The following is a 121373-nucleotide window of genomic DNA, read 5'->3' as shown; positions in this document are numbered from 1 at the left end:
GATTTAAAATAAGTGGTTTAAATCATCATGTCCGTCAACAAAGATCCAAAGAGAATCTCAAATTCTGAATTCCAAAAAGCATGACTACTCAAAGGGAGTAGTTAAAACTGAACCAATCAAACCCATTTTTATCACAGTCACTTCCATTGTCCATCCCACCCAACGACAAAGAAAATCAACAACAAGTAAATGTTTGGTATGAAGCAAACTATCAAGGCAAAGCAAAAGCAAGAAGCCTTGATTTTATATGAATTATCGAAGTCGAAATGGATTTAGTCACGGGGGTTGGAGAGAGGGAGTAGGGATGGTTGTTGGAGTCGGAGGCGATGGGTAGTGAGTGGGTACTTGAGTATTTTAATTTTTAATATGTACTATATGGTCATTGTACACAATTAAAAAAGTTCAAAACTAATTAATGGGTAAAAAGAGGTTTGGGGAAATGGTATTCAAGTAGGATTTTGAGGGATTTTAATTATTTTAATGAATTAAAGGGTATTCAATTATGATTTTAAGTGATTTTTTGAAATTCAAGGTGTATTAAATTAGGATTTTAAGATAGTTAATTAAAATTCTTAGAAATTCGGATGTATTCAATTAGGATTTTAAAGCAGTTTATAACATTTTGGGTGTATTCAATTAGAATTTGATTTTAAATAATTTGAGAAGGTTGAGGAATTCGAGGGAATTTGAGAAATTTCGTAGTGTATTTTAAGTATCCACATATTCCACATTTCTCCATGCAATTTCAATAGAAGTGAATCAAAATTTTATATAGAATCTTTACTAATCAATTAAATTCTATAAAATTTCATGGCTTTATAAATCTATTAAAATCTCTCAAATTCTTAGATACACCCTTTGTTTATTTTGGGAAAAAAACATTCACTATGGAAGGTACAGTTTGTGATACATGTTAACAAATAAACTATGAGGGGATGTTAGAAAGTAAATAGTCAAAATTCACAAATCTTACCTTTTTTTTTTTGGTCAAGGGGAAGATGTTATTAAACACCAAACACACACTTACAAACAAACAAATGTCCAACTTACACTTATAAACAAACAAAAAGAAGGCCTAAAAACAAAGAAAAAACTGAAAGTGAGCTCAACAACAGTAAAGCTCAAAAACAACAGAACTTCCGAGAAGCATCCGCTGCTTTCTCCACCGTCGATTCAAGAAGCATCCAGCCATCCAATTCTCCATCCACTGCCAATCATCACCTCCTCATACGATACCTACGCATAGCCATAAGCAAGAGATAGTCGGCAACCAAGAGAGAGAAGCCAACCACCTGTATGAAGCTCTGGGAATCTTCTAATAAAATAATACTTCTTTTCCACCTAAATGGGCAATTGGGATAATACTTAGCCTTCAAAACTCAAGCAACAACAGAATTAGGCTCGTTAATAAGCCTCCGCCCTGCTAAGCTAGCATAGCAAGGTTGAACGCAACGATATTTCTAGAACGAGCACCTCCATCGCTCTAACACGCATAAAATTTGTTCAAGATAAATCATCAATAATTTCTTCCAATATCTCGACTCTTAAAACATACAATATTGTTAAAGTACTAATTATAACTCAAATTTTATTTGAAAATGCCCTACATCTGCACTGAAGGTCGTATTATGGTTTCAAATGTTTGCTACCAGCTACATGTCATTCCAAATTTACCTATCATGAGTTATGACCCTCATATAAGTGTGACCACTGCACTACATGAAGAAAGGATGATCCACACAAGTTTGACCATTATATCCATCTCATTTATTTTGTATTTGGAGTTTAGTGTTATTTTTTATTTCTACTCACTAGTACTAGAGTTTATTGGTACTCCATTTACTTGTAAGTTAAAGACTTCAAATCAACTTTTCTTGATGACAGATTCAATATCAATTATATCATTTATTGAATTTAGATTATTTCTAAATCTCTGTGTTTGAAGTCCAAATTAAGGAGATCCAGACCGTTGAATAGAGAGAGATCCAAATCATTGGTTTGTGAGGTGTGTCAGTGAAATAAGTTAAAAAAAAATCACATAATTTAAGATGAGTGGTCTAAGTCTTCTAGTATTTGAATTCCAGACACAGAAATCGAATCTCGCATTTAAGCTTTATACCAAATCTTCAAACCATTGCATCAAGAGGGACAACCAATTTAAAGGTTGGGACGTTACGTATACCCACCGAGCAAAGAAATAGTAAAAGGGTGGGTCACACTCGAACGTGCGAATGTGGGATGCCGAAAATGTTAAACAAATGAAATACAAAAACAAAACAAAAAATAAAAAAAATAATAAAAAAAAGGGAAAAAAAAAGAAGGAAAAAAGGAAAAAAAAGTAGCACAAACAATGCATTCCATAATTGGCAAACGTGCGAATGTGGGATGCCGAAAATGTTAAACAAATGAAATACAAAAACAAAAACAAAAAAAAAAAAAAAAAAAAGAAGGAAAAAAGGAAAAAAAAGTAGCACAAACAATGCATTCCATAATTGGCAGAAGCAGAATTCATATTTTGGTCAAGATTTCAAAACGCAATGTCGTATGTTTTAGTAAAAGATAATACAAATGATAAACACAATCAAGCTCTAAAGCCCTCCACTTAACTTTTTAGTATATAATCGACTATTATAATAGAAACCGTAAGCCTTGGGTTTACTTGCATGATGAATTCCTATTCATACAAGTCATATAGGAGGAGGGAAAAATTCAATTCAACTAACGAGGAGAATTTACATTGAACAGGTACACTGGTATAGTGACGTCTTATACTAATCAAATATAGATATATATGTAATTTTTTTGTCTAAATGTCCTTATTTCATTGACACAAAACGTCACATTACAGTGTATTCGTATCATATAAATTATTCTTCTAGCTCAGACTTCAATGCATTTATAAACTTTTGGAATCACTTGAGTTACAATCACCTTATAATTCAGCTACGAGTTACAACTCATACAGAATTGTTGTTCAATATAATAAAGCACCTTGCATTGATTGGTTATTATTGTATTAAGTTTTAACAATGGTTATAAACTTTTGAACAAAAACCATGGTTTTGATCAATCTTCATAAGATGTAGCAAATGTTGTTTTTACATTGGCTCCGACAGAAAAGTCGAAGGAAAAGGTTAATCCTTGTAGCAGTGTCCATAATAAATTTAGAGAAAAGTATGGGTATTTTCTTGTCATGCACTCTATTCCTTTTCATCTTATGCAAGAAAATTCCTCATCTTGCTATTCGCCAACTTAAAGAAAATTGTGTTCGTCACAATTTCCTTTATGTCGATAATTTATCTACATTTAAAATGTCAATAATTTAAAACTTATACATTGTTATGTATAGATGTCGAGAATTTTAAGTATTGTGATCTTAAGAACGTGTTTGACATGTGATCTCTCTCTTAATTAGGAAATAAAAATAGAAGTAAAATAGAACGAAATATATGTGTGATAATGTATAATTAGTTTGAAATACTAACACGATGGTACTGTTTGGTACATGAGATGGGATGGAACAAAGTGGGACAAGGCGTTCCGTCCCACGTTTGGTGCACCTAAAACGGGTGGAACGAGCTGTTCCACGGGACTAGTTTTGGATGAATTTTCGTTCCATCTCACCCCCCTGGAACGACTCGTTCCACATCCATGGAACACAAAATTATAACCTCTCCGTCTCCTTCTTCTTCCTCCTTGTTTCCATCCGAGGGCATCTTTGCTCCCGCTCCGTTCCGTTCCGTTCCGTCCCGTCCCATCCCGTTCCGTCCCGTCCTATCTGCATACCAAACGATACCGATGAGTCCCAAATGTATGGGGTTTCTTCTCAATTTGCTGACAGCTCAGCCATTGTGCTGAGTGAACTTAACACATGATCACTTGAACACTGGCAGTCGTTTGTCACAGATGGGTGACCACCACCATAACTGCCATGGAAGTGAAAGCTGAAACTCTTCCTTTAAAAAGCACACAGATTCAAGACTGCTTTAATTATTCTCATCATCATTATCATTATTTAATTCAGAATGCATTTTTATAATCCTCCAATCAATCAAGTTGGACGCTCACCCAGACATAAAGAAAACATTCTTCAATTGTTCTCCCCCTCTTTGTTTGCTCTGCCTTTGTTTCTAAGAAATCCAAAATCCAAAAAATCCTGTATTCTTCCCATTGAAAAATCTTCAGTTTTTAGCCTTAATTTCCTCTTCTGGGTCTGACCCTTTATGCTTTGCTTTCTTCTTCTGGTGTTCTTGTCGTTGTCACACTTCAACTTTGGTGCATAGATTAGGAAGTTTGCCTTTTTACTTCAATTAATCATTTCCATGTTTTGAAATTTTTTTTTGCTTGTAGGAACAATATTTTTCTTTCAAGTTTTGAACTGGGTTTTTCAAAAATTTGAAGCTTCAGAAGCTCAAAGTTGCAAACTTTAGCTCCAAAGATTCAAACCCATCTCTTTAAATCCACTCACTCTGCTTCCAAGCTCAAATTCCAAGTTTTTTGGTGAAGGGTTTTGATGGGGTTGCTGAAAGGTGTGGGCTTTACAGGCCTAAGTGTTGCCTTATTGTTCTTCAATCTGCTGGTGGGGTTAGTGGTTGGGATTGGAGCGAACTGGGGGACACAGTTAACACACCCTCTCCCACCAGCGACTGTTGTGAAGATGTTGAAGGACAACGGGATCCAAAAGGTCAAGCTTTTCGATGCCGATTCGGGTATTCTGAATGCTCTGAGCAAGTCTGGGATTCAGGTCATGGTTGGGATCCCCAATGAGATGCTGTATTCTTTGTCTAACAGTATGCAGGCAGCTGAGAATTGGGTTTCCAAGAATGTCTCCTCACATGTATCCAATGGTGTAGATATCAGGTAAATTGTCTCTCTCCGCTTTTACCTCTGTTCATATTTTTAGATTTGGGTTTTGTTTCAATTGGAATCCTATAAAAACGGCATGTAGTTTCCTTTTTGGGCTAGTACCTGAATCTTAGTTTGTGTATGCTTACAAGATAATTTCCTTGGTTTTTGCCTGTATACAAATGGATCCATTAGGGAAATATGTGTGTGATCTTTTTACTTCTAGGAAATCAAATTCTTGATCAGCCGCTATCTAATTCAGTCTTCGTGATCGAAATACGATATGGGAAGCTAGAACTGTGTGTGTACTATTAGTCATCCTCTCATTAGAACCTTGCCTGACCTGTCCTCGGTGTTTGAGTTTGGATTTCCGGTAATGTGGTTCGGTTCACTTTCATCTCGTGCTCTTCAGTGTCATGACCAACAGGTAGAAACGTAAAGACTTCTATTTAGTTGAAGAGTATTCTGCAATGCTAGAGTCACCGTTCTCTGGTTTTCAACTCACCTGTTTAGGAGCTTCTCATTGACCATCCACAGAGAATCCCTTCCTTTTAGAGATCTGATATATCTCTTTGCCGTAGCTAGTTGGAACAACTCTCTACCGAATCACACATTCCGCTGTATTTACTGTTGTTCCAAGGTTATTACTATTGAAAGTTTTTTAATCGCGGATGATAATGCTTCATGCTTCTGCCTTCATTTACGTTTGTTTCAGAAATCCTTGGTCGTTTTTTTATTTGAAAATCGGTTTTATCATTAGGTGGATATTGCATTGTAGATATGCCCTGCAGCATTATAGTACTCCATTATCAAGGATCCTTTCCTTCTAGCTAGTCGACTTGTCAAGTAGAAATCCATATCCATCTCACGAAGTATTGTCGTGCTGCAGGAAGGAAGCACCGCTCAAGAAATTTGACTAACAATGCCTGCAGCGTTAAATCGTTGTTATCGTTCTTTTGTTTTTTTTATTTCTATTAGCTGTCTTGAACTGAAGAATAATATTAGCGGAATTTCATGATCAGAAAAAACTGTTTCGGAAGGTGGGAGGCAAACATTTTCCTTTCTTAGTTACTGTTTTTTATCAAATCATATTTTCCAGTTCTAACTGAATGTAGTATTTACATCTAATTTCTCTCTCGAGATCTTACCTGTTTCATACATACTCTGCAAGGTATGCTGCAGTGGGGAATGAACCATTGTTGTCAACATACAATGGAACTTTTCTTCCAACAATATTTCCTGCCCTTCAGAATATCCAGTCAGCTCTCATAAAAGCCGGTGTGAGCAATCAGGTTAAGGTCACGATTCCTATCAACGCTGACGTCTACGACAGTGGTGGCTCAGACCTACCTTCTAATGGAGACTTTCGACCAGACACCAGGGATCTCATGTTGGAAATTGTCAAGTTCCTGAGCGACAACGGTGCTGCATTCACTGTCAATATATATCCCTTCATAAGCCTCTATAATGATGCCAATTTTCCAGCTGATTACGCCTTCTTCAATGGATACTCGAGTCCTATTAACGATAATGGAAGAATCTACAGCAATGTGTTTGATGCAAACCATGACACCCTTGTATGGGCGTTACAGAAAAACGGATTTGGAAACTTGTCCATAATTGTTGGAGAGATCGGTTGGCCTACAGATGGGGACCTGAATGCAAATGTACAGAATGCGCAACGGTTCAACCAAGGGTTTATGTCCCATATCAAGAATAACGCAGGGACTCCAATGAGAGCCGGCCCTGTGGACGCCTACTTATTTAGCCTCATCGATGAAGATGCCAAGAGCATTCAGCCAGGTAACTTTGAACGCCATTGGGGGCTGTTTTACTGGGACGGAACACCTAAGTATCAGCTCAGTCTAGGCACTACAGGCTCGAATGGATTAGTAGCAGCAAGTGGCGTACAATATCTGGAAAAGAAATGGTGCGTCATGTCGCCGTCAGCGAGTCTTGATGATCCAGAAGTGGCTCTAAGCGTGAGCTATGCATGTTCAAATGCTGATTGCACCAGTCTCGGATATGGAACTTCATGTGGAGATTTGGATGCTCGCGGAAACATTTCGTATGCATTTAACAGTTACTATCAAATAAATAATCAGCTGGACACTGCCTGCAAGTTTCCAAACCTTTCGACTGTCGCCACGGGTGATCCATCTACTGGAAACTGCAAATTTAGGATCATGATCCGAGCATCTTCTTCGTCTAGTGAGAACGCCGGAGCTGGCTCTCTTGAAAAGCCTAGTTGTTTAGGAATGGTGTTTGTGTTTATGTTCCTGTATACAATTCTGTGATTTTTTTGGGAGGTATTTATTGTATATTATTGGTGTAATGACGTTACTGTCCAATAAATACTTATCACGTGTTTCAAATACCATAAATTTAATAGATGATTCACATGTGATAAATCATAAATTAGCGACACTGAAAAAAACTTCTTGTTTTGTAGCCATAAACTGGTTCTTTAATTTGTACAGTAAGCGGGAAAATACGATTAGTGGGTGAATATAATAGGATGGTGCTATCCATACATTTCATCTTACTTTTCGTTACATTTTTTTTTTATTTTCAGTCGTCAGATTGAATGAATCGAAAAAGATAAAAAAAACAAAAATTAAGAAAGGATTTCTAAAAAGTAAAAATGATTGTGTTGATAGTACCACCATGTATTAACACTCATATTCAAATGAGTTTATTATTACTTAGTATTACGATCTATGATATTCCTTTTCACTTATAAGTGAGATGTCTTAAGTTCGTTTTGTGTTGAAAAACTTGCACTTTCTGAATTTGTTGGGGTTTATTCATTGTTTTTCTTTTTCGAATCGGTAAAATGCGGTTGGATTCAATTTCTTGGTTTCTAGTTTATTGTGAATGAAATTAATTAGTTTGTAGAGGAAATTTGTCAACTAATCTGTCGTTAATGGGCATCATTTGAGACTTCGCCCTCGGTCTCCGGAAACTTTGGACCCACCACCATGCTATATACTCTTAGACTTGTGCTCACGAACATTTGTTCACCCACTTGAGCATAAATAATAAGATATCGTACAACTTAATGATAGATTATGTATCAAAAGATAGCCTTAATCTATTCAAAAAAAAAAAAAAAAAAATTTCTCACATAAACCCAAAGTCACTTTGTTATCTCTACGATCAAACTCAAATTAGTAACTACAACATTTTTACATGCAATTTGATCATAAATGGTTTATTATCCATCAAACAAAATCAACCAATTATTAATAATGTTTGTATATCACGACAATATACACTTACTGGCTGACTTACATCTTTAGACTTTTCTAAACCAATTTGAACTCAAACATAAGGCCAAATACACTTAAGTCATATTCCAAATATTAATGTTGTTTTAGGATTTGGAAGAGCTATGGATGTATTAGAAAGTACCGAAAGTCTGCATTTTAATTTTGTTCTGACAAATCAATCGATGTTTTGAAGAAATTTTGTGCTACTCATATGATGTTGATGAAGTGTTAAAAATATTTGAAAAAAAAAAAAATCCCTTAGAAAGTATTAACTTTTTTGATCCGTGAGTTAATGTGTTTTACATATTGTTGCAAATTAGGAAAAGGTGTGGCTGGAAGCCAAGGAAATGATATCGTTCTGATGGAGAAGGAGAAGGAGAAGCTGATGAAGAAAATACAGAAAGCAGAATATAAGATTTCAAAACACCAAAAGCGAAGCAGTTCTGGACTGTCAACTTGGGTGAAACATGTCATCCTCTGCCTTGCCTTCCAAGTGCAATTTACTTGGACCGTGACCGGCAACAGAGTTTGGAGATGCTCCGACTACTTTCTCTTCCTTGGGTGCTATCTGGTCTCATGTGCTCTTGGTTGGCTTCAACTGTTTCTCAGCGGACGCTACTATATCCAAAGCGTTATGAAGTGTGACCGGCGCTGGAGAGAACCCAGAGACTTGGAGGGTAGGCTTGCTGTTCTTAAGGGATCATCAAGGGTCCAGGACTTTGATGATGGACATCAGTGTCACATCGTCTCGGGAATTATGGCTCTGCTCTGTGTAGCCTCTTGCATTCTTGCCACGTTCATCCTTTTCTTGGAGGCGTTTTCGGGTAACCTTGCCGATGTGTGCAGAGGAAACTGAAGAGTAACTAAGCCATGGAGGTTCATATTTCACTTTCAGTACATTTGGATGTCAAAGCTTAATTTCGACTAGTTTATTTACTTGTTATTGCATTTGTGTTGTAGTTTGAATTTTGTTGCATCCAATCCAATTGTCACCCCTCCTTGTCCCGATATTGATTGCACCATTCTTGGATATGGGACTCAGGACCGGCTCTGAGAATTTAAGGGCCCTAGATGAGCCATCGAAGTTGAGCCCTAGAGTTCTCTGACCTTGATCCTTATATTGATATGTATAAGATCATCTTCTGCAATCAATTTTTTTCTTCGGGAAATCTTGGTCCCTGGTGTTTCGGTTTTTGTTAGAAAATTGGGATGTAAAATTTGAGAAATGTGGAGAATTTGTGATGACTGAAGAGTTTATAGTTCTCTGCTTACTCTGTCCAAGCTTTGTGGTCAACTGACGAAGAAGAAGGTGACAGTTTTTTTCTCAAACAATAGATTTTATCATATTAGATATTAGATTAGTTATCGATAAAGTTTAAACCTACGTTGTCATACAAGAATTTTAACTCTTTTTCATCATTGTGGTAGGGCAGAAGGTGACAGCTTTTCCATTGTTACAGAATTTGTCTACGTCGGAACGTGGCGTTTAATGGTTTAGGGTTCGCTGGAAATTAGAACATTGGTGGAATTTGGGGACGACGGCGCGGGAACTGGGCTGGGTGGCGGTAACGTAACTTTTGTATTTGAACCTAATTTATAAATTGGGTTGACACTTGTCACGGGCCTCAAATTCTTTACCCAAAAACCCAAATTCTTTACTCACCAGCAAGTAGTCCTCTATCATAATGGTGAAAATGAATGTCGTCTTTGCACCACGACATGGGTTCAAATCCTGCCGGCTCTTTAATCTAACAAATTTATCTTTTGACAAAAAAAAATTAGAAAGACAAAAGGAGGGGACAAAATCATAATTAGAACTACTTTAATTTCCGAGGAGGAGATTCAAACTTGGATGCAATGGAACGAGCAACTAATCTACCAATATATGCTTTCCGAATCCATAATTGATTCATGTTATGCTCTAAGATTGCGCAAATTTCATGTAACATTTATTCAAATTTTTTTACGTCACTTCTTACTCAATTGTCATGAGGATTTCTAGACTTAGATAAACAAATATCAAAATTTTAAACTAATCTAATTTACGAGAAAGTTTATTCGAACTTGAGTGAATGTAATAACACTCACATATTCAAATAGACGCATTAAGGGTATTTATGGCATTTCAAGTAAAATACAGCTACAAATGGAAAGAGTAGGAGGTTAGCATGCATGGCAGGGTGAAAGTCTGAAGAATAAGAGCCCCTATTTTGGTGAAATTTTGCCCATGTCTCTCCATCCCCTTCAAAATATCTCAGACACTCTCTCTCTCTCTCTGAAAGGCTCCAACTTTCTCCATTTCCACACCACAAAACCCTACTCAAGGTATTTATTGGTTACGAAAGATTTCAAATTTGTGATATTTTTCCAATAATTTTTAGTCAAGTGTTAATGCTGTTTCCTTCTTATTACAGACCTCAAGTTATCAACATAGCATAAGAAAAGAAAAGGTAATGTTGGTTTTTCAAGTTTCGCTTTGGGTTGCAAAACTTGGACGTTCTGTATTTGTTGGGGTTTATTTATTGTTCTTCTTTTGGCATTTCAGCTGTGGCTGACTATCTTTATTTCTTTCAAGTTTATTATGATTTTTTGTTTTTCGATTCGGTAAAAAATGCGGTTGGATTCAATTTCCCTTTTTTTTCTTTGTATTTGTTTCTTATTTTGTTTGCCTTTGCTTGGGTTGTGAGAAAAAGTATCGAAGAAAACAAATTTCTTTGTTCGGTCTTGTGCAAATCTACTTGGGTTTTGATTGTCAAATCTACTTGGAAACAAAATTATATTTCTTTTTTTTCGGGGGGTGGTTAAATGAAATTATGTTCAGTGTTGGGTGTGCATAGTAATTCAAGGGTGTGTCTGAATTACCTGATTCGACATTTGAAATTCCTGTATTTAGATGGAAAATACTAGTTTAAGTCTGCATTTTGATTTTGTTCCGACAGACAGATCGATGTTAACCAAATTTTGTGCTACTTGTATGATGTTGATGAAGTGTTTAGATAGCAAGAAGTGTTGAAAAATGTCCATGAGTTAATTTGTTTGACATATTGTAAGTCAATTAATTTCTTGCATTGTAGGAGAATCTATGGCTGCAAACCAAGGGAAGAGATGCTGTTGTTGAGGTGGAGAAGGAAAAGCTGAGGAACAAAATACGGAAAACGGAAGCTACAATTGCAGATCAGCAAAAGAGAATCGGCTATCTAAAATCAGCCGGCAGAGAACTTCTCATCCTTTTCTTTGCCTTGTATGGACGTTTTCTCTGGATCATCAATGGCGGCCAAGGTTTGAGATGCTCCGACTGTTGGTTCTTCCTCGGCTATTATATGTTCCTATGCGCAGTTGGCTGGTCCTTAGCAGTAAACGGAGTCTACTATATCCTTAGTATTAAGGAGAGCGACCGGACCTTGAATGAGTGCAAGGAGTTGAAGAAAACGCTTGCTGTTCTTGATGGATCCAATATTCCGAACTTTGATGGAGAGCCGAGTCAAACTGCTTTCGGAGTTTGGAAGATTATCAACGCTATCTTACTGAACTCTCTCGTGTCTGATATGCTGATCAGTTGCTTCTTGTTGTTTTCGGCTAACTTTACCAATCTTTGCAGGGAGGGAGGTGTAGAGTGAGTGACTACACTGACTAGCCTAGCCATGCTTCGTGCTCTAGTATTCGGATGTAAAAGCTTATGACTAAACTTGCTGTGGTTTACCTTACCTGACTTGTTTTCTGCACTTCTCTATGGTAGTTTTTGTAACTCGAGTGCAGTTCAGACACTTTTCGAATCCAATCAAAGTCATGGAGTAGTAGCTTCCTTAAATTCGTGTTTCGGTATTTGTTTAACGTCATAAAAAGTATTGGAAGTCCGCATTATTCTTGATACTTGTATCCTCATCAGTTCGTTTAACTGTTTTTCTGCTAGTGAAATCTCTTCTCCTTGTATATTGTAGCAACTGGCAAATAATCGTAGTTTGCTTGGTTCAGTTCCGTAGCTTGGCCTCGTTCGCGCACGCTTGCACGTTGAATTGGCCTACGTTGTTGCAGCAAAACTGAAGAGTGGCTGATATTGTTTCGCGTTGAATTTGAATGTTTCTTTCTCTGCCTGGTTTGTGGTATTCTGGTTTGTGGTATTCTGAAGAAGAACAAGGTGATGTCTCCTGGTGAGGGGAGGCTTGTTCGCACTTGTAAATTTGCAATTTTGCATCTACTAAACGATGCGTTTAATGGTTCGTGGCATTCAGAATTAGAATTGAACCTTCTTCTATTGTCACTTTCACCACCACGACAAAATTGTAGGTCGGATATATAATGATGGTGACATTGTCGATGAGAACTGGGAAATGCAGCTTGATGCTCTCAAACAGCGTCGCCGGAAGCGGAAAACTCTCTATTTCAATTATATTTTGTAAATTATATGATATGTTTGTTGATGATTAGATTATATTTAAATATTAATTAACGTGATTATTTTTTATTTGATGACCCGTTATATGATTTGCAAATATAACTACGTACTTATTTCTTATTGTCTTAACTTTGACATTGTAGCATTTTACCTGACTTTTATGTTTAGAACTTTGCTTTGGAATTTCGAATTTTTTAGAGCTTTATATATATATATATATATATATATATATCCAATTCCAAATTTCGAATGTTTTGAATTTCATGTTTGAATGTCTCTCTGCTAGTTGTGGTTTTATTTTTCTGAAGAAAGACTCTTGTTGTAAAAGTTGTGGGAAATTGGGATTAAATGCCCATATGTTTTAGTCAAAAATGAAAATTGAGGAAGACTTAAGAATAGTAACATTGTTGTTATATGATGTTTTTCAAAATATATCCATTTCACTTTTATAATTCTTTCCGGATATGATTTTATATAACGAGTAGTTTGTGTATGATCACAATACACAGAAAAGAAAATAGTGAAAGCAATAATACTAATATCTCTTCCTCCCTCTATTTACCTGTGATCTTTTTTTGTTATAATTTTGAAAATAAACAATATGATACATTGCACTCGTTTCGCTCTTATCTCTAACAAATGTTATCTCTCTCTTTAATTACAACGCTGGACTGATGTCTTCTGGTGGACGTGGGGTTTGCTCTCACCAAAACGCTGCGTTTTTCGCAGCCCATGCCTCATGGCATTCAGAATCGAACCCACGGTAGATATTGGGCTTCTTTTGACTGAAATATTGCGTCTACAAATCAACCCTTTTCTGTTGTCACCCTTTCCGTTCTACTCATCTCTCTCTTCTTTATTTATTTATTTTATTTTTATTTAACTCATCTCTTCTTCTTATCTAAATTAATTAAAATTTTTTTTTCACCAAAAAAAAAAAAAAATTATTATTGACAGTACAAAACTCTAAATTATGCACTCCTCTAAAAGCATATTTGTTTTAGAAAAATTTTATTTAAACTCATGTAACATATTTCTACACCCAACTTAAATTTTAAATAATGGTGATAAACCCACCACACGGTCTTATTTCCCCACCCACCTTTTAATAAAAAATTTAATACCAAATTTATTCTCTTGTAAAATGACATCTAAGACCAAAGAAACGAAAAACCCCTGCTCTCTAGGTTGACAGTTCTTCCCTATCTTCTAGAACAACCCACCTCTCTAAATCTTCAAAAAATAAAGTCCCCAATACCTTTGGCCATTTTAATTTGATCTATTTGTTTTTGTTGTTAGTACCAGCAAACAGCCTTGAAAACTAGGATAAAGGCTTGTCTATCCACAATCCACGTACCGATTATTGTGGGAGGCGCAGATGAAGTGGAACACGGTGTTCTCGAGGTGGGTGGCATGCTGGAGGATGGAGAAGACGCGGGGAATTGTGTAAAATGTATTGTATAAATGAGATCCTCGTTGTGCATCTTGATCAATTGAATCGTGTATTTGTAGATTTTGTTTTACTCAATAAAAATAAAAATAAAAAGAATTTCAATATACAGGTTATTCTAGGAATAATAGTTGGTGGGAAGATAACATTTCAAGTTTTTAACATTTTGTGGTGGGTGGGATTATAATGTGGGTGTATAAATAAGACATTGGGGTGGGTCTAGTAGCACTCATTTTAAATATTAATTGTCTTTTTTACCCTATTGCATAATTACCATCAAGTACAATATGAAATTAATAATAAAACTTAAATTTATCAATAAACCCACACCCTATAATTAAACTCTATCATTGATCTCCTTATTTATCCTACGTTCATTCCGGCTAAAACCCTATAAGCACTTGTAGAGAAAAAACAAGTTTTTTTTTATCGATAGATGGTGATAAAGTTTTGATCAATCCTCCAACTAAGTTATGACTCGACTTATGGAATTTTTTTTGTTCGTTTGGTTCCAATTTTTTTTTAGAGTTAGAAGATGAGTATTTGATTTTCAATTGTTTTTTCATCAATCCCAGAGTGCTCATAGTTTAAAGTTTTTACACTGCTGAAGTGAAAATATTACAAAATTGTTGCACACACCAAAATTCTGGGATATATATGAAACCCTTTCTATGAATATAAGTTCTTTAATCTTTGTTTAAAGGAGATCTCCACATCAATTAGACTGCAAACAAAACAATTTGGTTTATGGCCCAAAATAACAGCTATTGTACTTGAATGTGCTCACAAAAACTTTAACCCCCATAAGATTCAAGTATATTCAAAACTCAAGGTTTTGATTAGAAAAATACGAGTATAAATTACAAAAACTGTAACCTGTGAAGATGAATGTTAGTTTTAAACAACTATTTTTTCTCCAATGTTAATAACAACAGCCTTACTAGTCACTATTATATATACAAAAAGTATCGTTGTTTTAAACTCAAGGCTTTGTTAGATATATTGACACTTACCACGAAAAACAATTGAAGAATTTGGAAATGGATTGGAATTGTGACCAGTTAGTTGAGGAGATCACGGTGGGAGGAGGACAAAGGACCCATAATGTTTTTTAAATTTCGAGTATCTTTCAAAACAAAACTATTCAATTTGAGAATTTATTTTTTAAATGGGTGTAAACATAACTTTACATTTTGAATTGGATTTGGGAGGGTAGTTTAGGTAATAAATTTGGATTTAAAGATATATTAGTTCTTTAATTAAAAATAATATGAGTGTAGAGAATAAATTGAATTTAGAAAGATGTTAAATGGATTCAAATAAAATTTCCCTTTGTTTTAAAATATAGAGAATTTAAAGTATGCAGTTGAATTGTTGGAATACTAATAATAATTATTAAAAATATTTTGTCCAGACAAACAATTTGTAAAGAGTTGTTAGCACTCAAGCGTATTTTTCTTCTCTTACGTTCTCATATTTAGAACATTAAATAAATTTTCAGATTAATAGACATGCCATAAATATTTATAAAAAAAAAATGAATTGTTATTAGCACTCCAAAAATCTCATTTGTCACTCCAAACTTTTCATAATTAGAAAGAAAAATACACTTATGAAGAGTGTATAATGAAAATTTTGAAATGCTAATAACAATTCTCGAAAAAAAAGAGGAAAACTAATGAAAAATGTTTGAAAACTTTGAGTTTTAATGATAAGGACAAAATAAATGGCAAAGTGAATAGTACCAGGATTGACTTTTAGTTGTAAAAATGTGATTTTTCATTAAAATAAACAGTACCGTGATTTTTCGTTAAAACTCAAAAAAAAAAAAAAAAACCATGGCCTTTAGTGATGTGGTAAAGTTTTCTCCAATTTATGTTAGAAAATAATAATAAAGAATGAAATATCCTCCGGAAAGAAAAGCCCACAAGTAAAGTTTCTCGCACAAACGCCGGTAGGGTAGGGCTCCAAATAATCGGGTCGGGCACTTTCCGGAACTTTCCGACTCCACCTTTCTTTCTCACTGTTCTTCTCTGTCCCCTATAAAAACCGAATAATCACGGCGCTGCTTCTTCTATCATTTTCCTCTCTCCTCTCTCCTCTCTCGCTCTTCAAACTCCAAATTATAAATAACACAAACCCTGAGAAACTCCAATTTCAAAAAACATAATAACGTACATAAATCATACACGCAAAAATAATAAATTCAATTTCCAATTGGTAATCCCTTCTCTCTCTAGATAGTCTCTCTGTCATTTGATATGGAGGCGGCCATGGACGAGCAGCAGAACTTAGGGCAAGTCCAAGGGGAGGAAGGCGAAGCCGGGCCTCCAGCTCCGCCTCCACCGCCGGCAGCGCCAGAATCGCAATCTCAGGGAGGCGAGGAGGAAGAAGATGAGGAGGAAGAGGAGGAGGTTAAGAATGAATACGACGAATTGGCTGCCAAGGCTCAGAAGCTTATGGACAAGATCACTGCCGCGCCTGATAACCCTAATCCTACTGTTCTTCACGCCCTCGCCTCGCTTCTTGAAACCCAAGAATCTCGGTTAGAACCGTTTGGATTATGCTAATTGATGCCTAATGCTTTGCTCTGTGCCATCATTTGCATTTTCTTGTTCTTATTCTTTCCTGTAAACATTGGGCTTTTGCTTTCGAGTTAATGACGATAAAATCGCAATTTAAGACGTTTAGATTAGCTTGTAGGCTGTGGGTTTTATAGGCATTGAGTGTGATTATATATGTGCTTATTGTTTTGTTGAAATTGGTGAACAATGTGAATTTTCAGAATGTTATTCCTCCGACTGTTAATTACTTAGTGGAGGTTTCATCTCTTAGTAAGCAATACTTCTACAGCTTTACATAGTAATGCATGGCCTGCGGGTGGTAGGATATAAGCGTTGTTTGAAGACTTTTCTTGACGGTTGTACTTTGAATTGCTGTAGTCGAAGTCAGGGTTTAAGCACGGCATGGGATAGCATTGTAATTGTATCTAGAGGTTAGGGTTTTTTTAAAGTACAAAATGGTGGGTGAGTTGAGGAAACTGTCTTTGGGATGCGAAGGTGATGAGTCAAACTTTTCCTGGTGATTTGGAATTTTATTCTCAGCAAAGGAAAGACATTTGAATTAAGGTCACTGGACTGTGAACTGTACACTTGGGATGTTACACTGGGGTGTGATTGAGTGGTTCGATGTGGACTTTTTAAGAATGGTGGTAACCATTAATAGTTATCTAAATCTTTGGGTTGATTTGATGTTAGTAGGTTATGCATATGTACTCATGCAGAAAGGAATCAAGTTTGAGACCTGAAAAGTGAAAAGAATATTGATTTTTCATTGAAAAAAAATGGTTGTTCTAGTATTATGTTGGTGGTAATTTTGATTGTTCTCGTTTACTTAGGATGCTCTGGCTGGTTATATACGCCCCATTTGGTGACTTTTCACTGTTTTGGTCATTGCACAACTCTATATTTCTAATATGTACAGCATACATGGTGTATTTTTTTTATTTCTTTTTGAATCTTAATTATTGAGTTAAAAAATTCATTTAACACAGATACATGGAAGAGAATGGTCATTCATCCAGCAATGGTCATACTTCACATAACATTGGACGGCTAGGGACCTTAGTCCGGGTAACTAGTTTTGGCATGTTATTACTTTAATTTTTATCTTTTCAGGATGGTTGCTAAATATATTCATATGAGCGGATTGTATCTTGTTTGGAAAAAAAAAAAAAAAAAAAAGAAGCTTTTTGTCCTAATTTTTCTCTCTTTTCCAGGATCATGATGATTTCTTTGAATTAATATCTTCAAAGTACCTGTCAGATGCAAGATACTCCGTTGCTGTGCAAGCAGCTGCTGGAAGGCTGCTTTTAACCTGTTCATTAACCTGGAGTGTAAGACCCCTTTTTTCTTTGTAATGATTGATTTCCATTTAATCTTAGCTTTTTCTAAAAAAATAAATAATATGGCTTATTATCAATCTGACAAGCCTAAATGTGATACAGTATCCTCATGTTTTTGAAGACGCTGTTTTGGAGAGAATAAAAGATTGGGTGATGGATGAGACTTCAATCTCGTCGGTTGAATACCAGAATTGGAAGCATGATTTGGGGGGAAAGGAGGTTTCAGATTTTGAAATGCTGAAGACCTATTCTACTGGACTTCTTGCTGTATGTTTGGCTGGGTATGTTCTTGCTGTATATTTTTATTTTCACATCCTCATTTTATTCTTGTTCACTAGTTTGGTTGACATATCTTAATTTTTATTGGAACCAGTGGCGGTTCAGTAGTAGAAGATGTGTTGACATCTGGGCTGTCAGCCAAACTTATGCGTTATCTTCGCATGCGTGTTTTGGGGGAGACGAGTATTTCTCAGAAGGATGTTACTCATTTAACAGAGAGCAAAAATACCTTGGGTGCGATTTGCATAAGAGGTAGAGATGAAGGTCGGGGTAGGGCTCGGCAGGTTTTGGAACCAAATCATTTTGATGGTCCACGGATAACAGATGAGAAATGTTTAGATGACCGGATTGTTGAAGGGGATCATGTCAGGAGTATCAGTAGGCAAACGTTTGGTGAAGAACAATGGGTTGATGGTGTAAAACCACCTGATGGATTGGCTGAAGACGTTGAGATCAATGATGCTGATGGAAAGATGAAATCTGGAGATCTTGATGAAAATGGGAGAGATGACTCCTCAAGGCGCAGACCCAACCGTGGATGGACAAGATCTAGAGGGAAGGGAAGGACCAATGAAGGACCTCTAGAGGATCAACAGCTCTTGACCTCTCCAGGATCTGGTAGTAGGTTGGGACATGGGAGGAGCCCTAGAGATAGGAGTTCGCTAAAAAATTCTGATTTGAAAAAAATACCAGACTCTAGGAAGTGTGCGGATGTTGTCTTTCTGGAAAGGGCGGATAATGATGACTGTTTCCAGGACTGCAGAGTTGGATGTAAAGATATCTCTGATCTAGTTATTAAAGCAGTGAGATCTGCAGAAGCTGAAGCTAGAGCAGCTAATGCACCTGTAGAAGCAATTAAAGCTGCTGGTGATGCTGCTGCTGAAGTTGTCAAAAGTGCTGCTTTAGAGGTACTAAAGATGTTACTCTCACTGTCTGTAACCATTTTATCTCTTTTTTCACTTCTTAGTTGTTTGCCACTTAATTATGCAGGAATTCAGAACTACAAATAATGAAGAAGCTGCAGTTTTGGCTGCTTCAAGAGCAGCGTCTACTGTCATTGATGCTGCTAATTCAGTTGAAGTTTCAAGGTAGGTACCTCTGTGAGAGCAGCATCTACTGTATGTTCTACAATATCCTTCTTTTTGTCTGGGTAATAATATTTTCTATGATTGGCAGGAGCTCTAGTGGCATCAATGCCGAATCAATGACTTCAAGCTGCACAGAACCAGAAAATCATGTAGATGCCGAAGAATACTTCATCCTGGATGCTGAGTCCCTTGCACAGCTGAGAGAAAAATACTGTATTCAATGTCTTGAGACTCTAGGAGAATATGTCGAAGTTCTTGGACCTGTACTGCATGAAAAGGGGGTGGATGTATGTCTTGCACTGCTGCAACGAAATTCTAGACATAGAGAGCCTTCAAAAATTGCGATGCTTTTGCCTGATGTAATGAAGCTCATCTGTGCTTTGGCTGCTCATCGTAAATTTGCTGCCTTGTTTGTGGATAGGGGTGGCATGCAGAAACTGCTTGCTGTTCCTAGGGTTGCTCAAACCTTCTTTGGTCTTTCTTCATGCCTATTTACCATCGGCTCTCTCCAGGTAATGACATAGCTGAAGTTTAGCAGTTAAAAGGTCTAATCTCTCATTTACTTGGGTGACTATATCCATCTACTCTGTTCATTTTTTTTTATGACCAATTAAATTTTTTTAGGGAATTATGGAGCGTGTTTGTGCTCTTCCTTCAGATGTGGTTTACCAGGTGGTTGAATTAGCTCTTCAACTTCTTGAGTGCTCACAGGATCAAGCCAGGAAAAATGCAGCCTTATTTTTTGCTGCTGCATTTGTTTTCAGGGCAGTTCTTGATGCTTTTGATGCTCAGGATGGATTACAGAAATTACTGGGCCTTTTAAATGATGCTGCATCTGTAAGATCTGGAGTAAATTCTGGGGCATTAGGGCTCCCTAGTTCAGGAACACTACGGAATGACAGGTCACCTGCAGAAGTACTGACTTCATCAGAGAAACAAATAGCTTACCATGCTTGTGTTGCTTTGCGCCAGTACTTCAGAGCACATCTTATTATGCTTGTGGATTCTATTCGTCCAAATAAGAACACTCGAAGTGGAGCTCGGAATCTTCCAAGTGTAAGGGCTGCTTACAAGCCACTTGACATCAGTAATGAAGCTATGGATGCAATATTTCTGCAGCTACAGAAGGACCGAAAGCTGGGTCCTGCATTTGTGAGAACTCGTTGGTCTGCAGTCGATAAGTTTTTGGGTTCTAATGGACATATTACTATGTTGGAGTTATGCCAGGTATAATATGTTTAGGATCTCAATCTCTCTCGCTTGATTCAGGTCAAGGTTTTATTGAATTCCCCACCCTTGCAACATGAACTTCCAATATGCCCTCTTGCCTTTTCACTTTATCCCATCTCTGTTTATACCTGATTTTGCTTTCTGCAGGCTCCACCCATTGAACGTTATTTACATGATTTACTTCAATATGCATTGGGTGTTCTACATATTGTTACATTGGTCCCTAGCAGCCGCAAGTTGATCGTGAATTCTACATTAAGCAATAATCGTGTTGGTATAGCTGTCATTTTGGATGCAGCAAGCGTTGGTGGTAGCTATGTGGACCCTGAGGTAAAGAGCTGCTTATGACTTCATTTCTTATCTTGATGGCCATCTTCCTTTTCTTATATCAATACATTTAATCTTATTATTGATTTGTATCTTTCCAGATCATTCAACCGGCACTTAATGTGTTGGTCAATCTCGTCTGTCCTCCACCATCAATCAGTTATAAAGCACCTTTACTTGCACAAGGACAGCAGTCGGTTTCTGCCCAACCCTCTAGTGGTCCTTGTGGGGAATCAGCTGTAGCTGACCGAGGCAGTGCGGCGGCCCCTGGTACACAGTCCAATAGTAGCAGCGCTCAAGCTCCTGCTGCCACTGCAACTTCAGGATTGGTGGGGGATCGCCGAATATCTTTAGGAGTTGGGGCAGGTTGTGCAGGCATGGCTGCACAATTAGAGCAAGGCTATCGCCAAGCAAGGGAGTCTGTTCGCGCCAACAATGGTATAAAGGTTCTTCTGCATCTCCTCCAACCACGCATATATTTTCCTCCTGCAGCACTGGACTGTCTCCGTGCACTTGCTTGCCGAGTCCTTCTTGGTTTAGCCAGAGATGATACTATTGCACATATATTGACAAAGCTCCAGGTTAATGACTTTTCAATTTTTCTGTCACTTCACCAGTTCAAATTGAAGGATTTTTTTTAACTATATCCTCATTCTTGCCATGATTAGGCTTGTACCTCCGATATAACTGTCTCTGACTAGTTACAACTTTAGAGTTCACTACAAACATATTTATGCCTTTTATCGTTAATTCTTTGCTGTGACATGACACAGAACTGAGCGCAATGGCGTTTTAGGATTCGTATAGCCGACCCCACTTAGTGGGAAAAGGCTTTGTTGTTGTTGTTATTGTTAATTCTTTGCTGTATCCATCAAGTTATTGTCTTCAAATTCTCAATCATGGTTTTGTGGTGTCATCGTTCTAACTTAGGACTTAGGACCTTATGTCATATAAATCAATTTTTCTTGCTAATAAGTGCAATGTGATGTTCTAGGTTGGAAAGAAACTATCAGAACTAATTCGAGATTCAGGGAGCCAGACAAATGGAACTGAACAAGGCAGGTGGCAAGCTGAACTTTCACAGGCAGCGATTGAGCTCATTGCAGTAAGCATTTCTATTCTTTTACTAGTGTTCCAATTAAAGTTGCCTGTAAATGTTTGTTTAATGCATATCTATCAAAATCAGTTTTAGAACGATATAGGGTTGTGAACATGTTAATGGCTTTACATTGTATCCATAGAATATATTGTTGTTCCATACTCTTTTGGCCCCTCCGCTTCGCGCCACCAACTTTTAGTTCATAGTAAAAAATCATGTCATATTGTTTTTGTTGTAGATTGTGACAAATTCGGGACGAGCTAGCGCATTGGCTGCCACTGATGCTGCGATGCCAACATTGAGGCGTTTAGAAAGGGCAGCTATAGCTGCTGCCACTCCTATCACTTACCATTCCAAGTATGGAGCAATTTCTTTTATTATTCCATTATTCGTTGGAGTTTCATTGCTTTTGAATTTTCTGCATATTAATTTTCCCCTCTATGCATGCACTGTGGTTGAAATTTCAGGGAACTACTGCTGTTAATACATGAACACCTTCAAGCATCTGGGTTGGCCGCAACAGCTGCCTCTCTGCTTAAAGAGGCTCAGTTGATGCCTTTACCATCTTTGGCTGCCCCCTCATCTCTTGTTCAGCAAGCCACTCAAGAAGCTCCTTCAGGGCAACTTCAGTGGCCCTCTGGTCGAACCCCTAGTGGGTTTCTTACAAACAAATCAAAGTTTACTGCAAAGGATGAGGAAATAAGTTTCAAATTTGATTCTGCATTCTCGTATTCGAAGAAAAAACCTCTAGTGTTCTCTCCTAATTTAGGTCTACTGTCAAAGAATCAGTCTCAGTCTCATGACTCTCACCCCGCATCATCCAGGAAAGTTGTTAGTGCAGCAAAACAGTTATCTGCTTCTGCAAATGCATCAGAAACTCCATCAGTATCCCTGCCAAAACCTACTACTGATACAGAGTCCCATTGTAAGACACCCATCATCTTGCCAATGAAACGAAAATTATCTGAGCTGAAGGATCCTGGGTGTTTGTTATCTTCTGGGAAACGCCTTCACGCTGGTGACCATGGACTTCGCTCTCCCGTTTGTCTTACACCCACTACGGCACGCAAGAGTGGCCTACTAACTGATACTGTTGGATTCTCTACCCCAACCGCCAACTTGAGAGATCAGTATGGTCGATCAACACCAGCTATTTTGCCATCAGAGTTTCCAGATGATAACCAGTATGGTAGTGGCCTTGCAACTCCCGCCTCCCAATTTGGGCTTCAGAGTGACCCTCAACCAAGCAACTCAGAGCGATTAACTCTAGACTCTGTGGTTGTTCAGTATTTGAAGCACCAGCATCGCCAGTGTCCTGCACCTATAACCACTCTTCCACCACTCTCTCTTTTACACCCACATGTTTGTCCTGAGCCAAAACGAAGCCTCGATGCCCCATCGAATGTAACAGCCCGGCTTGGTACACGTGAGTTCAGAAACATATATGGTGGGGTTCACGGTAGTCGCAAGGATCGTCAGTTTGTTTACAGCAGATTCCGACCATGGCGAACTTGTCGGGATGATTCAGGTATCCCTTTGACATGCATCTCTTTTCTTAGTGATTCCTCTCATATCGCAGTAGGCAGCCATGGTGGAGAGCTCAAAATTTTTGACTCCAATAGCAGCAACGTACTAGAGAGTTGTGCAAGCCACCAGTCTCCTGTAACGCTTGTTCAGTCACGTCTTTCTGGTGAGACCGAACTTGTGCTTTCGTCAAGCTCCCAGGATGTGAGGTTGTGGGAGGCATCTTCAGTCTCTGCAGGGCCTATGCATTCCTTTGAAGGGTGCAAGGCTGCAAGATTTAGCAATTTCGGGGATATTTTTGCTGCTCTACCAACTGAGCCGGCTAGGAAAGAGATTCTCCTGTATGACATCCAAACTGGCCAGTTGGAATCGAAACTGTCTGATACATCTTCTAGCTCTACAGGTCGTGGACATGTTTATTCTCAAATACATTTCAACCCTTCAGACACAATGCTGCTTTGGAATGGGGTCCTGTGGGACAGGCGGGTTTCTACCCCTGTTCATCGTTTTGATCAGTTTACGGATTATGGGGGTGGTGGCTTCCATCCTGCTGGCAATGAGGTATGTGCAACTGCATTTCCGTTTCACTTGATCCGATTCTTCTTATTTCCAACATAACAGTCTGCTTTTTTTTTCTTTTTTTCGCAAGCTTGTATTCTTCCCCTTTCTTGATCAATTCTGTTCTGATTAGTGTAATTTTCCAACAGGTGATTATAAACTCCGAAGTCTGGGATCTCCGGAAATTTAGACTCCTCAGGAGTGTACCTTCATTAGACCAAACAACGATAACTTTCAATGCTCGTGGTGATGTAATTTATGCAATTCTCAGAAGAAATCTTGACGATATAATGTCAGCGGTTCACACCCGACGTGTAAAGCATCCACTCTTTGCTGCTTTCCGCACAGTGGATGCAATTAACTACTTTGACATTGCCACTATTCCAGTTGATCGTTGCGTCCTCGACTTCGCAACAGAACCAACTGATTCTTTTGTTGGGTTGATCACAATGGATGACCAGGATGAGATGTTTGCTTCTGCTAGAGTATATGAAATTGGTCGCAGAAGGCCGACCGATGATGATTCTGATCCCGACGACGCTGAGAGTGACGAAGAAGATGAGGATTCCGAAGACGACGACGATGTGGATGTGGACCCCATGCTGGGCCCGGATCTTGATGGGGATGATAGTGATATGGATGATATGAGCAATGACGATGATGATGATGGCGTGAGTGACGATGATGACGACGACGACGGAGATTTCATCATGGATGACTTTGAGGCAGGAGGTGGAATGCTGGAGATTGTAACGGACGGAGAGGAGGAGGACGACGATAGTCAGGGGTTCGAATCGTACAGCAGTGGGGATGAAGATTTTGTGAGCAATGGTTTTGATGTTTGAAGTAGTATTTTTTGTCCAGATGGTGTAATTAATATCTTTGGGTTTCCATCCAATGATTCATTCTCCAATGAGAAAAATGGCCAGTCTCCATGGTCAATAGTGTTTTGAGTCGGTGAAAGCTAGTCTTGAAAGGGCAACACAGCGGACCATGGTGGTATCTCGTGCTAATAATGCAACATTTTGAAAAACTTCTACATGTATCACTCGCAAAGAGATCTTCACACAGTGATGTTCTACGCTAATAATGCAACATTCTAAAGAACTATAACATGCATCACTCGAAAAGAGATCTCAATGCAAATAAGTAATTGTGTAACATTTTATAAAACTTCTACTAATAAGTAATAATGTAACATTTCAAAAAACTTGTACATGTATCATTCGCAAAGAGATCTTCACGACGATGTTGGCCACCGTTTCTCTCGAGCAGATTTTTGCCTTGAATTCTAAACTCGGTGTTTTGAAAGGCCTATGATCCGTGAAGTCCAGCGGAGTTAGTTTCTACTATTTTGTTCGCTTGGAATAGATTCTGAGTTCAAATCTTGTAAGCGAAGTTTCTTTCGTTGTAGCAGAGACGATAATATTCCAAAGATGGCTATACTTTCCACATGGAAATTAGAATATAGATAGAAGGTATGTAAAACATAATCCATTCATTCAACTCTGAATCATACGAACACCAAAGAAAAACGACTCGCGCGAATAACAAAAATACAGTTGGTCTATATGGCATGCATGCATATGCCATCAGTTGTAAGAATAGATGATTCTGTAAAACTGATCAACGACATATTCTACGGAAATATTAGTAAAGAGTAGCGCCTCTAAGGGGCGAGCCTAAGTGGATCACGAGGAAACAGAGAAGTTTTGCGGATGTTGTTCAAACCACAAAAAAGCATGACAACACGCTCCAGCCCTACTCCAAATCCACCGTGGGGAGGTGCACCGTATCTGCAAGAATCATCATAAGCGTAGTCAGGTAGAACCGAGAAGGCAATTTTTTGTAAAGAGATTCTAGGGTTCAACTTCAATGCTAAGGGAGTTTTAGCTGTAAGATTCAATTTCTACAACCGTTAGATTGTCTATATTCAATCTCAACCATTCGCTCTGTTTTAGCTGTTATATTCTTCATTTTCAATCTCAACTTTTCAAATAAATAATAACAATAACACGGGGAGAAAAAGGTAAGGATACCTGAAAGCGTCAATATATGTTTGTATTGTCTTTACATCAATTCCACACGCCTGTGCACGCTCAGTCAAAAAATCTGGAACATGGACACGCTGTGCTCCAGAAATTATCTCCTCGCCTAAGGGATAAAGAATGTATATTTAGATTCACATAAAGTTAATGATTGGAGTATTTTCACTCCAAAGGGCTGAATGTATAATGTTGTCCCCTAGAATAAAGAGAATAACTAGCACATATGAAAACGCTGTCTAACATATCAACAAATAAATGAGAGCTATGGCATACTTTTAAATTTCCTTTTCGCTATGTCGATCCAATTTGCATATATACATTTCTAATTAACTAAAGTTATACAGCTGTGTTAAACATAGTCTTGGTCATTTGAACATACAAAAGTCTTCTTGATCCTATTAATCCTTTTTTCTTTTTTTTGAGATGAGATCCTATTAATCCAGTTACTTATTAATTATTAACATCTGAAGTCCTGAGATTTAAAACAAAACTAAAACTAGCAAAATGATTTAGGTCATAAATACAACAATAATATTGATAGAAACAATGATGGTGTACCTCGAATAAAAACGTCAAACGAATTACTGTAAGCAGGATTGTCGTGGCAAGGCATTGTGTAGAATGGCCTAACAGCCAAAGGATAGCGGTGCAGTATGTAGAACTCGGTGCCATACCTGTAATCAAGTAAAAAATCAGTTCAAACATTTATGATGACAACAGAACTTCAACAAAATGAGAACAAACTAAAAATTATCCTTATTATAAGCTGACATTGAACAAGCAAGATAAATTACTTCTCCAGAACTAGTAGGCCCAATTTTCTCTCATTCTCGGTGTTTAAGTCCCCATAAGGATCCACTTCAACCCCAGATTCCTGTGGAAAACATGAAACTTACAATAAAAAGAAGAAATTTATTTAATTGAAAGCATGCCATGCATGATTCAACTTCAAGATTTTCACTAATGCTGGCTCTGACCATGTGTTGCATGAGAAACTCTACCAAAGTCCACAATCATGCATTACTATTTGTTACTCAACGCAGTGGCTAAACAAGAACAAGTGGAAATACCTTAAGCATTTGAACACCTTCTTCAAACGTTAAACACAGAGTCTCTGGCAAATACTGCAAAATTAAGAAATGACAATAATCAGAATCCAAAAACTCTCTGTCTGTGGCAACATTTTTTCTATAATTCAGAATATAGAGATATTAGAAGCAATGTTTAGGTGATGTGTCATTGACCATTAAACACCCAACATATCACAATCTAAAAATTAAGACAACAAAAAATAAATAAGAAGTGAGACCTTTAGCGGTTGGAATGGATACTGCCTCGCTACAGCTTCAAGCTCTTTTGCACAGTTCTTGTTCAAGGAGTCGAACATCGCAACAAACAAGCGACCAACAACATCCATGACCTGAACAAACAAGCATATAATTGCACCATAAGTTAACATCCATTGTCATATAGGGCGATAAAGGTAAACAAATGCCTCAAAAATTACTAATTCTACCTCAAAGTAGTGCCTCTTGATCTCCATCTCAACATCAAGGCCAGTGAACTCACACAAATGCCTATGGGTAAAGGAGTCCTCAGCTCTAAAGACAGGACCAATCTCAAAAATACGGCCGAAGTCACCACAGATAGCCATCTGTTTGTGAAGCTGAGGTGACTGGGCAAGGCAGGCATCTTGACCCTTGTAGTTGAGTCTAAAAACAGCAGCTCCACCTTCACTTGAACCAGCAATCAGCTTTGGCGAGTGGATTTCAAAAAAGCCTTCAGATATCAAGAACTGCCTAAAGATCTACACAACAATGCAACCGACATACAGAACTAAACTCTTAACGATTTTCTCTAGCTTTAAAAAGATAAATAGCTGCAAATGGTGGAAAGACTACATACATTGCCAACTTGACTCTGAATGCGGAATATCCCCTGATTCGCAGGTGTTCGCAAATCAAGAACTCGGTTATTCAAGCGGGTATCCTGATTAACTCGAACGAGTGTTTCTCCCGCCTATAAACCCATCATACCACCCAATGAATATACACATACTAAGAGAGAAAGTCCCATAAAGCTTAACAAAACTTCAATAATCCAATTCAAAATAAAACATCTAAATGTACCTGCAAAGCCTTTTCGATTTCGGCATCACTCCTAGCAGCATCCTCAATGTTAATAGGTAAAACAGCAGCCTTACTCACACAATACAACTTCCTCACTTGAACCTCCACCTATTTAAAACCAAAATCTCAATTATAATCACTTCTTAATTACTCGGTTCGTTCAAATTTTAAGTAAGCACAAGACAATCAAAATTAAAATAGAAATCGTGAGAATTACAAAACCTGCTGCGTGGTGCCTTTAATCTCGACACTAGGAACAGACACGACGCCTTCAATATCGATAATCGACTCTCTACTCAACCCAGCGATGTACTTCACCATCTGGCGGCTCACGGTGTCAGGCTGCACCGTCGCCACGCACTGCACCGTAAACCCCCTTTCTCTGACGACAACAAACGCCATATTCTTCCCGACGGCACGAATCGTCTGCGCCCGGCCACGTATCAGCACGGACCGGTTCTCCAACGCATTGGTTAGGCTTCCGACCTCGGTCCAGTGACTGACGTCCTCAGCCGTCTTCGATTGGAGCTCGATCAGGGGGACGTCGCCGTAGTTCGCAGCGAGAGGGTCCTGCTCGTCGACGGAGAGGGAACGAGCCGCGGCCGCTAGGGCTTCCTGCTCCTGGCGGCGGCGCAACTTCTCTTGCTTGGCGGCTTCTTTTTTAGCGGCTTTTTTGCTGACGGAGGCGGAGTCTTCGTTGGATGGCTCGGAGTCGGCGGGGGGTTGAGATTCCGGTGTCGACATTGGAATCGGATTCGGATTCGGAGCGTGGAAATTCAAAGAAGGAAAAGTTTGGAAGAAATCCAGAGGGCTTTGAGTGTGGAGTGGCTCTGAACCTGTCCGCCTGGGTACGGGTTTTTATAGTGGGAAGGGTGGTCTACTTTGGACCGTTGGATGATAGCTGGACGGTTGATGTTTGGGGAGGCACAAAAGGTATAAATAGAAAACGTAGATGGTGGTGTTCTCTTTTCAGATTGAAGTTTGTTTATTCTCTTACCATTATGTCAAATTGGAGCAATTTGTCAACTTCGTCAGAATTTTGTCAAAATGAGATATATTAAAAAGATCATTGCTACAATTGAGATCCCTTATCTCATCAAAACGTGTAGCTATAGTTATTTTCGTCAACTTCGTCATAGTTTTGTCAAAGTGAGTTATGTTGAAAGGATCATTACTACGATTAGTTTAAAGTTGAGGGACTGTTGCTCCAATTAAGTTAAAGTTGAGGAATTATTTCTCCAGTTGAATTAAAGTTAAGGGAACAATGGTAATAGATTTTTAGCCGATGGACCATAGTTGCACGTTTTGATGAGTTAAGAGACCAATAATAACGGATTTTTAGTTAATGGATCATTGCTCTAATTGAATTAAAATTAAATGATCATTACTACAATTTACTAAAAAAAAAAAAAAAAAAAAAGCTAATCAGATTATCTCAAACTGATCTCCTTTACCTCATTTTTTTCCCCTAATATTTTAATAATGTTGACACAACAATTGTGCCAACAAATATAAAATGTCAAGAATTAACGTAGAGTCTTACTCTTGTAAATCCATGTCACCGACTCAACTTTTGAAAACTCTTACCTTATAAGAAAAAAAAAATCTAATTCTAATTAATTGCATGTTTAACTACGTGTCACTAAGCCAACCATAAGAACTCTTAATTACTTCTTAAAAAAAGTTATAATTATAATTATTTTGATTGCACTCTCATCGAATAAATGACAACTACAAGCCACAGTTGTTGATTCTGTTTTCTATTGGATAAGCATATGCACTGTTTCAATGGTTTATGTGCTTTATGGACACTGAAGAATCCAGCAGCCCCACAAATAACAGCAAAATGGATGATCAAGGTAATTTTTATTGTCACTTATTGGATGATCATGTTAATATGATAGCACTCATAACTCATTACATGTTTTAACTGGTTTAGGAAGTTTAGAGTCTTCAGATATTCATCTAAAAAGATTTTGGGGTTGAAATGGAAAAATATGACGATGACGTATAAGATTGTTTTGATTTTGTTTTATCGAGTATATCCATATTTTAAGGGGAGGAAGAATTCGACAAAGCCACACAATATGCAAACTTAATTTGGTATTGAATTCGTTGTTCACGAGATTCGAACCTAAAATATCTCACTTCTAAGTGAAAAAGAATACCACAAGACCATAGTACTGAGTGGTATAAGACTGTTCTGTTGACAATGAAGTATAATCATACAACTAAAAGCATTTCCAAATGAGATGTTAAAAAGTATACATCACCAATAACAGTAAAAAAGATAACACTAATGTTTTTCAACCGATGTCAATTTATATATGGCATGACATGAAATGCAGCAAAGGGTAGCGGTCAAATTTGAGGATGAAACTTTAACACTATGTTTGAATGAAGAGATTTAAGATTACAACGGAATTTTAAAATGACGGAAATTGAAATGACATAATTTTATTTTCTATAATTTGTGAATTTTTTTGTTTGGTTAACCTAAAAGAACAATGGAATTGAATATGGAATTTGTTATTTTTAAACTCTCAATCATATAAATTGAGAAATGACACCTATTTCCATGCAGAAATTCTAAATTTATATGTTTATGAATTCAAATAAGGGAATTAATGCATGTCAATTTATAAATTCTCAATTTTATCTAAATTCCAAGTTTATTTTCCTTATCCAAACATAGTGTAAAAGATGTCAAAGTGTCATATTGACTATTAATCATTAAATTTATATTTAAATTTTAGGAAGATGGTCTAACAATTTAAACTAGTAAATTTGTAAAAAAAATTTAAAAAATTTCACTAACATAACAGCACAAAACTGTCCGGCTGGCAATTTGTCCCGCTCATACCTCTGACGTCGCTTTTCCGTCATTCTGCCGATCTACTTTCCCGAGAACCAAACATAAACTTCCGTATGCAGGTAGATCGTTCTCCACACGCAATATAAAAACGCCCCTCTCCCTCCAGTCCACTTCATCCAATCCAAAAAACCCAGCATTTTCCCGATAAATAAACACTCCAACAAGCCAGGATACACCGGATTGAAATCCAGAAACCCCCAGGGCTAGGGATTATTTTATCCGCTCTATGCTGCAATGGACAAGGAAACCGAAATCCTCTCCCGCCTGGCCGCGAACCACCTCTATCTCGCCCAATTCGAGCCGCTCCGGGCGGTTCTCATCGCCCTCCGAGCCCGTAACCCCGAGCTCGCTCTCGCCGTGCTCCAGACCATCGTCGCGCAGTCTGGGCGGTTCGAGAACGTTCTCTGGTCGCAATCCTGTCCGTCGCCGGCTCTCCTCACTTACTTGTCGACCGTCGAGCTCTTGCAATTCGATAATGCGTCGTCGGCGTGGAGCTTCGATCCCGAAACGCTGCGGTTGCGGGCCGAGTTCTTGTTGTTAGTCCAGCAACTGATCGACCGAGTATCGGAGAGTTTGCGGAAGGATTTCGATTTGGAGGGCATAGAGAAAGAGAAGGAGAAGGAAGGTTTGGGCGAGAGCGAGAGTTTCGAAGAGCGCGCGGAGTTGTTGGAGAAGAGTGAGGATACTAGCAAGGATTTGAGAGATGGCAGTGGGGAATTAGATAGCTGTGTGAAAGTTTTGGATAGGGTGTTGGAATTGGGTGTCAAGAGGTTGAAGCCGGGTTCTGTGGCGGTAGAGTCTGCTGATGCTGATGGTGGGAGTGGAAATGAGGCGCCAAGCGTTGTACCGATTGAGGAAGGCGAATTGATGTGTTTGAGGAGTGTAGTTTGGGAGTACCGTGATGTTTTCGAGGCGTTGTGTTGGAATATACAGAGCCAAGTGAGGGGGTGGGAGGGAGATGATTCTTCGGGTTTAGCTCTAACGGTGAGGAGGGACGAAAATGCAGGGGAAACCTCCGAGGAGGATTTGAAAGTTCTTGGTTTGATACAGAGGAGTGTTCAGTTAGCTCACTTAGATGCTATGAAAGAGGGCATGAAGAATGGTGACGTCGATGGAGTGGTTTCGCGGATTCGTTTTCTTCAACTTGATTATGGAGTGGAGGAGAACAAGTATCGGTATGTCTATAAAATTTGAACGAATATTTGTTTGTACAACTTGTGAAGTGTTTTTATAGATTATGGTTTGTACTTATTTTAGTACCATAAATGTTATTCTTAGCACAATTGTTTCGTTAGCGAGTTTGAATTTAAATTTTCCTTAAAACAATTCGAAGAACACAACAATTTGAGGGTGAATTGTGTTAATAAGTTCTTGAATTTTCCAGTTGTTAGGCAAATATGAAGATTGACGGATATTTCAGAGTTTTTGCTATTTGTTTTGTTTGTCTTAAATGTGATAAGTTAGGAGGATTGTTCATTTTAAGAAATCTTTATAAATAATACTTTTAAGGTGCTTCATGAATTGTGTGCTATCTTAGGAGGGGTGGTTCTCAGATGGGGGAATAGGAGTATGATTTACTGCTCTCGGATGAATTTTGGGAATGAAATATCAGAAAGAGAAGTAGTTGTTATCGTTGATGAAGCAGGGCATCTGCTGCTTGAAATCCCAAATGCGGCCTTAGGATATATAATACTTACTTCCTTCTAAACATTTATTTGCATTTGTTGATGTTTCTTACAGCATGGTTCTGCAAGATCTTCTCAAGATGGTGTCATCAGGAAAGGAGGGATATGGAGATTCCTGGCGTGACATGCGAGAAAAGTTACTGGGGATTTATGGTGCCGCTCTTGCATCAAGTTGTGGACGTCTTGTTGAAATGATACAAGTAATGTTTTCAATTTTACTTGTAATCGTTTCTGCATGGTTAATTCTTTATTGGAATTTTTTTATATTAGGCCAGTAGTCTTGCAACTAATTTCTTGTTAGATGATTCGTTGAATGATTCTGGTTATTTTGTTATGCGATGGATATCATTATGTGGTTAAGCTGACTGGCCAGGATGCTTGGAAAGCTCCAATACTCAGTTGGAAAGGACTTTTTATTTATTTTTTAAAATTTGTCTGTGTGTGCAATGTAGAACTTGGAAAGCTTTTCTTTATTGAAGTTTGGTGCAAAGTATCTTTAAACCTAGATCAATTCATGTATATGTGTGTATACATTGGTTAATCCTGAAGTAGGTAGATCAGTTCAGCCAGTTTCATAAGGTCTGTAGGCTAGTTCAAATCTTATTATGATGGTTATTCTAATGTAAGAAGCTAATGCTGTATGATAAATGCAGTTTATATTTTCAAAATATATATCATGGTCAATAGCATTTTTTCCTATTAGAAATTAATTCATTGACCATAATTATGAGATGTATTTGAACATTACTAATCAAATACGTTATATTTTCTTTTATCATCCTTTGGGTGTCATTCAATATGTATTACTATTGCTTCTGAGCCATGCATGAGGTAATATTGACTTTATAGGTGGCTTCCTGCAGGTTCTTCAAGATGAGTTGCTCTCAGAAGAGATTGAGAAGTACAGATCTCTTGATAACAACCAGATTCCACCACCTCTTGAACGTCTTCAAAGATATCTTGCTGGGTTGAATCCTGAGGCAGATGTTTCTGATCAAACTTGTACCTTCAACACTGTAGCCGGATTTTGCATGAGAGACATGTACCATTATGCCCGTGTTTCTGGTTTACATGTCCTTGAATGTGTCATGGATACTGCTTTGTCTGCTGTGAAGAGGGAGCAGCTTCAAGAAGCTAGCAATGTATGTGCCCGGTTTTATGTTTAAATTCAATATGTGAGTATGAAATGATATTATCATTATTTTGTGGGATCACTTATTTTTTGTTTGATATTGTATTGATACTATTTTGACTAGCCTTTCTTGTCCATCTGTGTGCAGATTCTTTTATTGTTTCCCCGACTTCAGCCCCTGGTAGCTGCCATGGGTTGGGATTCATTATCTGGCAAGACTGCAGCACGAAGGAAATTAATGCAACTGCTGTGGAGAAGCAAGTCACAGGTTTTACGCCTAGAAGAATCTTCTCTTTATAGTAATCAATCGGATGAGGTACTTGCCCCTAAAGTCTTTCTTGTATGATATTTTTTCTGGCATGATATCAATTTTAACAAAGGAAAAATGTGACTATATGTGGTATTCTTTGTCAGGTATCTTGTGTGGAATATCTCTGTGATTCTCTTTGTTATCGGCTTGATCTTGCCTCTTTTGTTGCCTGTGTCAATTCTGGAAAATCATGGAATTCAAAATCATCATTGATGTTGTCTGCTAAAGAACAACTAGCCTCCAGTAGTGAAGATGCTGAGAATGATCCTTTTGTCGAGAATTTCGTACTGGAAAGGCTTTCTGTTCAAAGTCCTCTTCGGGTAAGTCCTCAAAATAACTATGTTGTTATTTTTGAAAGGGAGGAAGGATGGACAACATGCCCATCGAAATCAGACCTACAATGATGACATATAAGAATCAGATTACGCTCAGCCCAGACTCTCACCAATCAACATGAATTACTCTAAACAGTAACTTATAATTTCTTTAGCAAAGACCCCCATGAAAAGCAAAAAATCTAATGTTATTCTACCCCACATTAAATCCACTACGTCCACCTTACCATGAGAAAGCCTTTGGTGATGATTTATGGAAACATCTACTCTGGCGTTTTTCTTAAACCATTTTTTTTTTTTTTGTACATATGCATAGACTTACGGTTATTTATTTTGGTGCATTATGTAATAACGCTGTCATACTGTGTCGCTAAGTACGTAACTTGTCACTTGCAGTTGATTTTCTCTGGATATAAAGTTATACTGTTGTCTTTTGTTCCCTGAACATGTTCTTTAGGTGCTTTAAAGATATAGTTAGCATTGTAATGGTACCATTTTTAATAGTTTTGAGTCCTCCAATGTTAGAATGTGATATGTGATGGGTTCATTCTCTGTAGGTATTGTTTGATGTTGTTCCAGGCATAAAGTTTCAGGAGGCCATTGAATTGATAAGCATGCAGCCAATTGCATCAACTTTAGAAGCCTGGAAGAGGTGAGCATTCTTGTATCATAGCTTATTGGGTGTCAATCTTTGTTATGCATGATTTAGTTTGTATCATGTATTACTAGACATACAAAGAAAGGGATGAAAACAAGTCATTTTGTGAATAGGAAGTGTGTCCAAAATTCCACTCATGCTAGTTCTGTGACTGCTTTTCTTTTCGAAGTTGTTGATCTGACATTCCGGCAGATATCAGTGCTGTTTATTGTTGAATGTGCACTTTCTTTCCCTTGCATATCACGATTGATGTTTTCACCTTTCTCTTAGGATTCAGGATATTGAACTCATGCACATGCGCTATGCTCTAGATTCAGCTGTTCTTGCAGTTGGCGTGATGGAAAGGAGTACTACTGGTGAAAGAGACGGTCTTTATCAAGTTGCATTTAGCCATCTGAAAGATCTGCAGAACCATTTGGAGGCGGTCACTGACATCCCTCGCAAGGTAATCTAATTTTTAGTGCGTTTTTCTTTAATCGTTTGTTTCTTATGTTATGCTTGAAAGTTGTTTATTGTTTTCTTTTTTCGCAAGGTAACATTTAACTTAATGTTCGTTTCATATGTTATGCTTGAAAGTTGTTTATTGTTTTCTTTTTTCGCAAGGTAACATTTCACTTAAACTTCCTTTTTTGTGATTGTAGAACTGTTTGTTTTCTCATGTTTATCTCGAAAGCTCAACTTGCGAGTCTATGCCACATGTTTCCTTGAGCAGATCTCTGCATGTCGTCTTTGAAACTTTGTGTAACTATGAAATAAAATTCATGGACAAATGCATAACTGTTGTTTATCCATCATGTTCTGATGCTAGAGAATTAGCTTGCCAAATGGATTGTCTTTGGTATTATGTTCAACTTCATTTTGAAATTTCATGTTTTTCTTTGAATCTAAATGCTCTTGATTTGTTTGGAATGCCATCAGTTTTCTTAGTTCACTGCTTTTATTTTCCATTTTTGTATGCTATTATTTTCTAATGGTTCTTTTCAATGGTGGTGTAGATCATGATGGCAAATGTAATAATTTCACTTTTACATATGGATGATCTTTCTCTCAATTTGGATCATTGTGCTTCACTGGGGAGCTCTTCTGCATCACACCACTATGCTTCAGAACAAACTGATGAAACATGTGAAGGGGGAAATGAATTGGTTATATCCTTTACTGGGAAACTACTATCAATATTAAATCACTGTCTTCCGTCAACTGTAGCTGAACTAGATAATGCTCTACGTGAAGGCATTAGTAGGGATGGAAGACAAGCATTGGAGTGGAGGGCATCAATTGCTAAACATTTCATTGAAGAGTGGGAATGGCGGCTGTCAATTTTGCAGCGTCTTCTTCCATTATCTGAACGTCAGTGGCGGTGGAAGGAGGCATTAACTGTATTACGTGCCGCACCATCTAAGCTACTTAACCTGTGAGTTCTATAATTTTTTTTTCTTATCTGTGGAACTTATGTAGTGTTCAATCTGTTCTTTAGTGTAAATTGATTTTGGATATTGGTTATAAATTACTGGTTTTCAAATGGTAGTTTATGACAACTATGAACTATGATGATCGCCCATTAAAAAAAAAAAAAAAACGATGACAGCATTAACCTTGTCCAAAAAACAAGATAGAAAGCAGTGATGATATTTTGAAGATCATAATACATCATCAGTTAAACTTAATATGAGATTTGTGGCAACAATTTTCCAAAGGTGAATTAATATTGCAGTTCTTTTATGTTGCAGGTGCATGCAGAGAGCAAAGTATGACATTGGCGAAGAAGCAGTGCATCGCTTTTCACTGTCTGCAGAAGATAAAGCTACTCTTGAATTAGCTGAGTGGGTGGATAGTGCTGTCAGAAGACAATCTGTATGATTCAAATCACATCTTGTAACTGCTTATTTTATGCTTGTCTGCTTTGACTATCTGTACTCGTTCCATGTAGACTTCTTTTGGCTTTGTTTTGCCTTGGGGTGCCTTCATCTGTAGTGTCTCATAAGATGGCCCATTTTCTAGGTAGAAGATGTAGTCTCTCGTGCTACTGATGGTGGGACTTCTACAATACAAGATCTGGATTTTTCTTCATTACGCTCCCAGTTAGGTCCCTTGGCTGCAGTAAGTGCTTAGACTACTAAGTCTCTACTCCCCACTATCTTCAGGGAGGTTGAGTATTTAATTAATGGGCTGATATTGTATATATTTCCTGTCAGATTCTTCTTTGTGTTGATGCTGCTGCTACTTCTGCTAGGTCTGCAAAGATGTCCCAGCAGCTTTTGGATCAGGCAATGCTCAAATAAACTTGGAACTTTAAGATCCTAACTGTGGCACAACCACACAAAAATTGATTCTTTGTCCTTATATATGCTTGTCTTAGATCATTTTGTGATTCTCAAATTGTCTACTTTCCAGAAGATGGGAAGTATTTACTTTAAAACATTGGACTTTTTAATGTTTTGACATTGAGTGGTCCAAATCACCTTGGTTCTGAAACTTTTGTGAGTAATTGATGTGAAGAGGATAATCTGAAGGTTTCAGCATCAATTTTTTTGCTTTTTCTTCCTCCCCTCCCCCCCAGTAGGCAGCAAATACTTTAATAACATTTGTGTTATCACGGTCTACATAGGCAAAGATCTTTGCATTGCCTTTTCTTCTGAAGTGTTAGTTGTAAGACTTCGTGTCATGTGTCAGAAATATTATGAGCTTGGAAGAAAGTAAAGTTTGCCTTGATTGGTATCATTGGATTGTTATTGGAAACCGTCTCTGGATGTATCCCAGAACATTCATCTTCCCCATATTTTCTTCTGTGTTCTTTTTGTCTTTTTGTTGGCTTTGGTATGAGGTGTTTTTGTTGTTAACAGACATATAGACTCCAGTAGTTTGGTTTTACAACAAGCTTCGATTTTTCATATATGCAGGCTCAAGTTATGCTGTCTGAGATATATCCAGGAGTTTCTCCAAAGATAGGCTCCATGTACTGGGATCAGATCCTTGAAGTGGCAGTTATATCTGTTTTAAAACGAATTCTGAAGCGTTTACATGAGTTCTTGGATCCGGTACAGATCTTTATATTCCTATGTAGGATAAAGAGTTCTTATTAAAAGATTGCACGGTCTTTTTATGAAGTTGTCGAACCAGGATATAAACAAATTAATTCCTCGCTATCTTATTGTTCTTCCATTCTTTAATTCTTGGTGATTACATTCTGTCCCGAGTAGCTGGCAGAATGATTACTGCATCAAAGAATTATATTTGAGATTACTTAATTATTTATCCTGGACACTTGATCTACTCATCCAGGATAATTCTCCAGCCCTTCAGGTCACTTTGTCTGGGGAGAACATCATTTCTTCACCAAAGGAATTCCAGAGACTAGGACAACGGGAGCGTGTTCTCGATATGCTACATCATATGATTGAGGATGCTCACAAGGGAAAGCGGCAGTTTCTCAGTGGTACATTTTTCTAGATTGTCCTTTTTGTTTTTAGTGTGGAGGGCTGGGGAAATATGTTTTATGGATGCTCTGCTTTGTATGGCTTCATCATGTCTTTAATTCACACAGGTAAGCTCCATAATCTTGCAAGAGCTATAGCTGATGAAGAAACAGAGCTAAATTCTTTTAAAGGAGAAGGCCCATCTGGTGACCCAAAGGTTCTTTATGATCTTGACAAAGATGGAGTTCTTGGACTTGGGCTAAGAGTTTCCAAACAGATACCATCAAATTCCGCAGTTGGAGAAACTACCGTGCAGCCTGTTGGCTATGATGTAAAGGACAATGGGAAGAGATTATTTGGTCCAATAAGTACCAAACCCATGACATATCTTTCACAATTTATTCTCCATATTGCTGCAATTGGAGACATAGTTGACGGAACGGATACAACTCACGACTTCAACTTTTTTTCACTCGTGTATGAGTGGCCCAAGGATGTAAGATTATTTGAAGTATCTGCAGCAAAGTGTGTGTACATTATATTATATATATTTGCTTTCTGATGTTCTCTTATTGATGGCATTTTGGAATTTGGTTAAAAAAATACTTTTGGAAGCACTTTAATATCAGGAACCTCATCAAATCATAGGTTTAATTTAAAAGGCTGTAGAATCACATATGTTGCAACTTCAGGTTCTATGGTACAGTGACTTTTAGGCATGTATATGATGGCAAGAAATGTGGAACTGATGAGTATTTGTACATAGAATTTATGCATTATTTATCAGTAATGTTGCACTTGCATGCAGTAAATGCATACTTGATGAGATAAAATGTTTAACCCTGTCCCCAATCTGCTGTTTGGTTGTCAAAAATGTTTTAAGGTTGCACCTTTAGCTTGATTTATCTGGAATGGTCTGCTATTTTGATCTAAGATCCTGTTTGGTTTTCCTTTTTCTTTGTTCGGTTTCTTCTTGTTGTGTTCCTGGTGGACTTCTTGTCCATACTGTTTTCTAATTTCCTTTCTTGAATAAAATTTTTCTCCCCTATAAAAAGAGAAGAAATGTGTACTTGATGAAAAGGAGAAATACAATACACTTGACAATTACATGAATTATTTTCCTGTCGCTAGTATTTGTACAAATTAATACACTTTTAGAACCTATTTAAATATGATACTCTCATTTCTTGAAAAACTGATAACATATGTAATAGATTTAATTTGTAGAAATTGCATGGTTTAGATGGATTGTTAGTGTATAGGCAAGAATGATATATGAAGGGATATTAGCATCTTTGTTTGACGCAGAACTTGCCAGTCTGTTTATTTTGTTTAGTTTGATACATATGAAATCCTTTTGTTGGATGTTTCTTGGTTCTTAATCATGTGTCTTAGATTTGAAAGCTAAAAGTTCTTACGTTAGTAGTTTGCATATTTCCTTTTATGATAGATTGTTGATATAATTATGTGTGGCTATTGTATTTTGCAGCTTTTAACTCGTCTTGTCTTTGAACGAGGCAGCACTGATGCAGCTGCTAAGGTAGCTGAGATCATGTGTGCAGATTTTGTCCATGAAGTAATTTCAGCATGTGTACCTCCAGTTTATCCCCCACGATCTGGTCATGGATGGGCCTGCATTCCGGTCTTTCCCACCTTCCCTAAAAGTGGCTCAGAAAATAAAGTATTATCCCCCTCTTTCAAAGATGCTAAGCCTAATAGTTACTGCCGGTCCTCATCCTTGCCCGGAATCCCTCTATACCCTCTTCAGTTAGATGTCATTAAACATTTGGTTAAGCTATCCCCAGTGAGGGCAGTCTTAGCATGTGTTTTTGGGAGTACAATTTTGTACAATGGCAGTGATTCTTCGATCTCAAGCTCCTTGGATGGTGGATCGCTGCAGGCACCTGATGTTGATCGGTTGTTTTATGAGTTTGCTCTTGATCAGTCGGAGAGGTTATATTCATGACTGTAAATCAATTTCTCTTTATGTATTTGCCTTATTGTTGCCTAGCTTTACTTGTTATTTTGACGTACAGGTTTCCAACTTTAAACCGATGGATACAAATGCAAACTAACCTTCATCGAGTTTCTGAGTTTGCTGTAACAATTAAGCAAACTGCTGATGGTGGCGAGGCTAGGGCTGAAGCAAGAGCTATCAAGAGATTACGCGAGCTTGACAGTGATACTGAGTCAGAAGCTGATGACATTGTTGGTAGCAGTAGTGTTTCAACAGCTTTACCAGACCTCAATGACCAAGGTGGTGCAGCTACTGAACCTTGGGATGACTCTTCAAAATCTGATGTTGCTGAGCTTGATACTTCAGTTTTCCTTTCTTTTGATTGGGAAAATGAAGAACCGTATGAGAAAGCTGTGCAGAGGTATTATAGTTCTTTACAAAGATAGGGAAATTATGAGAAACATTTGTTTAGTATGCTGGAAAGCATCTTTACTTTCTCTGAAGTTTCAATGCATAAATTATCTGGTTTTGGGGAGCATTAAACAGAAATTTTCCATTTTTCTTTGGAGGAAGGGGTTGGCAAGTCTATTTATCTTTTAATTGGTTTTGGGATAATATTGTCATCATGCTGACAAGGGAAGGTAACATTACCGTTTCTAGTCACTCATTGATGTCATTTAACAGATTGATAGAAGAAGGAAAACTCATGGATGCTCTTGCACTGTCTGATCGCTATCTACGTAATGGAGCTTCAGATCATTTACTTCAGCTAATCATTGAAAGTGGGGAAGAAACTCGGTCAGTCCCTGTACAATCTCACGGTAATGGAGGAAATAGCATATGGAGCAATAGTTGGCAGTATTGCCTGCGGTTGAAAGATAAACAAGTGGCTGCTAGACTTGCTCTCAAGTATGTAATGTCATGGGTGTATAATTTACCTTGTGAATGTTAGCTCAAACGAATTATACTAGTATCTGTCTATCGTACCCATCATCTTTGATCAGATTTGTTGCATTTGCGGAGCAGTTTTTGTTCCAGTAATGAAAATGTTCCTATTTGATATTTCAACTTATATAAGTGGTTCTTGTTTCTCATAAAAAAACACTTATACATGTGGCCTTTTTTAATTTCAAATATTGCGGGAATGTATGGATCTATTTTTGGTCCTTGAAAATGTCTTGTTCCTGTAAGTTGGGACTTGGGAGTAATTCTGCTCTCATCGTCTCCGAGTCTCATAGTATTGTTAGCTTTCCCTGGCATCACATGTTGTTAATCAGCCAAATCCTTCTCGTATGTTTATAGTCCAATTAACTGAGGGGTGTGGTTAATGGTGTTACACATGCACTAATGATTATATGAGAATCATTATATTCTTATTTCCATAGAATTTCTCATAGTCTTACAAATTTTGTTCCAGGTATATGCATAGATGGGAACTGGATGCTGCTTTGGATGTTCTCACAATGTGCAGCTGCCACCTACCTCAAAGTGATTCCATTAGGAAGGAGGTAGTGCTTCAATATTTGATAAATTGCATATATTCTATTAATGCTAAATTGATGTCTTGGTTACGTGAAGCTTGATAAAGGTTTTACATGTTGCATTATTTTACTTGGTGAACTGTATCTTTTTGTTGTTGATGTAATTCTTTTGGATGCTTAGGTCATGCATATGAGAGAAGCTCTGCAGAGGTACAGCCACATTCTAAGTGCAGATGAGCACTTTAGCAGCTGGCAAGAGGTAATAATTCTGGTCTCTATGGACTAAAATGAAAAGTAAATATGATAGGAATATTACAAGATAGCTCTTCTAGTTTATTTATTTATTATGGTAGCATGCATGTCACATTAAGTAGGGTTTCATTCTCTTCTTTTGTCCTTCTTGGTTCAATATCAGGTTGAAGCAGAGTGTAAGGAAGATCCTGAGGGCTTGGCACTCAGATTAGCTGGAAAAGGAGCTGTTTCCGCTGCTTTAGAAGTGGCTGAAAGTGCAGGATTATCCATAGATTTGCGGAGAGAATTGCAGGGCCGGCAGCTTGTGAAACTTTTGACTGCAGATCCTCTCAGTGGTGGAGGTCCAGCAGAAGCTTCGCGGTTTCTATCTTCTCTACGTGAATCAGATGATGCTCTACCAGTTGCCATGGGTGCAATGCAGCTTTTACCTGATTTACGGTCAAAGCAGCTTCTTGTAATTATCTAATTTTCTCATGGAAATTTCTTTGATCTAATAAAGAATACTATTTGTGTGGTATACATTCATATACTCTTGGTTGAATTAAAATGTTTATTTTGTTTATTTATTTTTACTTTTGTAAAGGTTCATTTCTTCCTGAAGCGAAGAGAAGGAAATCTTTCAGATGTTGAAGTTTCTCGGCTTAACTCATGGGCTTTAGGTCTTCGTGTTCTGGCTGCCTTGCCATTGCCATGGCAGCAAAGATGTTCTTCCTTGCATGAGCACCCTCACCTGATACTTGAGGTTCTTCTGATGAGGAAACAGCTACAGTCAGCTGCTTTGGTTAGATATCACTTCTTAAATGCCTTCAGTCACACACCAATACTTGACATATTCTGTGTTAAGACAGATTTGAATACCATATGATCATTTTCAACTACTAACTGCATAAAAGGCATACTAGTTGGATTGTGATCTATCTGTTTGTGGTTCTTTGATGCTATTGCTTTTTCACATTTTTTTCTGACAGATTCTCAAAGAATTTCCTTTGTTGAGAGACAATAATGTCATTATTGCCTATGCTGCTAAAGCTATTGCTATCAGTATTAGCTCTCCCCCGAGAGAATATCGAGTATCTGTTTCAGGGACAAGATCAAAGCAGAAAACAAGAACAGGTGCACCTGTGAGGTCTTCTTTCACGAGCAGTCTAAGTAACCTGCAAAAAGAGGCTCGCAGAGCTTTCTCTTGGGCTCCACGAAATACCGGAGACAAGGCCGCCCCAAAAGATGTTTACCGTAAAAGAAAGAGTTCAGGTTTGACACCATCAGAAAAAGTAGCTTGGGAGGCCATGGCTGGTATCCAAGAGGATCGTGCTTCAACATATTCTGTTGATGGGCAAGAACGTCTTCCTGCTATTTCCATTTCTGAAGAATGGATGCTAACTGGTGATGCAACGAAGGATGAAGCTGTTCGTGCATCCCACCGTTACGAAAGTGCCCCTGACATTACTCTTTTCAAGGTATGCTAGTGAAATGAGTTTGTACATTTTGGTTTTTTGATGCAGGAGCGTCTACAAGGCATCATTTTTTTTTTATAAACACCCCTAGATGCATGATAAAGATAGGAAAACTAAATATGTTCCAACTTCCATTTAAAGCTAAATATGTTTCATGCTGCCATTGTAAAATTTTCATACTGCTATTTGTCCATTTCATATGTAGAAGTAGAATATATGGGAGCATCCATGGCTTATATTAAATCGTTGTGCAAACTTCTGTGGAATTCTAATTGCATCAGTCCACCTACACTTACTCGTATACTTTCCCTGTATGAAGTTTTTTTGGCGTGGTTTGTAAAATTTTTATTTTTATAATTAGTTAAAGTAGTGGTTTCTTCAGCTTGCAATGGTCTTGTTTGGGCATGCTGCTACTGCTGGCTGACAGTTTGGGTTTTCTGTTTGCAGGCACTGGTTTCTCTATGTTCTGATGATTCTGTCTCTGCAAAAAGTGCATTGGATTTGTGTGTTAAACAGATGAAGAATGTGCTGAGCTCCCAACAATTGCCTGAGAATGCATCTATGGAAATAATTGGTCGAGCATATCATGCCACAGAGACGCTTGTACAGGTAATACTTCCAGAAAGCATTTACAACATGGTTAAAATTCCATAATGAACAAAGGAAGAGCATTCATCTTTACCTTGTAAAGGCAGGGTTATGGTTTTGTTATGCAATCATCTTTATGTGCATTTTAGTTTGTGATGCGGATTGCAATATTAGTTCTCATGGCATGCTTTTGCAGGGGCTACTTTACTCTAAATCCCTGCTGAGAAAGATTGTGGGTGGTAATGATTTGTCAAGTAATTCTGAAAGAAGTAGGGACATTGATGACGCATCCTCTGATGCTGGTAGCTCTAGTGTGGGCAGTCAGTCCACAGATGAGTTATCTGAAGTGTTGTCGCAGGCAGACATTTGGCTAGGACGCGCTGAGCTGCTCCAAAGCCTTCTGGGATCTGGAATAGCTGCTTCTCTAGATGATATTGCCGATAAAGAGTCATCTGCCCATCTCCGTGATAGGCTGATTGTAGATGAACGGTACAGCATGGCTGTATATACATGCAAAAAGTGCAAGGTAAGTGTCATAGATGAACTTTGTAGTTAAAGTCTGCTGCTTTTTTTAATTGTATGTTTTTTCTTTGGAATGATTATTGGAAGCTTGTTATGCTTATGGATATGTGGGACTTCTGTCAGATTGATGTTGTCCCTGTTTGGAATGCATGGGGACATGCTTTGATTCGGATGGAGCACTATGCCCAAGCTCGTGTCAAGTTCAAGTATGTTTAGTTTAGATTTGGCATTGAAAGGCTATGGAGCCTTTTCCTTCAATAAAAATGTGTTGTCCCCCTTTCTACTCTCGCTTTCCCCTCTCTTCCCCCCACCTCTTCATGTTGTATCTCTATGTCCATGTTTATCCCTGCTGAGGTACGTATGGTACAGGTGTTTATTAATGTTATATCCCCACCTTCTGATTTTTAGGCAAGCTCTCCAACTGTACAAAGCTGATCCTGCTCCTGTCATTCTTGAGATCATCAATACAATCGAAGGAGGTCCGCCTGTTGATGTTTCAGCTGTTCGTTCCATGTAAGATGCCATACAGCTTTGAAATAAAAAAATTTATGTTTGTCTTGTGTCAAATATTTTGTAGATTGCTGTGTGATCTAGAGTTTGAGACAATTTTTGTCCAAGTTCTAAGCCAGGAGTTTGAAAGCTCTTTCTATTTTCTAATGGGAATTTTTAAGCTTGCGAACTGTATACTTCTATTTTCTTCAACTGTAAAATCGTTTATCATTTATACGAGGAACAGAGACCAATGGGCTTTTAGAAATTTTCTTTCAATAAACAGGAAGCTTGATAATAAGCATGATGATCCATGGTAATTTTATGTTTCTGTATAAACTTGAGTTAGAAGAAACTCAACTCCATTCATAGTGTCAACAAAACTGACAGTAATAGGGAACCACTTCTTTTCTCAGCGTTGAGCTTGTTTGCCAATATGAAGAAAAATTAGCTGTTTGTTAAATTTGAGATGAGTTATCTTGGTACCCATTTGGGTTTTTTTATCAATGTTGAAGAACAATTGAGATTGTCCATTTCCGTAATGGTTATACCGTGATGAAACCTCGTGCTATTCAGTGCATGATATATGACATAGATACATTATGATTTACATCTCTTATTGTGCCCTGGGCTGGAATGAGAGGCACTGTAGTGTTGCTGATGTATCAGGTCGTGGTTATGTTAATTGAGTTTATTCTAAACATGACAGTCTGGCATTTCAAAACACTTTTGCTCATGTATCATGCACCTTTAGTCTATTATGTGCACTGGAATTTTAGATTCTGAATCCATAATATGTGCTTATGTAATGAACACACACTTTTCTGAAGCTGTCATTGTGTATAAACTGAAAATGCAACTTATACTGCAGGTATGAACATTTGGCTAAAAGTGCACCGACAATCTTGGACGATTCTCTTTCTGCTGATGCATATCTCAACGTATTGTACATGCCTTCGACATTTCCTCGATCAGAGCGATCCAGGCGTTCTCATGAATCTGCGAATAGTAATTCCACTCATATTTCAGACTTTGAAGATGGACCTCGCAGCAACCTAGACAGCATACGATATGTTGAGTGTGTCAACTATTTACAAGAAGTAAGTTTCACCTTCCGTCTATGCTCAAGCTAGCATTGACCTAGTATCTCAATTTACAGATTTTGAATGACAAGGAACTGAATTTATAAACTGTGCATGTCGATTTTTTTTATGCTCGCATACATCTAGAGTACAAGTTAAGGATGTTATTCTCGCTACTTCCCCTTCCTGTTATGTTCCCATATTTATACTTTTATTTACAGTCAGGTTCTTGATAACTATTTTCAATCCTTTGCAGTATGCACGGCAGCATTTGCTCAATTTCATGTTTAGGCATGGTCATTATAATGATGCATGCATGCTGTTCTTTCCTCCAAATGCTGTTCCCCCACCTTCTCAGCCATCAACAGTGGGGGCAGCATCCTCATCTTCATCCCCTCAAAGACCAGACCCTTTGGGAACTGATTATGGGACCATTGATGATTTGTGTGATTTATGTGTTGGTTATGGCGCAATGGCTGTTTTAGAGGAAGTAATTTCAACAAGAATGTCATCTGAAAACCCGCAAGATGTAGCAGTAAGACAGTATACAGCTGCGGCCCTTTCCCGTATTTGCATCTACTGTGAAACTCACAGGCATTTCAATTATTTGTATAAGTTTCAGGTAAACGCTTCACTCAATGGGTTTCATGTGGAACTGAAATGAGGATTGTTAGAAAGCTGCACTTTTTTAATGTTCATCTTATTGTGCTTTTATTTTCTTTTAGTTGGATTCAGATATTTACTTCATCTTTCAGGTTATTAAGAAGGACCATGTTGCTGCTGGACTTTGCTGCATCCAATTGTTTATGAACTCATCTTTGCAAGAGGAAGCTATAAAACATTTGGAAAATGCCAAGGTATTCTTTCGCTTATTGCCCTTGGACCATCTTAATTATCAAACATTTTCCAAGATGGCTCCTATACATTTTGATGTATAATGGCATGGAATCTCAGCCCTATAGTTTGGGAATTAGGTTTAGGGTTTGCAGCAAAGCCGGGAGAATTTCAGCCCCATAGTTTCAAATTTATGAATTTGTAGTGGTTGTATGTCTTTCATGTCGTTCAAATTTTGGTGGTTGTAGATGCACTTTGATGAAGCGTTATCAGCACGATCCAAAGGTGGGGATTCTACTAAGCTTGTGACGAAGGGTGTTAGAGGAAAAAGTGCCTCTGAAAAGCTCACTGAAGAAGGACTTGTCAAGTTTTCGGCACGGGTATCGATTCAGGTAGTTGCATCGCTGAAGTCCTATATTCTTTTATGTTATTAATTTAAAGAAATTGTTGGAACTTGGAAGACTTATTATGATTTAAATGTGAAGATTTGAGGGCCACATACATGAACATTTGACCAAGACAGTGCGAAAATCCTTAAAAAAGTTCAAGAAACATCTTTTATCATTTATATTATCCTTGTGTATAGAGGAATTGGCTCTGCGGCTCTGCCTAAGTTATCTGATGTTAATCCCAAAAAAAAGCTATCAGATGTTAAATCCATGGTAATTTAATAGGCTATCTGTATGGACCAAATCAATAGCTGACATATTAATATGCTTCTATTTGGTGGAAAATGATATCAACTATCCGTTTAGTTCAATAAGCAGTTTCATTGGCATTAGTCTCTCATATTTCCTGTTGATTTATTATTATATGGCAGGTTGAAGTTGTGAGATCGTATAATGATGCGGATGGACCACATTGGAAACATTCACTTTTCGGAAATCCAAATGACCATGAAACATTCAGGTCCGAGTGGTTCTTATCAGTGCTGGGCTTAGTATGAGTGTCTTTAGTTTTTTATGATATTAAAGAAACCAATTACTTTACTGCCCGAAGCAATTTCTTTTGCCTTGTTTTTTCGTATATTTGTATTTCTTGTTCAAACAACAAGTGTGCATGACTAGAATTCAAAGTTATAAAAGGAAAAAAAATTTGCTACTGCTATTAGTTAAAGTCTATTCATGTTCGTGAGTTAAAGGAAAATGTTCAGTGGTGTGGTATCAGTACATTCCATGCATTCCTCTTTTAATTTGTCTTCCATGATGTGAATATGTCCCAGGGTTGACCACATTACTATTATAATTATATTGTGAATGAGGATATTTATAAGGACATTCCATAATTTTCTGGTTTATTTGATGAAAAAAAAAATGATTTTCTTTGTAAGGTACTCATTTCTTCGGTGGTTTTCTTACCATGCGTTATGCTGTTTATCTTTTTTCCTTGCCATTGTACATGTTACATGAGAAATATTTTGATATGATGGTGAGGAAATTCATGCCTTTTGCTCTTTTTGCAGGAGAAGGTGCAAAATAGCTGAATCTCTTGTGGAAAAGAATTTTGATTTGGCTTTCCAAGTGATTTATGAATTCAATCTTCCAGGTAGCCATCACATTATGATTTCATCTTCAAACCCTTTTTTTTCGCAGAATTTGGTTCTGGATTTAGTGCATGTTTTTATTTACATTCCATCCTCTCATAACTTTCAGCTGTGGATATATATGCTGGTGTTGCTGCATCACTCGCTGAGAGAAAAAAGGGTAGTCAACTGACAGAATTCTTTAGAAACATAAAAGGAACAATTGATGACGATGACTGGGACCAGGTAATGTGATTTACATCTCGCTCAATAACCTGATAAAGCACACAAAGTATCCCATTCTTTTTATTAAATTCACAACAAATGAAAAAAATGGTGAGAATTCATCATCCTCGCCATTCTTTCTAGCTTTTTACTAACAGAAGAGGAAAAATGCAAGGCTAAGTTAAATACCTCCAGTTTGTTATGATCTTGTTATGATCATTGACCGAATTATAATATACTGATGATCCTTTAAGATTATGAAGAGTCAATTTTAGCTGGTAACTTGTTTTCAGTTTAAGGTTTATATTTTGATACTATCGAACTGGAATTAGTTTTAGAACTGTTTTCTGTGTCTCCCCTTCCGCTTTCTGGAAATCTGAAACTTATTCTATTTCTTTCTTTGTGAATTTAGTAAATTTTTATGTATTTGTGGGCTCATGTAGGTCTTGGGAGCTGCAATTAATGTATATGCTAACAAACACAAAGAGCGCCCTGACCGTCTCATAGACATGTTGACCAGTAGCCACAGGTAGTGGTTTCATGCTGTTGGAAAATTGTTAAACTTTGATTAATTGAACTTTAGTACTAAGAAACTTGGTCTCTGCTTTTTTGTGTTTTTTATTTGGCTATGCAGGAAGGTTCTGGCTTGTGTGGTTTGTGGTCGTCTAAAAAGTGCATTCCAAATTGCTTCTCGTAGTGGAAGTGTAGCCGATGTCCAATATGTAGCTCATCAGGTTACCTTTCCTTCCTCAGAAACTCTCCCATACAACATAGTACTTTGAAGTACACGCATCAAAAAACAATCTATGGGAAAAGGACACTATTCCTGTTTACAGATAGATTACATAGCTTGGCCAACATATTACACATAATCGTGCCACTATGTAAAGTGTTCAAAATAATCTATAAAAATTTCATCTAGTTTATGCTTCTATGATTTTAGCGCTGTCAACACGCTGCTCAATGCTTTTATTTAATATCTTTTTGTTCCACACACCATATTCATATCTTTATTCTAACTTATTTGTAGGCATTACATGCGAATGCACTTCCTGTGCTGGATATGTGTAAACAATGGTTGGCCCAGTACATGTGATATGGTTGCTTGAGGAAATTACAGCCGGTGCAAGCAAATTACTGTTGGCCTTGTTTGTTTTGCTGCAACCTTGCTGCACCCAGATAGTTTGAAACAGATGGGGCCTGACCACGGCTAGGGGACCCAGTTGCTACTGGAATGGTGTGTTGCCGATAACTGGTGGTACATGAACTTTGAAGACAAGGCGCCGTTGGTGTTAGTTACTGCCATCATTTTTGTTTCGTATTGTCAAGACTTCCCGCTGCCATTGATGAAGCTGCTTTTGACTCATTGAGTTCGCTCTGTTATATTCAGAATGTTCTGAAACTCTGCCCGAGTTTTGGACCACACATACATAGAAAACGTCTCTCGAAAGGCCGGACAGAAATCGATAACAATTCTTCCAAGTACCGAGTAGACAACACGTTGCTCGTGTGCGGTATGAACGTGCCTTGTTACTGCATTTCTTTGCTTCGTCAATGATTTTTTGTTAGTGAATTTTAGCATTTAGACTTCAGAGCTTAGTTAATTTAGGAGTGCTTGCGGATGTGTATAGATGCGAGAGAGAGAGAGAGAGGCATTTCTTGTATATATTTGTATTTTTTGGGGGTAACGCATGTTTGTATTTTTCATTTCCTGTAAGAAAAACTGATTGATACAAGCATATTTGTGGTGCGGCGATTCAATCACTGGACCTCGAGTGCGGCGGCAAACATTTCTTTTTCTCTTTATACAAGGGGTGAACGATTTTAACAACTTGAGCTATAATCGCTTGGTAAGAATCTAATGGATTAATGCAACGGTTAGTTCTTGCATACAACCCGTATCACTGAATGAACGTAGCATAGTAGTTGGACCCTTATGAAACATCGTTAATTCATGTTGAGGAGGCAGTATCAAGAAAATCTTTTTATTGTGCATGGTCATTGCATTAGGCCTATTAATATTATCACCAACAACGAACGGTTAAAACTAGACGCTCGAAACTAATGTATAGCGGAGGTTGTAATGAGTGTTTGATTAAAAGTTAAAACTAGCTCAATTTGTTTGAGGTTGGTTCGTGTGCTTCAACGAGGGTGCAAAAGCAAGGGTCCTTCAAAAGGTTACAGAGACCCTAGTTGACCGGTACTTGATAATTTTAAAAACAATATTATAGGATACAAACACTTATAATGTTTGAAGATGTATTAAGTTCGAATGATTTTAATTGTTTTTTATTCATTAGTCTGTGAACTTTGACTGTTTGTTAAAGAAAAGTGAGTAATTTGAGGCTTTTGAGTAATGTTTCAATGAAGCAAGGGAAATTGTCAAGAGGCCTAGCGGCTTGGGCCTTGTCTTACTCTTACCCATCAGAATAAAAAAGGTCTTCTTTTAATGAATATCGAAGAAAAATATATTAAGATGACTCTTTTAAAAGTAAATTTTTTTTTTCTTCAGATTATTTGACACCTCATGTTTTCAACATAATGTTTATTAATGTTAGCACGAGAATTAATCTTAAATTACAAAATGTCAGAAAGTCTATGAAAAGTTCTACTTTGAGATAGGCTCCTTAGCATTTCTAATTGGGGAATATTAGGGAAAGTCCTTCGGTAACAGTTGACAAAACATGTGATGCTCATTGCTGATGACATGAGACGAGGATTTTGGGATTAAGCTCAGTTCAACGTTCAATAATATGTAGGAATTTGGCCACATGCATGCCATCCACGTCCATCCGTTGAAAAGAAAAAAAAAAAAAAAAAAAAAAAAAAAAAAAACCCCATAATTTTATATTATCCATTATTTCAAAGATTAAAAATAGTTTTATATATATATATATATCTCATCACTTAGCACACTTTGCGTTGCACGTTGCGATTCACGGATTCAGATGGGAACCGTCGTATGTCATTATGTTGGACCTGTGGATGCAAATTTTTGCTATCTTCTCGTTCCACATATTATCTTGCAATTATTCATCCAATTACATCATATATGGTCGGTCATTCTTCATCAAAAGGGTCAGCTACCCTCCTATAAATACTTCTATTATCCCACTAGAATGCTAAGTCATTTGCTACTCACAAACTCCTAAATACATTCTTTTTAGAATTCTTAACTTTGGCATCCGAGATTCTTCGGCCAAAGTCCCCCATTAATCTTGGGCGTGTGAGGTTTTTGGCTTTAATTGAAGGTGATATTATTTTGCAGGTGCATTTTCATCAAATAAGAAGATGACGGAAATTTGCATCCACATGACTCGTTAGGAAGTTTTTTTTTTTTAAACAACTAAACGTGTTTTTAGTGAGAATATTTTTAAAACCAATTCTTAGTTAAATATAAGTAAATTCTGGAAAATCACTAGTGAACTATACAAGAAACACATAACTAGTGCTCTTGTAGAAAGCACTTCAAGTACTTTTATAACTCAAAAAACATTTTTTCTAAAATCGCTTCCAGTCATTTTAAAACCTTATAAATACACCCATTATTGCCCTCTCGTCTAGCATTAATACACATAAAAATGTCCAATATGTTGACAAGGTGTTCTTCTTGAGCATGACCCCGCCTTTGTTATCGGATGAGCATAACGTACTCCACGACAGTTTTGTATGCTAGTAATATTGGAGGGTGTTGATGTTGGTTTGAAGACTCTTCATAATATGCGCGTTCTTCTTATTCTTATTGAGAGAATTTCAAGTTCGAGTCTCCTCTTTAAATTATACCACTTAAAACGTCTTCTACTTATTAAAATACCATTCCACTCTACGATAAGGGAATTTATAAAGCTGGTGCTAATTAGGAAAATAATAAGAAGATAAAACGTTTAAAAAGATTTAGTTTTATGCTTGTTTTGGAATGATTTGACTTTTTTGGGTAGATTTGACTTTAAGCAACGGATGTGATACAAATAATTTCTCAAACGAGACAAAAAAAAACTATCATTTATGTCATCTCTATGTGAATTATTGTGATTAATTAAAATTTTGATTACTTATATAAGATTGTTTGAAAGGATTTGGATCCTATCTGGATCCAAATTATGGGGATTTTAGGGATCCTCACATATTAATTATTCATCGTGCATCGTACGGTCATAAATTATTTAACCTTTTTTTTATTTAAAATTAAACACAATAATACCTAACGAAAACTAACCTTACGATATATGATGAACGATTATAATGTGGGAATCCCTAAAATGCCCGCAAAGTGGATCCGAAGAAGATTATCTTTCTGTTTGAAAGCTCCCTATCACCTCTCTTCCCCTTATTATATATTTACTTAGTCCTCACACTTACCTATATTATATATTCTAATGAGATCCATAGACTTTGTATAAACAAGGGGCAATACCCTCCTTTTGTCTTTCTCTCTCTCTCTCTCTCTCTCTCTCTCTTGTTACTTGACAATGTCGTCATGGTCGGCAACAGCCTCGCCGCTGCCCTTGCTGTTCCGGAGGCGCTCGAGCGGCGAGATTAGGAATTTGGCCTCTGTTTCAAGCAGCATCTTACCGGCTTTTGGAACTGTCGTCGATGAAGCCCACTTGCAGCTCAAGAAGTTTGTTATTGCTCCCTATGATAGAAGATACAGGTAAAATATAATGATCTCACTCGTATATTCTCTTATCAGATAGCGTAACATATTATGTATTTCTTTTGATTCACAATCTAACAACGTTACATGCTAACGCAATAAATCGTGAGTACAAAATATTCGTTCTGATTCATAGTCTAATAACGTATTTCCGTATCCATGACCTATGTTAGTGTGATTAATGGCTGTGTATGGCATTGAAATGTGATGAAGGTGGTGGCAGGCGTTCTTGGTGGTGCTTGTGATATTCTCAGCATGGGCGTCGCCGTTCGAACTGGCCTTCAAAAAGGTGGCGACTGGGTCACTCCTGCCCGTCGATTTGGTTGTGGATGCATTCTTCGCCGTTGATATCATCCTAACTTTCTTTGTAGCTTACTTGGACAAGTCAACCTACCTCTTAGTACTTGATCACAAGAAAATCGCTTTGAGGTAATATTCCTCTCTCTCCTGGATTTACTCCCCTACTCCCGCCCCTTTTTAGGAGTGATCTATGGTGTCACAAATTAAATACTAAAAAAAAAAAAAAATTATGTCGTTTAATTCTCTTTCAATTTATTCAATTAAAAAGTCAAAACTTGAGAAGGAGATGAGTGAAAAATAAAAATAAGTGTAGCATCACATATAATTAATTTGGATTTAATAGGAAACAGATTAATTATGAAAAATCCTCATTAGTATTGTCATATAATATTAGATATTTTCAAGTGATGAGAGATTTGAAAGAAAAATTCAAAAATCTTTTTTATCCTACGGGATGTGTTATGGATGATGAATTGCTAGAAACACCAACTTATTAAATCAAATTTAAATGCCAATTGATGTGATAATTTTTTTTTTATTTTGTGAATAAACAAGGTTCTAACTCGGTCGAGAAAGAGGATCAATGAAACATTATTACAATAATCTAACAATCCGTGATCCAAAAGGATGTAAGGCTTGTTTGGTGAGTTGGTTGGAGGAGGTGTCAAAATGTGAGATGAGCATAATTGAATATGATAAGTTATGAATCCACAATAACAAATGATCACATAAGCTTGTGCCAAGATACAGTTAGCATGTGGTCACATGAGCAAGGGAGTCCCACACAAATCCGAAGGACGATTTTTGCCATGGCTTTTTTCACTAGGTCAAAATTGTCCTAGCCTATTTCCTACCATACCATGTAGGTGTTATAAATAGGCAAAAGTTAGAAAGATAAACTTTGCTAGGAAGAGGAGCGAAGCGGGTGCGAAATATCACGCTGTTTAGTTTCGTAATTATAACACAAAAAGATTGCAGGTAAAAAGAGGAAGGAAGGGATACTAATATTATTGCTTTTAGTTCTTTTCTTTTGCAGTGTTTATTATGATCACTCGGAGTGCTCTTTATATAGAGCAACATCTGTGACAACCAAACAAACAAAATGATTACACTTTTTTATCATACAACTACTATTCCTTTACTATTCCCAAGTCTACATTACTGTGAACATTCATTCATCATTACAATTTTACAACAGTAGGCCATATAAGGTGTTTTTTATATCATATTTTCTTTTCTTTAAAATGAAAAATCAAAAGAGAACTAAAAGACGGAAACAAATAAAAGTGCATGAAAAAACACATTATTGTATGGAAATCATTTCTTACTTCTGATCGCACTAGCATAGTCAAATCTGTTCTTATCAATTTATCTACCCGCACCACTTGAATTTGTTCCTTGTTTTGTATTACAAGATTGTGAATTATCTTAGATACAACGAGTTTTATACAAAAACATTCGTACTGATTGTCAAAGTTAACCACCACCAAAGATAATTACAAAAAGAATCAAGTTAAGAATGATGATTGATCTTGGTACTAATTGAAATTATCTATTTTTATTTTGTTGGCAATTATAGGTATGTTACAAGAATATATTTTCCACTGGATGTAGCGTCAACTCTACCATTTAATGTGATATATAGAATTTTTACTGGCAATATGCACCATCAGCAAGTCTTTGGCTTCATCAATATGCTTCGTCTATGGCGTCTTAGGCGTGTTAGTGAACTCTTCAAAAGGTACTTTAACTTCTAACTACATACTAAATCACTAATTACACATAAAATTAACATGTGATTAAGATCCTAATAAAGGACTAGTGTTTAATTCACATGCAGGCTAGAGAAAGACACACGCTTTAGCTACTTTTGGGTTCGATACATCAAACTAATTTGTGTAAGAATCTAGTTTCCTCTCTTTGAGCTTTTATTTTACTTGTTACATTCCCGTATCTGGCATATTATGCTAACCGCACATTTAGGTTGTTTCATACATATTTTGCCATATTATAGATCCCGATTCACTGTCTAACAACATAACTCGTAACAATATCTAGTACTAATCAACCTATGTTTTTCCGGTGGGGTTTTGGAGCACAGGTTACACTGTTTGCAGTGCACTCATCAGGTTGCTTCTACTTCTGGATGGCAACCCATCACAAACAAGAAAATGATACATGGATTGGAAGCCAGATCAACGACTTCGAGCACAGAAGCATCTGGTTGTGTTACACGTATTCCATCTACTGGGCCACTGTCACTCTCACCACCGTTGGATATGGCGACTTGCATGCGGTCAACTTTGGGGAGAAGATTTTTAGCATCTTCTATATGCTTTTCAACATTGGCCTCTTTGCTTACTTGGTTGGAAACATGACCAATCTCGTCGTCCATAGCGCTGTTCGAACTTTATTCATGGTATATGATTTTCTCCTCTTTTGCATTTGATAGCAATTTTGTTTTCAGTTAAAAATAAATAAAAATAAAAATAAAAATAAAAACGAAATAGTTATTAAACGGTTCTTAAAATAACTAAAGAAAAATGTTCTCTTGTCAACTTTTCGACGACATAATCATATTACTAGACTATAAATTTGAGTCGTTTGGCCATTAATCGAGCTGATTGTTGCATGAATGCTTAATGAATGTGTAATACCTAATCACAGTCTTGCACCATAAACATGTTGTCTTATAAAAAATAACTTCCGGATTAATCAAGCATCTCTGATGCATGTAGAACCCACTTCAAAAGCCAAAACCATAAAAATCACCTATATGTAGATGATTGACCTTAGCATTTGAATTCGGGAAATCATTTATACACCATTTCCCCTTTCTACACATTCTTATTTATCGTCGTGGAGGGCGTGAGAAAAATGGTGTAGGAAAATCATTGATAAAACACAACGCAATGATCGATTACTTATATACTAGACTAATTTGAAGTGACTTTTTTTGTTGAATGTGATTTATAAACAGAGGGATGCCATCAATGAGATATTCAGATATGCAAGCAAAAACAGACTGCCAGAAGGCTTGAAAGAGCAAATGCTGGCTCACGTGCAGCTCAAGTTCAAGACAGCAGAGTTGCAGCAAGAAGAAGTTCTTGAAGACCTTCCCAAGGCAATCAGATCCAGCATTTCCCACCATCTTTTCCAAAAAACCGTCGAGAAAACCTACCTGTTCAAGGGAGTCTCTGAACACCTAAGTGTCCAATTGGTATAGCTATTGCCTACCTCTCTCTTCCCTCTAAATGCAAGATTCATAATATGATCTCGTCGTTGTATAAATTCATCAAAGAACGTTGTTGTTTGCAGATTTCAGAGATGAAAGCAGAATACTTTCCCCCCAAAGTTGACATCATCTTACAAAACGAAATCCCAACAGATTTCTACATTCTAGTAAATGGAGCATTGGTACACACACACACACTCTCTCTCTCTCTCTCTCTCTCTCTCTCTCACATATCAATCCTACATAAGATATAGTAGAAACATAAACTAATTGCATCGCGTATTTGAAATGCAGGACGTGCTGAAGTACAAGAACGGCACAGAACAGGTACCTTTGAGCACTTCATTGTGAGCATTCCATAGATTGTTTCGGGTTTCAGAACCTCTTCTCTATGGAAAATGCAATGTACTCTCTCTAGGTTCCCCAGTGATGAACGGTGAGATGTAAGTTGCGTCTTCCATACAGGAGAGCATCTGCCAAGGTTTTTTTAGAGAGTGTAGTGTGTTCGTATGCGCTATTTTAACTATGAAGTTCTGTACATCAAGTAATCATGAAAGGCTCGAAAGTCAAGAAATTATCGAACATAGTAAAACATGTAATGCAAGATGACGGCTATGAATGAACTGAGGAAAACAAAATAGTGCACCTATTGGCATTGTAGGATGTTCAAGCCAAGAATCAAATTAAGGAAAACCAATAGTCAGATGACACAAGCGTGTATAGAATGAACTGCTAACGGATCCTACTGTGCATCTCTTTATACCGAAACTGATCCATCCAACCTCGAGGAAGACACCCGTAGCTTTCTCACATTGAGTTATGTCCTTTAAGCTTCCAACAACTGCAGAGGCAGATGAACAAAGATCATAAAAATTCAACTTTAAACCGTAGCCCGGAAAGGATATTGTACTCGTGAGAAATGGCTCATCTCGGACGTCCTCTTCGATTAAGCAGACAGAGTCTGAAAAATGAATACAAAGAATAAATATGGTAAGAGAAACCAAGAAGTACATATGCCCTCTCCTCCCCTAGCTTTAACGGAAAGAAAAAGTAACGTTAAGCGGGAGATCGCTAACATGTTAAACCAGCTAACTGATGACCTATGAATCAACCCTGGGAATTCTAACACAGAAACAAGCTATTACAGCAATGTTTGTTGACACTGAGAAGCCTTTTCCTATGTATGTTGTTCTGATTAAACTTGCTTGTATTTTCAGTTTTTGTCAAAACTAGGATCTGCAGACTTGGTAGGAGAGATTGGGGTATTTTTCAACATCCCCCAACCTTTTACGGTGAGAACGAAAAAGCTTTCTCAGGTTATTCGGATCAGCCATCAATCATTCAAGCAAATCGTACAGTCACAGAATGAAGACGGCAAGATAATAATCAAAAACTTCATTGAGGTAACAACACCTATCTCCTTCCTCTCTCCATTACTCTCGTTTCGTTCTTTGAAGGTATATAAATAACCCTATCATGCATAGTCAGTTGTTTATGCCGAGTCTTTCCTTTACAGTACTTGAAAGACTTGAAACAAGAGGTGCGAGAAGAAATACCATTTCTAACAGAATTGCTCGATGACCTGAATATAGAGGTACACATTTCCATTTCAAACAGAATAACTTGACCGTAAATCTGAGTCTACTTATCCGGCTTTTCCTTAGCTTCTATTGTTTATCGAAGAAAGCATTGTGAATTCACACCAATGTAAAAGACTACTAGGAGTTCGGAATTTTTGCCAGACATTCTACTTAGAACAACTTCAACTGCATTAAGGAAAGCCAACACTGAGTGGTTTCTGTTTTTAATGATGATACTTTCATTTTCTTTGCAGCATATACAACCAAATGAACCAGCGAATTACCAAGGAGAAGCGAACATGGAAGGTAAAGTCGTCCCTTAGTTGAATCAAAATTGTGAAGCATAAATTGAAATTTGTTGGCTAGAGCCAGACACTAAAAATGTTCAAATGAGGAATTTTAGGTTAAAGTGGACACAGCATTACATATTAATTCTATGCATTAAAAGTTTCAGGATATTTGTCATCTTAGTTTAAAATTTTACTGTCATTTTATAGAAACAAGCGATACTTCCACTCCAAGGCCAATTACTATGAGAGTCATTATTCACGGACATCATCCAGATGAAGGTGACACGAACGGAAAACTCATTCATTTGCCCGAGTCAATGGAAGAGCTTCTGAAATTAGCAGGTACCCCCCTATTTGAGACATATACCTCCGAAAACTATAAAATGGTCGGAGCTAGTAAGTGGCTAATACAAATGGTGAGAATTAAATTCCGCCACAGAAGGCCGGAGAGTTCATGATTCAATATCACAATCGTTTCAGTAATACTAACTGATTTACCAATCAACTCATACCAAATAGAACACAAATTTTCGACCTCGCTCACACTTTCATCACAAGTTGACAAATTATTGCAACGTACTAACTATTTTACTGTGAATGCAGAGAAAAAGTTGGGAAAAAGAGGAAGCACAGTTGTGATGGCAGACGGTTCACAGGTCGAAGAGCTAAACGCATTAAGAGATAACGATCGCTTGTTTATCTTTTAAACACAGATAAAGATAAACACAGACACTATGTATGAAGGAATGAATGGACGAATGACGACTAATCAATCGGTTTCGGCCATCTTCTAAACGAATTTTTATAATGTAATTCGTGGAAAATATGAGGATTCAAGAACTTACATCGTCTGTGCATTCTATGCTCGGTTGTTGAGCAACTCCAAGACGGCGTAAGCAGCTTTTTCAACTTGCTCTCTGACCTCCTCTAAGCCTTTCTTCTTCTCGATAGCAGATTCCTTGCACTTCTCGATCTCCTCCGAAATTCCGGCAGAGTTCTCATCAATCTCGCTATCGAAAAACCAGATCGTCATTGAAACTTCAGAAGAATAAATTCCAGGAAACAGTTCCTTGAAATCGAAATCAAATCAAAGTTATACAGAAAACTGAAAAAAAAAATAGAAACTTACCTCGTCATCTTAAACATGTTCTCCATCGCGCCCTGGACTTGCTGTGAAATCACTGCGCGATTTAATATAAACTTAAACAGTTTTTTTTTTGGAATTCAAGACTCAAATTAGAACAGAAGAATTCGTAGAATCGAATCACAAATGAAAGTGACATTGAATTGCGCGCGAGAGAATTGAGCTGACCGTAGACGATGGATGACATCGGAGACTCGGTCTCCGATTGGAATTGGAGCTGAAGGTCCGACTGAGATCGTGAAGCCGCCATTGGAGTGTGGCGTGTGCTTGTAATTTTGAGCTTTTGGCAAAAGCAGCAGCTGAAATGGAAGGAATGTTGTGTTTGGTGCGCTAATTGCCAAGTACTCCGAAAAAGGAGGGAAACTGAAAACAACGAGTAAACTAGTTTTAAATTTTTAAAGGTGTATTTATACAATAGAATTTTCATGAATTTCAGAGTGTATTGCTGACCTTATTAAATTTTAGTTTCTCTCCATATGTTTTGATAAAATTACAATCTTCAACCCATACAACTTGAACAAACAAATGATTTTTTAACTAACCAAGAGCAAAGATGGTATTAAATATGGGTAAATCTTCTCCAATGATCAATTCAAACACAATCTTTCATATGAGTACCAACGTAAAGCTAACATGATGTGGAAAGGCATGAACGGTAGTCCACCGTTCCAAAGGCCGATTAGACGCATAGAGACATTTCAGTCTCTCCTGACTACCGTCAACGTTCAGTTTCTGATTTTGGGTTAGACTGGAGACCATATAAACCTAAGTAGGTTTGTTTTTTTATTTTGGGTTTGAGGCACAGAGCTAGGAAAATACGGATTATTTTCTGGTTGAAAGTTTTGGGATGACTCGTGTGATTTGATTGTGGCCAAAAGTGGGCTAAAATATTTTTTAACCTTTCCAGGCGCTTTTGAAGATTTGTTACACTTCAGAGTCTCTGACTAAAAAAATCAATAGAAAATATAAAGGAAAAATTAGGTTCTCATCCCTATTTTTCATACTTCATTGATTAAAACCTTATTCATTTTCAATTTTTGATCAAGGTCCTTAGATTTAAATAAGGGAGTTTTAATGAAACACTCCCTGTCACATCCCGGCCCGGGCGGGACCACTTCCCAGGCCCGACTCCACTACCGTAGCACGATATTGTCCGCTTTGGGCTTACCATTCCATCACGGTTTTGTTTTTGGGAACTCACGAGCAACTTCCCAGTGCGTCACCCATCATGGGATTGCTCTAGCCTCCTTCTCGCTTAACTTCGGAGTTCCTACGGAACCCGAAGCCAGTGAGCTCCCAAAAGGCCTCGTGCTAGGTAGAGATGGGAATATACATTTAAGGATCACTCCCCTGGGCGATGTGGGATGTCACAATCCACCCCCCTTAGGGGCCCGACGTCCTCGTCGGCACACACGCGACCAGGGTTAGGCTCTGATACCAAATTGTCACATCCCAGCCCGGGCGGGACCACTTCCCAGGCCCGACTCCACTACCGTAGCACGATATTGTCCGCTTTGGGCTTAGCATTCCCTCACGGTTTTGTTTTTGGGAACTCACGAGCAACTTCTCAGTGGGTCACCCATCATGGGATTGCTCTAGCCTCCTTCTCGCTTAACTTCGGAGTTCCTACGGAACCCGAAGCCAGTGAGCTCCCAAAAGGCCTCGTGCTAGGTAGAGATGGGAATATACATTTAAGGATCACTCCCTTGGGCGATGTAGGATGTCACACTCCCGGTACTGTTCACTTTTAACGAAAACCCACATTTTTACCTTTTCCTGATATCATTCACTGCACCTTTATTTGCCCTTTTTCATTAAAACTAAAGTTTTATTGGACTTTTCGTTAGTTTTCCTTTTAAATAAACGTCATTAATTATTTCAATAATAAAATATTTTTTATTTCTAAATATATTCATTTAGTGTTAGAAACGTTATATTTGGTATATTTATATTTACGACTAAATTTTTTATCATATATTTTTATTTTTAGTTTGTACCCATTTTCAATTTGCAACCCTTTTTTTATTTTGTACCAATTTTCTTTTCAGTTATAATTTGTACCCATACATTAATTCTTTTTTATGCCTGTATTTTTTAAACTTTTATTTGTATTTGTACCCATATTTTTTAATTTATTTGTACCCATTTTTAATTATATGTATTATTTTACGTTTTAAAATATATCAATAGTTATTTTTTAAAATCTGTTAATAATTATGTGGGTACATTATTTTTTTGCTACAATTTTTGTGAAGAACAATATTACCCTAAAATTGATTTAAGTATTTATTATATTTTCAAAATATTATTTGATTTGTTTAAATTTCATAATTTGTGGGATATCAAATGCATAAATACATAAGTTAAATCTCTTAAATGAGGCTAAAGATCTCGATCAAAATATTTAAACAAACAAGTTTCAATATAACAATTAAATTGATTAAGAACTAGAACCAAAATGACCCAAATATAAGTAATGTACGTAAGCCGGAATCAAATCGAAATTATTGGTTTGCTGATGTCCCAATATTGATTATTAATGTTTGTGATCGTTAATGATGAATTTTTTGGATACATGTTCAGGTTTGGGCTTCTTTTGAGAAGCTCTTGTGTGCAGCAAAATCGTGAAATCTAGGCCCACATGTAGAAAGTCTCCCTTCCTCTAGCAAAATACTGCAAAAACATCTTCGGTCATTTCAATCACGTAACGTAAGATTAAAATATACTTTAATTACACGTTTAAATGTCCCCTCTTTGCAAGTGTGTGATAATGACCTCATAAAATAGATGTATTGAAAATTTTGACCGTTCCAATTACGCGTTTGTCACTTTTTATTTTAGATGAGCGATAGTGAGAGAAGAATCTGACTCGTAATTTCTGATACAAAATTGTTTTCAATCACTGAGAAAATAAAACAAAGACACTTGGCTTGATATGCACACTCTTTGTGGGCCCCCCTTGGCATACTTAATTGAGGATCAGGATCCTCTCCTGATCTTTGTATGGGGATTCTCATGACCAACAAGTGTGGGACGTTGGATGCAAATCCAACGGCTATAATTATTATAACTTTAAAGGGACCTCCCTATTTGCAGTCGTTGGATTTTCATCCAACGGCCCACACTTGTTGGTCATGAGGATCCCCATATAAAGATCAAGAGAGGATCCTGATCCTTTAATTGAAGCAACTAGATAGTTAAATTAGTACTTAATTTGGATTTTATTGAATTTGAACAATTGGATACCAAATCATGAAATAGTGAGCACATACCAACAATAGGCCAACACTGTGTCCACGTGACGTATCTACTCAAAGCGTTTACCGTTAAGTACCGATAGTCTTTCGTTAAAATTTTCAATAAGGGAGTTTTAACGAAACACTCATGGTACTTTTCACTTTTAACGAAAAACCATATTTTTACTTTTTCCTAGTATTATTCACTGCACCTTTATTTGTCATTTTTCATTAAAATTAAAGTTTTTTTAGACTTTTCGTTAGTTTTCCATTTAAATAAACGTCATTAATTATTTCAATAATAAAATATTTTTTATTTCTAAATATATTCATTTAGTGTTAGAAACGTTACATTTGGTATATTTATAATTATGGCTAAATTTTTTTATCATATATTTTTATTTTGAGTTTGTACCCATTTTCAATTTGCAACCCTTTTTTATTTTGTACCAATTTTCTTTTCAGTTTTAATTTGTATCCATATATTAATTCTTTTTTGTGCCCATATTTTAAAAACTTTTATTTGTATTTGTACTCATATTTTTTAATTTATTTGTACCCATTCTTAATCTTCTAAATGTACCCATGCTAATTATATGTATTATTTTATGTTTTAAAATATATCAATAGTTATTTTTTAAAATCTGTTAATAATTATGTGGGTACATTAATTTTTTGTATAATTTTTGTGAAGAACAATATAACCCTAAAATTGATTTAAGTATTTATTATATTTTCAAAATATTATTTGATTTGTTTAAATTTCATAATTTGTGGGACATTAAATGTATAAATGCATGAGTTAAATCTCTTAAACGAGGCTAAAGATCTCGATCAAAATATTTAAACAAACAAGATTTCAGTTTAACAATTAGATTGATTAGGACCAAAACCAAAATGACTCAAATATAAATAATGTACGTAAGCAGGAATCAAATCGAAATTATTGGTTTGTTGATGTCCCAATATTGATTATTAATGTTTGTGATCGTCAATGATGAATTTTTTGGATGCATGTTCAGGTTCAAAACAACAAATTGGGCTTCTTTTGAGAAGCTCTTGTGTGCAGCAAACTTGTGACATCTAGGCCCACATGTAGAAAGTCTCCCTTCCTCTAGCAATACTGCAAAAACATTTTTTGTCATTTTAATCACGTAATGTAAGATTAAAATATACTTTAATTACACGTTTAAATGTCTCCTCTTTGCGAGTGTGTGATAATGACCTCATAAAATAGTTGTATTGGAAATTTTGACCGTTCTAATTACACGTTTTTATTATTATCATTTTTTGTGACATCCCACATCGCCCAGGGAAGTGATCCTTAAATGTATATTCTCATCCTTGCCTAGCACGAGGCCTTTTGGGAGCTCACTGGCTTCGGGTTCCATGGGAACTCCGAAGTTAAGCGAGTAGCGCGCGAGAGCACTCCCAGGATGGGTGACCCATCGGGAAGTTCTCGTGTGAGTTCCCATAAACAAAACCGTGAGGGCGTGGTCGGGGCCCAAAGCGGACAATATCGTGCTACGATGGTGGAGCGAGCCTGGGAAGTGACCCGCCCCAGGTCGGGATGTGACATTTTTTATTTTAGACGAGCGACAACAAAAGAAGAATTAAACTTGTAATTTCAAATATAAAATTGTTTTCAATAACTGAGAAAGTAAAACAAAGACACTTGGCTTGATATGAAAACTCTTTGTGGGCCCCCCTTGGCATACTTAATTGAAGCAACTAGAAGAGATTTTTCAATATGATCGGTATACAAGATGGTACACTACGTGTCACTATACAAATGCTATAATATGTGTACTAAAAAGTTAATAACTTTAAAAATAAAATTTCTCACCACTTCTATTAAAACACATGATGTACTACTTATGTTCCCATCATAATAAAAAAATTTTTAGCAACTAGATAGTTAAATTAGTACTTAATTTGGATTTTATTGAATTTGAACCATTGGATACCAAATCATGAAATAGTGAGCACATACCAACAACAGGCCAACACTGTGTCCACGTGACTTTACCGTATACCGAGGACCAAAAATGAAACGGTAATTTCCAACCATTTAATTTGTTTATTAAACTCATTTTATTTGTTTATTCCTTACAGTAGGAATTTTTTGGAACTTGTGGAGGTAGCAAGCATAATCATAATTTAAATAAAATAATATTTCTACTACTTTGAATTTTGTATGATTACAATTAAGCTACATTAATATTTTATATTTATATTATTTTATATTTTATTATTTCTATAAAAAATTAATATAAAATGTTAACGTGACTTAACCGTGATTACATATCACAGGAGAGAGGGTATGGAGAGAGTATAAAAATGAGAGGACAGACAATTCACCTCCTTTTAAATATTAAAATAAAAAAAATCTTTTCTTTTTTTATTCGGGTAAGTAGGAAACTTCCAGGATATAAGGTCTTGTAAATACATACAATTATGAATTTTTTTAATTAAATTATGTTTTCTTTTCTGTTAATTCAAGGTGTTGTTTTGCATAAGAGCTTTTCTATTAACACACGTTACACGTTAAGTTCACCTCACCAAAGCATTTTTTACACATTATTTGACAAATTTACCCTCTCAAAACCAAACAACTTAAAAAAAGAAAAATGAAATAAAACAAATCACACAACTACACCCTATCGGAAACCCCACTCTCGCCGACAACCCAACCACCAGCAGCCCCTCCCTCTCGCCTGAAACCAGACTCCTAGTAGAAGTGGTTCCGATGACTCCGTCTACCACCCTTTTCACTTGCATAGTCGCATGCTTTTTCCTTTATGTTACAACTTAGAAAGAGAAAGTTAAACACCTTGTACGACAAACTATATCCCTGGTCCGCGTCGGGGTGTTCGTGCGAGGGTGCAGAAAGGGGCGGAGGAGGGGTGTTGGGCTTTAGCTGGACCGACGGTGATGCGCGGGGAAGATCTCAGTGGGGTCTAGGAGAGGAGATGGTGGTGCGCGGTGGGAGGTGGGATGTGTGGTGCGGATGGAGGGGAGGTGGGTCGTCGGTGGGGACAAATTGTTATGTTCAATTATTATTATTTTTTTTTTTTGTAAAATTTCTTTTTTATTGATTGTCATGGGTATATTTGTAATTAAATAATTTAGAGTGAAATTTCTTTTTTTATTGATTGTCATGGGTATATTTGTAATTTTAAAAATTCAAATTTCAACTAACGTTAGTTAGCCATTATTAACTGGTGTCATGTTGACGCCAAGTAGCCGTTGGCACTCAAATGGGCTGAGCTAGAGTGTTGGGCTGGAGGGCTGGTTGGTTGGAAATGGTCAATCTGCTAGCCTGATTTGAGGGTTTAGGCCCAGTGGGGCCCACAAACCTTTTGACCTAGCTGTCGATTGGAGACGATTTTCATGTTATTTTTAGTTATTTTTAACTCTATGACCCTTTAGCCATATTCGGATGGAAATGGCTTAACTGACATAGTAAATTAATTATTATTTTATTTGGAAATGTTGGTAATTAAGCGGGCACCACATAAAAATAAAAAATAAATAAAGATAAAATTAAAAAAAGGAAAAGGAAAAGGGGAAAAGAAGCAGCGGAAAGGACCACCAGTAGAGCGAAACGGACATTCATAGCGCTCCTTAAGTTGGATGGGTCCCGCATGATTTTACACAGATCCCAATCCATGATCAATCCAAAGAGTCGGCATACGGTTGAGATACGTTTCCCCACCGTATTTTATTTTTTTCATGGGGTTGTGATAAATGCAATTTACAATAATTTTGGGGTTTTCCACAAAACCCTAAACGTGCATATGTACTTACATTTGTTGTGGTCCCTTATATCTTGTTATGCTTCTCATAGAAGCCAGAATGTGCTCATATGACCACTTTGACATTATTGGATTACGAAATAAGAATCCAACTCCTTTGAATAAAATACCCTATAAAACATGTAATTGTCCAAAGCACTTGTAAGCTTGGCTTCAATACAAAACACATCTGCAATTGTCATTCCATGTTACATTTTATAAAGTCATCACCTTTAATCATAGCATAGAATTTTTAGACACTCAAATATATGAAGGTGGAAAAGCAAAACATATATTAAAGGATCATTCTCACTTTACTGTTTTGAAGTATCGTTGTTTTCAAATTTTCATACATCAAGTTTTTTTCATCGTAGTCTCATACCTAACAGAATTATGAATATAGGAAAAACGTAACTTTAGATATGAGACTGAGATAAAAAAAAACCATGATCAATAAATGTTTGAAAACCACGATACTTCAAGTTAGTAACTGAAAATTACCCTATACTTAGCAAAAGTGCATGGAGTCATTATTTTGTTTAATGACCATTGACCTAGCCTTATGAAAAGTGCAAGGGTATTTGAGGACGTTTTGTGGGATCACCTTACATTATTCTTGGTTTTTAAGTATTAACGATTCTATTGATCATTGAGATTTTGTAGTTTTTAACGAACTCAACGTTCAACGATGTGTTTGAAATACGCTTATTTGTTTTGGCCCTTGGCTCTTTTAAATTATATACTTTATGAATATGTTCATGTAATGCCTTTTAAATAGTGAATCATTTTTTTGTTTACCGAGATATTAACTGTTCATTCTTACCTATTTTTAAGAAATATGATGTATAAAAAATATATAAAAATAAAGAAGAATAGAAAATAGAACTCTGTAATTTCCAAACAGATTGAATATTTGAATCCATCAAGCCAACCACCAAAAATCAACAGAAATGGCAAACTCGTGTTTCTACATTTAGTATAGTAGTAACAAGGGTACGGAAGTACCTCCGTATCTTAATTATTTTTTTCAGTCAAATTAATGTACTTGAAAAAGTCAAGTCAAATACAGAACGAGGAGGAAACTGATTCGACCCTGGATTAACATTAATTAATGGATTAAAAAGGCCATGGGAAAAAACAAGGCCAAATGCACGTAATAATTACTGTAACTTTATCAGTACATGTAATATTATACCCCACATGTCCCCCAGCGAACAAAAAGTAAAACCCCAACTTCATTTTAATTTTAAACGATGTAAATTTGGCACATGAAATAAACATGGCGAGGAAAAGTTGAAAACAAAGACCTTGTACAGGTATTAAGCAAGTTCTTTTACAATGTTGTTTCAATGCTACGCATATTTTAATCGTTAAATTTGATTTTCAAGATTGTTTATGTTTTTTATTTTCAAATTGAGCTTTTTATTTTGCACGTCACACACATAGTGTTTATCTTCACATACATTGTTGTTTATTTTTTATCGTTGATTTCATCTGATTTATCAAATCAGAATGACTAAAAATATAAAAAGCTACGTAAGAAGTTAAAAAAATGTGGAAAATCGTTTTCTATCACAGATGGATGTTACGTAGTGTTTAAGAAATTTCCCTTTTATGCTTTTGGTAGAAAATAATTAGTTACACCCTTTAAGTCACACTTTCACAGTAAAGGTAAGTCACTAGCTAAAATTAATATTTTGTTCTTGATAGACGAACCATTTTCTTATACGTCATCAACTTACGCTTTTTGAATAATCTCAGCGGAATAAGGAAGTTTTTTTTTAAAATAAACCAAAAAAGAATACTTAATTGTGAATGACATAAAGCACATAATTCTTCAATACTATACAATCTAACATAAAATTAAGAAAATATGTAACATGAATGGATGACAATGACACACTATGTGTGTGCTTTAAAATTTTAAAAAGAATTAAATTTAATTTATGTAAAAAAAAAATTAGTGGATCGGGGAAGTTAAAATAAGTGAAAAAAAAAAAAAAAACGTGGATGCAGATGAGAGAGAGAAAGAGACAGAGAGTGAGTAGGATATTGATAAGATGACATAGTTGTGAGGCTAAAATAAAAGAGCAAAAATTTGTTTGTATGACATTACTTTAATGCCCATACCTTTGTTTTTCTAAATATTTCTTTCATTTATGTATAAAAATGTATAATAATAATTTTATTGGTTTTTAGTTGACAGATAAAATTCTATTAATATGTAGTTTGGATTTTGCTCAACGAAATTTTATTTCTCGTATTCGTACATGTCAGAAAACAAAAATTTCATGGATTAAACAATCAATGTTAATCAACAAAAAAAAAGTTATTCAAAAACTTACAAAAACAAAAAAACAAAATCAAATAAGGAATTGTCACGTCCATGGGTTTCATGAGAGAAGCACGAAATTGAGGTTATAAGGAAATGTCATAATCTCGTATAGAATGGAGATGGTCCTACTTAATTTTCCTTCGTATTTTGTTGTGGTTGATTTGTTGCATCTAAAGTTTTTAACCGCCGTTAACTTCCAATGGAGTACTAGGGAAGAATACTGAGAGATATGTTACATATACATTTAATTGGTACACCGCAATTCAAATTAAATAAATACGTTTGTTCGACCAAAAAAAATAAAAATAAAAATAAATGTGTTTTGTCATTTTCAAGACATTTACATACAATAATACAAGAGGCAGTAAATTATTAGTAAATTGCAAAGATAACTATTAATTCATTCAATGTTTACCCATCTCATCAAGTTAAGAGACCATTAATTATAAGGAAAATTAATGAAAAAAGTTTAAAAACTTTGAGTTTGAATCAAAAGGACAAAAATGTATTGTAAGTGAATTAGTACCAAGAGTAACTTTTTAGAGTAAAAATATTCTTTTTCGTTAAAGTGAATAGTACCAGGAGTGTTTCGTTAAAATTTCTTTAATTATAACATAATTGGTTTGAAGCTAATAGAAACTAGACATGAAATGAACTACAAGAAAGTGATGATTTTCAACATATAATAATGTTACTATGCATAATCTGTTAACCGACTAAATCAAAAGAGTTAATTTTTTTTATTTTTTTTATTTTTTTATTTTTTTATTTTTTTTACACTAGAGCTATTTTCTAATGAAGAACCATTTATCTGATTGGAGCTCAATAAATTGACTTCTCCATTGGTATATATGGATTCATCTTCGTTAAACTGACTTATTCAAAAACGAATTTGAAGAGCCTCTGTTTTCTCACCCATAAATTAACACCAAAAAAATTGTAATCATATTATTTTATGTCAATTATGAGTAGTATGTTGAGACATTAAGCAGATGAATAATATAAATGAGAATTTACAAAAAAGAAATCTTGTTTGTGAAAAGAGAATGAGGATCCACTACGGATCCTCACATTATGTCTGTTCATCATACATTGTACGGTCGTAAGTCAGTTTAAATATTTTTATTTAAAACTAAACAAATAATACTTGATAAAAATTAATTGCATAATATACGATGAAATAACACTATAAGCATCACTATAAAATTAAGATCCTCAGAATCTAAAGAGAATCCTCATTCGTGAAAGAAAAGTAAATCAAACATCAAGGGTGTTTTCCAAAAAAAATAAAATTCAAGCGTTATAAAAACTGAAATGACACCGTCTAGTCAAGCAAACGGTCCCCGTTAAGAGCCGTGAGGGTCAGTCAGTCAGTCAGTCAGTTAATCGGCCTGTCGGTCGTAATTGAAACCATGAGTCATCAAGCATTTTTGTCGTCTTGTGATGACTCAGCGAGAAGGGGAAGATAGTACGGAACCATCATCTCTTTTCTTAATTGCCCTTTGACGCATTTCACCCTCTCTTCCGTACTTTACCCTATACCACAAAAGTTACCCCCACCACTTTTACTTTTACCACTTCCATACCGTCAACAAAATACCTAATTTTCTTTTTCTTGCCCATGAAAACTCAATCTTTAATTTTTGTTACATCTAATTGTTAAGCTAATAAACACAAGTGAAAATTGATTAATGTGTAACCAGAATATATAATAAAAAATGTCGAAGGACGAGAGTTAAACTTCTACGGAGAATACTTCAGTAATTGTTATACTAGAAACAACTTAAGCCTTCAAAAAAAATAATCTTATTAGTAAAATTTTATTAAGAAACCAATGTAAATATAACTTCGATTAAAAGATCTCGAAGAAGAGATACAGACTTAGGGATTCATATGTGATAATAAACGTTTTTAATCACTGCAACTGACACACAATTTAATGTAAGTTGATTTTCACCTAGATTGAGAATTGAAGGGGAGATTGTTATAAATAAAAGGGTTTTATTCTAAATAATTAACCTCAGTTACTAGTTCATGCATTTTTCCAAATTTCCAAAAATTAACTAGAAAGTGGTCCAAAACCACTTTGGTGCTGAAGTGGCACCAAGGGGAGGACGAAAGGTTGTATATAGTGGCAGAAGCTGGTAAAATACGTACAAACGCCATTTCTGTGGGCACAAGTACATTATTGCATACATTGACATAATTTTATGAGAATATTAGAGTAATGGTTATGAATTTTAGCCTAATTAGAATTTTGATCGCCGAATTAAAAGTTTGTAAATATTGTATAATGTTGAGTAATTGTTCTTTGAGCTCACTCTGTTCTCTCTAAATAAAAAGCTTAAAAGAATAAAAAATAGATGAAAATTTTAACAAAGTTAGCAAAACAAAAAAAAAAAAAAAAAAACCGCTCCGCATTGTATCAAGTTCAAAATCAATACTCTAGATTTTTTTAAATTTAAAGACCAAAATTTTAATTTATCTTTAATTTTATTTGAGAGAGAGAGAGAGAGAGAGTGAGTATTTCAGAAGCTCACTGCTTCGCTGATTTTGAGGCACGAAATAGAGTGGGGGAGAGAGAGAGAGGAGTGGAGAACAAGTTTCACACAGAGACACACCGCTTGTCAAAAAGCTTCATATATTTACTACATTGGGGCCTCCTTCTACCATCAGAGCCATCTCTCTGAAGTTTCCAGAGCTAGAGAGAGAAAGAACCCAGGTGGCCTTTTCTTCCTTTTAACTCATTGTTCATCTCACTTGCTCTTTTTCTTGAATCCAATGCTGGGTTCTTCGAGTTTAATCCGTTTATTCTATTAATTCTTTTTTGGGTTTTGCTGATTGAGCTAAAAGATTCAAGCTTTTTGTTTTTCTTGGGGATTAATCGCCTCCTAATGCATGTTTGATCGGATTAAAAGGGGTTTTTTCTATCTGGGTTTTCGCTGTTGCATGTAATTAAGTCGATTTGAATTAATTTTTTGGTAATGCATTAATGATTTTTCAGGGATTCAACCCCCTTTTCCCCCTACATTTGAGTTTTTACCAAATACCAAGAAAGCTATTTTTTTCCTCTGCCTTGAATTCGATTAGACATTGCTCTGTCATCTCAGACACCCTTTAATGCTCTTAATCCACCCAATAAAGAAAAAGAAAATAAAAATCTTTATATTGTATCCTTTGGGTGATCCATAAACCCAGATGTTTCTTCCAACTCAATAATCTTTGAAAAGCATCAAGTTCTTTGTGTATGTGTGAGGTTTAATAATTTTTCATGTATTTTTTTCCTTTTATTTCTGCAATGCAACTCATGGATTAAGCAGATGATTAATGGGTTATTAGCTGTTGAGTGATCTTTGTTAATTAGCTTCTGAAAATGGTAGAAATAATGTATTTATTGATTTGAAAACCTGTTGATTTTTTTGGTACAGAAAAGGGGGCTTTTGGTTTCCCAAAGGGGGGGCAATTTGAGAGAATGCTGAGGAAGAGAAGCAGGTCAGTTCAGAAGGATCAGCACCAAATGGGTCATCTGCCAATTTCTGATGCTGCCGCTGGGTCTGATGTTTTGGGGCACAACCCTAAAAGCAGCTCTTTTTTCAGTGTTCCTGGTCTGTTTGTAGGGTTGAGTCCTAAGGGTTTATCAGATTGTGATGCAGTTAGAAGCCCAACTTCTCCTCTGGATTTTAGGGTTTTTTCCAATCTAGGTAACCCCTATAGGTCACCAAGGTCCAACCATGATGGGGGACAGCAGAGGAGCTGGGGTAGCAGTAAAGTAGGATTAAGCATCATAGATTCTCTTGATGATGTGAAATCTTCCGGGAGAGTTCCTCGTTCATCGGAGAGCAAGAACATTCTTTTTGGACCTGGAATGAGGATTAATAAAACCCCAGAGCCTCAGTCAAATGTCAAGCCTTTCGATTCTTCACCAAAATCTCTGCCTAAGAACTATGCAATTTTCCCTCGTTCCAAAACCAAATCTCCCTTACAGAAGGGTAGTTCTGATGTTCTTTTTGAAATCGGAGAACCCCCATCAGAACCTGAGTCATTCGGGAAAATCCGGTCCTCTTCATTAGATTCCGGTAGAGCATTTTCGACTCTATCGGGACTGAGCAACCTTAACCCCAACTCTAGTTCCGGAATTTTTTGTCCGGAAAATTTAACCACCCATCAATTCATTGGAGGAAGCCCTAATTTAGCCACCCAAATGAAGACTGGATCCATCGGGTCTAGCAATGGGTTTGTTGGGTCTCTCTCAGCAAGTGAGATTGAGCTTTCTGAGGATTATACTTGTGTAATCTCTCATGGTGCCAAACCCAAAAAAACTCACATCTTTGGTGACTGCATTTTGGAATGTCATTCTGAGGATGCCAACAATTTTGGTAAGAATGAGGAAAAGGAAATTGGATTCACCGGCCCGGGTCCGAGCTTGGACAATTTTGGTCACTACCCTTTAGACAATTTCCTTAGCTTCTGTTACTATTGTAACAAGAAATTGGAAGAGGGCAAAGATATTTACATATACAGGTACATTTTCCGAGACAGACGTTTACTCGGTTTCTTATCATAGTTTTGGTTTCAGTATTCTTATAGTCGTATATGATTTCTTGCAGGGGTGAGAAAGCATTTTGCAGTTTGAGTTGCCGTTCGGAGGAGATTTTGATTGATGAGGCGTTGGAAAAATGCAATAACCCGTCTTCTGAGAAGCCTCTCGAGTCAGATGAGGAACTTTTCGAGACTGGCATGCTTGCAGATAAATAAGAGATGCCTCTCATCCTCAGCCACCATGCCCATGATCGATGAGCCTCTCGCAGAAGCAGCTGATCATCTGTTTAGAAAGAGCTGTTTACGTGCATCGCCCGACAGCCATGGATGATCGTTTTGTAAATTCACTCGTTTGCTAATGGTGTTTCAGCTTTCATGGTCTTGGTGGATGATAGGATTCAAACTCTAACTAGTTTTGCTTTCCATAAAACGAGACGTTTGATATATGCCATCGAAGTCCTATATTTCCTTGTAATTCATGTAAAATGGCGATAGCCGGCTTTTATGGCTCACCGTTTTTACTACTACTTCATCCTTAAAGTCTCTCTTGTGGCCGGAGTTGCTGTGTAATCTTGAACCAGTTTTTGACTGAATATATAAAGTAGTACTATTACATACAATTCTCCCTCTCCATCTTCAAATGTTGGGTTGAGGCCACAGTACTCCGGAGTATTGAATGACAGCCGTTCGATTGGATCTAAGATCTCTAAATTTGCGGAGAATTCAATACCGCGGAGTACTGTAGTTATTTTTGCAAATTTTATACACCTTTTGGGGTGTGGATGGAATGAAAATTTCTTGAGCAGACTTAGATTATGATCTGAATTCACCAATAATCTTTACAAGTGCAGTTTCCGTCGACGAACCGATGGAATCTGTTACAATCTCTGTGTGATAGGCCTGTGATATCAGTTTCATAGCTGAGTGGCAATCTCTACAACACTAGCACAGTGACTAACGTGACCTTGTCGGGTTGTACCTTTGAACCCTGTATCTCACGGAACAACTCAAAACACTTTCCCAAATCGACGAGATATACAACAGCAGTTAATCACGGTGTTCCAAGAGACCACATCCTTCTCAGGGATCTCATTGAACAAGAGTCTAGCCTTCCTAACATCGCCACTTCTGCTAAACCCATTCCAACATCGAATTCCATTACACGACACTCTTGCAAAGCAACTGCTCCAACACTAAGCAAGTCTTAGCCAGTTGTCCGCTTATATTGTAACACGTAAACTTGTAACACGTAAACTACTAACGAAGTTGAACAATACGAGCCAGACCAGACGGGTCAACTCTTTCCTTCGCGTTCGCTGTCAGCATTACGTCTACACATCGTGACCAGATCGACTGTAGACCACCTCAGCCGACGGTCGATCAGAATGAAGCTCAGGAACCAGTGCAGTCGAGGACGACAAGTAAAACCGAAAACAGAGAAAACAAGAAACAAGAGTTTCATCGGACTTGAGAGAGATCATCATACATCTTGCCTTAATTCCAGGGAAAAGCCATACATAGAAATACATGACAAGAAATACAAATAAATGAAACATGACGGTGCACCCCCGGCCACAGCTCTGCAACATAAGACAACCCGCACGACCACCTCCCCCGATATGGCTAGGTGGTCAAGAGAGTACGGGGCTTTTGTTACGAGTCTCGTCACACATGCGCAGGTGCACACCGATAGCCAATGCTCAAACCAATTCGATTGCAAAAACGTTGCCACCGGCTCAGCCTCTGGTTTGTCGAGTGTTGTAAGATTTACAGTTCGGGCATTTCCGGGCCACAACATGGTACTGCACTTGTGAGCTTTTGCCGCAGTCGTTGCAGAGGATCGAAACCTGTCGAAGAGGATTGAATAGTAATGAATTCTATCGGCACAATACTTGTACACTAGGAAAACTTTGAGTGAGACGGAGAGAGGGAAAGTACCAATCTGTTTTGATAGGGTTCAGGCATCGGTGTAGCTGCAATCTCCATATCATATTTCTCCCATACCTTAGACATATCGCAAACTGACTTGGAGCAAAGAGGGCAAGCGTATCTGTCATCAAATACGAACCGCCAGGTCAGTTCGATTCTACTTACTATGCTCAATCAGGTCAAAAGACCAAAAGAAGAATCCGTCGTATACTCACTGATAATGGTCCCTCATCCCTTTTAAGCAATTCTTGTGAATAGTGTGCCCGCATGGCATGACCGTAACATCATCTCTCGTTTCGAATAAGAACTGCAAAACACCAATACATGTTCGGTAAGGCATCAACGATACCAAAACAAAATACTTTAAAATCCGTCTTAAGAGGATAATGAAAAAACTTCAGTCTTACCTCAAAACAAACAGGGCAGTCGTGATGCATTGCTCCCTCCACACAGGGATGGCTGTTCTTCAACAGCATTGAGTAGCAGCAACCTGACAAGAAGATGGATTTACATCAGTAACGAGATGATAAAAAAGGATGCTCAATTTCTTTGAAAATAACAAGCACGCATTACTTACCACACTTGTCACAGTGAAAGAAATTCTCACGCCCCCCAATTCTGTCACAAAAGAGCACACTCGAGTGAATACGTCAGTAATTAACAATTCGAGAAGGCATAAAACTACAAAGAAAATGGTTAATGCAGACGAGAGAAAGTGCATGAGTGAGTGTCGCAAGAACTGATGCCTCACAAAGCATATTGAATAAAAAGACCTATCACGCTCTGGTGCCAAAAGATAATACCAAAGTGAGACTCGCATACTATGTGGTTAGCTAGACATCTCAGTACATTTTTTCATGGCAGTTCAATCGTCAGGCTTTGCAAAAAGACAACAAAAACAAGGACATGAGATTTCTACCTGCAAATCCCACAGCCATTGCAATGGTACTGTTTCTTAGATACCTGCAAAAAGCAAAAAAGGATCATCCGCCTGCACGAACTAGTCACTTCAAAGCATCATAAGTTCCCATACCAGGCTTACACCAATATCCTATTCAGATATCATCGAAAACTAAAACAGATGTACAGAAAGTGAGGCACTTACATCATCATCAAAGAGCTTGCAAGTCTCACAGAAGTATTTCCCCATACATACACCACAATTAATACAAACTTGTTGAACCTGGTAAAGAAGCAGCAAACAAAAGACACTTCAGAAAAATGCGAGCAAAATTCTCATCACTAAGGAATTTTCTTATCTGCTACACCAGCTTATTTTCACGATGCAAAATATCTTGATTAAGCACTCAACGCAAATCCAAAAGAAATGGATCTGCCAATAACACAAACTCACCTCTTGCTCAGTGTTGCAAAGTGAACATATCACCTGAAATATCATGCATATGTTGTCAGCTTATGAAGCAGAACAGTATAAGTTAGCTTATTAAGAAGCCAAAAAGGATAAAGAGATGCATGAACTCATAAACGGATTTACCTGTTTCACTTGATGGCGTGGTATGTCATGTCTATGCTTCTGATCAACGCTAATATCATTCTGTATACCAAAAGGAGAGGTCAACACAAGCTGATACAAGCCAAAGAACTATCAACAAATACATCACAAAGCCAGCAATGGTTATAATGGCTTAAACTCTGAAGTAGTTTAAAATCATATACACACCTTAGCTTCGTTATGACAATGGCGACAATCAAAAATCTCATTGCAGCAAGGAGCTCTAATACGGCACCTTCGCCGGTAGTGTGAACATCTGTAAAATAAAACCATCATAATGTTATCTTCGTGGCAACCAAAGAAGAAAAGAAAATAAACGAAGAAATGAGTAAGAATAATTACCCATACTGCATATATCCTTTCTCTAGCAATTCAGTGGCCTCTCCAGTATCCTTCAATTCAAATTTGAGCTTATATTCGCCATTCGATAAATTACAGTGAGCATCCCCCATTACATTCTGCCTAACCATTATATCTTGCATACCTCCAAACGGATGTGGCAATACTTAGAAGCTGGAAATAAGCCTAAAGCACCTGCATGTACAAAAACGTTTAACACCACTTGTTAAAGCTCAGAGGCATTTAGTCGCCCAATCAAGGCAGGCAAACACCCCATGACACTGCTTTCTTCTATAATGCTGCAGACATTTGAAATCAGCTACAACAAATCCAAGCAAGGTTGAACAGCTCCAATCGGCATTTCCCCAAGAGGAGGATTCATCAAAACAAGTAGACATATAAACAATAACTGCAATGCAGCGCTTGGGAACTCCAGAGATTCCATCTTTGGAAAGTAAGCAACAACATTGCATCACTTGATTCCTTGAAGAAGTCTCGGAACCAAATCCAACTATACTGGGCACAACGATTTGACGCCCCAACCTATGGTACAAGCAATAGATCACACAATCAAATGCGTTTTAGAAAGTTGTAACAAAATAGGGAAAGAACGCTAGAGATGGAAAAATGTGTTTTGTTGATTGTCCATACAGAACAGGCCTACCTCAATTGGAATTCCGCACCATCTCTGCTTCGAGTACTGAACTTACCCAACAGGCAAAATTTTAAAGCTCTATACCAACAGACTTTGAGTGGCTCTGCTTGAACCTTATACAGTTCTCTCATTATCAACATTTTGAACTATAAAAATAATCACAGCTTTATCTCTTGATTCCCCATCTTCTAATGACACGGCCTCACAAATAAGCCCCCTTAACCAAATGAATGGGAGCAAAACTCTTGTCTCACTGACCTTAGTTGCAAATCGATAGGTTTCAAAAACGATTTAAGGGTTGAAAAAATAAAAAGGAAAAAAGAATAATGACCTTAGAGCATGAGCACTGAGAATCATAATACCAAGAGAGTAAATCAATGCTCAGATTAGCATTAGGGGGGAAACGAAGATGACCCAAAAAATCATGTTCCCAGCAATATCAGATATGAGCCATACGGCAAACCCACAATGCTGTGACAACAAAGAAGCGACGACAAGACCACACTTGTAATATTAGAAGTCATATATTGGGATAGAGCTTTGACTCAATCAGAACCACGATAAACAAGCATATACGCTCTGCATTTGCCAATTTCACCTCTGATAAGGATACAACAGCCCTGCAGATACTGCCGCAGAAAAACCGTCAAATACTACATATAATTCAGTATTTTTAACTCCAGCAACTCATTATACAGAAAGCAGAGGATAAGCCCCTGCAGCATGCTACCCTATCTTCCAGTACAGTGAACCAATGAAAAACAAAGAAAGTAATCCTGTTATGTTGTCTAACTTTGGTAAATCAGTCTCCTTCAATTTTAATACATATCCACAAGCTTCAAGGTGCAACCTCGATAAAGTCTGAACGTTAAAGGCAAGACGCACATCGCAACACCTGAAACCAAGGTTCAGAGAAAGTCCCAATAACCAACACTGGCCTTGGCTTCTAAACGCACAAAATGCACACGACGGCTATGGAATGCTCCAGAAACAAGAAGTTGAGCTCCAACATACGGGATGCACCACCCATAAAGAGCGGATCATGCCTAACAGCAGTACTCACAGCGATTCCAATCACAAGTTGAAATCTTTTGCCCCTCAACTACTATAAACCTCCAACCCAAAAAAGACATAAACAACCTCGATAATGTTTTCATTTTTACAAACCCAATTAAATCACTTATTATTTGGTTAATTTTATCTGGACTTTATTCAGCAGGTAGCTGAAATCAGGTAACAATTAATAGACAAGAGATTTTGCCCCCCAACCAAATGAAGCCGTCGTCAGTAAAACTAAAGCAGAAAGAAATCCACATAAGTAGAATCACGTACGTAACGCTCACAGTGTCCATACTCGAAATTCGTTCTCTTTTGCTCCTCTTGACACACACGTTTCAACAAATAAACCAAATTTGGAAACTAGAAACAAAAAGCTAGGCGCGGACTCAGTTCCTTCCCAATGTAAACTCAGCAGTCTCACACACACACATGTCATCACTATACAAACATCTCACGCAAGGGCAGGGCTAACAATTTCTACAAACACAACTATCTAGGGCCAGAATCACATTTCTCTAAAACATTAGCTAAACCAAACACAACCATTATCGTCATCGTCATTAGCAACAACCACCAAATTACATGACAGTCAATCAGCTAAAAATTACCACAAAATTAAAAACTACAGCAGGTTTAATCCAATCAACAATTCATCAAATCAAATCCACCACAGACCACGCAATGCACCATAAATTCACACAATTCATTGCAAATACGATCAAAAGATTCAGAATTCATGCAATAACACGCCAAATAAAGCTAAAGATTAACACAATCTGCAGAATTCAGAAATTTCAGAACCAAATTACCTACAATTATAATCAATTAACGCAAAACCAAAGCCAATTCAATTCAAAACAAAACAAATTACGAATTATATGAACTTCTTAAAGAATAACGAACTTTCAATCCGCCGCGACACAAAAGCGATGCAGTCGCCGAATCCAAATCCGATAGCAAACGCCGATGAGAATCCGATTGGTTATCCGGAGCTCCGACTGAAACTGAGAGAGAGAGAGAGAGAGCTAGAGATAGAAACGCAAAGAAGAAGATAGAGAGAGAAAGTGATGCCGAATGATGAGAGAGAATTCGAAGGCGATTGCTATTTATACCGAAGATTTGATCGCTTCGCGAGCCTTCGAAATTGCCTCGAAATCGAAAGCGTCCGGATCACTGGTGACAGCTCTCTGCAGTAAATTGTCTGAAAATATCCCCGCGCTTTTACTCATTCAATAATCTGGTTTTAATCCTCTGCAGTCTCGCTCACTCTATTATTCTGCACATGCGAATCGAACAGTCCTCATGCCTTAATTAGCTATCCGACGGTGAAAAACAGAGAAACCACAGTCATTACAATGTAGCCGCCTGCATTGTAACATTATCCTTTAAAAGTCGGTGATATTCTCGTGTACGAAGTTCGCCGTTCAACGTAACGATCCAATCGGACAAGTCAGCGTGATGGCGCTCCAGCTTGCAATTTGGATTGGGTTGGCGACACGTGTTACTAAATTTGGCCAAGGTGCTTAATTGCTTTCCACGTCTGCAGACGAGATAAAGTGACTTGACGTCGATGATTTTGGCGGTATTAAATAAATAAATATCTAATTAATTAATTAAGCATCATTACATTGTAATGCGGATACGTTTGGTTTTTGGAATTGACTTCTTAATTTCTCTCAAATTTCATTGTTATCCATTGAACGATTGCTTATAAGTATTATTTTCCATTAATTAATATGACGATGTTTATCTATTAACATTAGAGTCATATGATTGCCAAGTTTCTTAGAAGTTTGAAACCAATTTATATTCTAATTTATATTCGTTTTTGTTGTTACGATTACGCTTTTAGCTTGTTTGACTCAACATTCTGTCTATAATAATGATCATATATTTGTTCTTATTATCTCAACAATGATTCGGTTAATTTTTTCGTATTGATTGAAATTAGTTAACTTGTATGACTCGGTTATCAAAATACAGTCCTAACTTATGCATGTCCTAACGTTCTATCCATAACAATTATTTTATAGTCATTTTTTCTTTGTCTAACTCTAACAATGTGCTCTTTGCTTGTAGATTACAAACCGGAGAAAGATGTGCTAATCCTTCACTATTCCAAGAATGCTAAAAAATGATAAGATTTGTACAAAAAGCCTCTCACATCTTGTAATGTGTAGTATGCCAATTAGAATCAATGGGATAGAAGGTTATACATGGGTCCTGGGATCTTGAATGCACAATGGAACTAGGCAGGCACTGCCGATCAGTCTGATGCTTGTATAAATTGTGCTTCTATACGTAATAGCACTTTTTTAAAAATTTTTAAAAGCAGTCTGATTGGACAGTTGTATTGATCTTTTTTGTTTGCATGCATGAATCCTCTAATTCCTAACGTGAGAAAATGAACTCTATGCACTCTCGTCACTTCATATTTTTGACACAATATTTTATAATTTTAGCATAGGAATTGTGCTAAAAATATGAGGTGGTGAATAGTCAATGAAAAGTTTTACTTTTGAGAGTCTCCTTAACATTTCTCTTCCTAATGTTGAAGTTTATGTGAATGACTGTCAGCCAAATGTATATAGGTTTAATATGCATAACCAAACTAATAACGTGGCTACGACTCAAATGCATTTATGATTCTATAGTTACACATAGATTATCAACCATTAATGTATATGTAAATCTTCCGAATGTAATCGAGCATTAATGTCTATGAGACTTATTGCATCTACGGTTGAAAGTTGCATACAGATGTGATGCATGTGTAAAGTGTTAATGTATCTAGGTCTAATACGCATAATCAACCATTAACACGTTCATCATAAGACTTGTATGCATCAACGGTTAAAAAGTATCTTCGATCATAGAAGGCCGTCATTAGCTCAACTCAAACTCTTAATTATATTTCCTCACTATTAAGACTCAGCTCGGCTCCCTAAATTGGTGTCAAAAACTTGATCAAGTCCAAGAAGAGAGAGTAATCGGAAACCGTCCCAAAAAAAGGGTGTTTATGTTTTGACTGATTCAGTTTTGCACAGATGTAATAAACACATGCACTCATCACTTCCAGTAAATCTCATTTCTTTACCTCCAACTGCTACCACTTCCGACACACAAAGTAGAGTGGAAAATTGAAGATTTACCTCTAACTGAGCTTTTTTTACTTTTACAGTCGATGTTTTGATCAGTTTTCCATCTCCAAAATCCTCTCTTTTTCTCTGATACATGCTGAGAAAGCTAGAACAGAGAAATTGAACCCATTAGATGTGATCTCTTGTATGTGATGAAGAGAAGAAACATTCAAATTTTTCTACTCCCCATTTTCCTCGTACCGATCTTTTTCCTAGGTGCCACCACTGGCGAAGAGCTTCCGATTTCGCACAATGCCGGCTTGAGAGACTCGTCACACACCTTGCATTACAAGCAAAGGCAGCTCTTGTATTACACTGACCACCATGGGTCACGAGGTGTGACTGTGACAGCCGCAGGCTCCCTTGTTTTTGAAAACCCTAGACTCAGAAGTGCCTACACTGCCCTCCAAGCATGGAAGCGAGCCATGGTCTCGGATCCTCGGGATCAAACATCCAACTGGGTTGGATCCGATGTATGCAAATACACTGGAGTCTTCTGCGCCCAAGCTCCAGACGACCCATCAGTCCAAACTGTTGCTGGCATTGATCTAAACCATGCTGACATTGCAGGGTTTCTCCCGGAAGAGCTTGGTCTTCTCCTGGATATTGCATTGTTTCACATCAACTCAAATCGTTTCTGCGGCAAAGTCCCGAAGAGTTTCAACAAGTTGAAGCTGCTTTTCGAGCTTGATCTCAGCAACAACCGCTTTGCTGGGGAATTCCCTGATGTTGTTCTTCAGCTGCCAGCACTAAAATTTCTGGACCTGCGATTCAATGAGTTTGAAGGTAAAGTCCCCAAGGAACTGTTCGATAAGGACCTTGATGCAATCTTCATCAACCACAACAGATTTTCCTTCCAATTGCCAGATAATTTTGGGAAATCGCCGGTCTCAGTCATTGTTCTTGCCAACAATAACTTCCACGGATGTGTACCTGCCAGCCTTGGCAAGATGTCCAAGAATTTAAATGAATTGGTGCTTGCTAACAACGGGTTCCACTCGTGTTTGCCAAAGGAGATAGGGATGCTGACGAATGTGAGACTGTTTGATGTAAGCCATAACCGGATTGTGGGAGAGTTGCCGAAGGAAATAGTTGAAATGGAAAGCTTGGAGCAGCTGAATGTGGCTCATAACATGCTCAGAGGGACTATACCAGAAGGGGTGTGTGAACTTCAGAATCTGAAGAAATTTAGCTTTGAGCACAACTTTTTCACTAGCGAACCACTGATGTGTTTGAAGCTGGAGGAGTTTGATGACAGCAAGAATTGCTTGCGGAAAAGGCCAAAGCAGAGAACCTTTTTGCAATGCAAATTGGCTTTGTCTAAAAAAGTTGATTGTAGTTCTTTTGGATGTCATCCTTTTGTTCCTCCTTCGCTACCATCACCACCACTGCCTTCACCATCACTATCACCGCCTACACCATCACAACCACCGCATCCGCCATCACCATCACTGCCTCCACCATCTCTATCACCTCCGCCTCCGCCATCTCTATCACCTCCGCCACCATCGTCACCACCACCGCGTCCACCATCTCCATTGCCACCACCACCTCCACCATCACCGCCACCGCATCCGCCATCTCCATTGCCTCCCCCGCCATCTCCATACCTTTCGCCAAAATTACCATTACCACCTCCACCATCACCGCCACCGCATCTGCCATCTCCATTGCCTCCCCTGCCATCTCCATCCCCACCATTACCATCACCACCTCCACCATCGACACTGCCGCATCCACCATATTCATCGCCTCCTCCGCCATCTCCATCACCTCCGCCTCCACCATCACCAATACCGTATCCGCTGTCTCCGTCGCCTCCTCCACCATCTCCATCCCCTTCTCCGCCATTACCATCACCTCCGCCCCCATTACCATCACTGCCTCCACCATCACCACCACCGCATCCACCATCACCACCATTGCCTCCTCCGCCATCTTCATCCCCTTCACCATCATTACCATCACCATCACCTCTGCCTCCACCATCACCATCACCGCATCCGCCATCTCCATCGCCTCCTCCACCGTCTCCATCCCCTTCGCCGTCATTACCATCACCTCCGCCCCCATTACCATCACCACCTCCACCATCACCACCATTGCCTCCGCCATCTCCATCACCGCCTCCACCATCCCTATCACCTCCTCCACCATCTCCATCGCCTCCTCCACTATCTCCATCACTTCCGCCGCCATCACCATCACCACCACTGCCTCCGCCATCTCCATCACCGCCTCCACCATCCCTATCACCTCCTCCACCATCTCCATCGCCTCCTCCACTATTTCCATCACTTCCGCCGCCATCACCATCACCACCACTGCCTCCTCCTCCTCTTCCTCCACCTCCGCCTCCACCATCCTCACCTCCTTGCCTTCCCTCTCCACCACCCCCTCCACCATGCCCTCTTCAGAATTCACCCCCACCTCCACTATCTTCTCCCCTACCACCACCACATTCTCTTATATCACCACCTCCACCACTTCCTTCACCTCCTTCACCTCCATCCCCACCACCATGTGTGCCATCTTCTCTGCCTCCGCCTTCACCTTCAGCACCAACTCCAGCATATGATGGCCTGTTACCACCAATTAAAGAAACCTCCTACCCTTCACCTTCACCACAACCGTATTATTAGTGATTCCTTCCATTTTCTTCTCCACCTTCCAGACAGCTTAGCGACTGATACACTATAGTGAGTACACTCCCACAACTCCGAAAAGTATTTCAACTTTTGAAATAATTGCCAACTCTTTTTCTCTACCACTGCAACCAAGGAACACAAAAGAATGCCATCAATTATCAAGTTACATGGTGAAGGTGGACACGAGAAGTGGGAGACATGCACAGGGAAGGTTATTCTTTTTGCTTCTTATTTGACATTTTCACATTGTTATGGACTTTTTTTTTTTTTTAAGTATATAATAAGTTTGGAAGATGTAGTTCTAGGCTACTTGGAATGTAATTACAGAGATCTCTAGATTCATATTTCTGTTATATTAAGAGCCTTCTTTTGCTTATATTCCGATCTAAATGTATTATGCAATGATGGATATTGGATTGAAAATGCTTACAAATATTTAGAAAAGGTTAGGTCTCAATATTACCTTCTGCATTGCTCTGCTTCGCTATTCATGAATCGGAATAAGCAACCGTAGAATCTTTGTTCCATCTTCGCTGCAGGCAGAAGAAAATCACCAATCTTCATTTTCATTTGACAAAGGAAAAGTACGTGAGAAGCTAAATTAAAAAGCAGATGATAAATGAACAAAACCGATAGCCGAAATGAGAAGCGTGAATACCAAAGAATTTCAAAGCTCACTGAGGCAAAGCCTCAACTGTACATCGAGTCTTGACCTGAGCCATACCGAAGAGCATAACTTCAAAGCCCCATGCATGCGAGCATCTCCATTTTGATGGCCTAATCAATCGAAACGAGGAAAAAGTACATTTTCAACACGGTTAAAGGAACAATGAACTCCTGCACATAAACATATGCACGACTAATAATAAAGTACAGAGGCAGCATACAGTGTATATTCAAGATATCCATCAACCCTTGGCTTGCTGATACTCCCCTCGAGTATCTTCCTTCTTGACTCGACACGGAAGCGCTAGCAGGCATTCAGCACTTGAAGATTCTCCCTTTACAAAATCACCCACTCTAGCAAATGGGATCAGGGCGATACCATCACCACCTTGGCGACCGCCTTCTACTTTCACCCATTTGATATGAGCTGCAGAAAACTCTGCACGCCGAGGATCTTGTACCGGGAGGTTAAGAATGTCCTCCATTCTTGCCAACTGTGTAATAAAATGGAAACCCAAATCATAGTTCTACTAATTTATGCAGCACAAATTCAACCTAAGGTTTTTAATATAATTGGTCTTTGTTAGTATCCAAATTCCAATATTCCCAATCTCATATGCTGCCTCTTAACTCAATCTAACATGCAAAACGCAAAGCTAAGAAATTTCAAAGCTATTTAAAATTACCAACTAAAAGTGCTTATAAATTTAGCCAAAATTACCATAAGCACTTCAAAGACAGCAAAAGTAAAAGCATTTTAACAAAATTTACCTTGTGTTCATGGCCCTTCATGATTCTCCAACTAGCCCAGAAGTTGTACATTCTGAAACTTTTACTTGCATTAAACTTTATACAATCAAAAGAAAGCAAATTGGGCAGCTCTAGAAAGAGGAAAACCAAAGAGCAGCTGGAAAAATGCAATACGTTACAGCTTACATAAGTAAAAAACCCAGAAGAGCGTAAAAGTAGTAAATTTGAAGAGGGTAATTTACCTCTAGGGTCTCATTTCGAATGGGAAGCCATGGGAGGAGAGTGATTCAAGGTCTTCCAAGTCTTTCAGCGGGAGTGGAAGCTTTTACTTTCTGGGATCAACTATCAGAGATCGGACAAAGCTGTTAATTTACCAGAATCACCTCAGTTTTCCTACATTATTTATTGGGATGTAATATGCACACATCCTATTTTACTTCTCACACATTTTTTTAATTTTCAGCCGTCGGATCAGATAAATTGAAGAAGATCAACAGACAAAAAATATCAAGAGCTGTGTGAGAAGTAAAATGAGATGTGTGGATAGCACATCCTATTTCTTTTCCTTGTTGGGCTAGACAATTAGGTCCAGCCCAAAAAACACGTGGGCCCAATAAGTGTGGCAGTTATCCCAGTATAATCTCATTTTGGCAAAGTGCTGCTGAACAAGTGCTTGTTGCCATATCACAATTGTCTCGTTACAAATGTAGTGATTATAGTCATGCCTTAGATTTGGGTAAAGTTCACTTTGATGATCGTTCTTCTTCAGTTAGTTTTTTTCGTGAAGGTTGACTGAAGTACAGTGAAGATCGATTGAAGTACTGGTGCAGTGACGAAGGCAGTGGCGTTAGGCGCTGAAGCGATCTATCAAACGGCATTCCGATGCCATCACTCTCGGCACTCGTTATCAGAAAGTTGTCGCACTCGTCGATTTGGTCCTACTCTCCCTTATTTCCCTACATCTCATCGTTCATCTTGCTCGTTGCGAAAACATAGAAATAAATTGCAATAATCTGCTGGCGAAAGATGGTTTTGGGTTACCAGAGCATATACTGGATCAATTCAATCAATTGCTAACCGAACAGTCACGGAAAAAAAGTGAGGATTTGTATTTTGGATAAGCTCAAAAACCTGTGTATTTGGATTTTTTAACTTTTAAAATTCAAATAAACTAAAATAGAATACTATTCGTGTTTCATTTTCCTGCATTTTCTCAGCCATCAAACAAAACCCAATTGACATAAATAATCACAAAGCTTGGATTTCAATCGACAATGAGATTAGGCCAACCTAAGTTGCATGGAATGGCAATTTTGAAGACTTCCTTGATCTTGTTCTTGTCGGTTCTCTATCGCGCCGACTAGAACATGTTACACTAACCAAAAACCCAACACAAAACTCGCCGGCACTCTCACCGGAGTTCCGGCGCTATGCGCCGGAAAATCACCACTTCTGAAGTGACCAATCCCAGCTGAGAACCAAGCTCTCTGCTTTTGAAGTGTGATGGCATTGGAACCGCGTTTGATGGATCGCGTCGGCGCCGTACGCCGCTGCCTTCATCGCTGACCATAAACTTCTCCATCTTCTCCGGTGATGTGAACTGTTGTTGTTTGCGGCAGTCGTGTGTATTTGTCTACTTAATTTTTTTAACTTTTAGATATTACCAAAAAAGTTAACAGAGTCATGTTTTAGAGTAAATTGTAGCAATAATCCTTTAATTTTAACTCAATTAAAGTAATGGTCTCTCAACTAAAAATTCATTACCATTGGTCCCTCAACTCATTAAACGTGCAGCTATGATCCTTCAACTAAAAATTTATTATTATTGGTCCCTTAACTTTAATTCAACTAGAGAAATAATCTCTTAACTTTAACCCAATTGGAGCAATGATCTTTCAACTTTAACCCAATTGTACCAATGATCTCTCAACTTTAACCCAATTGCACCAATGGTCATTCCACCACTCATTTTGACAAAATTCTGACGAAGTTGACGAAAATGACTATAGTTGTATGTTTTAATGAGTTGCCCCAATTGTAGCAATGATCATTCCAACATAATTTATTTTGACAAAATTCTAACAATGTTGACGAAATAATCATAGCTACACATTTTGATGAGTTGAATGACCAATAGTAATGAATTTTTAGTTGAGAAACCGTTCCAATTTGATTAAACTTAAGAGACCATTGCTGTGATTTATTTTATATTTTATAAAAAAACATGTGTCAAAATAATAGAGAGAAGACGAAAAGGAAGACAGCAGAACCGGAGCCGTTTTGTAACTTTGATTTTATCAGTTCTCTTGAATTAGAGCACGTGATTATATATATAAAAAAAAAACCTCTCGGGATATATGACCCAAATACATCCACACCCCCTCCTTTAGGATTTTCCGTCTTCGAAAAAATGGCGAGGAATTTAGGGGTTTTGGTGCGACAGGTGCTAGGCAATCGCGACAAGCCCTGCGCAGGTCTTCTTCTTCATCATCTTAAGCCTCCTTGGCATTCTGTCCAAACCCTAAAAGCCCTAAAAACCCTAACTTCAATTCCAACCGCACCATCTTCACCACCCACAGCTCCTTCCACTCGGAAACCATTATACGATTTCCTGCACTCCACAGACCTTCAGTCTCTTCAGCACCGACCCCTCACTTCACCCTCAGGTATTTTTTCCACTGCCAATTTTGGGTTTTTGAGATTGTATTTTATTAATGTTTGTGGCATTTTTTTTCTAGGTCCCTCGGACATTCAGATCAAGAAAAAACGAAAAAAAGGTCCTTCGAACATTGTCACCGTTAAGACTATGACCGGATATGGTCGGGCGATCAGCAATATCAGAAGTAATAATTACTTAATTTCTTTTCAGAATGTTTTAGTTTTGGGAAGACATCTATTATTTCTTGTCGATCTTAATTTGTATTCATTCAATTGGATAATTTGTTTTTTTTATTGATTGAGACAGACAACAAAGCACCAGTAGTTTTCTTCTTCACTACAGCCAGCTCTGATGCTTGTAAGTCCCAAATTGTGTATTTAGGGTATGTTTGGAGTGAGGGATTTCCAAATTCCAGGCAAAGTGATGAAGAAATGGATCATAAAAGGTTTAATAAGAGGGATTGGAAATGCACCACATTAGAATTACAAAAGCATATGAGAGAGTTCCGCAAATGACTACTTGGAATGAGTCATTTAGAAAAAAAATTTACATACCTTTGCAATGCTCATATGGTGCATTTCTAATCGCTCATGTATAACATTTTGTGACCCATTTCTTGCTTTGCCTAAATACCTTGGAATATGAAAATCCCTCACCCCAAACAGACCCTACGAAACAAGTTATGTTTTCAACAAATGACTCCTTTTCGAGTTACTTGTTGCTTGGTGTATTGTGCAGGTAAGATCGTATCTCCAATCCTCAAAGATCTGAGTGAGCAATTCCCGCATGTAATAACATATAAGTTTGACGTTGTTCAGGTGCGGCTCTCTAACCTTATCTTCTTTAACTTGTACCGACGATCCTTTCTTGTAACCCACTCATTCCTGCGTTTTTTGTGAACTGTTTTGACTTCCTTTGGTGGTGTTATGGGTTTTAAGGTTAATATATATAAATTCATGACTTACCACACTTGTACACTAAATTGTTTGATTCACGGGGTTTTTATGTTACGGTTGGTGATGGAGAAAGTAAAACATTGTTCTATTATTTTAAAAGCATGCAAACAAAATTTAGACTGTTTCTTTGTGCTCTGCTCTGTAGGTTTGCTTCCTTTTTATGCGGTGGGTGATATCATGTTACCTCTCCAATCTTGCAATTTGTAGCTAGTCGTTACGTTGAAGAGGCGATGGTTTCCAAAACACCCCCCCTCCTTCCCCTCCTGCACGAGACTAGCCACCAATAAATACAACTACATTAGATCATCTCGATTAACAGTTAATGATCCTTAATAGGGCAAATGACAAGTCATCCAATGTAGTTACCGTTAAATAGTATGATAAAGCTAAATGTAATTAGTTCTGTTAGTTACTGTAATTATTTAAGATAGTTGAGGGTATTCTTGTAACTAGCCTAAGGCAGCTAAGGCTATATATATTCACATCTGTGTAACTAATTTATTAATTTAATACAATCAGAAAACTTATAGAGGAAGTTTTCTGTTTCTATATGGTATCACGCCATTCTGCTTCCCAGCACCGACCTTCTCTTCCGCTCGACAAATCGATCGTTTCTTGATCGCTTCTCTCTGATTCTTTGCCTTTTTGTCTTCGATCTCTCTTGAATCTTGATCTCTTCAAGCTATGGCTGCTCAATTTGACTCGCCACCAACTGGATTGTCTTCTTCGATCATTTCTCCTTCGGTCCAAAACCCTAATTCTTCCTCTAATCCCAGTCCTTTGAACTCGTATACCTCCCTTACGATTCACAACATTGGCAGTATAATGCCGATCAAGCTGAAACGATCCAACTATTTACCATGGCGAGCACTGTTTGCTCCCATTTTTCGCCGATACAAACTTCTTGGTATCATTGATGGCACTGAGATCTGTCCTTCGCCCTTCTTGCCTGATCGCTCGATGAACCCTGCCTTTGAGGATTGGTATGAAAAGGATCAAAATCTTTTGATTTGGCTTAATTCTACCCTCTCCGAAGAAATCATTCCATTCACAGTTGGTGTTTCTTCTTCTCGCGAGCTCTGGGTAAAGCTTGAACAGCGCTTTGGTGGAGTTTCGGAGGCTCATATTCAACAATTGCGATCGCGGCTCCAATCAATTCAAAAAGGCTCTCAATCCATCTCTGATTATCTGCAACAAATCAAGGAAATTGCTGATTCCTTGCAAGCTGCTGGTGCCTCAGTGTCCAATCGTGACCTAATTGCTACTACACTTCATGGATTGCCTGATGAATTCGAATCTTTTATTGATTCAATCATGTTGCGGTTATCTTCTACCTCCCTTGATGAGCTCCATGGTCTCTTACTCACCAAAGAGTTATCTATGGCTCGTCGCCGGCCTATTATTCCTTCTTCTGCTATTGAGCCTTTTCAAGCATTTTCTGTACACTCTCAACCTCCCCTGCTTCCTACTCCATCTGCTTTTGCTGCTCAAAATCAACCCCTTCACTCTGCTTCTCGGTTTAACTCAAACCGTGGTAAGCCGTCTCGAGGTAATTTCTTTTCCAATCGCAACAGTCGCAATTTTCATAATTCTCGTGGTACTTTCCCTACAAATCGTGGCAATCGAAATTATCAAGGATCTCGCCATTTTCAAGGTTCTTCCACCTTCAAAGTTCCTTGTCAGATTTGTGGTTCTACTAGTCATGAGGCAATTGACTGCTTTGATCGTATGAATCCGGACATCTGTGGTCGAATCCCTCCAGCCAAACTTGCTGCTATGTGTGCGCATCATTCAGTCAAACCATCTCAGCCCTGGTTAATTGACTCTGGTGCCACTTCCCACATCACCAATGATGTAGCCAATATTTCTTCTCCTACTCCCTACACTGGAGAGGACAAAGTCTACATTGACGATGGTAAAAGATTGTCTATTCATCATATTGGTTCATCATCTCTGCACACTCCCCATAATTCCTTTAAACTGAGCAATGTTTTACATGTTCCTTTCATGAAACACAATCTCCTGTCTGCTTATCAGTTTCTTAAGGATAATAACTGTTCATTGACTCTTGACCCTTATGGATCCCCTATCAAGGATCGCATTTCGGGGAATATGCTTTTGCACAGCCCTGTTAGGGATGGTTTCTATCCTCTCCAAGGTTCAACCAGTCTCCATCAATCTCCCTCAGCTCTTCTTAGCATCAAAGCACCTGTCACACTATGGCACAAGCGCCTTGGACATCCTTCCTCCTCCATTTTCAGCAGGGTTATATCTACTAATAATCTTGCACTACAAGGCAAGAAGAGTGTTGATTTTTTCTGCTCAGATTGTGCACTTGCTAAGAACCACAAGCTTCCTTTTGGAGTGGCTTCTTCATCAACAACTCAAAGTCTCCAACTTCTGCATTGTGATCTACGGGGACCTGCCTCTGTTACATCTAATAGTGGTTTCAAGTATTACCTACTTCTTGTTGATGACTTTAGCAAATATAGTTGGTTTTTTCCATTAAAGTCCAAATCTGATGTATTTTCTACATTTGTTACTTTCAAAAGCTATGTAGAAAACTTCAGTGGCAATAAAATCAAGATTATGCGCTCAGATTTAGGGGGTGAATTCACCAGTCACTCCCTTGCTTCTTTTCTTCGTGCACATGGTATATTACATCAATTTAGTTGTCCACATACTCCTGAACAAAATGGTTGTGCAGAGAGAAAGCATCGCCATCTTGTTGAGACAGCTCGAACATTACTTGTTGCCTTTCATGTTCCTCAAGTGTTTTGGGTTGAAGCCTTCTCCACTGCCATATATCTTATTAATAGGCTTCCTATTTCTGGTCTTACACAGTCTCCTTGGGAACTTCTCTTCAATCAACACCCAGATTACTCTAAACTGAAAGCTTTTGGCTGTCAATGTTATCCCTGGCTTAAGCCTTACATTCCCAGCAAACTGGAAGCTAAAAGCAAAAGTTGTGTGTTTTTGGGATATAGTCTACAACATGAAGGCTATAGGTGTCTTGATCCCGTGACAAATAGGATCTACATATCTCGACATGTTGTTTTTGATGAACACTCTTATCCATTCAAGTCCCTGCTGAGTCACAGTTCCAATTCAGAGACTTCATCTCCAGCATATTCTCCATCCTTGGATCTTCACTTCCGCAAATATGTCTCAAGTTCTCCTACAACTAGTACCTCTTCAGAATCACCATGTCCTTCTGCACCTACTTCTATTCCTCATATCTCACCTCCACCTGAAGTTCCTTCATGCACTCAGTCAGTGGATCATTCTTCCAGTTCTCCCAGTTCTTCCAGTTCTGTCTCTCTCAGTAATTCTTCTCTTGTGCCTATTCAGCCAAGTCATCCACCAATTTTTGAGAATACACATCCTATGATTACAAGATCTAAGGCTGGAATATACAAGTCTCGAGCTTATTCAGCAACCAAACATCCACTTCCTGTTGATCTTGACTTTGTTCCTAGTACTTATTTGCAAGCATCAAAGCATGCTCACTGGAGAGCTGCCATGCAAGCTGAATATAATGCTTTAATCTCCAGAGGAACTTGGTCTCTTGTTCCTCCTCATCCTTCTCAGAATGTAGTTGGTTGTAAATGGGTTTTCCGGGTCAAGAAAAATCCTGACGGCAGTCTTGACAAACACAAAGCCCGCTTGGTGGCAAAGGGATTTCATCAGCAAGAAGGAGTTGACTTTCAAGAAACCTTCAGTCCTGTTGCTAAACCCGTTACAATTCGAATTCTTTTTACACTTGCTGTCCAATATAATTGGTTCTTGAATCAATTAGACATTAGCAATGCCTTTCTTCATGGCGACTTAAAGGAGGATGTTTACATGCAACAGCCCCCAGGTTTTATTGATTCCAACTCTTCCCATTTTGTTTGCAAGCTGAAGAAATCCTTATATGGTCTTAAACAAGCTCCTCGAGCTTGGTTTGATAAATTGTTTCACGCCCTTCATACCCTTGGGTTTCACCAATCCCAATCTGATGCTTCTTTGTTTGTCCTTCATGGACCTCAGTTAGTCATTGTTCTTGTTTATGTGGATGATATTCTAGTCACTGGCCCCAATTCTCAACTCTGTCAATAGTTTATCCAGCAACTTAGCACTCAGTTTCCAGTGAAAGATCTTGGTCATTTACACACCCTATTTTAACTTTTCTGAATCCAAGACACAAGCAGTAACATTTTAAATCCGTAAGTTAAGGACATTGCATTTCCCAACTTGTTTGGGAGTTAAACTTGATGCATCAAAACTACATGATGTCAGACAAAGCATTATTATTTTACGGAAGATTAAAACTCAAAGTCACATGTAATATAAGAATGTTGGTTTCTTTTACACCAACAACATGAAAAGGAAAAAGTGCTACACGTAAAAGAAATTCCAAAACCAATTGGAAATGTAGGACGTGACCAAACTCCTTACACACCTTCCTTCACAATGAGGATCATACAAGTTGTGAATAACCAGTAGGATTACAATAGCGCGAGATTCAAAATCCATTCACAATTCGCGCGTAGTTTTGCGGATCTTTCACTTAAGAACTTGTAGTTTCAGTAATTGAGGTCTTGCAGTTTGCTTAATAATTCAATTAACGACATTTAAAAAGTACGGACTTCAAATGAGAACTCTAACGAAAGCGCACGGTAGAAACTGTGGTAAGAAACAACTACAATGCGCAGGATGCAAAGCAAAGCGGCAGGATTCTTACATACATGGCGAGAGCTCGACGTTGTTATCCGACCTGACATCCCTTGGCAGATTCTCAAGGGATAAGATTAGGTCTTGTGTCTGACCATACCTTTCACACCGTTTTCTTCGACCTACTCCACCGAGACCAAGAAAGAGACAGAGCGGACAGCTTTTTTTCCATTTTCTAAACCCTCTTTGTTGTCGCCTCCCTCACCATGTATTGTGTTGGACGATGGTTTAGAAGGTTGCGGCTATCCAGTGGGGTCTCCAAGCCACCGACACTGGTAAGCTATATAGCTCATATATGTACACACACATACACCTAAAAATTGTGTGGTTGCTTTTGTTTCCTTATAAAATTCAAGTTCAATCTGATTAAATGTATGACAAAACTTTGCACCATGATTTGGTCTCCATCTTGTGTGGGCATGACAACTTATTGCACGGTTTGTTAACTTGGCATGAATTTTAAGTTGGGTATGATAAATTTTTGCACGATTTGTTAATCAACACAAGTTTTTAGGTTAATTCGTTAACGAATCGGGTATATGATGGTATAACACGACAAACACAACTTGTTTCCGAAATCTAATTCTGATGTGATGGATAATATTAATGTCAATCAACTACCTTGGCATTAACTGAAGCTGGGAGTAGTTATGAGTAGATAATTAGGAGACCTTAAGAGAGTTATAGTGTAGTTCCATAGCATACGCTTCATAATACTATTGTTTTCTAAAGGAACAACACTGAAATGCACCTTACTAGCTCACTATTAGAATATTAACCCATTTGTGACTTACCAATTTTCAAGTTATACATTTTAGTTAAAATCGGCATCATTCATTTACTAAATTGCCCAAAAAAAAAAAAAAAAATTAATTGGATATTATTTAGTCATCTCCTCATGTATCGAGTAATTAAGTCAATGATTTTAGGTAATAATTAAGATTACCATGATGATTGTCCATTTTGGTTGATACATATAGAAAGTCAAACAATCTCCAATTTAATTGAATTTTTTAATCTTTTTGTAAGCATATTCTTCGAATAGTGATTAGATAAAAAAATCATGGGTTATGATTGTTACATGTGTACAATTCATTAGTTATTCGATTACAAATGAATGAACAAGAAGGTGCTCCCAAATTTAAATCTAAGTATCTTTTCTTATTAATTAGTAATCTTATTTCTTAGCATGCACATATCGAAGTGTGATTTAATCATTTCATTTTCATTTTATGTGTGATACATACAATGCACCAACTGGGTGTTAACATATGAATAACAAGCTAACCTTTTTTTATGCCTGCAATTGCTGTGTATCAAATGTTTTAAGTTTAACTCTGTGTTTTCCAAGAGCTAAAACCAAACCTAATATTCATCAACTCTCTTCATCCGAATCCAAGATTATTGCACTAAATTCCTTACCAACTCTCTTCATTAAGTCGATTGTCGCAAGTATTTTCTGTATATTGTACTAACTCGATTGGTAAGGAATTTAGTGCAATAATCTTGGATTCGGATGAAGAGAGTTGATGAATATTAGGTTTGATTTTAGCTCTTGGAAAACATGGAGTTAAACTTAAAACATTTGATACACAGCAATTGCAGGCATAAAAAAGGTTAGCTTGTTATTCATATGTTAACACCCAGTTGGTGCATTGTATGTATCACACATAAAATGAAAATGAAATGATTAAATCACACTTCGATATGTGCATGCTAAGAAATAAGATTACTAATTAAGAAGAAAAGATACTTAGATTTAAATTTGGGAGCACCTTCTTGTTCATTCATTTGTAATCGAATAACTAATGAATTGTACACATGTAACAATCATAACCCATGATTTTTTTATCTAATCACTATTCGAAGAATATGCTTACAAAAAGATTAAAAAATTCAATTAAATTGGAGATTGTTTGACTTTCTATATGTATCAACCAAAATGGACAATCATCATGGTAATCTTAATTATTACCTAAAATCATTGACTTAATTACTCGATACATGAGGAGATGACTAAATAATATCCAATTAATTATTTTTTTTTTTTTGGGCAATTTAGTAAATGAATGATGCCGATTTTAACTAAAATGTATAACTTGAAAATTGGTAAGTCACAAATGGGTTAATATTCTAATAGTGAGCTAGTAAGGTGCATTTCAGTGTTGTTCCTTTAGAAAACAATAGTATTATGAAGCGTATGCTATGGAACTACACTATAACTCTCTTAAGGTCTCCTAATTATCTACTCCTAGCTTCAGTTAATGCCAAGGTAGCTGATTGACATTAATATTATCCATCACATCAGAATTAGATTTCGCAAACAAGTTGTGTTTGTCGTGTTATAACATCATATACCCGATTCGTTAACGAATTAACCTAAAAACTTGTGTTGATTAACAAATCGTGCAAAAATTTATCATACCCAACTTAAAATTCATGCCAAGTTAACAAACCGTGCAATAAGTTGTCATGCCCACACAAGATGGAGACCAAATCATGGTACAAAGTTTTGTCATACATTTAATCAGATTGAACTTGAATTTTATAAGGAAACAAAAGCAACCACACAATTTTTAGGTGTATGTGTGTGTACATATATGAGCTATATAGCTTACCAGTGTCGGTGGCTTGGAGACCCCACTGGATAGCCGCAACCTTCTAAACCATCGTCCAACACAATACATGGTGAGGGAGGCGACAACGAAGAGGGTTTAGAAAATGGAAAAAAAGCTGTCCGCTCTGTCTCTTTCTTGGTCTCGGTGGAGTAGGTCGAAGAAAACGGTGTGAAAGGTATGGTTAGACACAAGACCTAATCTTATCCCTTGAGAATCTGCCAAGGGATGTCAGGTCGGATAACAACGTCGAGCTCTCGCCAAGTATGTAAGAATCCTGCCGCTTCGCTTTGCATCCTGCGCATTGTAGTTGTTTCTTACCGCAGTTTCTACCGTGCGCTTTCGTTAGAGTTCTCATTTGAAGTCAGTACTTTTTAAATGTCGTTAATTGAATTATTAAGCAAACTGCAAGACCTCAATTACTGAAACTACAAGTTCTTAAGTGAAAGATCCGCAAAACTACGCGCGAATTGTGAATGGATTTTGAATCTCGCGCTATTGTAATCCTACTGGTTATTCACAACTTGTATGATCCTCATTGAGAAGGAAGGTGTGTAAGGAGTTTGGTCACGTCCTACATTTCCAATTGGTTTTGGAATTTCTTTTACGTGTAGCACTTTTTCCTTTTCATGTTGCTGGTGTAGAAGAAACCAACATTCTTATATTACATGTGACTTTGAGTTTTAATCTTCCGTAAAATAATAATGCTTTGTCTGACATCATGTAGTTTTGATGCATCAAGTTTAACTCCCAAACAAGCTGGGAAATGCGATGCCCTTAACTTACGGATTTAAAATGTTACTGCTTGTGTCTTGGATTCAGAAATTAGGTCATATAGACACCCAAGTTTAGGGGTGGTTTGGTATGAGATTTCAAATGGAATCTCGAATTTCAAACCGAAAATTTTCGGGATAGGAATTTGAAGACAAATCCTAAACCGAAATTTAGGTATTCCTAATTTTTGGGATTCTCAAAATATTTTCGATATTTCGGTATGGTTCTGTATTTCCAAATTTCATACCAATTCAAATTAACATGCAACTGAAATAAAATAAGTAACAAAGTCAAAAGCAAAAATATAAGTTACAAACCTAATATGTTCGAAACCTAACAATACAATTTTTTGATTTCATGTTGAAGAAATAGACACTTTTAGTTGAGAAGCAGCAGTGCAGGATGAGTGTGTGCGGGAGGTTCATATCGTCAAATGTGACGATAAAGGGTCATGGTTACTACCTGTAGACCAAATGGCAAAGTTGGATAACATCATTGAACAAATAAGGCAAAGGGCTATGTTTACTAGTAGTGAGCATCAATTCAAATGTATAATAATATATATATATATATATATATAATATTAATTTTTGGTTTGGTATGTTATCTCGAAATTTCGAGAATTTTGGTTTGTGATTTTTTTGGCTTAGGATCAGAATTTTCGAGATTTTTTTCTAGCTCTACCCAAGTTAAGTTGCATCGACTTAGACTAGGATGGCACGGCGATTATGCACTCAAACACTCTTTTTGTAGCAGATAACTTTCGGATTTTGGATTGCTGCAGGTTGTTGTTCAGAGGATTCTCCAGTGGAAAAAGTAATCAATCGACCAATGGCGCCATGTTACATTGATGAATATAACAAATCGAGAGTTACGATGACGTATCCTCCCCAAACCCACGGTAATCACTTGGAAACGCTATAGAGCAGATGGTTAAACAGAACATAAGAGTTAATCTTGTCTTCACATTTCCGAGAAGTTATCCAAAACGACCAGATTGTTCTTTGTTCTACTGACTTTTACTTCGTCCGTTGCAACACGATACAACAAGCCAATAACTAGGGTGAGTCATATGAGGAGAAAAACTTGCTTACTTCGGGGTGATTGATAAACATATTTTTTCTCCCTGTATCTCAATCGCCTTGTGACTTATGGTGAGAGATGAGAGATAGAGAAAATTGGAGAATGCACCCCGTTACATGCCATGTGATTCCTATTACATCTCATGTTTTTTTTTCTACACTTCAATGTTTTGCCTTGTCGTAACAAGCTCCTCGAGCTTGGTTTGATAAATTGTTTCACGCCCTTCATACCCTTGGGTTTCACCAATCCCAATCTGATGCTTCTTTGTTTGTCCTTCATGGACCTCAGTTAGTCATTGTTCTTGTTTATGTGGATGATATTCTAGTCACTGGCCCCAATTCTCAACTCTGTCAACAGTTTATCCAGCAACTTAGCACTCAGTTTCCAGTGAAAGATCTTGGTCCTTTACACTATTTCTTGGAATTGGAAGTTCACAGATCTCCCAATGGCCTCTTTCTTCATCAGACCAAGTACTTACTTGATCTCCTCAAGAAAACAAATATGGAAGGTGCCAAACCTTGTTGCACTCCTCTCGGGTCTCAGAAGCTGGACCATAGTGGGCCTCTCTTATCCAATCCCACTGAATATCGTTCCATAGTTGGTGGATTACAATATCTCACTTGGACTCGACCGGATCTTGCATTTGCTGTTAATCAGATATGTTAGTTTATGCATGCTCCAAGAGAACAACACCTTCAAGCAGCAAAAAGGGTTCTCAGATTTCGTAAAGGTTCTCTTTCTCATGGTTTATAGTTTACTAAAGGTCCCATCGCTGTTTCAGCTTACTCTGATGCTGATTGGGCTGGCTGCACATTTGACAGGCGGTCCACCAGTGGATATTGTGTTTTTCTTGGCTCTAATCTCATCAGCTGGAGTGCAAAGAAACAAAGCACTATTGCTCGTTCCTCTACAGAAGCTGAATATCGTTCTTTAGCTCATACTGCAGCAGAACTCACTTGGGTTTGCAAAATTCTCAAAGATCTTCATTTCCCTCGTCCTACTCTACCTACCCTATGGTGTGATAATATCTCTGCAATCTCTTTAGCCTCTAATCCTATTTTTCATGCTCGAACCAAGCATGTTGAGATTGACTATCACTATATCCGGGAGTTGGTTCTTGCAAATCTCATCAAAGTTCAATATGTTTGTAGTGAAGACCAATTGGCTGATCTTCACACCAAATCTTTGTCTAAGAGCAGGTTCTCTTTTCTCTGTTCCAAGCTTCCAATTGGAATCCTCACTGATTCCTCCTTTAGCTTGAGGGGGTGTAATAGGGCAAATGACAAGTCATCCAATGTAGTTACTGTTAAATAGTATGATAAAGCTAAATGTAATTAGTTCTGTTAGTTACTGTAATTAGTTAAGATAGTTGAGGGTATTCTTGTAACTAGCCTAAGGCAGCTAAGGCTATATATATTCACATCTGTGTAACTGATTTATTAATTCAATAGAGTCAGAAAACTTACAGAGGAAGTTTTCTGTTTCTATAATCCTAATAAGAATCAAGCATTCATCTTAGAGGTGCTTAGTGCAACCAGGGTATAGTGTTATTCTGTAAAAAAAAATTTACCGTAGACTTTTGCCTATTCCTTTTGTCTTTATGATTCCATGTAATACTTCTTGAACTGTGCAAAGACTCATGAATCCTGACCAAAAAACCTAGACCTTCATTTGTTTGATAGGCAGGATGGCCTGTTTGTTTGTGTTATTTTTTCGGGTGAATTACTTGTCTGAGTTATTTGTTCTGGGTAATAGATGCTGTACCTGATAGCTTAAGTGTGCTGTACCTGATAGCTTAAGTGTATCTTATAGCTATCCGTTAATTTCTTGCAAACATAGTTATATTTTCCATACTCTGATCATCGTCCAATATGAAGCTGCATATAGAAGTGATGATATTATTTTATGTTATGCTTGGAAAAGAGTAGTCATAACAGTATTTATTCAATCTGTAGGGGAAGACTGACTTTGCAGTAATTATGTACGGTTGGCGTGCTATGGTAAGTGCTTTGAGCATGCTATTTTTGGTTCCATGTACATGTCCATGCTTTCAGGGATGTAATTGTAGATTTTAATCCCCGTTAGTTGATCTTGTTTATCAATAGTTTCCAATGTTATGCAAACTTATAAGACGATGCTATGTGAATATATGAACGATAAAGTAAACATGCCATACACAAAGTCAAAGAATTTAGCGAGGTTGGGCGAACTTTGTCTACTCCTCGTGTGATCTCCCTTTCAAATATCATGAGAATAGCAACTTGATGACAAGAACTTATTGAAACCTTGTGCTAAACCCCTAAACCTTGCTTCAGATCTCTCCATCACTCTTGGCGCTCTACTCTTGTATTCTCTTTGTTGTTCGTGTGAATAAACAGCCCTCAACAAGCCTGTTTATAGTACATAGACAGATGGTTACATGCCTTACAAGTATAGGATTCCTAACCAGTGCACCTTCCTTTTTTCCTACCCCAACACAAATAGGAAACCTAAACATGTTTGGCCTTGAGATGTATTGTTTCCATATCCTAATCAATAGTTTATAAATGCTGAATATGTTATACGAGCACATAAATTGTGTGTGCGTATAGTTTAGGGTTAATTTAATCTAGTAACTTGAACTTTCACCCTTAAAAGTACAGGGAGTAACATGCCTTAAAAGAGAAAGTTCATGGTACTAACCTGAAATTAACCCCTTGTCTGAAACAAAACATTTGCTTTGCTTGTGTGTGTATTTTTCTGCAGCCAACATTTTCTTTCTTTCAAAATGGGGTATGTGTATCTCGGATTATTGGTGCTGATGTGGCCGGATTGAAAAGTACTTTTGAGAAACTCTACGGGTAAAGTCTCTTCTAGGTTACGTAATGTATATTTGCATGCATGTGTTTTAATTTTGATCAATTACTTCTTTTTCTCTTTTTCTTATTTATGATACGTTTTGTAGCTATTCGCATGACCCATTTTTCTTATATTTAATTTCTCTCATTTGGCCTACTTTACATTTGAAGTCCGGAGGGATCTGAAAAAGTTGACAAGGAGGTTAGCAAATGTAAGAAGAAGGGCAGAGGAGTTGTTGCGGAAGGTGGCAAAGTGGGTGTTGCTGTGAAGTCGTCACAGCAAAGTGATTGATTTGTTTAGGAAGAAATCGAGTGTACTGTTTTATTACACATTTTTTTAATCAAAATTTTAAGCATGGAAGTCCCAACACGTTTGGTAGTACCAAATGGAAAGTTGACGAAGTCTTCCAATTGGCAATAGTTGTATGATAAAACAACGTACAAAACCTTTCAACCGAAAGAAAAGAAACCATAAAACCGCGGAATCAAGTTACAACCTAAGGCTAATCAACCCATTTAAAATACTAACATGGTTTGATTTCAGCAAACCATGAACATAATTGAATAAAAAGAAAGAAAAAGCACAAAATGAGTTTCATGAGATTAAGTGAGATTTGAAGTGCGTTTCAAGGGACAAACCAGTAATTAAGCCATCACCCAAGTAACATACATAAATACATACAAAAGTCATCATTCGAATTCCAAACACCACGCAAGTTTAGATAATGAAATAGTGCTGTAAGTGGATCCAAGTTAACACGATTTAGCCTCTGACTAGAGCACAATTAAACCATATTAGCTCTGATATTAAAGCTAGACATCATGCCTAGTATTCTCGATTTCCTAAACAAGACCATCACTCTGTCGTGACGATTTCACATTTCCTAACTTGCTAGTCAAGTTCTGGAGTTGTTCTCTCTTTCCCATGTGAAGATTTTCGGATGGCATGGCCTCACCCAAATCACCATCTTGCGATCCCTCCAGACTTCAAATGGAAAGTAAGCCAGTTGAGACAATATAATACATCATATATATATATATATATATATATATATATATATATGTATGTATGAGCAGGGTTAAGCAAATAGTTATGAAACGTATCATAAACAAGAGATAGAGAGAAAAAAACACAGAGGCATGCACATATACATTTTTTTTAACCTAGAAGAGACTTTACCTGTAGAGTTTTTCAAAAGTATTTTTCAATCCGGCCACATCAGCACCAATAATCCGAGACTCCCTTCCACCATCTTTATAGAAAAAAAATGTGGGCTGCAGAAAAATGAACACATAAGTGCACAACTTTCTAGTTTCAAATAAACAGACATAAAATGTACGTTAATTTCAGTTTAGTACCATGAACTTTCCCTCTTAAGGCATGTTAATCCCCGCACTTTCCAAGTTTAAATGATGACATGGCACACACTGTCTCATGCTTGGGTGGGATAGAGACAGAGAGAGAGGGAGGGAGAGCGAGTAGTAGGTTGGGTCGGGAAGGTGGTGGCTGAAAGAAGAAAGGGAAGGATGGAAGACTAACATGGCATCAAATCATTTTCCACTGAAACATATAAGCGGCCCGTGTGTGCAAACTAAATAACTTGAAGGTATGGGGACTAAAGTGCCTTAAGGGTGAAAGTTCTGGGTACTAGATTGAAATTGACCCTCAAAGCACAAACATTCTGATCACTCCTCCCGCTCCCCCAAAAAATAAGACAATCATGTGCTAAGTATAACTTATTCAGCTTTTATAAACCATTGATTAGGATCTGGAAACAATACAATCCAATTTTCTGAATTGCGGTCTAAACAAAAAGATTGAACACATGCAATAAGATCACTGAAGCTAAGCATGGGCATGTACACGGAAACAAAATAACATGATCAAAGCACTTACCAAAGCAGGGACAACATACAAAGACAATGCTTCGGCAATTTTTCCCTATAGATAGAATAATCACTGTTATGACTACTAATTTCCAGGAATAACAAAATAGTATCATCACTTCTATACGCAGCTGCATATTGAACAATCATCAGAGTAAGGAAAAATATGACAAGTTTGCAAGAAATTAAGGGATGGCTACAATAATACACTTGATTTATCAGGTGCAGAATCTATTACCCAGAACAAATAGCTCAGGCAATCAATTCACCGAAAAAAGAGACAAGCAGAAAAGCACCCTGGATGCCTATCCAACAAATTACAATGAAGATATAGGTTTGTTGATCATGATCCATCAGCCTCTGGAAAGCTCAGTTTAAGAAGTATTAATCTTAAAACCATAACACCAGTTCCCAAGGGAGTCAAAAAGTTTACAAAAACAGGAACGAACGAGTTACAAGGAAAGGATCTCAACCCACGAAAGGGTTCAAACCCTCCCCCAAACCCGATTAGTGTTAGTGCAGAATAACGCTTGTAAAGACAAAAAGGTTAGAAGAAGACAAGGTTACAGAGCCGCACCCCGAAAACATCAAACTTATATATTGTTACATGTGGGAATTGCTCACTCAGGTCTTGAAGGACTGGAGTTATGAGTGGGCCTGCACAAGATGAGTACAGCAAGAAGTAACTCGAAAAGGAGTCATTTATTGAAAAAACAACTTGTTTCATAAAAGTACACAATTTGGAACTTACAAGCATCAGAACAGGCTGTAGTGAAGAAGAAAACTACTGGCGCTTTTTTGCCTATCTCAACCAATAAAAAAATAAAAAAGTATGATTTATCCCAATCGAACGAAATACAGATTAAGATCGACAAGAAATTATAGATGTCTTGTAAAAAATAAAGACAATTCTGAAAAGAAATTAAGGAATCATTACTTCGAACTTTGCACAGCGCCGGATAATACTGGTTCCTAGTCTTCACGGTAACAATGTTCGAGGGACGTTTTTTTCGTTTTTTCTTGATCTGAATGTCCGAGGGACCTGGAAAAAAAATGTCAAAAAAATTAAAATAAAATGCAATCTCAAAAACCCAAAATTGTTAGTGGGAAAAATACCTGAGGCTGAAGTGAGAGTTCGGTGCTGAAAAAACTGAAGGTTTGTGGAGTGCAGGGAATCGTATAATGGTTTGGGAGTGGAAGGAGCTGTGGGCGGTAAAGATGGTGCGGTTGGAATTGAAGTTAGGGTTTTTAGGGATATTAGGGTTTGGATAGAATGACAAGGAAGCTTAAGATGATGAAGAAGAAGACCTGCGCAGGGCTTGTCGCCATTGCCTCGCACCTGTCGCACCAAAACACCTAAATTCCTCGCCATTTCTTGTGTTCGAAAACGGAAAATCCAACAGGAGGGTATATGGATTGTTATACAAACTCATTTTTAAATACACACATTTTGACGAGTTACTCACTCGTGTTCTACCGATTCAACGGTTTATCCTTAACATGTCTTCAAAGTTACATACATCAAAATACCTCTATATCGCGGCCTATTAACATTTCTATTCATTTGTTCAACACAAAATACTGTAGCCCAAAATTATATAATTGTTGGACTAAATAATAGTTGTTATCATTAACTGCATTCTCTTCTTCTTCTTTTTCACTATAAATCTGTTCATGATTATAAATTGTCTATTTATTTAAAAATAAGAAATTGTTACTAACACTTCAAAAATCTCATTTGTTAATCCAAATTTTTTATAATTAGAAAGAAAAATACATACGGTAAGAAGTGTAAAATAAGATTTTTAAAATGCTAATCATAGTTCCCTTAAAAATAATATATGAAATATAAATTAAAATGTAGACAGTTGAATTTTTGAAAAAAAATTACAAAATGATGTTTATCATGAAAATATTTACCCCCCAATCCTAACCTTACATGTACGACTGTCAATATACACACACAATGGCTTTCACACTCATTTAATTTTGAATTGTTAAATTAAATAAATCAAATAAAAATAACGGAGAAATTTTTGATAAGGTGTGTGAATTGCTTTTCAACATGAGGTTTTGGGTTCAAACTGACATTTACATCTTTCTTTAAACGAAATGAGTTGGTCGTGGACCTGAAAAAGTAGACCACCGATTACCAAAAATGTTAACCGACAAGTAGCCTGAAAATTTATCAGGGAAACGGAATATTTAATCGGTCGGTTGCAAAAAAGAAAAACTATAATTTATAGTAGAAACTAGATACAAGGATCAATCAAGTAGATGAAAAAAGAAAAGACAAAAAGGAGAGTACACCTTATTTATTTTTAGCCATCAGATGGAGGGAAATAAAAAACAACAAACAAGATTAAATAGTCATTCCTCGAAAAAAAATAGCCGGTGATTAAGTTGACATCACTTCTATTTTTGAAATTAGGGGCTAATATTTAGCTATATTTGATAAACACTCCTCATACACTTTCATAATGTAAATGCGTCCTACGCATTTCGCACAAATTTTAGAATCAAGTCATGTAAGTTAGAACAGGGTCTACTGAGGTGAAGACTCAAGTGCCTAGCATCACTCCAGGAAATAGATGTTGCCACTTGCCGTACTCCTGCTCTCAACCACCTCAACAACGCCATGACTCCGTCACCTATTTTGTAGCACCTCCCCCCACATTTACCCCGCCAGCAACAATTCCTTGCCTTTCTTATCTTTATCATCCAAATCACCGCTATCATGACTTTCAGTAACAAGTAAACCATGTGAGACAAAGCAAATAACACGGTTTAGTAAATATGTTCAATAATAATACATCGCAGATACTGTTCTCTCCCCCACAATGTTCCAAAACACGAGATGCTTATGTTCCCAGATACTATCTGTATCATTGCATCCCATGAGAAGAACAATACATAAATGATCCACATAAATTCCCTAGGGTGTCTCTATTGGCACACTACTAATAAATTAGTCCCACCCAATCAAAGATATTAATCGTTGACAAATCTGGAACAGTAGCACTGCCTCCCTCAACCCGTCTGCACCAATTTTACCCTCCTCTCCTCTCCCATCCTCGTCTCTCCTCTCTCACACTACTACCTTCCCTCTCCCTGCAACAAGCAAATCAACACAAATCAAGAATGCCACCCCCTTCCTCCCACACCAAGCAAATCAACAACGTTTGGTCTTGGTGTTGTCGACCGCGGGGTTGGTGGACTGGCAGATGGGTTGATGGAGGCACTCTAAAGCGTTTCAGATTCCTCTTTTTATTTTCCAATAATTTTGATTTTAAAGTTGAGGGCAAATTAGGAAGTTTAACTAGATCAAAATTTTTGTTAGGTCAATTTACTTAAAAGTCGGGCAGTAAAGGCACCCTCAAATTATCATCTTATAAGAGAACTTGACTTGAGCCATCCGATAGGCACCGAAATATGAGAAATCACAAAAGAGGTAAAAAGAAAATGAAAAGTAACCTAGAAAATATTTACCTATAGTATTTTGTAAATCTGTCTTTCAGCTGTGCGACTTCAGCACCAATAATTTCACATACCTTCTTCCCATTTTGGAAGAAAATAAACGTTGGCTGTAGGGGAAAAAATGCATATGTTAGCAAAGTAATTTTTGACTTTCAGATGAAATAAGAGTAAAATATACACATTCAGCTTGAAGAAACTGCTAGCGCTGTCCCACTCAAGCACCTATACCTAGGATTATAGCCTAACTATGTTGAAGAAACCAAACATAAAATTCATGAGGAATCAAATCAATTACCAAATAGCGGACATTGAACTTGCGTACTGAGCTATCAACTTCCTATATGAAGAAACACAATGTTAGCTCTACTAATTCGAGACATACAAGTAATAATATTATCAGATATAATTAGAATACAGGAAAAAAAAAATTACTAAATTAGCAAGTAATTAATGCATAGCTAATGAAATACGTTTGTCTTATGCTTACTCTAAAACATAAACTTAATTTCTTCACAGCATATCATATGTTGTTAACTTCTATTGCAACTGAATTTGAGAGAGATACTAGTGTTTCTCTACTTATAGTGACCAGCCTTGGGGCAGCTCTCTTCAACCTCTAATCATTAGATGCAAGGTTTTGATTTCAAAAAGTTTACGAAGAAACAAAAAATGGTTCCAAAGAAAAGGAGAAGAAGAAAGATTTTACATTTTATGAAACAAAGATTAAAATGACACACCTTCAGCCCAATCTTATTAACCGTTACATGTGGGAATCGTTCGCTCAACTCTCGAACGCTTGGAGCTATCCTTGCACCTGCACATGAAGAGTACCCCAAGAGTAAGTTGAAAAGGAGCAGTTCACTACAAACAATATAAAATTTAAATGTTTCCAACTTACAAGAATCATCGTAGGCTGTACTGAAGAAAAATACTGCTGGCAGAGATTCAACTATCTCAATGGAATAAAAGAAACAAAATTAAAAACTACATTGAACTGTAAGTTTTCATGAAAGAAACACTTTTCTTTATAAAAAAACACTATATATAAAAATAATTAATAATTATTACCTTTAACTTTGCGAAGTAACTTATGAAATTGAGCATTTGATTTGATGAGAGCAATCCTTGAAGAATCTGACAATTCAAAATAGTGAAAGTGGCAATGTGAACTACAAAAGAAATCAACAGAGAGAGAGAGAGAGAGAGAGAGAGAGAGAGAGAGAGGGATTAAAGTTTTAAAAGGTAAAGCATTTTTGGTCACCCAAGGCAAGGTTTCAAGGAGAGGTGAGCCTAACAATGGATTAAAAAGAAGCACTTATTGATTTCAAGCTTAAGAGTCAATCCTAAAACATATATTCAAATAGTCATGATATAGTGAGGTTGGAGATGCAGTGAACAGGAGGCGGAAATAGGGAGACAGGTTCAAGTTTGTTGAGCAGAGAAAGAGGTTTAGAAAATTTGGTTTGGGGTTGGGTTCTATCGGTGGGAGGATAAGCTTCTGGGATCTAAATGACTAAATCATAAACAGTGGCATCTTTGAAAAAACATCAGCCTTTTCATTACATCAAAAGGAACCAAGAGCACTCAACATAACAGTGGTATTTTGTCTTATAACTTTCAAAACATATTGACCACAGGGCTGGTCTTGTTTGCAAGGCCTCAGCCTCCGCTAATGCCGATGCAGTGCATTATGCACAAATTGCATATGGTAAACATCAATCCGGAAACAAACCTAAGGTGTTTTCAGACACCTCACTCGATGCTGCACAAACTTTTTTCCACAACACACAGGAAGTACCTGCAGCAACTTCTTTACCTTTATCATCTTTCCTAGCTCGAGTTGCTGCCCTTTTGCTTCTTCCAGATGAACATTTCATATCTCGAGCAGCCCCACCATCTTGAGATTCCTCCTGACTTTCATTTAGTACAACAGAAAAAAAATTATTCAAATAACGGGGTATTTAGTTATACAATGCACCAAATACCATAAAGAAATAAAAGAAATAAAAGAGCGACATAAAAAATCTCTTCTGGAGAGAACTTGATTCGAGCTAACCACAACCCCCAAGGCACCAACATATAACTGCATTCATACATACATTAAAGCATAATGATGTAAAGTAACCTAGAATTATTTTTACCTGTAGAGCTTTCCAAATGTCTCTTTCAGCCGTGCAATATCAACTCCGACAATCTCAGCTACCTTCACTCCTTTTCGAAGGAAAAAGAAGATTGGCTGCAATGAAACATATCCACTCAGCAAGAACAAATAGCTTAACACTTTCCCCATGGAAAATTATAGCTTGTTTGGAACTCCTAACCTAGTAGATCAGTGGAGCTAACATGGAGATTTAAGGATCAAATGGCTTACCGCAGCGCTGACATCAAATGGGCCCAATGTGCTTTGCCCTTCCTATAGACAGATGACACAATGTTAGATCTTCTAATACTGAGGCATAACAAGAAATTGATAGCCTAATTCTCTTGAAAACAACTCCATGCCCAATATAATTAGAAGAATGAAAAAAAAAAACAAAAGGGAGCTAGGTTTTCACAGGTGGCCAAACCCACACCGATACAATAAAGCAAGGTGAGGTAAAAAGATGGGATTCAAAACTTGCTCTTAAATAATAAAAAGAAAAAGAAAAAAAACATCAGATTGCAATGACAAACCTCTGTAAACATCTTATATATTCTAACATGTGGGAATTGCTCACCCAGCCCTATGAGGATTGGAATTACAAAATTGTTGGCTGCACAAGGAGAGTCAGCCCAAAATAAGTAGAAAAATGAGCAGTTTATTGCAAATGACGTGACGATTGATGAAGAAAATAAAAACTTACACTCGGACTTGTCATCTGTAGTGAAGTAGAAAACTGCTGACAAAGATTCCTCTGTACATCGCAAAAACCAAACAAACAAACAAAGCAATTAACTTGACATCTATATATCAAAGCTAAACAAAATTATTATTACTAAAAATTTTATGGTGGAAAAAGCTAAACAATTTCAAAAGGAAACAGAAATTAACTATTACCATCGACAGTATTAAGTTGAAAATAAAAATCATGGTACATATCGAGGAGGATAACGTTTGAGGGGCCTGAAAAATGAACAAACAGGGATGCAGATCCAGTCAGTGGTAACAAGAGAGAGAGAGAGAGAGAGTCTGTGTGTGTGTGTGTGTGGAAGACTTGTATGGCACTGACTGAGAAAAGAGGGTTTACCTGAGGATGAGGAGGACGAGAAGAGACGTCGCTGTTGCCGAAAATTCTCAAGACTTAGGGAGTGAATGGAAGTGGAAAGAAATGTGTGCGGTGAAGAAGATGGTGTGGTTGGAATTGACGTTAGGTTAAGGGTTAGTGTTTTGAACGCTTGCCTTTGGATCGAATTAAAGGAGAGTAGCATAAGATGATGATGAACAAGACCTGCACGGTGCTTGCTGCGGCCATAGCCAAGCAACTCTCGGACCAGAACCCCTGAATTCCCCGGCATTTTCATTCGCTTGTCCGCTACGTGCTTGTTTAGGAGTCGCTTTGTTTCGCTACCTCAATAAAAGTCTTCTCCTCGCTTAATTACACTATGGCCGTCATTTGGGAAGTATTTTTATATAGGGTGATTTTATATATAAAATCAATCAAATGTTATGATATTGATAATATATCAATTAAAATTATTTCAATTATAAATAGGTTAATGAGATTTTAAGCTACATTAAAATACCTTAATTAAATAAAAATTACAATTTATGCTATTGTCATTTAAAATACCCAACTTCTCTATCTCCCTTATTGTAAATCGCGCAAAACACTCTCAACTTCAATCTCCATCACCTTGCTGCCATAAAACGCTCTCAGACTTCAACCTCCATCGCTCCCACCACCTTCAACTCCATTTTCGGCCTCACAACACTTGCCTTGTCAACTTTGCGCCGCTTCGAACGATTTCATACTTTTGCCCTAATTCCGACAAACGATTCGTACTTGCGCCTGAGAAATCACGATCAAGTTATTTTTTTTTTATTCCTATTTTCTTCTTGTTCTTCAATTCTTATGTTTTAGGTTATTTGAGTTGTTTTTTTTTTTTTTTTTGATAAATTTGGTGTAATTTTGCACACTACATCTTTTTTGGTTTTGAATTTGAGCTTGTTTGAATGTTAAAATTGGTTTGGGCATATCACAGATTTAGTCTGTTTGAATATATTTGATGGCTCTATATATGTTTATTCATAGTGGTTATGTCGTTTAGTCTAATCGCAACTCCAAGTGCTCTTTTTCTTAGGTTATGTGCTCCATTTCAAATTCTAAGTTTTGTGGATTCAGACACTACAACATAGTGTCTATTTCCTATTCAACGATTGTACATTAATATTCAAATAGTTTTGTGAATTCAGACACTGTGTTGCAGTGTCTATTTCCTGTTCTGTGAATGTACATTGATGTTCGAAAGTTTTTTATTCAGACACTTCGTTGCAGTGTCTGTCTCATGTTTTGTGGTTGTGCATTGATATTCAAATAGTTTCCTTGGATTCAGACACTACGTTACAATATTTGTTTCTTGTTCTGCCATTGTACTTTGATATTCAAAAGTTTATGTGATTCCGACATTGTGTTGCAATGTTTGTTTCCTATTATGTGGATTCAGACACTGAAACGCAGTGTCTATTTCATGTTATGTGAATGTGCATTGATATGCAAATAGTTTATGTGGATTCAGACATTGTGTTGTAGTGTCTATCTCATGTTTTGTGGTTGTGCATTGATATTCAAATAGTTTCCATGGATTCAGATACTACGTTGCAGTGTTTGTTTCTTGTTCTGCGATTGTACTTTGATATTCAAAAGTTTATGTGATTCCGACACAACGTTGTAGTGTTTGTTTCCTATTATGTGGATTTAGACACTGTGTTTGCAATGTATGTTTCCTGTCATGTGATTGTACTTCGATATTCGAAAGTTTATTTCAACACTGTGTTGCAGTATCTGTTTCATGTTCTATGGATTCAAACACTTTGGTGCAGTGTTAGAGAGAGAGAGAGAGAGAGAAGATCGTGAAGTCGTGAAGATGAGATAGTTAAGGGCTGATTCGACATAACGTGTGTTAAAATATAAAGAAAGATAAGAAAAAATGGATAGAAAGGTCAAAATTCCAAGTATTTATACTCACTTAAAGCCTATCTGACATTCATCATTGACTTCGGCCTAATTAATAAAAATATATAATCTATTAGTTCAAAACAAAAATATGTCATTGATATATGTTTAAATAGTAAAGTTTTTATTGATTTTGGGCCAAATTACCTTTTTATATAATTGAAATTTAAAAAAAAAAAAAAATTTTAAAACTAATTCATAGTAAAAATACAAGTTAATCTTGAAAGAGTATTTGGAGAAAGCACTTTTAAGTGATTTTTTATTTTAGAACTCGAATATATTATCTCTAACGGTGCTTTTAGTCATCAAAAAACACTTCTCAAATGAGCTCTAACATTAATCAATTTTGTCGTATTCCCAAAAAAAGTCCCTCCTATATGAAATATTATACTAACCAATCCTAGGGGTGGGCAAACGGGTTTAGGACCCGCAGGATAGGTCGGGTCTAGTCTATTCGGGTGGGATCATGTAACCATTGATGTTGGATACGAGCCTACATCATGGTGCCGGCTTGATTTTCCTAACAATTGGATCTTTACTAATCACAATCTGCTTGAGTTAGCGCTACATCTTCCTCAATCGAGTATTTTGTGCCCTTTTGTGATTCTTAAGCCATTAGTGAAAAAAAAATGAAAGCAAATAAATAAATAAAAATGTTGCAAATAACAAGGTTGGCAAATGAAACAAAAAAATTGAGAAGTTTGTGAATGATATAAATATTTGAAGAAAAACTATGGAGTATTTATAGCAAATAAGATAAAAAGAAGAACAAGAAAAAAAAGTCCAACCATCGAAAATAAAGGAGCCGTTGAAAAAAATAAAATAAACGGCAACAAAATAATCGTTGAAACCATGCACTTGAAATTAGAAATGGGCCCAACCCACACTGACAGAGTACCTTCCCCCACACCGGGGTGGACTTCAGAGCAACTCCAGCGTTGGAGCCCTCCCTCCAGGCTATGCACTATTCAATCCACTTAATGAACAGTAACTGCCCTTAATGAATAGTAATAGCCCTGGCAATAGCATTTGCATCTCCACCATTACACTTCAATAGCCCTGGCAATAGGCAATAAAATATGAGTATTTTATTTATTTATAAAATAATACAAAATAATTTTAATTGTAATATCGGATAAGATTTTTAATTGTTCTCGTTGCGCTACGTGTCATTATCCGAAGTATTATTAAATAATACAAAATAATTTTATTTGTAATTTTAGATAAGATTTTTAATCGTTGTCGTTGTGCCACTTGTCATAAAATCCGAAAAGACAATTATTGGGGATGGATTTCCGATAAATTTTTTAATCGTACTCATTATGCCACGTGTCATTATCCGAAAATACAATTATTGGTGATGGATTTCTGATAAGATTATTAACCAATCACGTCGCACCACGTGTCACAATCTGTTCACAATCTTTGAGGATAGATTTCCATCAGATTTTTAACGAATGACGGCATGCCACGTGTCATAATATGTTCACAATCTTTGAGGATAGATTTCCATCAGATTTGTAATGAATGACGGCATGCCACGTGACATTATGTACAACTTAATCCTTTCTGAATCCTCTATATAATCCACCATCCATCCTCACAAATCTCACACCAATTTTCTCAAGATCTCTATCATTATTCATAGTTTATGCTTCCTTCTTCACAAAAATCTATATCATTATTCATAGTTTCTGTTTCTTTCTTAAATGTCTTCTTCTTCCTCAAGGATGATGTGGGAACTCGATCAGGAAGAGGAAGAATTGTTTAACCAATCAGAAGCAATGTTCAATGACCAGGGGGCAGAAAATGAGAGGGAAGAGGATGAAGAGCGTAGAAGGAGAGATGACGAAGTAAGAATGGGCAGAGCCTCACATTCCCGTCGAGTTGTCCAAGCTATGGCTCAGATCTGCAGGCCCAGCCGTTTCGGAAACCTTGATAGAAGCAGGCAACGACGAGGTATGGAACTCTTGGATGATTATTTTGTTCCTAATAGTGCATTCCCTGATACGTACTTTAGACGTCGTTTTAGAATGGAACGACATTTGTTCAACAAAATCATGATTGCTGTTTGCAACCATGATTCTTACTTTGTGCAAAAGAAAGATGCTTTTGGTGCTATGGGTCTACTGCCTGAGCAAAAAATTACTAATGCCTTGCGGATGCTTGCATATAGAGCATCTGCAGACCAAGTGGATGAGATAACGAGGATGGGGAAATCAACCATTCTTGAGTCCCTGATGAGGTTTTGCGGAGCAATCGAATCTATCTACACTGCTGAGTACCTCCGCAAACCTACAAACATGGACTTGGAACGGCTGTTGAAGAAGGTCGAGATGCGTGGTTTTCCTGGGATGATTGAAAGCATTGATTGTATGTACTGGACGTGGAAAAACTGTCCAAGTGCATGGCAAGGCGCTTATGAGGACAGAAAAAGTGCAAAAAGTATCATTCTGGAAGCGGTGGCATTTTTTGATACATGGATTTGGCACGCCTTTTTCGTGGTCCCGGGAGCTCAAAATGACATCAACGTCCTTGCCCAATCCCCAGTGTTCAATGATGTCCTGCAAGGAAAGGCACCAAAAGTCACGTATGAGGTCAACAGACCTATGTACGACGGGCCATACTACCTAGCTGACGGCATTTACCTGCGATGGTCAACATTTGTCAAAACAGTGCCACGTCCTCGAAGTGCAAAGGAAAAACACTTTGCAAGATGTCAAGAGGGGTGCATGAAGGATGTGGAGCGTTGTTTCGATATCCTCCAAGCTCGCTAGGCGATCATTAGGGGTGCTGCCAGATTGTTTGATGTAGAGTCGCTTCGATCCATCATGATGACGTGCATCATTCTTCACAACATGATTGTGGAAGATGAGTACGATTATGAAGCCGTTGATGAATATGAGCCAGACACGATGAACAATTCAATAACACGTATATATTGTGCTCATGACGCCACCGATGAGCCCGTGCAACATGAGCCATTACAAAGGGATGGACGTTACAATGAAAGGCTCATTCAACGATATATTGCATTTCAAATGCCAGACATGCACAATGCCCCACAAATTGACTTGCTAGAGTACCAATGGGCATTGAAACAAACTAAAGATAATTAAGTTCATTTAGTGTGTTTTTTTGAATTTGGTATGTTTATGTAATTTTTTTAGTGAGTTTTTAATTATTCCGTATGCTTATATAATTTTATTTGGTGTGTTTTTGTCATTTCAATAAATATTCTCTTAGTATAAATAACTTACCAAATTAATTTGAATAAATATTCAATAAATTGGAAACAATATAAATAATACAAACAATAAATAATAAATTACAACCCAAAGTGATTGGAAAATTATGGGCTCCGATTACAAAAAGTACTCTATTCATCATCACTTAACCAATTTGTGGTGCTAGGATGATCTTCTCTTGTGGTGCTATGACCACCTTGGCTTGCTATCGCTTCTCTTGCACGCCTCCTTCGCACCACGTCCGCTTTCTCTGACTTCCAAAAAATTTTAGAATTTGGAGACTTCCCTTCTAAAGGCGTGTTCATAATCTCACGATCTCGTTGAGCCCATCTTTCTTCTCTACCATGTTCCCCTTCTTGCCTAAGTAGCTCTCTTTCTCTCTCATTAGCCTAAAATTCTCTCTCAATAGCTGCAGCTTTTGCGTCCTCTCTAGCCTTATCAGCCTCATATTTCGCCAGTTCCCTCACCAAAGTCAATTCACCTTGGCGAGTAAATTCTTCCATGAACTTTGCATAATCATTCTTGGAAGCACTCCCTTTTCTCTTTGAAGCCTTCTTACCTTGAGGCCTAATTGGATAACGGGTCGAACCCGACGCTTGTTCAGGGAGGGGCGTTTCGGACACTTTTTCTGCATCATCTTCATGAACATACGAGACATGATCGGGTGTAGAGTGTAGAGAGGTGCTGTTCATGTGCACTTCTAGACCGACTGACACAACTCTAAATTTAGGACAATCTTTGACAATATTCCAACATTCCCACTGGTTGAATGATTTATTTTTGCTTTTGGTTTTGGCAGCGTACCAAGCTTGTGCTTGAAGTTCCTACACAATGAAAATAAGTAACAAATAAATAATACAAATAAATAATTATAATGAAAATAAGTAACAAATAAATAATACAAACAACATAATTATAATGTAAGTAGGTAACAAATAAATAATACAAACAATAAATAATAAATTATGTAGGTAACAAATAAATAATACAAACAAATAATTATAATGTAAATTTGGGTATCAGATAAATAATATATTGTTACCTGATCCGAGTAATTTTCCCCACTTCGAATATTACTACTAGCTTGTGCCAAGGCGTCTCTCCATGTACTAAACGATTGACTAAGTAATTTCCAACGACTGGACATCGATTCTTTGGTTCTTTTCCCACCAATTTTCTCAAGATAATTGGTATGAATAAGACTCCACATTTCTTGCAACTGCATCTCATTACCCGTAAGCGAACTATGAGTAACTTCAACCTAGCTAGTACACAACGCAACATCTTCAATAAGCGACCAATTCGTACCTTCACCAGTGGTCATTTTGTTGAAAAAAAAATGGATTCAAACTTTGAGACAAAGAAAGGAATGTGATTGAAAGTAGTTGAGAAAATATGAAATTGTTGTGTAAGGTAGATCATAATGAGAAGGTATTTATAGAAAAGTAAAAACAATTTTTTTAAATTTTTATTCAATTAATTAATCTCTGCCGTTGGATATAAAAAAATTTGAATTCCAACACTCCAGATTGTGCCACGTGTCACAACGGTAACTTTTCTTAATTTTAAAACTATTTTTTCTTTTATTTTTTATTTATAAAGCATATTAATATCCACTGTTGATCTCAGATCGAACGGTGGATATTAAATAAGACTTTTTTATTTTTTTTTTACCGTTGAGATCGAACGGTTCAAATTACATAACCGTTCAGATCGAACGGACCGTGGGAAGCCACGTGGCTTCCCAACGGTAACTGAAAAAGTTTTTTTTTTTTTTTTTTTCTCCTGATTTTGCGCCCCCAGGCGCGAGTGGGGTGCACGCGACTTACACAAAAAAAAAAAACATAAATAATGCCTGGCGCCAGGCTGACGTCACATGGCCTCAAGCTCTCGGGCTGGCAATTCTCCACGGGCCCGGAGCTCGGGCCTCCACCTTCACTCGGACTTGCCCACGCTGGAGCTGATCCACCGGGCCTCAGGCCCCTGTTCTGTCCCCTGTCCCCCGAGCATTTGCCCACGCTGGGCTTGCTCTCAGATGGCTTCAACAGAAAGTTGAGAGTCAAGATTTTCCTCGCGTGATTGAAAGCATTAAATGTCAGTGAAATTTTTGCTCAAGTTCATGGCAAGAAGATTCTGCAATTCAAAAAAGTACAAAAATATCATTTTAGAAATGATGACATTATTTGATACATGAATTTGACATGCATGTTTTGGTGTTTGGAAATATTAAAATGACTAAATGTTCTTGGTCAATCACTTGTTTTCAGCGATGTGTTGAAATGACAGTTGCCTCAAATCAAGTATGAAATCAGTACTCTAGAGTATACTATCTAGCAGGCAAAATTTATCCGTCGTGGACCACTTTCGTCAAAACACCCACAAATCCACCCACAAAAATGGAAAAACACTTCGCTGCAAACAAAAGAGGTATACGATGGATGTTGAGAGGTGTTTAGGTACCTTCTGAACTCGTTGGACAATCATTATAGAGGTTGCTCGACTTGGGGATGATGGGGCGCTTCAAAGCATCATAAAGATGTGCATCATCTTGCATAACGTGATTGTGGGAAGTATGATTATGACAACCAAGAAGCCTTGGACAATTGTTCACAGACTAAAATTTATCAAGTTTATGACAGTAATGAAAAACATGCCCAGCACGATTAATTAGATAGGATTGATGTTACCAAGGAATCGTCATTCATTGTTATCTAATCGCATTTTTTACCTACATTCATAAAGAGGATCACCGTGACTTGATCGAGCACTTGTATGCATTAAAACTTAATCAAAACAAATGAAGCTCATTCTTATGATTTCGATAGACAAAAATAGTCACTTAAGTATTACGGTCTAATAGTATTTTTTCACTTGTAAGTGAGAGGTTTTAGATTTGTTTCTCGTTAAAACCAAATTTGAATCACATAATTGCTATTTCACTGTGAGACTCAGCCCAACCCCTCTGTTAGTATAAATAATATCATTTACTAAAAAAATAAAAATAAAGGCAAAGATAAGTATGCTTTATCTTTATAGTGTTTTTTTATGTGTTTAATTTTAAAGTATAACGTGTGAGTGTGTTGAACTTTTTAAATTTATTTAGGTGTGAATTTTGTAAGTTTATTGAACTGTGAATTTTGGTATTTTAAGAATTATTTTGGATATTTTTATTGAATTTTATTCTTATTTTGATATTTTTAGTGTTGGATTAATGTGACCGTTAATTTTCAAAATTATTGTCGTTGGAGATTCCTTGCCTCACCGACTTGACCTTAGGTGTGGAAGAGGATCCCGCCGGATCCTTTTTCTAGAGATTCAACAATAGTTAGTTTTCATTAGTTATTATTTATATTTAAATTTTAAATTTTCAATGATTTATGACTGTACAATATACGATGAACGAACCTTATTATAGAATCCTTAGGATCCTTATAAAAAGTATCCGACGATGATCATTTTCCCTTAGGTGTCGGTTCTCTCGTTATTTGTGCGTTTCAAAGGCCAAAGAACGCGTCTTTTAACACATGTGTGTTTCAAATCTTTTAAGTTCAAAATATCTTGTGACCTAATATTTCTATTAACTTGAGTCCCACGTGTCTTTTTATTTTTATTTTATAGCTTTTTTTACCAAAAAAAATAAACAACCGGTAACAAATCAGTATTCACACCTTACATCATATCAGTGACTTCAATCAAACAGATTAACTAACTCGGAGATCACATCATACCAGTAACTTCAATCAAACGAATTAACCAACTCGGATCATCGAACACGATACTTCCCCACAATTTTATTCTTTCATTGAGTGAAGTTTGTGGAATTTAAATGCATAGCCAAGTTTAAACAAATGAGATAAAAGAGAGGCACAAAGCATTTTGTTGGGGGTAGAAGATTTGCAAACAGGAATTGGAAATGGCGAGGAATTTGGGGATTTTAGCACGACAGTTTCTTTGGAATCGCAGGAAACCAGGCGCAGATCTTCTTCATCATCGTCTCAAGGGTCCTTTTAATTGTGTCCAATCCCAATCCCAATCCCAATCCCGAACTACCCAAACCCTAACTGGTTCAACCCCAACCGCACCATCTTCAACAAACACAAAGAAATTAATTTCCTTTCACTTCCCAGACTTTCGTCCTAATTATCGTCTTCTGGAGAAAACACGCCCCGACAAAGCCACCGGTAACTTTCTTTTGCCGTTTCTTTCTCAGCAACTTTCTGATGCTTTTCAAACTCTACCCAATTTCACAATTTCTTAACTTTCAGGGCCCTCAAACACTATACTTAAGGCACCCGTGGACTTGATGGAAGAACTTCGTTCTGTTCGCAGTAAGTTTGTTATTTACTTGTATGTTTCTTTCGTTGTTTGATTTCATCTGAGACACTTTCTTTAATAATTTTTCTTTTTGATTCGTTGGGATAGATGAACATAAGTCAGCAATTTTCTACATCACTTCATCCAGCTGCGAGGCTTGTAAGTTTACTTTTGCTTTTGTCCATCAAAGTCTTTGGCTGTGTTTTGGTCCGGTTAAAACTGAAAATCAAACCAATTGATTTCATTTATCTGGACCAAAACACATTAGGTTAAGAAACCTATTAGGTTTCTTAAGTGTTCTTCAGAATCAGTATGAAACCCAAGAATATCATAATAGTTCCGGTCAAGTTTTGATCCCCCATGACGCGTTGGGAAAATCTCACTTGTACTCAATTTTCATCACATTCTAAAGTAGTCCTTAAAGTCTATGCTTAATCCTAAAACTGAACCGGTTAACCAAACCCAGCCCAGAATCCTAAAGTCTAAGTTCTAAACGATGATTCTATTCCACCGCCTATATTGATAAAAGGGATTAAAGTTGAAGAAATTGAGTGAAACTGAGGTGATCTCCATGCGTGCATCCCATCTTTACTAGAGACGGCGGGTCTTGCATGAAGAAAGACTGTATGCATGAAATTTATTTTATATGTTTTGTTAGGTAAGCCCAATGACTGATGTGATCAAATAATTTGCAATAAACTGCTGCTTTTGAACTGATGTTTTCTTTACTCCTTATGCAGCCCATAAACTTCTATCTCCAGTCATTTTAGAGCTGAGTGGGCGATTCCTACACGTAAGAGTATATAAGCTGATCCTTCCTGAGGTGCGGCATTGTCTTGACATTTTTCTTGGCAGTCATTTAAGTTACATTATGAACTGTTT

The 121373-nt window shown here is 37.4% G+C and overlaps 13 protein-coding genes across 23 annotated transcripts in view; 8 read left to right on the top strand and 5 right to left on the bottom strand.

The window, feature by feature from the left end:
- The first annotated feature begins 3806 nt into the window (after nucleotides 1-3806).
- On the top strand, nucleotides 3807-7180 carry LOC137733676 (glucan endo-1,3-beta-glucosidase 5). Its single transcript, XM_068472838.2, has 2 exons — nucleotides 3807-4860; nucleotides 6017-7180. Exons 1-2 carry the CDS (start codon nucleotides 4514-4516, stop codon nucleotides 7140-7142), a joined length of 1473 nt encoding a protein of 490 aa, XP_068328939.2. The 5' UTR covers nucleotides 3807-4513; the 3' UTR covers nucleotides 7143-7180.
- Nucleotides 7181-16031: 8851 nt separating this feature from the next.
- Nucleotides 16032-25084, top strand: LOC137733680 (DDB1- and CUL4-associated factor homolog 1-like). Its single transcript, XM_068472847.2, has 14 exons — nucleotides 16032-16505; nucleotides 17514-17592; nucleotides 17739-17855; nucleotides 17967-18145; nucleotides 18238-19051; nucleotides 19134-19231; nucleotides 19320-19743; nucleotides 19856-20458; nucleotides 20609-20791; nucleotides 20890-21369; nucleotides 21783-21893; nucleotides 22126-22244; nucleotides 22355-23972; nucleotides 24119-25084. The coding sequence occupies exons 1-14, from the start codon at nucleotides 16222-16224 to the stop codon at nucleotides 24812-24814; spliced, it is 5805 nt and encodes a 1934-aa protein (XP_068328948.2). The 5' UTR covers nucleotides 16032-16221; the 3' UTR covers nucleotides 24815-25084.
- Nucleotides 25085-25448: 364 nt separating this feature from the next.
- On the bottom strand, nucleotides 25449-29103 carry LOC137733689 (aspartate--tRNA ligase 1, cytoplasmic). The gene is made up of 10 exons (XM_068472854.2): nucleotides 28369-29103; nucleotides 28147-28254; nucleotides 27923-28036; nucleotides 27534-27824; nucleotides 27327-27437; nucleotides 27088-27141; nucleotides 26812-26891; nucleotides 26576-26691; nucleotides 26009-26123; nucleotides 25449-25765 (listed from the first exon to the last, which is right to left on the bottom strand). The coding sequence occupies exons 1-10, from the start codon at nucleotides 28888-28890 to the stop codon at nucleotides 25639-25641; spliced, it is 1638 nt and encodes a 545-aa protein (XP_068328955.1). The 5' UTR covers nucleotides 28891-29103; the 3' UTR covers nucleotides 25449-25638.
- Nucleotides 29104-31094: 1991 nt separating this feature from the next.
- LOC137724532 (zinc finger FYVE domain protein) lies at nucleotides 31095-50794 on the top strand. Of its 2 annotated transcripts, XM_068463293.2 has the most exons (36): nucleotides 31095-32196; nucleotides 32762-32906; nucleotides 33570-33848; nucleotides 33987-34154; nucleotides 34253-34468; nucleotides 35041-35135; nucleotides 35412-35586; nucleotides 36137-36555; nucleotides 36872-36995; nucleotides 37143-37241; nucleotides 37337-37408; nucleotides 38042-38179; nucleotides 38424-38577; nucleotides 38686-39053; nucleotides 40047-40510; nucleotides 40594-40935; nucleotides 41199-41423; nucleotides 41932-42022; nucleotides 42177-42254; nucleotides 42411-42701; nucleotides 42831-43028; nucleotides 43216-43704; nucleotides 44149-44310; nucleotides 44486-44815; nucleotides 44935-45017; nucleotides 45220-45324; nucleotides 46172-46400; nucleotides 46639-47004; nucleotides 47138-47239; nucleotides 47465-47608; nucleotides 48037-48125; nucleotides 48679-48761; nucleotides 48869-48984; nucleotides 49407-49492; nucleotides 49598-49697; nucleotides 49994-50794. In XM_068463293.2, the coding sequence occupies exons 1-36, from the start codon at nucleotides 31256-31258 to the stop codon at nucleotides 50057-50059; spliced, it is 7632 nt and encodes a 2543-aa protein (XP_068319394.1). In that variant the 5' UTR covers nucleotides 31095-31255; the 3' UTR covers nucleotides 50060-50794. The 2 variants fall into 2 exon arrangements, with proteins under 2 accessions (XP_068319394.1, XP_068319402.1); XM_068463301.2 differs by lacking the exons at nucleotides 31095-32196; nucleotides 32762-32906 and having other exon boundaries at nucleotides 33742-33881.
- A 2536-nt stretch (nucleotides 50795-53330) lies between these two features.
- LOC137716191 (potassium channel KAT3) lies at nucleotides 53331-59931 on the top strand. Its single transcript, XM_068455606.2, has 13 exons — nucleotides 53331-53614; nucleotides 53831-54046; nucleotides 55497-55658; nucleotides 55758-55815; nucleotides 56019-56336; nucleotides 56898-57137; nucleotides 57236-57334; nucleotides 57447-57479; nucleotides 58370-58555; nucleotides 58669-58746; nucleotides 58987-59038; nucleotides 59230-59364; nucleotides 59626-59931. The coding sequence occupies exons 1-13, from the start codon at nucleotides 53433-53435 to the stop codon at nucleotides 59727-59729; spliced, it is 1863 nt and encodes a 620-aa protein (XP_068311707.2). The 5' UTR covers nucleotides 53331-53432; the 3' UTR covers nucleotides 59730-59931.
- Nucleotides 59860-60567, bottom strand: LOC148690942 (uncharacterized). Its single transcript, XM_088686859.1, has 3 exons — nucleotides 60335-60567; nucleotides 60152-60203; nucleotides 59860-60032 (listed from the first exon to the last, which is right to left on the bottom strand). Exons 1-3 carry the CDS (start codon nucleotides 60414-60416, stop codon nucleotides 59882-59884), a joined length of 285 nt encoding a protein of 94 aa, XP_088542985.1. The 5' UTR covers nucleotides 60417-60567; the 3' UTR covers nucleotides 59860-59881.
- Nucleotides 60568-71918: 11351 nt separating this feature from the next.
- LOC137745137 (FCS-Like Zinc finger 10) lies at nucleotides 71919-74693 on the top strand. Its single transcript, XM_068485030.2, has 3 exons — nucleotides 71919-72256; nucleotides 72963-74055; nucleotides 74142-74693. The coding sequence occupies exons 2-3, from the start codon at nucleotides 73007-73009 to the stop codon at nucleotides 74287-74289; spliced, it is 1197 nt and encodes a 398-aa protein (XP_068341131.1). The 5' UTR covers nucleotides 71919-72256; nucleotides 72963-73006; the 3' UTR covers nucleotides 74290-74693.
- An 836-nt stretch (nucleotides 74694-75529) lies between these two features.
- LOC137745144 (putative E3 ubiquitin-protein ligase RZFP34) lies at nucleotides 75530-80762 on the bottom strand. Of its 5 annotated transcripts, none has more exons than XM_088685333.1 (13): nucleotides 80472-80749; nucleotides 78519-79138; nucleotides 77858-78397; nucleotides 77684-77771; nucleotides 77498-77557; nucleotides 77357-77389; nucleotides 77108-77185; nucleotides 76922-76965; nucleotides 76580-76620; nucleotides 76410-76492; nucleotides 76218-76309; nucleotides 76012-76123; nucleotides 75530-75920 (listed from the first exon to the last, which is right to left on the bottom strand). In XM_088685333.1, exons 3-13 carry the CDS (start codon nucleotides 77995-77997, stop codon nucleotides 75810-75812), a joined length of 882 nt encoding a protein of 293 aa, XP_088541459.1. In that variant the 5' UTR covers nucleotides 77998-78397; nucleotides 78519-79138; nucleotides 80472-80749; the 3' UTR covers nucleotides 75530-75809. The 5 variants fall into 5 exon arrangements, with proteins under 5 accessions (XP_088541459.1, XP_088541457.1, XP_068341143.2 ...); XM_088685331.1 differs by having other exon boundaries at nucleotides 77498-77587; nucleotides 80472-80647; XM_068485042.2 differs by having other exon boundaries at nucleotides 78519-80762.
- Nucleotides 80763-82198: 1436 nt separating this feature from the next.
- Nucleotides 82199-85773, top strand: LOC137745128 (leucine-rich repeat extensin-like protein 5). The gene has a single exon (XM_068485019.2). It carries the CDS (start codon nucleotides 82861-82863, stop codon nucleotides 85348-85350), a length of 2490 nt encoding a protein of 829 aa, XP_068341120.2. The 5' UTR covers nucleotides 82199-82860; the 3' UTR covers nucleotides 85351-85773.
- A 3267-nt stretch (nucleotides 85774-89040) lies between these two features.
- LOC148690941 (uncharacterized) lies at nucleotides 89041-102780 on the top strand. Its single transcript, XM_088685471.1, has 7 exons — nucleotides 89041-89438; nucleotides 89511-89615; nucleotides 89738-89788; nucleotides 90170-90249; nucleotides 101531-101575; nucleotides 102321-102415; nucleotides 102584-102780. Exons 1-7 carry the CDS (start codon nucleotides 89183-89185, stop codon nucleotides 102702-102704), a joined length of 753 nt encoding a protein of 250 aa, XP_088541597.1. The 5' UTR covers nucleotides 89041-89182; the 3' UTR covers nucleotides 102705-102780.
- A 252-nt stretch (nucleotides 102781-103032) lies between these two features.
- On the bottom strand, nucleotides 103033-106041 carry LOC148690940 (uncharacterized). Of its 2 annotated transcripts, XM_088685469.1 has the most exons (7): nucleotides 105416-106031; nucleotides 105237-105341; nucleotides 105051-105101; nucleotides 104877-104956; nucleotides 104310-104354; nucleotides 103593-103687; nucleotides 103033-103397 (listed from the first exon to the last, which is right to left on the bottom strand). In XM_088685469.1, exons 1-7 carry the CDS (start codon nucleotides 105669-105671, stop codon nucleotides 103256-103258), a joined length of 774 nt encoding a protein of 257 aa, XP_088541595.1. In that variant the 5' UTR covers nucleotides 105672-106031; the 3' UTR covers nucleotides 103033-103255. The 2 variants fall into 2 exon arrangements, with proteins under 2 accessions (XP_088541595.1, XP_088541596.1); XM_088685470.1 differs by lacking the exon at nucleotides 104310-104354 and having other exon boundaries at nucleotides 105416-106041.
- Nucleotides 106042-106717: 676 nt separating this feature from the next.
- LOC148690939 (uncharacterized) lies at nucleotides 106718-111371 on the bottom strand. Of its 4 annotated transcripts, none has more exons than XM_088685465.1 (13): nucleotides 111004-111371; nucleotides 110814-110879; nucleotides 110620-110670; nucleotides 110450-110529; nucleotides 110148-110189; nucleotides 109918-110012; nucleotides 109593-109690; nucleotides 108845-108910; nucleotides 108675-108725; nucleotides 108514-108590; nucleotides 108072-108113; nucleotides 107789-107883; nucleotides 106718-107040 (listed from the first exon to the last, which is right to left on the bottom strand). In XM_088685465.1, the coding sequence occupies exons 1-13, from the start codon at nucleotides 111275-111277 to the stop codon at nucleotides 106977-106979; spliced, it is 1101 nt and encodes a 366-aa protein (XP_088541591.1). In that variant the 5' UTR covers nucleotides 111278-111371; the 3' UTR covers nucleotides 106718-106976. The 4 variants fall into 4 exon arrangements, with proteins under 4 accessions (XP_088541591.1, XP_088541592.1, XP_088541593.1 ...); XM_088685466.1 differs by having other exon boundaries at nucleotides 106718-107031; XM_088685467.1 differs by having other exon boundaries at nucleotides 108072-108109.
- An 8496-nt stretch (nucleotides 111372-119867) lies between these two features.
- Nucleotides 119868-121373, top strand: part of LOC148690938 (thioredoxin O1, mitochondrial-like) — a 3736-nt gene continuing 2230 nt past the window's right edge. Inside the window, exons 1-4 of one of the 2 annotated variants that reach the window (XM_088685157.1) lie at nucleotides 119868-120358; nucleotides 120443-120505; nucleotides 120600-120650; nucleotides 121232-121314. In XM_088685157.1, the coding sequence (XP_088541283.1) occupies nucleotides 120091-120358; nucleotides 120443-120505; nucleotides 120600-120650; nucleotides 121232-121314 (465 nt within the window). In that variant the 5' untranslated portion in view covers nucleotides 119868-120090. The remainder of the gene's footprint in view (nucleotides 120359-120442; nucleotides 120506-120599; nucleotides 120651-121231; nucleotides 121315-121373) is intronic. The other variant, XM_088685158.1, reaches the window with a different exon arrangement.

The sequence above is a fragment of the Pyrus communis genome, chromosome 15, assembly GCF_041283825.1.
Source record: "Pyrus communis isolate YQ-2024b chromosome 15, ASM4128382v1, whole genome shotgun sequence".
Classification (NCBI taxonomy): Eukaryota; Viridiplantae; Streptophyta; class Magnoliopsida; order Rosales; family Rosaceae; genus Pyrus; species Pyrus communis.
The sequence above is the reverse complement of the archived record's forward strand: the minus strand, read 5'-3'. Positions and strand labels throughout refer to the sequence as shown.

Excerpts from the sequence above, each read along its gene's own strand:
- LOC137745128 (XM_068485019.2), top strand. The coding sequence starts at position 82,861 with ATGAAGAGAAGAAACATTCAAATTTTTCTACTCCCCATTTTCCTCGTA.
- LOC148690940 (XM_088685469.1), bottom strand. The coding sequence starts at position 105,671 with ATGGCGAGGAATTTAGGTGTTTTGGTGCGACAGGTGCGAGGCAATGGC. Across the intron at positions 104,957-105,050 it reads TACAGCCTGTTCTGATGCTT|GCCCACTCATAACTCCAGTC; the intron begins GTAAGTTCCAAA and ends CATCTTGTGCAG. Across the intron at positions 103,398-103,592 it reads ACTTTTGAAAAACTCTACAG|TCTGGAGGGATCGCAAGATG; the intron begins GTAAAGTCTCTT and ends TTCCATTTGAAG.
- LOC137745137 (XM_068485030.2), top strand. The coding sequence starts at position 73,007 with ATGCTGAGGAAGAGAAGCAGGTCAGTTCAGAAGGATCAGCACCAAATG. Across the intron at positions 74,056-74,141 it reads AAAGATATTTACATATACAG|GGGTGAGAAAGCATTTTGCA; the intron begins GTACATTTTCCG and ends GATTTCTTGCAG.
- LOC137733676 (XM_068472838.2), top strand. The coding sequence starts at position 4,514 with ATGGGGTTGCTGAAAGGTGTGGGCTTTACAGGCCTAAGTGTTGCCTTA. Across the intron at positions 4,861-6,016 it reads TCCAATGGTGTAGATATCAG|GTATGCTGCAGTGGGGAATG; the intron begins GTAAATTGTCTC and ends ATACTCTGCAAG.
- LOC148690939 (XM_088685465.1), bottom strand. The coding sequence starts at position 111,277 with ATGAAAATGCCGGGGAATTCAGGGGTTCTGGTCCGAGAGTTGCTTGGC. Across the intron at positions 108,911-109,592 it reads AGCTAGGAAAGATGATAAAG|ATTCTTCAAGGATTGCTCTC; the intron begins GTAAAGAAGTTG and ends TTGAATTGTCAG. Across the intron at positions 108,726-108,844 it reads GTTACTTCGCAAAGTTAAAG|TTGAATCTCTGCCAGCAGTA; the intron begins GTAATAATTATT and ends CCATTGAGATAG.
- LOC137745144 (XM_088685331.1), bottom strand. The coding sequence starts at position 77,997 with ATGCAAGATATAATGGTTAGGCAGAATGTAATGGGGGATGCTCACTGT. Across the intron at positions 77,588-77,683 it reads ATTGTCATAACGAAGCTAAG|CTTGTGTTGACCTCTCCTTT; the intron begins GTGTGTATATGA and ends GGCTTGTATCAG. Across the intron at positions 77,186-77,356 it reads TTTGCAACACTGAGCAAGAG|GTTCAACAAGTTTGTATTAA; the intron begins GTGAGTTTGTGT and ends CTTCTTTACCAG.
- LOC137716191 (XM_068455606.2), top strand. The coding sequence starts at position 53,433 with ATGTCGTCATGGTCGGCAACAGCCTCGCCGCTGCCCTTGCTGTTCCGG. Across the intron at positions 57,480-58,369 it reads ACAAGAACGGCACAGAACAG|TTTTTGTCAAAACTAGGATC; the intron begins GTACCTTTGAGC and ends TTGTATTTTCAG. Across the intron at positions 58,747-58,986 it reads TCGATGACCTGAATATAGAG|CATATACAACCAAATGAACC; the intron begins GTACACATTTCC and ends TTTTCTTTGCAG.
- LOC137733680 (XM_068472847.2), top strand. The coding sequence starts at position 16,222 with ATGGAGGCGGCCATGGACGAGCAGCAGAACTTAGGGCAAGTCCAAGGG. Across the intron at positions 19,052-19,133 it reads TCAAAAGTGCTGCTTTAGAG|GAATTCAGAACTACAAATAA; the intron begins GTACTAAAGATG and ends TTAATTATGCAG. Across the intron at positions 20,792-20,889 it reads GTAGCTATGTGGACCCTGAG|ATCATTCAACCGGCACTTAA; the intron begins GTAAAGAGCTGC and ends GTATCTTTCCAG.
- LOC148690941 (XM_088685471.1), top strand. The coding sequence starts at position 89,183 with ATGGCGAGGAATTTAGGGGTTTTGGTGCGACAGGTGCTAGGCAATCGC. Across the intron at positions 89,439-89,510 it reads ACCCCTCACTTCACCCTCAG|GTCCCTCGGACATTCAGATC; the intron begins GTATTTTTTCCA and ends TTTTTTTTCTAG. Across the intron at positions 89,616-89,737 it reads GGCGATCAGCAATATCAGAA|ACAACAAAGCACCAGTAGTT; the intron begins GTAATAATTACT and ends TGATTGAGACAG.
- LOC148690942 (XM_088686859.1), bottom strand. The coding sequence starts at position 60,416 with ATGGCGGCTTCACGATCTCAGTCGGACCTTCAGCTCCAATTCCAATCG. Across the intron at positions 60,204-60,334 it reads GATGTCATCCATCGTCTACG|TGATTTCACAGCAAGTCCAG; the intron begins GTCAGCTCAATT and ends TAAATCGCGCAG. Across the intron at positions 60,033-60,151 it reads AACATGTTTAAGATGACGAG|CGAGATTGATGAGAACTCTG; the intron begins GTAAGTTTCTAT and ends GTTTTTCGATAG.
- LOC137733689 (XM_068472854.2), bottom strand. The coding sequence starts at position 28,890 with ATGTCGACACCGGAATCTCAACCCCCCGCCGACTCCGAGCCATCCAAC. Across the intron at positions 28,037-28,146 it reads AAATCGAAAAGGCTTTGCAG|GCGGGAGAAACACTCGTTCG; the intron begins GTACATTTAGAT and ends ATGGGTTTATAG. Across the intron at positions 26,892-27,087 it reads AAGGTGTTCAAATGCTTAAG|GAATCTGGGGTTGAAGTGGA; the intron begins GTATTTCCACTT and ends TGTTTTCCACAG.
- LOC137724532 (XM_068463293.2), top strand. The coding sequence starts at position 31,256 with ATGGACAAGGAAACCGAAATCCTCTCCCGCCTGGCCGCGAACCACCTC. Across the intron at positions 36,556-36,871 it reads CCATCTAAGCTACTTAACCT|GTGCATGCAGAGAGCAAAGT; the intron begins GTGAGTTCTATA and ends TTTATGTTGCAG. Across the intron at positions 47,240-47,464 it reads AACATTTGGAAAATGCCAAG|ATGCACTTTGATGAAGCGTT; the intron begins GTATTCTTTCGC and ends TGGTGGTTGTAG.